The sequence below is a fragment of the Acomys minous genome (assembly GCF_964271855.1).
Source record: "Acomys minous genome assembly, chromosome: 3".
NCBI lineage: Eukaryota > Metazoa > Chordata > Mammalia > Rodentia > Muridae > Acomys > Acomys minous.
In genome coordinates this window covers 31,473,878-31,595,773 of record NC_140485.1, presented here as the reverse complement: position 1 = coordinate 31,595,773, position 121,896 = coordinate 31,473,878, and the positions used below count along the sequence as shown (strand labels likewise).

General features: G+C 45.0%; 2 protein-coding genes across 2 annotated transcripts; one reads left to right on the top strand and one right to left on the bottom strand.

Annotated features, from left to right (window-relative positions):
* The first annotated feature begins 20,363 nt into the window (after window positions 1-20,363).
* FAM98B (family with sequence similarity 98 member B) lies at window positions 20,364-39,691 on the top strand. The gene is made up of 8 exons (XM_084774969.1): window positions 20,364-20,504; window positions 24,640-24,785; window positions 25,923-26,057; window positions 27,041-27,219; window positions 29,562-29,642; window positions 30,469-30,585; window positions 35,603-35,770; window positions 38,748-39,691. The coding sequence occupies exons 1-8, from the start codon at window positions 20,434-20,436 to the stop codon at window positions 39,135-39,137; spliced, it is 1,287 nt and encodes a 428-aa protein (XP_084631095.1). The 5' UTR covers window positions 20,364-20,433; the 3' UTR covers window positions 39,138-39,691.
* A 6,444-nt stretch (window positions 39,692-46,135) lies between these two features.
* RASGRP1 (RAS guanyl releasing protein 1) lies at window positions 46,136-105,983 on the bottom strand. The gene is made up of 17 exons (XM_084774968.1): window positions 105,660-105,983; window positions 101,538-101,722; window positions 73,558-73,663; window positions 70,106-70,168; window positions 67,853-67,984; window positions 65,892-66,045; window positions 62,803-62,976; window positions 61,781-61,897; window positions 59,661-59,936; window positions 58,717-58,797; window positions 58,072-58,176; window positions 56,876-56,985; window positions 56,175-56,319; window positions 55,245-55,281; window positions 54,570-54,722; window positions 50,908-51,287; window positions 46,136-49,006 (listed from the first exon to the last, which is right to left on the bottom strand). Exons 1-17 carry the CDS (start codon window positions 105,692-105,694, stop codon window positions 48,872-48,874), a joined length of 2,388 nt encoding a protein of 795 aa, XP_084631094.1. The 5' UTR covers window positions 105,695-105,983; the 3' UTR covers window positions 46,136-48,871.
* Window positions 105,984-121,896: the final 15,913 nt, after the last annotated feature.

Below are 121,896 nucleotides of genomic sequence, written 5' to 3'. Positions count from 1 at the left end.
CTTAGGAGCCGCACAGCACATCGAATTATACACACCCACGGAGGACTATGCTCTCTTTTGTCTTTGTAGCTTAGGGCTCAGCATAAAGTCTCACCAAAAAGTACATAGTTAACACCCACTAATTGGCAAATTAGTGACTAGGCTCTTGTGACTAGGTGACACATGGAAAACTAGGTTTAACATGGAAAACTTGTTTCCTTGGGCTTAACCTTCCTCTAGCGCTGCTGTGTACTCAGGTAGAGTCCTTAGACATAAAAAACACGCATTTAACAAAATATTACCGTTTTTCACCCTTTCTTGGGGAGGACCAACTGAATTCTTTAGCTAGATCAGACCTGCTTAGAGGACAACAATGGTTTACTTTCTTAAAAAAATGATTTAATGATTTTTACTGTATGTGTATGGGCCTTATGCCTGCATGTATGCATATGCCCATGTGTGTGCCTGGCACCCAGGGAAGCCAGAAGAGGCACGTTAGATTCCTTAGGACTGGAATTACAAACAGCTGTGAGCTGCTGTGTGGGAGCTGGGACTGGAACCAGCAAGTGCTCTTAACTGTTAAACCATCTCTCCAACCCCTATGTTTTAATGTCTGATGGACTCTATGAGCAACAAAACTATGGGATGTTGAGCTCATTCATTCTGGATGTTGCAGAGATGCTAGCACTCTGAGCTGCAGGTGACCCCACTCTGCTGGCCCTGAGGGGGTGGTGTCTAAAGAAAGGCTGTGTGTGCATCCGGCCAACTGCAGTGGCAGAGTCCTAAATAGCCCTGGGGTTCTAGGATATTTAGTTCTTTTGAGCTATTTGCCTTAACATTGCTTACAAAAAGCTACGCAAGTTTAGGAGAAAGGCTATGAACCAGTGCAACTGAGCTGTAGGCTGAGGTTCACTCCCCCCTGAGTAAAATGACTCCTTGCTTGTGCTACAGTTTCCCTTCAATGTTCCTGCGCTTTGGCATCCGCTTCTCATCCACCCTCTCCTCCTCCGTCAGGTCAAATAGATCTCAGGTCAGTGCCGGCCTCTGCTTTTTCTGTAGGAAGTGCACCCTCTGCTCTTCCCAGCAGCCCAGCTCACCCACCATGTCTTGCTCTGACACTGACTCCACTTTAATCTCCACCCTGATTACCGTGGGGCCAGAGATGAGTGAGAAGAGAACGGATGTCTTTCTCTGGCCCTGCCTGATGGCGCATGCCTATTATCCTAGCAACCTGGGAGGCTGAGGCAAGATGGTACCTGCACATCTGAGATCCTACGCCATTGTGGCCCTGCCTTTAAGAAATGAACAGATGAGAGAATAAATGATGCCATTCTAGCACTGGGCCTCAGGAGCTCCCTGCTCCTTCTGATGTCGCTCTCTTCTGCTTCTGGACATTTTGGTTTGCTGCTGTCCCGGAATGCTGGCAAGTGACCTGAACTAGCTAATAAAGTAAAGAGGAGTGTGTGTGTGTGTGTGTGTGTGTGTGTGTGTGTGTGTGTGTGTGTGTGTGTGTTCAACTCCCTCTGCCCCCCCCCCGCGTCTGTCCCCTGCCCCCTGTCCTGTGCATCCTGGATTTCCTAAAAGCTTCTGGGTATCTTTGTATTTTTTCCTACAGGGTGAGTTTCTTTACAGTCTTTACCCTCTTCCCAGAAAGATGCTTGGTGGACGGCCATTGTTTCTTGGTTTCCTGGGATCTAAGCAACAGGGATGCAGGTAAAGTTTGGACATTAGTCCCAACAGAGCCAACTACTACCTTCCCTTTTCTATAGTGTTCATGAAACCCTCCATGTAAACAAAACCCTATTGGACAGGCTCAAAAGTCAGGATATGTCTGTATTTGGAATGAATATGTATGCAGACAGGGCCTGTGGTGCTATGCACGCATCTTTATGTAGGTATATGCGTGATATATTTAGCTGATAAAGATGGCGTGTGCATATGTGGCTGGACTGAGATATGTGTATAAAGTAAAGAAGCTGCAGGTACACTTGCGTCTGTGTCTGTATGTATATGTGCTTATGCACGTGTGCCTGTGTGTGCCTCTGTGTGTATTCATGCATGCGGGTAGTCAGAGTTGGGGTAGGAACTGCAGAAGTGTTGCTTCAAATGGGAAGCACTAGGATTGCCTCTGTACCAGAGAGGCAGGACAGTAGCTGTAGAATGAAGCTAAGCAAACCCCTTCCCCCAACTCCGACAAGCCATGGAATCCACTCAGCCACTCCCTTCATGCTCACAGGGCCATTAGAGGAATTAGCTGTACAATGCATAGCACAGCCTAATGTATCTCCATAGTAAAGTGATGGGCCTATATATGCTTTCAATAACTAACTACAAAACACGGAGCCACTTGAAGTGCATTTGGTTGACATGGTTTAAACCTTGGGAGGTCAAGTGGAGAATAACGTCCAATCAGTGGTTTAGTATACCAGAAATTCCAGGGTTTCAGGAATTAAAAAGTATGAAAAAGCAATCATGTCAAAGTAGACTTTCTTGTTATTTGAGTGGTCTTGACTTGCTATGAAAACCTAAGGTCAAAAAAAGACCTTGCCCTTTTGTGAGGAGGACTAGCTAAAGTCATCTTATTTCTGGATAAACAGAGCAAGGCCCCAGGTAGCGGGAAGGGCTGCCTGACAAAAGAAGGCCAGGGTCTTCGGTATAGCCAGAACCACTACCCGAAGCAGGAAGTGCTGCTAAGGACCACGGAGATGGATTCTGGCTTGCACAAGCATTCATAATAAGACTCAGAAACTCTCCTGCAACCCACAGCATCCCTTTGGTGCTTCCCTGTGCTATTTTCAACCTCAGGTTTGCTGCAAATGACATCAGATGATGTAAAAACTCTAGGTGTCGGTTCCAGCCTCTACCTCAGCATCCCAAGAAGATAGAATCACCAAGTGTTCATCACAAACTGTAGAGCTAGGTTTCCATAGAAGCATCACAATGAGCTGAACGTAGTGGTGCTTGCCTAGAATCTCATCCCTTAGGAGGCAGGCAGGAAGGATGGTGGCTGTGGATTCAAGGCTAGTCTGATCTACAGAGTGAGGGCCAGGACAGTGAGGGCTACGCAGCAAGGCCTTGTCTCAACAAACCAGCCAGCAAACAAAGAAACAAGCCCACAGAACTGCAGCATGCACATGTTTTAGCTGGCTTCAGTTACAGATATTCCCTTTTTGGGGAGATTGCTCTCTTTCTGACAGTGTGAGATCAATTACTTTAGAATGGCACAAAAATTTTCCTGATTTTTAAAAAGAATGGCTTTAAGTGATCATTTGTTTTGGACAAGGAGTAATTTGCTACTATTTCCTTTAATGAAGAAAGAAGTCTATTTTAAAGATACCAGACTCTAGCTACAATCAGATTACTTTTGGAACCTTATTTATAGCTGCCTTTCTTGGCAATCGATAATCATTGGCTTCATCTTGAAACAGATTTAAAATAAACTATAGAACAAAAGTGAGAGGAAGTGGAACGTCTTGCCATGCCAGGCTAATAGTGATAGGGTTGGTGAGATGGGACTGGAAGTGAGTCTCACGGTCTTTGGGTCTCGTAGGACTTGGACTTCGGTTTGATGCAGATACAGGATGCAGCCTAGTGAGTCTTGCCGATGTTCTTTCTTAAAAAATCTAACTCAGCGCTTCTCAACCTTCCCAAGCCTAAAAGTATTTCCTTGTTTGTCCAGTCCAGCAGGGCCAGTAATTACGGGGTCGCGAGGGGAGCCATACCTGAAAAGATGGGCGGAGAAAGAGAGAGCTGAGACCAAGTAGCGCTCCTATCAAGGTCTTTTTAGTGAATCAAAAGCAAAAGCTTATATGGGGTGGAGGCAGGGGCTAAGGGCGGGTGGGGGGGGGGGCGAGAATGCCTCCAGATGATGCCATCAGGGGAACATCCTGTGGTTTATCTCGGAACACTATCTCTCAGAAAGTCCGGAGCTATCCTGCTGAACAACATCTGCAGGGGGTGAAAGGAGGAGGTTATGCAGAGGCTAAAAGGAGGAAGTTATGCAGAGGCTGAAAGGAGGAAGTTAGCTTTGGAATGGGCCATCAGTATTTTTCCATAGCCAGTAGATTCTTTTAGCCTTGAGTGACCTTGGGTTGGCTCCAGACATCTGCCCCTTCCTTATTAGGTAGAAGCAGAGAGAGAGAGGGCGAAGGAGTAGAAGCCTGACCCCCCTCGAGATGGGCGTCGCATTAAGAGGTCAATGCGTGGCCATTTTTTCAGGTCACACATGTCCCCAACCTCCCAGACGCGTTTGCGGAGGACAGGGAAAGGATAGTAACATCCTTTATGTGTGTCAACCTGTATGCAGTCAGGCGTGCTCCTCAGGAACCTACTGAGGTGTCTGACATGGTTCCCTGCAGTGCTTAGCCTTGCACCCTCTCAAGTGAACAATCGACTCAAGCCTTTAGGTCTCAGCTTGGTGAAGTCAAGGCCACTTTTAGCCGCATTCTCAGGGACGGCACAGTCTTCTGCCTCAGGGTCGAGTCGTTCGAGCCTGTGGTAATGAACTTCCACATGGGTGGGTCCCTGTATGGCAGAGTCTATCTGGCATTTGACAAAGTCAGTAATCTTTCTGAAAGCCCACGGTCCAAAAGATATTAGTAATAAGAACCCTATAAGCGGTCCCAGCAGCGAAGGGAGAAGGGTAGTCAGAAGAAGGGAAGCAGAAAACCAATTTTTATACCAGGATTCAGCTCTATCTCACTCCCGCTTGCGATTTTCTAGACTTTCTCTGACCTTCCTCATGCTATCTTCTACGATCCCGGTTTTATTGGTATAGAAACGGCATTCTTCTTTGATTGCTGTACACAATCCCCCTTGTTGTAAAAACAGCAAATCTAGCCCTCTCCTATTTTGCAGTACCACTTCTGCAAGGGAGGAAAGTGAATCTTTTAAAGCTGCCATAGCAACCTGTATTTCAGCAATATCCTTATCTATGGCTGCACTAAGCTGGTGATAGTTTTGATTGGAGATCACTAAAGAGGAAATGCCTGTCCTGGCTCCGACAGCCCCGAGTCCCCACAATAAAGCACAACAGGTGTCTAACTGCTGACCTACGACAAGGTCAGCTAGTTTCTGGTGAATGGCAGACTTCTGGAGAAGTAGGAACCTAGGTTCTGACAAGATGGCTGAACATTGGCCATGTAGCCCGTCCCCAACACTTGTTACTTCACAACTGTAATTTTGCTACTGTGATAAATCATAATGTAAGTATCTGAAATGCAGCATGTCTGATATGAGACCCCCAAAGAGATTGTGACTCACAGGTTAAGAACCGCTGACCTAAGTGGTTTACTGTCAATCATGCTCCTACACGGAATGTAGTGTAAACTTGGCTTTTCTTCATGTTTCTTGAACCTTGTCTTTGTTTGGGTAGTTATAAGCAGCAGAACTAACTCGACTTAAAAATGAATTATTATAAAACTAAGATGTAGGCCGGGCGTGGTGGTGCACGCCTTTAATCCTAGCACTTGGGAGGCAGAGGCAGGCAAGTCCAGGACAGCCAAGATAACATAGAGAAACCCTGTCTCAGAAACCAAAACAAAAACAAGAAATCAGAATATCAGAAAATAATTTCTGTTACTGTGAAATTGTGTTCTGGACCTTGAGGTGTGTTTGTTTAGCCCTCAGACACCAAAGACCACATTGCACTGAAGTGGGTGTGAGGAATGACTCAGGGGATGCATAGGATTAGATGGGATAGGATAGGATAGGGTGGGGTGGGATGGGATAGAAGACGGTAGGATAGGATAAGTAGTATAGGTAGCATATGATAGGATAAGATAGGGGGTGGGGTGGGATGGGATGGGATGGAGTGGGATGGGATGTGGGATGGGATGGCATGGGGTGGAATAGGGTGGGATGGAATAGGGTGGGATGGGATGGGATGTGGGATGGGATGGCATGGGGTGGGATGGGATGTGGGATGGGATGGCATGGGGTGGGATGGGATGGAATAGGCAGGATAGGATAGGATAAGTTAGGTAGGATGGGATGGGATGTGGGATGGGATGTGGGATGGGATGGGATGTGGGATGGGATGGGATGGGGTGGGATGGGATGGGATGGGATGTGGGATGGGGTGGGATGGGATGGCATGGGGTGGGATGGGATGTGGGATGGGATGGGATGTGGGATGGGATGGGATGTGGGATGGGATGGGATGGGATGGCATGGCATGGGGTAGGATGGGATGGGATGGGATGGGATGGGATGGAATAGGGTGGGATGGGATGGGATGTGGGATGGGATGGGATGGGATGGGATGGCATGGGGTGGGATGGGATGCGGGATGGGATGGGATGGGGTGGGATGGGATGGAATAGGCAGGATAGGATAGGATAAGTTAGGTAGGATGGGATGGGATGTGGGATGGGATGTGGGATGGGATGGGATGTGGGATGGGATGGGATGGGGTGGGATGGGATGGGATGGGATATGGGATGGGGTGGGATGGGATGGGATGGGATGTGGGATGGGGTGGGATGGGATGGCATGGGGTGGGATGGGATGCGGGATGGGATGGGATGGGGTGGGATGGGATGGAATAGGCAGGATAGGATAGGATAAGTTAGGTAGGATGGGATGGGATGTGGGATGGGATGTGGGATGGGATGGGATGTGGGATGGGATGGGATGGGGTGGGATGGGATGGGATGGGATGTGGGATGGGGTGGGATGGGATGGGATGGGATGTGGGATGGGGTGGGATGGGATGGCATGGGGTGGGATGGGATGTGGGATGGGATGGGATGTGGGATGGGATGGGATGGGATGGCATGGCATGGGGTAGGATGGGATGGGATGGGATGGGATGGAATAGGGTGGGATGGGATGGGATGGGATGGGATGGGATGGGATGGAATAGGGTGGGATGGGATGGGATGGGATGGGATGGGATGGGGTGGGATGGGATGGGGTGGGATGGAATAGGGTGGGATGGGATGGGGTGGGATGGGATGGGGTGGGATGGGATGTGGGATGGGATGGGATGGGATGGGGTGGGGTGGGATGGGGTGGGATGGGATGTGGGATGGGATGGGATGGGATGGGGTGGGATGGGATGGGGTGGGATGGGATGGGATGGGATGTGGGATGGGGTGGGATGGGATGGCATGGGGTGGGATGGGATGTGGGATGGGATGGGATGGGATGGGGTGGGGTGGGATGGGGTGGGATGGGATGTGGGATGGGATGGGATGGGATGGGGTGGGATGGGATGGGGTGGGATGAGATGGGATGGGATGGGATGTGGGATGGGATGGGATGGGATGGGGTGGGATGGGATGGGGTGGGATGGGATGGGATGGGATGTGGGATGGGGTGGGATGGGATGGCATGGGGTGGGATGGGATGTGGGATGGGATGGGATGGGATGGGGTGGGGTGGGATGGGGTGGGATGGGATGTGGGATGGGATGGGATGGGATGGGGTGGGATGGGATGGGGTGGGATGAGATGGGATGGGATGGGATGTGGGATGGGATGGGATGGGATGGGGTGGGGTGGGATGGGGTGGGATGGGATGGGATGGGATGGAATAGGCAGGATAGGATAGGATTTTCAGCACTGGGAACTGGACACATTTGAGCTCTTTCGTGTAAAACCAGAAGGAACACTTATGACATAGAAGATTTGGTTATCAACTCTGGCTCTCTTTGAATGACTCAACCTTAGCACACCTTATTGTTTTGGAGGAGGGGGAGCTAATAGCTGTCTGTGCCACACCTTCCACACAGTACACCTGTCCAAGTTGTACGTTCCAGTGTTACCAAACACAGTGTAATCAGCTGTAGAGTACATTCAACTCCTACTGAAGAAGCCCTCGTGCGTCTGTCCTGACTTCCCCATAGCCCACAGCCCCATTTTCTAGCAACCGCTAATCCGCTTTCTGTTTGTATTGAGCGTAGTGGTTTGAATGAGAACGTCCCCCATAGTCTTGGATGTTGGAACAGTTGATCCCCAGTTGTTGGCGTTGTTTCGGGGGGAGGATTTAGGAAGTGGGGCTTTGCTGGAGGAATTATGCCACACTGGCGGGTGGGCTTTGAGGGTACATAGTCCTTGCTCCTCTTCTAGTTTTCTCTCTCTGCTTCCTGCTCTTGTTAAGATGTGAGCTCTCAGCTTCCTGCTCCTGCTCCTGTGGCCGCCGCTGCCATGCCTCCTCACCGCGACGGACTCTTATTCTGCTGGAACCAAAGTCCAAATAAACTTCCTTCTGAGATGAAATACCTTGGTCAGAGAACTTTATCACAACACATCTTTTTGTTGTCATGATAAAACTAACATAAACAATATATTGGTTTACCTGTTTGGGACACTCTACACATGTGAAACTTGGTAAAGTGACTCTTGTGATGGTTCTTTCCCTTAGAGTAACGTTTCAGGCTTTTGTACAGTGTGGCATGTGTGTACCTTCCAGATGCTGAAAGAGAAGTATTTTAGATATGTTAAACCTCCAAGAACACTGACTCTTTTCCAACCAGAAGTTTTAATTTTCTTTTTAAAAATTCTTTTTTTCTGAAAGATGTTCTCAGAAGTTCCTGTTAGCTATGCAGAATTTAAGTCACTATGGGGCAGCATTTATTTTTATTTATTTATTTATTTTTAGACAGGATTTCTCTGTGTAGCCTTGGCTGTCCTGGACTTGCACTATAGGCTGGGCTGGCTTTGAACTCACAGGGATCCACCTGCCTCTGTTTCCTGAGTGCTGGGATTAAAGGCGTGCGCCACTACCGCCCGGCTGCATATATTTGCTATGTCTTTTTTTTTCACTTTACATCTTGATTATAGGCCCCTCCTTCCTCTCCCTCTCCTCCCCATCCCTCCCTCCCTCTTCCCCTTCTTCCCCTCCCCTACTCCTCAGAAAAGGGGAGCACCCACCACCACCAACCCGGCCCAGCAAATCAAGCCACATCAGGACTTAGCGTCATCTTCTTCCCCTGTGGCCTGGCAAGGCAGCCCCACCAGGGAGAAGTGATCAAAAAGCAGGCAACAAAGTCCATGTCAGAGACATCTCACACTCTCCTTACTAGGGAATCCACATGAAGACCAGGCTGCCCATCAGCTACATCTGTGTAGCTAGAGGACCTAGGTTCAGGTCCACCCATGGTCCTTGGTTGATGCTTTAGTCTCTGCAAGCCCCTCTGGGCCCAGGTTAGTTGGCTCTGTTGGTCTTCTTGTGGAGCTCCTGTCCCCTCTGGGTCCTTCTGTTGTTCCCTCAACTCTTTCACAAGACTCCCTGAGCTCCACCCAATGTTTGGCTGTGAGTCTCAGCATCTGTTTCCATCCGCTGCTGGGTGGAGCCTCTCAGAGGACAGCTATCCTAGACTCCTGTCTGTAAGCATAGCAGAGTATCCTTAATAGTATCAAGGGTTGACTCTCTCCCCTGGGGTGGGTCTTAGGTTGGGCCAGGCATTGGTTGCACAGTCCCTCAATCTCTGCTCTATTTTTATCCTTGCACATCTTGTAGACAGAGTAAATTTTGGGTCAAAGCTTTTGTGGATGTTGGTGTTGGTGTTCCCCTCCCTCCTCTAGGAGTCCTATCTAGAGGGTGGCCTCTTCAGTATCTATGACCCCAGCTACTAGGAGTCTCGGCTGGAGTCACCCCCATATCCTGCCAGGAGCTGACCTTGTCCTGTGTCTCCAGCTTGTCACAGAGATGCCCCTGCCCAAGATTTCTCTTCTCTCTGCAAGCCCCTCCCCTCCCGCCCCTGCTCTCCCCCAGTCCGGTCTCCACCCTCATTTATTTGTTATGTCTTAAAGTAGTATTTTGAACTAAAAAACTGCAACATTTATAGAATTTTAATTTACAAACCCAATCATATCAGGACTAACTAGTGAAACTGAAAGTATTTTAATCAATTAGAGCTGAATACATATTATTCCAAAGTTGGCGTAGGAAACTTCATAACTCAAACGCTTCCTTTAATCTACCATATTATACTGGATTTATGTATGATGAAGTAGGTTTAAGTGATGTAGTTATTTTGGGTGTAGATATTTTCTAGATCTAATGGTATCTTTGTGGGAGAACATGTTTTCTCTTGTGCCACTCACATTTTGCTTGGTTGGTGAATTGGTTAATTTTCTACTGCTGTGGTAAAATACCACAACCAAAGCAACTTATAGAAGACAGGGTTTGTTTGGGTTCACAGTTCTAGAGGGTTAGGTCCATGATGGTGAGGTGAAGACATGGTGGCCAGAGTACAACGATAAGGGTGGCCTTGAGTCCCAAGCATGAGAGAGAGAGGGGGGGGGGAGGGAGGGATGGAGGGAGGGAGGGAGGGAGAGAGAGAGAGAGAGAGAGAGAGAGAGAGAGAGAGAGAGAGAGAGAGAGAGAGCAAACTGGAAATGGCAGGAGACTTTGAACTCTCAAAGCCTGCCTCTAGTGATATACTTGCTCCAACAAGGCTCATCTCCTTATCCTGCCGAGCTGTGATATTAATTGGGGACCAAGTGTTGAAATTTCTTAGGCTATGGAGGACATCTTATCTGAGCCACCACAATTGGTTAGTTTCAAAATCTTCCAGAGATAGCAGGAGGTATAATTCCTCACAAGCGCAGGTTAGGCCCAGAGAGATGGCTCAGCAGCTAAGTGCCCTTGTTCTTGCAGAGGATCTGGGTTTGGTCCCTAGCATTTACATCATTGGTCACAGCCACCTAATTCCAGTTTGGGGATCCAATGCCCTCTTCTGGCCTCTGTGGACACTGCACACACATGATGCACATACATAAGTTCAACCAAAACACCAACACACATAAAATAAAAATAAGTAAATCTCTTTATAAAAAGGAAGTCAGGTTGAATTACTTCTCCTTAAGGGACAAGATACTATTCAGTAGTAGGCTGCTATGGGGAGCTCCAAGTGGCACATCCCAGACCAGGCAGGTCTTTTGGGGTTCAGCTGAGAGCATTAAGAACCTCTGGAATTGCCAACAGGCTTGTGCAGTCAGAAGTAGCTTAGACAAAGCCACTTAGATGAAAAGAAAGAGGAGGAGGAGGAAGAGGAGGAGGAAAAGGAGAAGGAGAAGAAGGAGGAAGAGGAGGAAGAGGAGGAGGAGGAGGAGGAGGAGGAGGAGGAGGAGGAGGAGGAATGCATTAGTCCCTGTGGTAGGAAACCTGAAGGCCGCAGTTCACCTAAAAGAGCTAGGTAGAAAGTGTTCAGGGTTCCTAGCTGGGGTTTGCCTCTCTCTCATCTTCACATGATCATTTCAGCCCTAGCCCTTCCAGTGGTGGCCTGGGCCTGCCTTGCCATCCTGTTCCATGACTCATGGCAGGGCTCACTTAATTCCCACGGTTCCTATCTCACCCCACAGGGATGGGATTCCATTCTTCTTTCTGCGGCTCGTCTGCATTAGACCGTTTTGCCTTGAGAAGAGAATTCTTATACCAGTAACCTTAGGTGATTTGTGCTACTTCCCATACCAGCTCTGCCTGGCTTCACCTGTGCTGAGGCCTTCTGTCTCTCTCTCTCTCTCTCTCTCTCTCTCTCTCTCTCTCTCTCTCTCTTTTTCTAAAGATTTTTATTTTATTATTTATACATTGCTCTGCTGAATGTGTGCCTGCATGTACACCTGCAGGCCAGAAGAGGTCACCAGATCACATTATAGATGGTTGTGAGCCACCATGTGGTTGCTGGGAATTGAACTCAGGACCTCTGGAAGAGCAGTCAGTGCTCTTAACCTCTGAGCCATCTCTCCAGCCCGAGGCCTTTTCTCTTAAAGACAAGTTCAGCTCATATCTCCTTTAACTGGGGATTGAAAAGTAGAAAGGGGTGCCCTAGAGAGGGGGTCACAGCAGCTCATGACGTGAGCTTCTACAATGCAAAGGGATGTCCGTGGGAAGATCTACTTTTATTTCAAAGAACATCGTACTGGTCTTCATGCAAAATATTTGAAAGCAGATGAGGCGTTTGAATTGTAAGCATACTGCCCAGCATGTAAGTTTGGTAGAAGGGGAAAAAAAATGACAGACTTTTTTTTTTTTTTTACAAAGGTAGCCAGATCACTTCCTTCTGGGAACAGAGACTCAGTCTCTTCTCTGTGGTCTGAGCTTGTTGTCCTTTTTGGTTGCTTGTTCTGTTCCTCACAAGTTAGATACCACAATTCACCAAGTCTAGTTGATTTTAGTCATACCTCATTATCTTTGAGGATCTTCTGTAGTTGAATGAGTCCTGGGGAGAGCACAGTACAGTTGGTGTCCAGGAGGGTGGAAAGTTAACCACCAATTCACTGGTTTACAACCATGGTCATGCTCTTCTTCATTATAAATGCTTGAAACTAAGCAACTAGGATGTCAATCATCCTGTGTTAGGTAGTTTATATTCTGTGGCTGTGCATCATCATTCATTCCACTTAAAGTAAATCTGAGGGCTGGCGACTTGGCTCAGTTAGGAAAACACTGGCTTTGACAGCATAAGGACCTGAGTTCGGATCCCCAGCACCCACATGGTAGGCCAGGAGGATGGAAGTATGTTCCTGTAATCCTAGCAGTGGGGAGGCAGAGCCAGGCAGCTCCCTGGGGCTTGCTGGCCAGCCAGTCAACCAATAAGAGACCAGGTCTCAAAAAACAAGGTGAAGAGTCACTGAAGAAGATAAATGACATCACATGACATCACCCTCAGATCTTCACATGTATATATAATGCATACCCACCCACAGGCCTTCCACATGTACAAGTACACATACATGTACACACACACACACATGCCACACACATACATGCATGCATGCACACATTGAATAAAATAAGTCTGAAGTACTCATTTTGAATCTGGATAAAAGTTTGTTGTTTTTTTTTAAGATACTGAACTGAATAATTGTACATTGAATCCAACAGCAGTTGTCAACTTAAATTCACTGAAATAAAGCAGAATTTCCTCCTAACTTTATGCTGTAGTTTTTTAATATCTCAAAGAAATACAAGACAATTAGCAGTTATTTACTTGTGTAATGGTCACCTTCTGTGTATGAATCTACACATGTCTATTCTGTACTTGCACTAAAGTTTAATGGTGAGCAGTAAATACAACACTGTTTGGTTTGATCTTTAGCTTGGGTTGCCCAGCATCTACCCTCCCCCTTCCCAGCTGCTGCTGGTACCTCTTTCTATTCCATGTACTCAGGGGATGCTCACTTTGCTTTCAGAGACAAGGCCTAATAGATTTACACCAGCTAGCATCTTATTAGTACAAGAATGGACACAGCATCCTTTAGACACATACAAAGGAAAGGGGATGTCTGTGATTCCTTTCCAGCCACTTCCCTTCTCTTCCAAGTGTCATCAGAATAAATCCTCTTTTGTGGAGTAGGCAGTCATTGGAAAAAGTCTTTGTCAAGGAGGGGAGAGCTGAGAGGATTCTGGGAAGGAGAACCAGGGCCTTGATGCCATTGTGGAAGGTCTGGGGACAAAAGCCTTCCTCAGAGCAGGCGTATTTTTGGACTGTGAATTGGCTCGAACAAACATATTCCCACCTCAGGGTCAGTCTTTTCAGAACGAGCCTTTTGCTGCTTGTAGCCCAAAGACCCCAATGTATGCTACAAGCATAGAAAAGGAACCAGCTTAAAACAAACACACAGAAGTCCAACCTAGGCTTGGCAAAGGCAAGTAAAGGTATAGAGAGCTTCCAGAGGCTGGCGAGATGGCTCAGCAGGTAAGAGCACATACTGCTCTTTCTTCAAGAATTTGCTTCCAGCCAGGTGTAGTGGCGCACGCCTTTAATCCCAGCAATTGGGAGGCAGAGGCAGGCAGATCGCTGTGAGTTCGAGGCCAACCTGGTCTACAAAGTGAGTCCAGGACATCCAAGGCTAATACAGAGAAACCCTGTCTCGAAAAACCAAAACAAGAGTTGGCTTCCTAGCACTTACACAGGGACTGCTCCTAACCTCTTCTAACTCCATCCCCAAGGGACCCATTGTCTCTCATCTCTGTGCCTCTGTATGTGCACATGTGCATCCTCCCCCCACATGATTTAAAGCAATACAAACAAATCTTAAGAAGGGCATAGCGTCTAGGCCTTTTGGCTAAGACCAAATGCAGAGGGCACTCAGCTGTTACTATGAAAGCCTGTTGGTGCCCAAGGTACTTAGTAATGGTTGCCATGCTATACCTGGCCTACCCACATTTCTCTTTCATTGTTATTAACTCTTAAAGTTATCATGCAAAGGAGTGGCTTCACTAGTGCACTTTCAGGACTATGTGCCTTTATGCTGTGTTCTCATTTGTGCCCCACCTCCATTCTTCTCCATTGCTGCCTTGGTCCTTTGGCTGGTCCTTCTTCCCCCCTTTCCCCTCCAAATAGTCCCTCTTCTGATCACATGTCACACGTATTCCATCACCCTCTCTCCCCTCACCTTAAGATGTCTTCCTTTCCTTTCATGATCACCTCTCTAGTTTCATCTTCTTGTTCCCTCCCCATATATATATACTGATTTTAAAATTAATTTTAAAACATTTATTCACTTTACATCCTGATAGTAGGCCCCTTCTTCATCTCCTCCCTGTCCCATTCTTCCCCTCTATACGCCTCCCCTAGTCCTCAGAAAGGAGGAGCCCTCCTCCCCTACCAACTGACCCCAGGCTATCAAGTCTCATCAGGACTGCCTACATCCTCTTCCTCTGCGCCCTGCCAAGGGTAAGTGATGGAAGAGCAGGCAATAGAGTGTGTGGCCAAGACAACCCTGGCTCCCCTTATTAGGAGACCCACATGGAGACTGAGCTGCCTTTCAGCTACATCTGCCAACATCTGCATATGGGAAAAAAATATACCCTGTTTGCATTTCTATATCTGGCTTACTTCACTTAGTGTAATGATTTCCAATTCCATTCACTTCCTCCCAGCCTAATCCTAAGAGAGCCCAAAGGCCTTAGCTGAGAGCCCAGAGACCACGCAGACATCTCTGAGGAGCCTCCCATGTTGCCTCTTCCTGTAGTCTTGTCTATGGCACTCTATGGACAGAGGCAGCTGCTTCTGTGTGTTGCTGGGGTGTATCCCTCCACCAAATGCGAACCTTGACAAAGCAGCTTGAGATACTGTCAGAAAAGCAGTTGGCTTGGGGTTGGGGAAGCTGGATGTATAAGGTCACGCAGTGGTATGAAATTATCCACCTCTGGTTCATTTAAAACAAATGCTGTTATGGTTCTTGGGACACTGGAGATGAATTATAAATGGAGGGAACAGAATTGCAGTTTTATGATTCTGTTTGCAAAGATTTGAAAGACCAGGTTTGCAAAGATTTGAAAATGTGATCTGACCCTTCATTCAAAGCAAGCAGGCATGAAAAGTGCTGAAATCAAGTCCCAGTAAGAGGAGAGGATGTAGACATCGGCTTGCTGACAATGCATAGCTCCAATGACTGGTTTTGAAGGCTGGCTTGCTGGATACCACACGATCTGTGACAACGACAGCTCAAAGTTGACAAGGAATGCCTTTGCAGTGTGCTACAGGGCTGGGTACTTGCAGTTGTACCCTAATGTCACAATGAGACATTATTCTGGAGGATCAGTTGATGAGAAATCATGTGGAGATCTTGGCACTTCATTGATCCTTGTGTGGAAATCCATTAGGCACTCTTTTTGGCATCCCAGCTAAGTACCATTTGGATCCCACTGCTCTGCCTTCACCAAGAAGGCCATATTCAGACTCTGAGGCCTCTTGCAAGGCTTACAGTACTCTGCCACATTGGAGGAGGGTCAGTGCTAGACGTCATTAGGCTGGGCTGGCCTGGGATTGGAGGGGTAATCTGGCTGAAGGACTTCTGGGAATACAGTGTAAGTCTTAGCCTTAACGTATTCCCACATGACCAGCACCCGCCTCTCCACCAAGGAGGCATTATAATTATTTGGACAGTCGCTGGTTAATTCACTGGCCTTCTAGTTGCTAATGCTGTAGGCAACTACACACTGGTTAAATGTATTATTGACTGTTAAATATGCTACCCAGCAATGAAAGAGACCTTTGTACAAATTGCAATTGTGTCCTTTCTTGGTTTTATTTTTTTTTCCATTAGTACTGATGATTTCTGTTGAATGAGATGGATCAGTGGTTGTTTTTAGGATGAGTTTAAAGACTTTTGTTATAGGTAACCATCAATAGAGTTCCTTTCATAATCCCCAAACACTGCAAATTATGAATAAAAAATTATACATTAAGAAACAAAATTGCAGCCGGGTGCAGTGGCACATGCCTGTAATCTCAGCACTCAGGGAGACAAAGGCAGAGGCAGAGGCAGGTTGTTCTCTGTGAGTTCAGTTCAGAGGCCAGCCTGGTCTACAAAGGGAGTCCAGGACATCCAGGGCCACACAAAGAAACCTTCTCTCTTTCTCTCTCTCTCCCTCTCTCTCTCTCTCTCTCTCTCCCACACACACACAAAAGAAAGAAAAGAAAGAAAGAAAGAAAAAAGAAAAACTAAATTCCTTTCAAAACTGTTTTTACTGAACTACACTGACACACAATAAATGAAACACACCTCAAACATGTAACTTCCTACATGTTGACACAGTTACACATGATTTTCAAATACCAATCATCTTCAAATGCTTCTTCCGAAGCTCTGCTGTCCTCATTTCACCTGACAGCCCTCATTCTCACGGTCTCCAGGCAACCGCTGGTCCCTTTCTGTCACTAGGAGTTACTGGGTATTCCTTCAAACTCTATGTAAATGAATATTCATGATTCACCCTTTTGAAAGCCAACTTCTTTCGCTTCTGATTAGTTTGGAGTGCATCCATATTAATTTGGGTATCTGTTTATTTCTTTAATTGGTAAGTCATATTTTACTACCATTTGTTCGTGCGTTCCATTTACATATCAATGGACATTATTGTTATGAAGTCATGTCCAGTTTGGAGCGATCGTAACTAGTGCTATGAACATCATGCGCACGTCTTTGGACATAGGCTGGCCTGTCCTCTGCGTGGATGTGTAGCTATAGATTAGAGGCTCTTACGGCAGATGCTTTTCGGCATTGCAGGAAGCCGTGAGTTATCTTCTGAATGGTTCATACTCACCAGCGTGCATTTCTCCTGGATATATGCCACTGCATACTGGTTTAAATTTCATATGGCCAATCTTTTTTTTTTTTAAATCTTAGCAATTCTAAAGGTACACAATGGTCTTTCATAATTTTAATTTGCATCTGTGAAAACTTATTGGATATAGTTTTGTGTGATCTGTTGTCTGTGTATATTCTTCAGTAAGATGTATTTACTCAAATCTTTTGCTGTTTTGGAGACTGTGTTCTTTTAAAAAAAATCTTTGCGATTTAATATTTCTTTATATATTCTGGATACAGGTCTTTTTTTTCATCAGATATGAGTTGCAAATATTTTCCCAAAGTCTATGGTTTGCTTTTAATTTTCTTAAAATTTTTAAAGATAAAAAGTAATTATGATAAAGCACAATGCATCCACGTTTGCTTTCCTGAGTTGTGACTTTAGTCACATGTCTCTGAAGTCTGTGCCTAATTTAAGATCTCTAATGCTCTCCTCTACATTTTCTCTTACAAGGTTGTGGCTTTGGGTTATTATTTAGGTCTCTGAGTCATTTTAACTTTAGATGTGATATATCATCGAACTGTAGACATAGCTTTACTAGAGAGATAAACTTTAAGAAAATATAGTGACAGAGAAAGTTCAGTGTTGTCCCTAGTTACTTATTATTCTTCCTAAGCACACGGGAAGAGGCGTTTCCCAGTTTCCTTACTCTGCTGGTTAGTCTTGTGTCAACTTGACACACAAAACTGAGTTATCTGAAGGAAGGCAGCCTCAATAGAGATTCAGCTGTAAGGCATGGTCTTAATTAGTGATTGATCGGGGAGGCCCTAGTCTGTTGTGGGTGGCTCTATTCCTGGACTGGTGATCCTGGCTTCTATAAGAAAGCAGGTTGTGCGTGCTCATAATTGCAGCACTCAAGGAGGCAGAGCAGGTGGATTGCTGTGAGTTTGAGGCCAGCCTGGTCTACAAGGCAAGTCCAGGGTAGCCAAGGCTACAGAGAAAAACCTTGTCTTGAAAAAGAAAGAAAGAAAGAAAGAAAGAAAGAAAGAAAGAAAGAAAGAAAGAAAGCAGGTTGAACAAGCCATGGGAATCAAGCCAATAAGCCGCACCTCTCAAGGTCTCTGCATCAGTTCCTGCCTCCTGGTTCCTGCCCTGTTTGAGTTCCTGTCCTGGCTTCCTTTAATGATGAACAACAATATGGAAATGTAAGCCACATAAATCCTTTCCTTAAAGTGTTTCATTATCTCTTTGATGATGAGTTGACGGGCTCGGTTGATTGTTCTTGCTTGAGGCTTTGCAAATTATTGGCCTCGCCCCGCCCCCCTCGCCCCCAGGACTATAGTTGGTTATCTGATGGCTCAGCTTGAAATGACCAAAATGATGGCTATGTCCTGTGATCTTATCTAAGTTCACCAAATAGTTTGTTTACACTTGGTCTCTACATGTGTGTCTGTGTATGGATATATATATATATATACATTATATATACATATATATACAAATGTGCAGCTATGCATCATCATACACACTCATGCATAACCATGCACATTTATATATGACCAACTAACGACTATACCTGATTGGTTCAACATCATTTCTACTGGATTCTGTTGATTAAAGTGATTATTGGGCCTGGATTGAGGAGAAAAATAAATGTAGCTCTTGATGGGACAGTGGCTAAATCACATTGCTGTATAGCATGCGTCATAAACCTCTTCAGAGATACAGTTTTTCAAGTCTTCTCATCAAAATGCTCCCTTGAGTTATATCTGTACTGTGGATTTAAAAAACACATTCTGATATCAAGTGTAAAGCAAACATTTATGATTGTTTCAGGTTTCTATTCCCTTCACTTAAAAAGTAATAATGTAATCTTCCTCCTTATCTTTCTACACAATACTTAATTGCTTAACACATTTTTTTCTGGCATTAATGTTACTCCAGCTATCTTACATCACAGCTTAACATTTCGTTTTTCATTTTGCCTTCTCTTTAATAGATATTTTGCATTGTCTCCCCCTTTTTTTAGTAGTTTGTTATGCTTGATTATTTGTTTACTGAATCCGTTAATGATGATGGTGTGTGATCTTGATATGCTACCATACATTATTTATTTTATCACATATTGGAAATTGTGAATCCTTATTCATTAACTCTATTTGCTAACCCTTCTCCCCAACACTCTACATTTCAAATTTCACACGCCATTACTATTGCTGTTTTGAACAGCCAATGTTTATCTCATTTTGTTCTTTCTAGGAGTACTTTTCATCACTTTTACAGTCTTGTGTTTTCATCTGTCATTATTTTCTTCTCACTCAAACAACCCTGAGGTTTCTTTTGACATGAATCTGCTGGAAATAATTTATCCTAACTTTTGCTTATCAGAAGATATCTTTATCCCCTTCTCCCTCCCTCCCTCTCTCTCTCCCTCCCTCCCTCCCTCCTTCTCCCTCCCCCCTCTCTCTGTCTCTATGTCTCTCTCTTTCTGTTTTGTGAGACCATGTCTCACTTTGTAGCTCTGGCTGGCCTGGAGCACACTATGTAAACCAGCCTGGCCTTGAAGTCCTGAAGATACACCTACCTCAGCCCCACAGATTCAGGGAGTAAGGCATAGGGGCCTTGCTTTTATTTCTGGAGGATGTTCTTACTGAATCTGGATTTGTAGCTACTATTGGGATTTTGTTGCTTATACATTCATATATGATCAGCAGTGCAACACAAAATCTATGTATGTATTTGAGGTGATTCTACAGATCGATGGATGTGAAGGACAGACCACCTATTTGAGTCTACATTCACAAAGAAATAATACTCTTGATCTCTTCTTATTAAAGCTGGAACACTGCTGCATATATTGGCTCAATGGACTTATTTATATGCGCATGCTGTTACTTTCTAGCTAGAGATAATTACAGTTTCCTTTCAGAATTTTTGTTATAAAAGGCGAGACCTACGTGTGTGGGTGACAGGAGAGTTGCCTTATTGGTTAAGAATGGTGGCTGCTTTTCCAGAGGACCTGATCTGGCGCCCTCTGCCGGCCTCCTCCTCCAGGGCACCGGCACACACATGGTACATACAAGGCACAAGCACGCGCGCGCGTTCACACACACACACACACACACACACACACACACACACACACACACACACACACACACACATTAAAAATATAATGTGGAGGAGGGTTCAACACCTAGAATAGAATCATGATATTAAAAAAGATTGACTTCAACACAAAGATGCCATTTTATTATGAACACATGGCTTATGTTTCATTATTTTAAAAAAATGTCTATTGTTGCAAACCCGGTTTTAGATTGCACCAAGCGTGGATTATTTCCAGGCCTGGGTCCCGAGTGCTATTCCACCGTCGCCATGGCTACCCGCCCCGGAACCTCGGCGCGATGACGCTGGTTTCCGGCGGGAGTTTTAGAGTGACGAACAGCTTTGGGCCGAGCGACCATGAGAGGGCCAGAGCTCGGGCCCGAAACTAGCATGGAGGGGGACGTACTGGACACCCTGGAGGCCCTGGGGTGAGTGCTCTCGTGGACCGCCGCCTAGGGATGCGTACGCCGGCGCAGCGCGTGGCCACTGCGGCTCGGGCGCGCGCGTCTCCCCGGCCTGGCGGTGTGCGAGCAAGTGCGCAGGCCTGTGCGCTCCTGCTAGCCCGGACCCAGCGAGCCGGCGGGAAAGCGCGGCTGCGGCCAGGCTGCGCGGGCCTCGGTCCCTCTGTCCTGCCCATCACGTTCAGCCCGCAGCCGGGTCTTCCCGAGCCTCGGGGGCCTTTTGTGTGGACCTCGACCCCGCGCCCGCCGCACCGCAGTCGCCTCTGGACCGTTGTGTCCCACGCTATTCAATCGGTGGCTTACTCAGGGCTACGAAGGACTCACTCCCGCTAGACAGGAGACTCTCTTAGTTGAGTGTGAGCCCCGACTTTTAACCGTCTCCGTTCCTTGATGCATGTTTGTGTGATAGGCAGGGAGAAAGGACAGTTTTCAGACAGATATTGGAAGTTTATAATCCAGGGCGCTGGGTGTTATGAGGACCTCAGGGTTGATGGTAATGAGGCAATCTGGACGCGCATTATTACTTGCGCTTTTCCATGTTTGTCTCGTGAACTTAACCCAGCTTTGTCAGCTTTCTTCACTGCTCGATCCCAGGCAGAGTGGGGTCTGTCCCAGTGCCTGATTAGGTATATGAGTGAAGAAAAAGTTCAAAGGAGTGTGCATACTTGTAATCAAAGGGTCAAACTGTTGAGGGTTATTAAACAAATCTCTTACTTAATGTTGGTGCCATCTGCACAGTCGTTTCTTTTTAGGATAACTGTTCCCAAAGAAGCTTGAAATTATTATGCCCTGCCCCCTTACTGTTGTTCCCTCAAACTTCATCATACCTCTAGCAACGGTTGATAATGCATACTGTGCTGTTATCCAGCGTAACAGAACCTTGCATTTACTGGGTCTTGAATAAAATGTTTGTTAAATGAAAGAACAGAACTAGCGATTATTTTTGGGCCATTTGTGCCTCTGTGAAATTCTCTTTAACTAATAATATGAAAGTAAAGTATCTTGAAGTGTTTGGGCTCCAGCTTGGATTCCAAGTCAGACACGTAAAATTTTGGGGCTCTTGCAAGTCCGTCATTTATGGCATGGGAAGAAAATGGTTTTATTCTCCTTTGATTCCTTAAACTTATTCTTCCTACCATAGCGTGCAAGAAAGTGAAATTTGTGTGATTTTGACATTTACTGAGAAACACTTCTTTTGTATTCAGTATGGAGAAGTAAAACAGTTGCCCACTCTAGAACTGGTATTTCCTGGTATGGCCAAGGACAAGATTTTGAAGTTTTAAAAATCCCCTCTAAAGCCGGGCGTGGTGATGCACACCTTTAATCCCAGCACTCGGGAGGCAGAGGCGGGTGGATCTCTGTGAGTCCGAGGCCAGCCTGGATTACAAACTGAGTCCAGGATAGCCAAGGCTACACAGAGAAACCCTGTCTCGAAAAACCAAAAAATAAAAAATAAAAATAAAAATCCCCTCTATGATAATGAAATGTGGAAAAGAGTAGTGATAGTTTATGTTGTAATTGGTCACTGTCTTTTCAGATCTCCATGTAGATTGTGAATAATGTATTTTCTATTGTGATTAAGCCATTCAGTTTATCCGTGACACTGCTTTATGTTGTCATGTAAAAAGTAAATTAATGGGATGACTTAAAAAGGAAAACTGTGAAAGACCAATGCAGAGACGTAGTATGTTACAAAAGAGAACCGGTTAGGAATCAGTTTGCTCTTCCATGAAATATGAGCATCCTTAAGCAGACGCTCTCATGCCTCGTTACTTAGATTGCTCTGTGATTCTGGGAACAGACCGTGGCAGCTAGTTGGTCTGGTTGTGCCTTGTAACCATGCACATAGCTGATGAAAAGATTCTGGTCTGGTATATACCACCGACTCACTGACTCATAATCTTCAGAGGTATATTATGGTCTTGCAGAGGTTATGAAGCCTCACAGCCTAGGTTGAGAAGGACTGTTTATTTCAAGAAGTTATGAGGCATGGGTGTGTCTTGGACACTGTTCTGAGGAGTCAGGTGGCGAGCAAAGCAGACTCGGTTCCTGGTTTCATGGAGCTCACAGTAAAAACAGATGTTGCTGCCTAGTTACACGCTGATCTAAGAGCTTCAGGAGAAAGAGCGGGATGACAGAACAGGAGGCTTACGGGTTAGTGATAGATTCCTGGAGAAGTGGGAGTTGAGTTGAGGTAGAAAGGACGAGTAGGAATTAACTAAGAGAGATGAGATGGCGTTAGAAGGAAGATGGTGTGTTCTGAGTGTTGGCAGATATGCAGACCTTGAACCCTTCAGGAGAGTGCTGTGTTAGAACAAGAGGAATTACACTAATCCTGACTTGAACGCATTGCTACAGAGATGAAATGATTTATAAACACGCATTTCTAGCCCTGTGTCCAACTTACAATTTAAATCTCATTAAGGAGGCCGGAGGTATGCTGCCTGCCTCTGACTCCTGGGTGCTGCCATTAAAGACAAATACCACCGCCAACTGCATTGCTTTTCTTTTTTCTTTTTGGTTTCTCTGTGTAGACCTGGCTGTCCTGGAACTCACTCTGTAGATCACGCTGGCCTTGAATTCACAGAGATCCACCTGCCTCTGCCTCCTGGAGCACTGGGATTAAAGGTGTGCACCACCATGCCCGGCACGCCTTAATTTCTTTTCTTTATTTGCAAAATGTAGATATGAAAATATTCAAAACTCACAGGCCTCTAATCCCCACCACTCAAGGCAGGGGCAGTCAGATCTCTGAGTTTGAGGCCACCCTGGTCTACAGAGTGAGTTCTAGAAAATATTCTTCATGAAATACAGCTCCTTTTCGATTCAGTACATAGTAAACACACAAAAGTGACAACTGTGGTAAGAGGTGGGGATGGGTCCCATTGACGACTGAGTGGTAAAACTATAGTAGAGAAAGTGTATGATAATTTATTATCAGTCAATGTTGGATTTGATATCTGCTTTACATAGCTACATACTCAAGGATGCATAGCAAGTGCTCTGGAGGAGAAGGTCACAGGTAGGAAAAGCCTAAGAAGCTGTGCTCTGACTTCTGCAGCTCTGCCTGCAATAAGCTGTATGTGTTTAAGCAAGGTACCAAACAGCATGTAGCAGCTACCTGACCTCAAAGGGAAAAGGCAATGTTTATATTTATGTTAAAGATAGTTGCAGATGCACAGCCCCAAGTTAAATATGGTTCCCTATGGGGTAAGAGTCTGTGCGGGGGAGATAAGATTTAGATGGCAAACTAGGGGTGTGGTAACACACACCTGTGATTCCAGCACTACAGGCAGAAGCAGGAAGATTATAAAGCCATCAGCCTGGACTCTGTAGTGGGTTCAAGACCACTGAGGCCCTGCTTAAAAACAGACAAAAACATGGGAAGCGAGATTTGCTGTAGAGCGAAGCTTCGTGCATGTATCTGTGGGAATGAGGGTAAACTTTAGACTGTAGTTAAGGAATTAAAGTGATGCAGATTCTCCTCAAAGACTGTGACCTGACAAGCCCCAGCTGGCTAGGTTTTGAGTACCAGGTATGATTTCCTTCCTATTGAGCGGGCCTTAAGTTGACTTAGACAGCTGTTGGTTACCACACACATGAGTTTGTACCTTATGGATATCTTCCCATGCTGGTCAGTATTGTGGTTCATAGGTGTTGCAGCAAGGTAGGGCTGTTGATTGCTTCCCTCTCTTGGCAGTGTGTGTAGAACTTTCTGGTACTATGGAAGCTAGACTGCAGGAAGGAGGCTTCAGGTTAGATTTGGCTCAAATAATCTGAGTCCTATGTCCTTTGTGTCCTCAGCAGTGGAGGCTGACCATCAACCTCTGAGAGGGCTCCGAGGGCAAGGGCAACAGCTGTGGTGTGTGGGGAGTCATGGAAACTCCTGGGACTATGAATCTGAACAAAGAGTTCTCAACAGAAGAAATTCAAGTGGGAAGGACATACCCCCCAAAATGTTCATGATCCTTAGCAGTGAGGGCAATGCAAATTAAAACAACTTTGAGATTTCACCTTACTATCCTTGGAATGGCTAATATCAAAACAAGTTTTGTTTTTGTTTTTTTTTGTCATTTTTAAACCATTGTTTCTTCCTTTCTAGGTATAAGGGTCCATTGTTAGAGGAACAGGCACTCTCCAAGGCAGCAGAGGAGGGGCTGTCTTCACCCGAGTTTTCGGAGCTCTGCATTTGGTTAGGCTCCCAAATAAAGTCCTTATGCAACCTGGAAGAAAGCATCACTTCAGCTGGTATGCCCTGCTCTGTCACCCTTCCACTTAGTAAAAGCGAATTGACTGCGCAGGATTTGTAGTTTTATCAAAAGTACGACTGCTGTATAAGGGAAAGTCATAATTATGAAGACCCTCCGTGCTGAGAATTAAAGAGTCTTTGAATTAAGTTTTACAGTAATCCAAAATTGATTCTTAAATTCACTACAAAACAATGGGCTGGGGCTGGAGACATGGCTCAGCGGATAAGAGCGCTGTCTGCTCTTCCAGAGGTCCTGAGTTCAATTCCCAGCAACCACATGGTGGCTCACAACCATCTGTACTGGAGTCTGATTCCCTCATCTGGCCTGCAGGTGTGCATACAGATAGAGCACTCATACATAAATAAATAAAATCTTAAAAAGAAGAACAAAATAAAAAAATTCGGAGCCATCAATTTCAATGTTATTCTCTTTATCTCAGGACAAGAATTCACATGGAAATTCTGTGATTAAAATCTCTTAGTACTTTATACAGCTCTGTCTTTTAACTCGTGTCATCTTGTAACTGGGGTCTTCCTGGTCTTTTGTAGAATCAGACAGGCTGATAGGAAGAAAACTGAGTAATTATTTGCCGAGGAACCAAGTAGCATGCTTTTCTAAAGCTGACTTTTAAATTATCTTTTTCTTTGTCATACATGACAGAATTCATTTGAAGCAAAATGAGACATCTTCATTTAAAGCATGACTCAGGGCCCTATAATTATATTAAAGAGATCAGTGAAGCTAAAGTCCCATGATCATATTCATTATCTGAATATGGAGAAGCAGTAGAATTGGACAGTTGCCATGGAGCCAGTTTTTTGGTTGCTAATACTCCAAATGTGCAGCTTGCCTGATTTCATGGACACTCCAGTGGGAGAATCTTACAGAGACTTCAAGCAAATTAGACATGTTTCCAATCCTGTGCCATGTCCTCATCTTTACCTTAAATGCCGCTTTGTGTGTGTGGGCATTGTGGGCTTGCTCTTGTCTAAACCTTGCAGTATCTGTCTAAAGACTGAGTCGAAAGTGAAAATCTGGAGCCAAATGTAAACTGGGCACCAGCCTGTGATAAATGTTATCGCGGTGGGTTATGTGGTGAGCACTCAGTGAATCCGTATGGCTTCTTCTCTTAAAGGGAGAGACGACCTAGAGAGCTTCCAGCTTGAGATCAGTGGTTTCTTAAAAGAGATGGCCTGTCCATACTCCGTGCTCATATCGGGAGAAATTAAAGATCGCCTCACGAAGAAGGATGACTGCTTGAAACTTCTGTGTAAGTTCTCTTCCCTTGGGCTGTTAAATGATGTCTTCAACATAGTTTTGTTATTTTCACATCAGAATTTACACACGTTGATTATCGAGACATTAGATCCCTTACATGCTGGGAAGGCTTTTGTGTTTGGCTAAGTGTTGCAGTGTCTTAGACGTTCTTACATAAACAGCGTAAACTGCAGTAGCACACAGTAGCACTCACAGTATAGTCAGTAAATCCCCGTGATTGTGCTGTTTGCAGTAACTTAGCAAGTTTTCCTTTGCCTGATTCACACTTGACCATTTATGATGAAATGGCTAACTGTCATCTCTGAAGTCTCACTTAATTTTTTTAATTCTTTGGGAAATTAGGCTATTGTGCAGGTTACTTTATCTTCTTTGTGGTGTTGGACATTGATAAACTGTTTAGAAACATTTATTTAATACCTACTCTTATACCAGGAACTGCCCTAGGCACTAGGAATACATCACAGAAAATAAGATAAAATACAGTTTGTGTCTTCTTTGCGATTCTTAATGAGGCTTGTTTTTTATCATGGGAGGGTTGGAGTGTATATCAGTTTGTATTCCTACAGCTGCTCACAGGAAGGACTCCCTAAAGCATGTGTTTTGTTGAACTTTGCTATCTTTAGAATTCATGGACAGTGGCTATTTGTCACTCAAGTCTCAGGCCGGGTGTGGTGGTACACGCCTTTAATCCCAGCACTCAAGAGGCAGAGGCAGGGGGATTGCTATGAGTTCAAGGCCAGCGTGGTCTAAAAAAGAAACCCTGTCTCAAAAAAACCAGAAAAACAAAACAAAACAAAAAACAAATAAATAGAAAGGCTCTGGTATTCTATAGCTACTGTTCTCTTTGGTTCTTGGTAAATTAGTCTTGATTTTGCTATTGTTAATACTTGCTTTAAGTAAATTATAGTTCAGCAAAATTTTTCAAGAAAATTTCACGCATGTATTAATGTTATTTTCTGATTCTTTTTGCTACAGTGTTTTTAAGTACAGAACTTCAAGCTTTACAGATACTACAGAAGAAGAATCATAAAAATTCTCAGTTAGATAAAAACAGTGAAATTTGCCAGGAAGTTCAAGCTGTGTGTGATGCCCTCGGGGTCCCCAAGTCAAACACTTCTGACATTCCACACCTGTTGAGCCAAGTGGAATCAAAGGTACTATACATACGTGTGTGTGTGTTTATTTATTTATTTATATATACATATATATATATACTTAATTTTATCAAAACTTCAACTAAGTGCTAACATGTCAATTTTGTGTACAAATAAAGATTTTCCTTTTAATTGTGATTGATATATGTAAATATATATGTGTATATTACATACACATACGCATAGTCTATCAATTTTAAGAGAAACTTAAAAAATTGTGTTACTAGAAGTTGGTACTGGTTGTGGAGCCCTTGCCTACCATATGGAAGGTCCTGGGTACCTCCCCGGCACCAAACAGAAACACTCCCCCAAAGCTTTCTATGCAAACTAAGTTTTGGATGTATATTTAATACATATAATTTAATTGTAGTTAATATCTAGGAACTATATCTTAATGAGTGAGTCCTAAGGCTTTGCCAGAATTTTCCATGATAAAAATTACTTTGCGAAGTCAAGGATTGCTTCCTACCTAGCGTTGTAATATAATATAATGAAAGAAGTAGGATTTTGCAAGGTGAAAAACACTTGGCTCCCCCACCCACCATGGGATAGTCACATTGTGCTTTCTTTGGCAGTGAGCAAGCATACTTTCTTGATTGCTTAGCAAGTATATATTGTGTAACAACTGAATAAATAAGTGTTCTGATGGGAAGTTAACAGCTATCACCTTGTGCCTCCTGCATTTTACCTTATCATGTCACCTGGGCTGTTCACCTAAAACAACTTCCTGTGCCATTCATTTCCTGTCAGAAGTAACAGTTTCTATATTTTATTTTTTCTATATATGATGTTTCTAGAAGGCACTTTGTTAAGATTGAGAAAGATAGGTATTACTTTCTAACTTAAGCTGTTCAGTAATGTTCTGAATATTTGCATGTTGTGATAATAGGTGTTTCTATTGCTTGCAGCCTCCACAGGAGGAGACTGAGGCTTTGTTCCACACTGTGGTAGCCCTGATGTTGGATGTAGAGGCACTCAGCCCCAGGGCTGCTCGTAGCTCACTCCATAACAAGTTTACTAGGTTTCACTGCAGTTAGTGTCCACCTGAGTAACCCCTAGTTAATAAGAGATGTAAAGTAAAGTAACCCTGCAAGTAGTTTTGATGTTTGGGGAATTACAGAGACAGTATGTTTTAAGAAAATAAATGAATTTAGAAATGGTGCAGCATCCTGTACGATACTGTGTGGTCCTATAGAGGCAGATGGTTCTCAGGATTAGAGGGTTTATAATTTGGGGCAGCGCTGGACGTGCTTGTTCTAAGCTAATGTTTAAATATAACTCAGAATACAACTTGCATGTCAAAATTCACTCATATTAAATGTATAAAGCAGTGAATTTTAGTCTGTTTTCTATGCTGAATAGCCATTATTACTAATTATTGACTAATTTTAGAACATTCTTAACACTCAGGAAAAAAACCTTGGTCCTGTTTACAGTCATTTCTTATTATCATCCCAGTTTTCAAGGTGATTTTTAATTGTTTTGAATATGTTTTGTTCATTTATTTTGTTTTCCCTGCATGCATGTATGTGCACCAAGTACATGCCTGTTGGATCCTGTGGAATTGGGGTTACAGATGATTGTGAGCCAACATATGCTTGCTGGAAATTGAGCCCAGGACCTCTGAGAGAGCAATGAGTCTTCTTAATCGTTGAGCGATCTCTTCAGCCTGACTTTGAATTCTTAAACATTACTGCTTCTGATTGTTTGCTCTGGTTACTGTTTAATAAGACAGTGAACAACTCCCCAGAGCCCAACTTAGAATTTTATTCCACAGTCAAGTACTTCAGGATAAATTACTATTATTGAAATGATCTATGATGTTACTAAAGCAAAAGTAATTGTCTAATATCCTATTTTCAAAATAAAAATGACATCCCAAATCAGTGGCTCTACAAAAGCAATAAAGATGTTTGTGTCAGGATTAGAGCTTGTCTCCTGCTGTCTTGTGGAGCGAAAACAGAATCAGTACATATTACAGTATTTATTTGAGAAAATTGTGTGCTTTTTACAATATCTTAGTTTTTCTCTTGAGAATTTACCAGAAAGTAAAGACTGCCATCTTGAGAGGGAATTCCATTTGGACTGAGATTTTCTGCTCTGGCCAGAATGCTCTGTGGTTTGGATTAATGTAACTGGCACTTCTTGTGTACTGGGGACTTGCCACTGCTGTGACCCTGTCTCCTGCTGGGTGAAGGTGCACTTTAGTTGGTTCACTAACACGGTTATTACTTGGTGTTCAGAACAGCACATCAAATATTAAGATGGTTTAAATTATATATATATGCATATATATAATTATATATATAATATATATATTAATCTTTTATATTTACTTTTAGGTGAAGGATATTCTCTCTAAAGTCCAGAAAAATCACGTGGGGAAACCTCTGCTAAAGGTTGATTTAAGCTCAGAACAGGCAGTAAGTGCTCCTTTTACTAGTTTTATAACTAAGTTAGGGTGTAACTGTATTAGCTCATTTTAAACCTTCTTGTTACTGTAAAGAAATACTTGAGGCAGGCTATCATTGTAAAGAGACTTAGCTCTGAAGATTGAAAGTCTAAATTGCATAGTGCTAGCTCTGGAAGGGGCCGTTTTTTGTCTCTGTCACTTCCTGATGGATGGCAAGGCTGGTTTGTGTACTTGAAGAAGATACCAGAAAAACAGTCATGAGGTTGACATCCCAGAGTGCTTTCCAGGGCCACACCTGTAGTTGACCTCAGACTCCCCTGGGCCCCTTCATACAGGCTCTCTCTGTATGCTTTCCTCCTGCACCTGACACCATGAGGGGACAAGCAACATCCTGTCCACTGCACTGACTCCCTTTGTAAATGGACATTTAGTGTTTTGGAGAATTAGAATTGATATTCTAGAGTAATCTTTCATAACACTTTAATCAAGTTATTAATTTAAGATATCTACCTAGCCAAGAATATTTATAGTGGCCAATATATTAGCAGAGTTGTGACTTGAAAGGGTAGTTTGTGAAGCCAGCAGGATGGGCAGTTACTGCATATTCTTATTAATGTGAATTGATTAGCAAATTGATGTTTTACTTAAATAAATATATTTAATGAGGATATGATAAGCATTTTAATAGCTTCTGAACACTATAAATGTTTTATCATTAAATATTATTTAAATATCTTCTCATAGTCTCATTATTTAAAGTATAGTGATTTTCAGGCTTCCTCTCTGAGCAGAATCCAAGAGTCTAATCTTTGTGGTTTCATCCCCAAATTCTTTAGGAAAAACTGGAAAGAATTAATGATGCTCTTTCCTGTGAATATGAATGCCGCCGCCGGATGTTAATGAAAAGATTGGATGTGACAGTGCAGTCATTTGGATGGTCTGATAGAGCAAAGGTGAGGTTCCACTGGTATCCTGTAGGTGGCAGTGTGGGACAGTTCCTATGGCAACATCTCTGCTGTTAGTATCTAGGCCACATTCACACTTTAATTCAATTTTGAGACACATGTTCAGTTAACCAGTGCTTTTATATACAGTGATGTTAGTCTACAGGTTCATGTTTTCTGATGGCGTATCCTCTCTTTCACCTTTGTTTTTAATTTGCATGGTTTATTTATGCCAGCACACAAAGGAGTATTTCTGAGAGCGGTTTGAGGTGAGTAACTTATGAAGAAAACAGCACAGGAACAGGTTGTGGTGGTATTGATGTAGGAACAGGTTGCGGTGGTACTGATGTAGAAACAGGTTGTGGTGGTACTGATGTAGGAACAGGTTGTGGTACTGATGTAGGAACAGGTTGAGGTGGTACTGATGTAGGAACAGGCTAAGGTGGTACTGATGTAGGAACAGGTTGCGGTGGTACTGATGTAGGAACAGGTTGCGGTGGTACTGATGTAGGAACAGGTTGCGGTGGTACTGATGTAGGAACAGGTTGAGGTGGTACTGATGTAGAAACAGGTTGTGGTAGTACTGATGTAGGAACAGGTTGTGGTAGTACTGATGTAGGAACAGGCTAAGGTGGTACTGATGTAGGAACAGGTTGAGGTAGTACTGATGTAGGAACAGGTTGAGGTGGTACTGATGTAGGAACAGGTTGAGGTAGTACTGATGTAGGAACAGGTTGAGGTGGTACTGATGTAGGAACAGGCTTTTTGAGTTTCTTAGGCCATGAGACTGTGGTGAGTCCTCTCATTTAAGAGAGCTGAGGGATGGAGCCATTCCCAATGAGAAGCTTTTCAGATAGTTTGCTGTCTTTAATCTTTACCTAGTGTTAGTGTGGAGTTCTCCTCATATAGTATGATGACCCCCTCATCATACTGTAAGAATTTTCCAAGCAGGAAGTAGGGGCAATCATAGGACTTTCCCTGTCTCAAGGACTACTGTTCTGTGCTCTGTGATGTCCAATATATGGCAGTCATTGATTCATCTAACAGATCTTAGTCAATAACCTTCAGAGGGTGAGTCTGGTGCCTGGTATTGTTACTCAACTTTGACTAGAAGTGAGGTTCTGATTTCACATCCTTGTTATTGTTTGGCTGTTCTTCCTGTGTTATATCACCTGGTGTCACTTACACCACTATGGTTTGATGTCCTTAGACATCCGCTAGAATGTTGGTCCCCACCATGGTGGGGTCTAGCGAAATACAGGCTCTCTGCCTTCATAAATGGTCTAATTGTGGTCTTGAGGTTTGGTGTTACAGGAATGAACTAGTTCTCGTGAAAGTGGGCTGTTTAAAATGAAGCTGTCATAACTTGGCCCCTCTGCAACATCGTCTTTTTTCTTTCCACATCTTTTCCATATTGGGATGTAGCTAGGGAGGCCTTGCCACCATGCCATTTGGACTTGCAGTCACTAGAATCACAAGCCAAATAAACCTGTAAATTATCCAGCCTTAGGAATTTTGTTAAAGCAACACAAAGCAATATATGAGCTTTATTCAGCTAGTGTTAGGCTGGGCTAGACAGTCTAAGACGTGGGTCCACGTGTCTGTGCTCTTAGGATCAACTCGTGCTGTGCTACTTGTATTCTCTTCTTGGTCCTGTCTCTGTGTATGAAGGATTGTATAGTAAACCAGTCCTGTTTGCAGTAACAACAGAAACACCAAGGCAGCTGGCTATTAACAAGAAGATGAATTTCTAGACACTTAATTTTGGGGGGTATTAATCTGAATGGAATGTTTTCCTTTTTTTTTTTTTTTTTTTTTTGCTAAGAGTACACTGTTGATACATATGACAGCTATTTAATACTGATTTTCGTATCCAGTAATTTAACTGTGTGTTTATTAGGTCTAAGAGTTTCTAGTAGTCATAGCATGTTTTTTAAAAGAATCATGTTATTTGCAAATAACGCTAGCTTAACTTTTCCTTTCACATTTTTTTATCCTTGTATGTCTTTGATGTGTCTAACTGCTGTAGATAAGACTTGAAGCACTATGTCAAAGAAGAGGGGACAGTGGGCACTCCTGTCTTTATCCTGCTTTTAGAAGAAAAGCTTGCAGTTTGCCTTCCTTTACTATATTGTTGGCTGGAGTTCTGCTAAACTGTAGCCTTTTATATTGTCTGTTACGGCATGGGCTGGTGCTTTGATGAATTGCTTCCCCCTGAGATTCTTACTGTTCCATGAGCAAACTCTCACATGTTTTTCCTGTGTGTTGGAGGTTATTTCTCTACATTGTATTTGACATATGACTATGACGTGTGGATTTCATCTCTGGTCATATCTGGAGTTCTGTATGCCTCTTGTGTTTAAATACTATTTTTTTCTCTAAGTTTGGGAAATTTTCTGCTATATCTTCAATAAATGGCCTCATTTTAGCTCTGAACTTTCTTTTACACCAGACTTCTTAGAAATTTCATTCATGCTCCTTAATATTTTCCTCCTTACTTGTCAGCTTGTGTTTTTCTCTCAGCTTTGCCCTCTAACCCTGAAGCATGTTCTGCTATGTGGTCATGTCTATTAATGATGCTTTCAGATTTGATTAACCATCTCTAAGTATTTGTCTATTTCTTTTTCAGTGTTTCAATCCCCCCTTGATGAGTTTTTCCTTCATAATCTGGTCATCTGCTTCTAATTTACTGACTGACATTCACTTTAGAGAATGTCTTGTAGAGGTCTTAGATAGATTTCCTTAAGTTGTGCATATGGTTTTTTTTTTGCCTTTCTATGGTCATTAATTTTTTTGAATTATTTCTCAGACACTTAGATGTTTTATCTCAATAGTTTCGGATTATGGTGTTGGTCAGTTGGAGATGGGTCATGGATGGTAGCTGTGTTGCTTTATGTTTCTGTGTTGTGTTTTCTCCATCTGTCCCTAAGTTTTGACTTAGTCCATAGACTTGACATAGTCAGTCCATATGAATGTGATTCTTATATTCTTTGATTCTTCTAGAGCAGTGTTTCTTAACCTTTCTGATGCTGTGACTTTTTAACAGTTACTCCTGATGTGATGACCCCATCCATAAAATTATATTTGTTGCTACTTCATAGCTATAACTTTGCTACTGCTGCACATCATAATGTAAATATCTGATATGCAGGATATCTGATATGCAACCCCTGTGAAAGGATTGTTTGACAGACACAAAGGTCATGCCCCACAGGTTGAGAACTGCTGTCCTGGAGGGATATCTTTGTGAGTTATGATTTTAGCTATAGAGACTGGTGAAACTTGGTGTTGATTGTCAAACGGACTCTCTGACATGACTAAGGATGGGGCTGCATGCTAAGCCTGGAGACAACCATATGGAGTCAAAACTTTGGTCTGTCCTTGGAGTGAGTCCATGAGCCCACTAGGGGCAGGATAGCAAACACAGATTCACTGAAGTCTGTGTATTGTCTGGGGACTATGGTTAGAGTACAGGACTGAAGTAAGCTTTGGGACACAGAAGCTTACTTCTGTGAGCACTGCACAAGTTAAAACATCACAACTGCAGTGGCCTTAGAGGCCACTGGAGCCAAAGCTCAGGCCCTGCTTGGGTCTCTGAGGCTAATATGGCTGGAAGCTTGGTCATATGGTATTTCCAGATCCCCTGGAGCATATTTCCCAGCTGCTCTCTGGACCCACTGGAGAAGAAGGCTTACATGCACAGTGCTCTCTGGATCCTCAGGAGCTGGAGGGCTGGATGCCAGATGTTTTCTCTCTTTCTGTGTCTTTTTGCAGATTATGTTTACCATATGATCCTATGGTTTGCTTAACTCTAATTTTATACCTTTCCCTATATTATTATTATTTTTCATTTCGTTTTGTTTCTGTTTTTTTCAAGGCAGGGTTTCTCTATGTAGCCTTGGCTGTCCTGAACTCTGTAGACTCAGAGATCCACCTGCCTCGGCCTCCCGAGTGCTGGGGTTACAGGTATGCATCACAATGCCTGGCTCTCTTATATTATTTAACATCAGCAATTTTCTATATTTAAATTTTATAACTTTAATAGTTTCCTGTAAATTTTAATGTAGATTATGACAGATTCTTAAAAGGATTTTTTGCTATGTGAAAGGTTATTAGTTTTAATACTTGAAGCTCCTATATACAAGTAAATACTTTTCTCTCACTTTCTCCTAGTTCTGAAGGCATCACTAACTTTCTTGTTAACTTGATAGATAAGAAGATTGACGTATCAGGAAAATTGAACTTGTTCCATGAGTCTATTCGTCATTTGAATTTCCTGTTTTCTGTTTCTGCCTTGATGTTGTTTCCTGTGTCTTCCTGATTTCCTTTTGATGGCACTTTTTTGTTGTTAAGAAAGTTGATGCATCACTTTAAGAGTATTTCCTCAATTTTCTGATGATTCTATTTTAAATCCTTTAATCTTTACAGTGTGGTATGTTTTTAAATTTAAGATAAAACTTAAATACTGACACACTTAATAAGTGTAAATGTTAGCTTTAAAGTGGTATTTTTATTCATATTTATATTACATATTAGTATATGGTAGGACTCTAGGAATCCTTTAAAGCATTAAGTTCTTACATATTTAGTTTCTGGATTACCCTTAGCTTTTTATTTATTTATTCTTTAAGGAAGAATGTTTCTGTTTTAAATTCTTTTATTTATTTGTCGTCTTCCTTAAAACCATTCCCAACAGGGCTCTGTCACTCTAAATGTGTATGCTAACCTGGGTAAACTGACAATAGCTAGCACCTCCATCCAGACTCCTGTAGTCCGCACCATTTCTTCTAGTTTGGATGTTATTTCTGCAATATTAATTTATTGTGTTAACATGAGCAGAAGTATTTTGTTCTATTGTATTATTTCTATGTATTTGACTATATACATTGCATTGGATATTGGGACACTTTCTTTTTCTGTTTCCTTGCTTGTACAATATGAATTTTCTTCTTTTTAAAGATTATGATCGTTACTGCTTTTCATTCAGATTTACTTCTGTCAATTTTCCTCCCTCACCCTCATTTAGGCAAAAACAGATAACATAGCAAGAATTTACCAGCCCAAGCGTTATGCTTTGTCTCCCAAGACAACAGTCACATTGGCACATTTGCTTGCTGCCCGTGAAGATCTGTCCAAGATCATTAGGACAAGCAGTGGCATCAGTCGGGAGAAGACAGCGTGCGCCATTAATAAGGTTGGTTTTTCTTTCAGGTTGCTGGAAAATGAATTTACTGCTTTCTGGTTTGTTATTTTTAGATATTTTGCCTACTTTTTCATGTCTTGATGGATGAGAAAAGAATGGCAGTGGGACTTACATCTGTTTGTACTTTATAGTTAATTTCACAGTGTGAACCTTTCAGTTTTTGTAGTCATAAAGTAAACAAAGCTCTCTCTGCATTAGAAGGTTGAGAAGTGCTTTTCCTAGTAGCTTTATCATGTTTGCTGTATCCATTTGGTTAGTAAGAATCTTCAGGACTTGTTGCCGCCACTTACTTGATTTGCTGCTAAAATCTCTTTGAGCATTGACTTCCTGGTACGGGGTGTGGATCCACTCTTAGGACGGTGGTCTTCATGACGGTTAAGATGCCTGTGATTTGGGCTGTGTAATGCAGCAGCACCACAAGTGATCCCAGAGTGTCGCCATCAGCTTCAGCAGAAAGTTTTCTTTATCTAGTTGAACATCCACAGGCAATTTTATGACTAAAGAACAAAAAATCAAAAGCAAGGTTGCAAGTACTTGATGAGGATTTCTTCGAACTTTGCTCTGAAATAGGATTTCTTGCCAGGGGCATTTGCTTTCCCTACTTCTCTGCCCTCCCTTCCCCTCCCTTCCCCTCCCTTCCCCTCCCCTCCCTTCCCCTCCCTTCCCCTCCCCTCCCCTCCTTTCCCCTCCCCTCCCCTCCCCTCCTGCATGCTAGGTCATTGCTATTATACTAAATCCACATTGCTGTCCCTTAGGATGGTTGTTTAATGTTAGTCTTTTCTGAGTTTTTAACTTCATAGTTTATTTCAGGAAGAGCTTGTGAGCTGGTTTTAGACAGCATCTCTGTGTGTTTGGTAGAAGTCATATGAGAATAATAGCTAAGAAAGGTTGGTGAGATATATATGATTTGGTAATTAGGGCATTATTGTTGGGAATTAAAGATTCTTAGATGTGGAAGTTTGTTGCATAGTGAGATTGTATTGGTATTAGTGTGTATCTCTAGCTAGCCTTGAACTCTAAGAGATAAAAAGCATAGGCCACGATGCTTGGCACAATGCAGTATTTGTGAAATAACTTCTTCTATGCACTTAAAAATACTTTCAAAATTTATAATATAATTATATCAACCCCTATACCTTTCTTCAGTCCCTCTCATGCAACTCCCCCGCCTCAAACACTTGAACCCTTGCTCTCTCTAATTCATAGCCTCTTTTTTAAAGCAGATTTGACTAGAGGTGACATTGCAGGCTAGTTGATTTCTGGCTGCTTTGGTTGAGGGGTGAATATTTTGCCTCGCCTTCTGCATAGCAGGAGCAAGAAGCTGTTGGATTCCCTTTGGCTGTGCCAGAGCAGGGGCAGGGGTTGACACCCCCGAGAGTTCCCAATGGTCTTTTACTTTGTCATGAGCATGGAACATAGGTGATGCCTGCAGAAGGATGGGAACCTCAACTCCTCCCTAGTTTATCCTCCTGAGTGTTGTTAAAAGCACAGCTAAGGGACTGGATGTTTGTGTGCATGCTCCCTGTCAGGCAGTTTTAGTATCCCTCATTCAGAATGCGTCTGTTTTAAATTCTATTAATAAGGGTTGACATTATAATTTAAAAAAAAAGATATAGTGAACTTAGGATGAGACCAGTGTTAAAACAGAATTACTTTTGCATATACCTTATACAGAACGTTTGTGGGTAATTTTCTGCCGTATCCTTTAGTGTGCCTGTGCTTCTACTGTGCAAACCATGATATCATTTGTAGAACTTTTCACTGCAGCATCATGTGGGTGCTCAAAATGTTTTGAATTGTGAAGCATTTTACATTTTGGATTTAGAGGTAGGATGTCTGGGCCGTAACATTATAGTAAGTGCATCGCTTAAGGTTTCCCCAGAGAAAAGAGTGGTTGAGGAGGCTCTTCTCTGTCACTTGTTACATGAAAGACTGTCTGGCGAGACTCACCCCCAGATTCAGAGCCTAAACAGATCAAAGTACGGATACCACCAAAGTCCAACTTGATGAGCCAATGAGTTTTATTGGAGTTACTTACAGGAGCAAAAATGCCTCATAGACAGCTGCATTTCCAAAGCCCACCCCAGCATGGGTGACAGCCACGAAAACTGGGAACCGGAACAAGGTGCACAGCACGCAGGCAGCTCAACAGGCTGGAGACTGTCCTTTCCAGCTGGCTCAGTTGATTTGAGCCACCTCCTGGCAGCTAGGCTGGTCTTCCTTTCTTCTTCCAGGGAGCAGGACTCGTCTCCCAGTGGTCTTTGCAGCTGGCTTGTCTGATTTTGCTCAGCACTGGCTTCTGTTTACATATTCTCTAGGAAGGAGGGCCTAATGAGTCTGGAAGTTTCAGGGACTTCTTGAAGCTGTTGTGAGTTGTTTACTTCCTGGGATAATGAGGTTCTGTTGGATGGAATGTTCCCCCGAGAGGAAACTGCTACAAAACATACTTGGGACTAGTGTTGCATTCACCTCTCCATCGGATTTACCCCTTGTACACTGATGAGCTACAATGTGCCTGAGGAGTGCAGTCTTACTGGATAACCCGTTGCCAGATCAACACTTGTGTCAAGTTCACAGTTGTTCATGTACAAATAAATGAAGTTGAAGTTGAGTAATGTAGGTTATATAGTTTGTGTCTTTAAAAGCATTTTGCTAAAACGGTTGTTAATGTGACAGGTACTGTGTTTGTCATAAATTTTGCTAAGCAAATTTTAATGAGAGAGAATTACAAGACTTGCTTTTAGGAATACTGTTATAGTTTGTTTAAAAATAATATTGTATTCTGAAGAATTTGTCAAACATCATACTTATTTTCAGTATTAGTTCATACCATGTTCAACCCTTTCTGTTATTAAAAAGATTTGGCTTCTTTATTTAGAAATAACAACTTTAATATCATTTGAAACCTTTGCAAATTTTAACTTTGAAAAACAGACACTTAAAGAAAACTCTTTTTTCCCCCCCGCAGGTCCTTATGGGAAGGGTGCCTGACAGGGGAGGACGGCCGAATGAAATTGAGCCACCACCCCCTGAAATGCCCCCTTGGCAGAAGAGACAAGATGGCGGAGGGAGGGGTGGCTGGGGTGGTGGAGGTGGGGGTAGAGGAGGTGGTGGGGGTGGAAGAGGTGGATGGGGAGGAGGTGGAGGAGGAGGAGGATGGGGAGGTGGGGGAGGAGGGGGAGGAGGATGGGGAGGAAGTGGTGGGGGTGGTAGAGGAGGTTTCCAAGGCAGGGGAGACTATGGTGGGAGGGGAGATTATGGTGGGAGAGGGGGCCATGGTGGGAGAGGGGGCTATGGTGGGAGAGGTTATGGCGACCCATATGGAGGAGGAGGAGGTGGTGGGTATAGAAGATATTAAACATTGCAGATGTTAGAAAGCACTGCTTCTCACTAGATACAGTAGATGTAGTGTACTGAGGAGCATACTTGAACGTCACCCTGAGGTAGATCATGTCAGTGTCTCTGTGGAAGGCATTCTTGAATACAGAAGGCTGCTTATATTACTGGGTGATCCTGCAACATAATTTTTTTCCATATTCTGTGTATGAAAGCATGCTGTGTCTTTTTTTAAAAAAAGCAAAAAAAACCCACCTATTTTTAAAAATGTAAATATTTATTACCAGCAACTTGGAAATGGAATGTATTTTATTGTCATGATTGATTTTAGACTGTAAACTGGTGTTTTGTTCAGGATTGAAACACATAAATGACCCCCACCTGTAACAGAAAGGAATCTAGACTCTTGTCTTGTTTGTATTCCTGTGGATCTGTCCTGTTAATTCTGTTTTATAGGAAAAGTGTCTAATATTTGTGCTTAGTAGGCAGTTGCCATTTTTTTTTTGTTTTTTTTTTAAATAAGGTTGAAGTTCCTTTGGTCAGGTTCTTATTAAATTTCTGTTGACTAAAGTCAAAGTCGTCTTTATCTCACTGTGTATGTGGCTTGTTTGGATTTGAACCTGTGTGACTGATGGAATAGCTGAGTTAAAGACTGTAAGAACTAGAGGCGGTGTTTTCTGGACACAGCGGAGCACGTACACATGTGGCTTCATAGCAGATGTGACAGCACGCACAAGTTTTAACTACTGCCGAACCAAGCCAGACAAAATTTCAGCATGGAGTTGGGAGGTGTTGTTGAGGGCTGTTCTAGACCAGGCTAGCGACACCCCCCAAATCAAGATGGAGACCTAACAATTTATTTAAATGGCATTAGCACAATAACTGGGAAGGTACAGTTTAAACTGAATTTCTAAGCTAGTCTGGTTACTCCCTAGGTAATCCCCAAATTGCTTGCTAATAAGTCATCCTCTCTGTGCTGGATCTGCTCCATCAGGCCATGTCCACTTTCTCATTCTTCCTTCTCCTGGCCTTGTGGTCCTTACCTGAGAACCCCAGCCCAGGAACGGAAGCTCAGCCTACCTCTCTCCTGCCCTGCCACAGGCTGCAGCCTTCCTTTATTAGCCAATCAGTGATAATAAGGGAGTACAGTTTTACACATCATTCGCTGTACAGGAGACTCGCTGTATGTGCTGGATAGCAACCAGATCTTGGAGGCTAGTAGTTAGCATTTAAATACGCAGCAGCACCAGACTGCCCCCAAAGGGAGGTCTTCATGACCTCCTGGTCATCAAGTCCCGCCCCCTAGCTGAGGAGCTATTGGCAATTGATTGCTGTTGGGGGAGGGCGAGCCACTTCTCTTCAGGTATGTGAGGCATCTAGTCGATGTTCTAAATCCTTGCACAGGGAGGCAGCTCTAAGTGGACTCAGTTTAAAAGCAAGCAAACAAAACCAGAAGTATACGAAGTTGAGAAGGAAAAGGTGTGTGTGTGTGTGTGTGTGTGTGTGTGTGTGTGTGTGTGTGTGTGTGTGTGTAGGGGAGGAGAGTAGAATTAATCAAGTCACACTATATTCATGAGTGAAATTCTCAAAACAGTGAAAGAGGTGGAAATGAGATCAGGATTACTTGAAAGGAACAAAGGTACATACTGACGTCACATGATGCTGTGAGAAACAACCTGTTCCTACAGAATACCCTCACTTTAGATACCAGGTCCTAAAAGGCAGGCTGCATTGCAGGACTGAGGCCATCATCTCTAGTGTCAGTGTGTCAGCGTATCGGTAAGGCATCCTTGGAAAATGCCAACCCAGACATGCGATAGGGTCATTGGAGCAGTCAAAGGCTTGGCGATCAGGAGTTGTGAATTCAGATTCTGGTACTAGGCCATGAGTACTTTGAGTGGAAATGACTTTAGCTCTCAAAGATTTGTTTGCCTTCAGATGAGAAATAAGAAAGGAGACACCCTGGTGACGTCGTTCATTCATAAAGACACAAGAACAAGCACTACTTCTTGAACACTGAATTTAGACTGTAAACTGGTATTTTGTTCAGGATTAAAACACATAAACTATAACAGAAAGAAATAGATTTGTTTCCTTTATATTCTTGTGGATCTGCCCTAATTTGTTAATTCTATTTTACAAAATAGAAGAAGTGTCTAGTATTTATGCTATTGTGAGTGGTTTGTATTTTCCTCTTAGTGTCAAGAGGAAAAGAAATAGAGCTGATGTCTTAGTTAGGGTTACTATGGCTGTGATGACGTTCATGACCAAAAGCAGTTTGGGAAGAGAAGGGTTTGCTTGGCTTACATATCCTGAGTCACAGTTCATTGAGGGAAGCCAAGGCAGGAACTCAAACTAGGTGGGAACCTGGTGGCAGGATGGATGCAGGGGCTGTGGACGGGTGCTGCTTACTGAATTGTTCATTCTATTTTCTTGTATAACCCAGGACCACCAGTCCAGGGGTGGCACTACCCACAATAGGCTTGACCCTCTCCCATCCATCACTAATTAAGAGAATGCTCTACAGATTTGCCAGCCTGCAGCCTGGTCTTATGGAGGAACTATTGCAAATAAGGTTGGATGCCTATAGCTTGTGTCAAGTTGATATAAAACTAGCCAGCACAATTAACCCCTTTTCAACTGGGCACACAAAGAGATCACTTTTAAGTCACAACCTTTCCTTTCTTGTTCATCCCCAAGATCACACATTAATAAAGACAATATAAAATGTTGTCAAACTTTAAAAAGTCTCATAATGTTACAGACACTTTAAAATTCAGTCTCTTTAAAAATAAAATAAAGAACCAAAAGTTTCTTTTAAAATCCTAAGTGGCTGTAATACTCCAAAATCTCTCATCTGTGGGCTCGTATGAAATCAAAATAAGTTAAGTACTTTAGTATTGCAGGAAGGGAGAACTAGGGCACAGTCACAAAGAAACCAAAAAGCAAAACCAAACTCCAATAATATAAATAACTCAGTGTTCAAAGTCTAGGATTCACTCCAGACCATCTCTGAGGGCCTGGGCCACTCCTCGGACGTGGCCCTCTTCAGCACCCACAGCTTGTCTTCTAGGCTGAGGCTGGCTCAGTCCATGGCTTCTGCTGCTGTTGTTGGCAGTCGCCCCATGGTACTGGCATCTCCAGATTGCTGGAGTCTTACTGCAGTTGGGCTTCGCATTCACCGATAGTCTCTCCTGGCCTCTCTTCAGAGGCTGCAGTCCCATCACACAGTACCAAGCCTCAGCTGCTCTCCATGGCCCCTCATGCCTTCAAAGCCAGTAGTACCACCTGGGAGACTTCCCCATGACCAAGTTCAGCTGCGAGCATGAGTTACAACCTTGGCCACCTCAGGAACACAGCTTCTGTGTATTCAGCTGAGGAAACACTTCCCAGAAGACTTCACCTCAGTGATGCTGGTCTCTGCTTACCACCAATTTCTTATCTTCAGCTACCCAACATGAATTGCCCCAGTAAAGCAAAGGTTTTATTTACTTCAGTGGTGCCCCGGTCACTTGTTAATCACAGCTGATTTTTCAGTCCAGCTGACCAAAACCACAGATCCTTAGTTAAAGAAAACATAAAATGGCCCCAAGTAGATTCTTTGCTTCCCTCTGAAACTTCACAAGCTAGCTCTCCATCATCTTCATAACTCTCAGCATCATCCTTTAATCTCCCAAGTTCTCACAGCATCTCACCAAGCTTTGACCACTCAGTGGCTTTTCTAGTCCAAAGTTCCACGTCCTCCCACAATTCTCCCCAAGACTAACATGGCCATGGCTCACTGCAAACCAAAAACCAAACAACCCAAAAGCCAAACCAAACACACGCGCACACGCACAAAACAAAAACAAAAAACAACAAAACAAAACAAAATCAAACAGACAAACAAACAAAAACCCCATGATTCCCACTCATGTGTTACTCAGGATTCTCTAGAGAAACAACTGGGAAAAAAAAGTATAAATATTTGAATGCTTGGAGTGGGACTGTTTGAAAGGATTGGAAATGAGGAGGTGTGGCTTTGTTGAAGGGAATTGTGTCACTGGGAGTGGACCTTGAGGTTTCAAAAGCCCAAGCCAGGCCCAGCATGTAAAGCTCTCAGCTACTTCTCCAGAACCTTGCCTGCCTGCTCGCCACCATGCTCCACACCATGAAGAGCAATGCACTAAATTTCTGCAATGAAGCAAGCCTCCAATTAAATACTTTCTTTTCTAAGAGTTGCCATCATCATGGTGTCTCTGCAGCAACCGAACGGTGACTCAGACGCAGTATTGGTCTGACTGTTCCAACAACAGCTGTCTCCCAACGGAAGTGCAAGGATCCATGAGGCTGGGTCTCAGCCAGTCTTCAGTATTACGCTGAAATCTCAGAGATGTAGGCTGTAATACCAGTGAAGGAATGGACTTGCCCGAGAGTGTGAGGGCAGGAAGGCAAAGAACGAGAGCTTCCTTCTTCAGGGCCTTTATATAGGCTGCAGCGAGGCATTGTGGCTGAGATTTTGGGGGTCTTCTCACCTTAAAAGATCTGGATTTAGGGTGCTCTTCCCACATCAAATGATCCTATCAGGAAAAATCCCTCACAGGCGTGCCCATCAGCTTGGGTGTTAGTTGATTTCAGATGTCGACAGCCAAGAATAGGCACTACCCTGGCATGTTGGTTATTTTATTTATTTATTTATTTATTTATTTATTTATTTATTTATTGCTGTGATTACCTGGCAAGAAGCAACTGTGAGGAGTCACCAGACTCATGGTTCAGGTTTGCTGTGTCGCGGCAGGAGACATGGTGGGTCATACTGAGTCTGTGGGCAGGAAGCAGAGGCATGCTAGCTCTGTGGACTTTTTCCTCCCTCCCCTTCCGTTGGGTTTGGGTTCCCAGCTCAGAGGATGGCGCCATCCACTTTTAAGGCAGGGTTTTCTCTCTTAAGTTAAACTCCATTGGAAACACTGTTACAGGCACGCCCAGAGGGGTGCCTTCAAGGAGGTCTAAATCCAATGTGGTGGACTCTGGAGACTTCCACCACAGCGGCTCACTCTGTAAAATGTCTTAGTGAGGGCTTCAGGTCAGTATTTGTGTACAGCAACCAACTTATCATCTGTGGACAACTGGGTTTTGATAATTGATAGGTGTGTACTGTTTTTTATCACATAGGAAACTCTGTGGTAAAATTTAAAATAATCGTAAAATTGTGAAAGTAAGTACCGTGTGTGCCACAGTCACTGACATGTTCTTCAAGTCAACACTTTGAACAGTGTGTGATAGAAAATCTTTACGTTGTTCTCCCTTGTAAACTTAGAATTTTGGTGTCTAAATCTTTCTTTCTTTTTTTAATTTGTGGTAATTGAAACAGCTTTCTGTAATTAAGAAAACATGTTTACCAGTAGCTATGTATTCTGAAAAGTAAAATGTTTATAAAATATACTTATACATGAGTAAAATATTGTAGGATAGGCAAAAGCGAGTTGGTTGAACTTCTGAATCTCTGTTTCATGAGCATACGTTGTTGACAGGGACAATTTATAGCTACTTTCCATCTTCCTTTGAGACAGGCTCTTGCTGTGCAGCCTAGGCTGTTCTTCAGCTTGACTGTCAAACTTGGAATCCCCCTGCCTCAGACTCCTGAGTGCGGGGATTACAGTGCGGTATCACCTGTATTTTCTGCTCTTTCCTTAAAACTTTTTAGCCCTAGAGATGTGTGTGAACATGGCAGAGATATTAGTTTACTTCTGGGGAGTTGCTTGCTTGTCTGTTTGTCCCTTTTATGAGTGCTGTTGAGGTTGTCTCCTGCAAGCACTGGCAGGCTTTCCTCAGTCAGGCACTTGTGCAGTCACAGTGGGGTGGAGCTGGTTCTGTGAGCCCAGCCTGTGAGCGTCACTGCAAGGAGAAGCTCTGTACCCTAATGGCATAGGTGAAATTCTTATGATAAGTCTTTACTCAAGACTTGGTTGCAGACTATTTGCTATTTGATGCCTGGACTGGCAACAGGGTGACTTAGTTAGGGCTTTTCTGGTGGAAGGTCGTCACTTGAGAATGCTATAAATGGATTGAGTAGGATGCATGGGGACTGGTGATGAGTGGCATTTCACTGCCCCTTCAAAACGATTACCTTTTTGGATACTTTCTCTTTGTTGCTTGGTTTTTAAATTTCATGTTTTTTTTTTCTCTTTCTATTTTTACACTTTCTGTTCCCCTCCCTCCCTTTGCATGTCTTTGTCCAGCCTACGGCACCTAGGAGCAGCTTGTGGACATGATCTTACTAGAAATTTCCAAATTAAAGTAGTGACTGACCTTCCTGTAGGCTGAGGTCAGTGCTGCCTGACCACAGGAGCTGGTGTCGAGGGAAGCAGGCATTTATCTGTTTCTTTGTACACTGGCGATTTAGAAAAGCTTATCTCATTGAAAATACAGAGCATTAAATTCAGAAACATTTCCCAGTACTTGTGGCAAAGGGCGAACAAAATGTCAAAAGAATTTATAGCCAGAAAAATCTCCTCAGAGATACTTGGTTTATTTACCTTGTAAGGAAGTCGGGGTTTGCGGTGAGATGTGTGGATTGGGAACGGGAGTGGATAAGAAGCACTGTCACCTTTCCTTCAGGGTCAGCTTGTCAGAGTGACTTCATTATTTCACAGGAAATACCAAGAACTGTGGAAATAAAACAGACACCCCCATTCAAAGGTTCCACAACATGGAACTCCTGAGTGGCTGCCATTCCTCCTCTGCAATGGTCCCATCAATAAAAACATTTGATTGGGGAGAAAAAAAACATCACGGTGCCTCTTAGCAGTCCAAATAATGACCAGAGATGAATTTCTGTGAGTGGGACTGGACACGGGCCTGAGCCATCTTTTACCAACTTTATCTTCTTCCCTTAATACCTGTGGGATTAAGATTTTTTAAAAAGCCACAGGAGGTGACAGCTTTGGGCCCTTTAATTAATGTTAAATATTTTACAGACTTCATGTTTGTAGAGGTCATTGTAAGATGGGGCGTGCTGCATTGTTACTTCCTCGTTCTGTAAAAAGGGCAGAACATTTTAAGCCAAATAATCTAGGGTTCCTCTCCCACAGGGAAAACTTGTTAATAGAATGGAGGAGTAGTTTTGGTTTGAATTACAGTAAAAATTCAAATGAAATGCCTGCATAGCCATGGGATTAAGGAACACGAGACCTTGAAGTTACAGGGATCCAAACGTCTTTTATCATATAAATATTAGACACAGAAAACTTACAATAGGTATCAAAAAATTTTACAGTCTGTACATGTTTCCTTGCAGCTTTTACATTATACACCTTTAGACAGAATGTCACGAGTGGTCAGCGAAGGGGTGGGTGAGTCAGTCAACAGAGAAGATGCGAAATGACACTAGTGGTGCTCATTGACAGGATTGGTCTTTGGCTTGGCAGACACCCATCTGCCCAAGCATTTCAAGTCAGTACGATAAACCAAACTTGGTGTGATAAGCCAAACTTTGTTCCGGATGGTATCAGTAGCTGCCACGGGCTCCTGCAGCTCTGCACGGACTCAGGACTCAGGACTAACTCCGACTCCAAATGCCCTTCGTCCTTGCAGAACTGTACTACGCAGCTGTGATGAAACTATGGCCTCCTGCTGTCTCTCCTGTCCCTTTTGCCAGCGGTCTGTAATGTCATCTCACTGTGACAAATGACTGACGCCCTCTGAATTCCTATGTTACAGATTATTTACATAAAAGCTCACTGGGAGATCTATATTGGGGATGAGCAATAAGGAAAAGACAGTGTTTTTTTTTTTTTTTTAAATTGAGCTATACACTTGTACTGGTGCACAGCAGAGAAAAATATCCATAGTGAAAAATAGAAATGTTGAGGTCTGTCATTAGTCATATGATGCTATGTAATTATTTCATATTATATATACACCTACCAGAGGTGTATGAACCAGGTGGTAGGTATGCTTTGATAATTTCTGAGTTTGGATGTAGAATAAGGATACATTTTTGTGTAAAGGAGTTAGTTCATTAAAGCTTAGTGAGACATTCACCACAAGCCAGTTCTTTGTCACTAAAACTCTACAAAGAGGTATGCAAATGTGCAATGGTCTTTCATCAAAGAAAGCTCATGGTCTGAGTACTTTAGGGGGCAGCACTGTATAAAATTCACATCCCTCTGCAGACTTGGTGCTGTTGGCTGTAGGTTTGGAGCTTAGTCTGTGTAGCCCTTGCTGTCCTGGACTCACTCTGTAGACCAGGCTGGCCTCGAACTCACAGAGATCCACCTGTCTCTGCCTCCCACATGCTGGGATTACAGGCATCCGCCATGACAACACAGCAAGGTTTGGAACTTATTTTGTTAGATGATAGTCTTGGAAGTTGCTTTCCCTGTATATAAATTACAGGTTAGTGTGGTGCCAGGCTTTCCAAGCACAGAAGCAAAGTCTCCCAAAAAGGACACAATCACATGAAATGGTTTTGAAAGCTAAAAGGAAGCTGACAAGAGAGTTTGTGAGTTGCTTCCTAGGCAACAGGACAAAGCCACTGTTTTTTAACCTTCATGATAAACTGTTCAGAGACTGTTACTCATGATTTTGCAAAACAGTATAATTTACGTTGTTAGCTGTTTGTCTTATAATGAACAGAACTCTATATTTGTGAATTTGTCTAAGTGACTAAAAGGTGTTTGGTTCACATTTGCATTTTTAAAGGAGAAAGTCCAAGCTCCATGCATGCCTGATACTATATATACATATTCTACACATATGTACACGCTGCCAGCTGTGAAAGCCATCATACCCATTAGCTTATTTCTAGATCGTAAAAGTAACGACAGTTGAAGCACTCATTCAGTTCAAAGAAGAACCTTAAGATAGTTAAAAAAAAAAAAAGACGACAGATAAACTAGAGCATGAAGAATTAAACACTGTCCACAGACTGTTTCTTTTAAAAAGCCACAGGTCCTTAATTCTATCCACTATAGAAAGACTATCTGGACAAACGTGTTTATGTTGTTTGTCTTAGCTAATTAGCTGGGAATTGCTGTTTCTGGGTACCCGAGTCTCATTTTGTATTTCCTGATGACTAAGACCTAGAGCTATGAGTTGACCTGCAATTGGATGTCAAATCCGATTAAAAAGCTCTGGATGTAAAGCCAGGCTGCATCTCTGGGAGCTCAATTCTAGGTAGATATGCTGATGTGTCTAGAAGCAAAGAAGGAAGGAGGGGAACAAGTGAAGGACACGGGTGGGGGTGGGAGAGAGAGGCTCTTGATCAGATCTGAGGTAGTGAAGTAGGGATCATTTTCACAAACAATGCAGGCATGTTCAAGTCACCACTTTTAGGGTATTGTTTCCATCATGAGCAGGCTTTGGGTAGAACAAAGGAAATCTCTCAGTTTGCAGAAACTGAGCAACAGATATATTCTCCAGGGACTATTTATCTGAGTATGAATCAGTAAAGCAGGCTGCCCGAGACACTATCAGGAAACTGTAGTCTTATTTTAGCACATGTTTGGTATTGGTTCCAGTAAAGAAAGAAAACCGTTTGAATATGAATGCTCGAGGCTTCGTGTGCTTGAGTTTTTCTTCCCTTTGAGTCAGCTGACTGAAAACCAATGACTCACATGAAAAATATTTTAGGTAAAAAAAAAAAAAAAATGACGCCGACGACAGTGGCTGGCTTTCCCCTTTCAAAGACAGTTAGTCTAAAGTTGCCTGAACCTCTGCCGTCAGTTTCAAAGTGAGATCTCAGAATCTGCAGAATCTGTCCCTTGAATTTGTGGATTACGAGCAAGCGCCGCGGTCCATCTGTGCTAAGCCGTGATTGCTTTTCTCAAGCTGAAGGAATTCTAGTTCCCTCTGCGCAAACTTCAGTTGGGTCCTCAGGGCATCGTTATCTGCTTTCAGGGTATTTATCTCCTAATGGGAAATGAGAATCAGGCATGTTAAACAGAGCAGCCGTGAACAGCAAATCAGTTACAGTATCAAGAGCATTGTACTTGATTGGCGCCTCCTATTCACTGTGGTTAAGAATTATAAGCTATTTTCAAAGTAGTTATGTAGCTGCGAGTATAAAATAACACATTAATTACTGTAGGCATCTGCAAATAGCAATTATTCTTTGTTATCAGATCACAGACTCGAGTGACTAGCAGACAGAACGACCCAGTCCTGGGAATTTGGTGGAAGAAGACACAGCCTTTGCATAGTGTGTAGCAGCCATCACAGACTTGGCAGAAAGTGCTCTGTGTTTCGGTCTGCTCTGAACTATGAAATCAGAGCTTCAGAGCTCTGTGAAATAGATATTATAGTCAATTTAACCTTCGTGGACACAGGCACACAGACACAGACACACACATAGATACACACACACACACACACACACACACACACACACACACACTGTTACTTGTAACTAATATGCCTTTTTGATGGAAGAATTTTGTCTCACTCCCAAACCAGGAGTCAGTGTTTTATTGCCAGTAGTCTAACTATGTGGCCGTTGGTTATTTTCCAGGCTTCTGGTCTTGAGGAAAGTGTCCTTGTGTCAGACTGATTTATACGGTCACACACAGTATTAGAGCCCAGGCATATCTGACCCTAAAGGTTTAGTTTCTCTGTTTTAATTTGGTCTCATGCTGACTCAGAGTTACTACATCAACTATAATAATGTGTAATTGGCTGTCCTTATCGCAGGCTTTTTTGAAATACTGTTCTAGTTGTATTTGTTCCATGTGGCTAGAACTGTTGGACTACAGATCCAGGACCTTAATGGAAAAAACGCAGGGCACATGATTGTTCCTGTAAAACGCTCCTAGGGAATTCTGGTTCTCGGGTTTCTGTGATGTAGGTGAAAGAAGAGAGAAAAGAGAAGCACCTATTTCTCACATCGTTTTCCACAAGCACATTGCCCCCTTTAATAGGCGTGTACGATTTGACGCCTCCCCACGGACTCCTCATTGTACAGAGGACCAACCAGGTTGCAGTGGTTAACAAATGGCATGAGATCCCAGCACTTGGGAGACAGAAGCAGGTGGAGCTCTCTGAGTTCGAGGTCAACCTGGTCTACAGAGTGATTTCCAGGACAGCCAGGGTGACACAGAGAATCCATGTTTCAAAAAACCAAACCAACCAACCAACAAAACAAACAAACAAAACAAAACAAAACAAAAAACAAAAAGCCCAAAGCATGTGTCTCAGAGCAAAGCCTTCTACGTGGGTCATGTTTGCTTTTTAAGATTTCTTTTATTGTTCTTAAAGGTAAGGCGTGGCAGTGTCTACTCCTGAGGTAACCCAAGCGTGGCTAAAGACATCTTTTCTTCTAGAAAAGCTGTTGCTTTTTCTGTCTGGTGTCCTGATACCATGTTCTCCCTTCCAGCCACCAATCAAGTCACAGCCACCCTCTAGCACACTGCTCTCCCCCTCTCCTGAGGGCCTGGCAGGGAGCGAACCTTGCCAGTAACTGTGATGCGCGTCCTGAGCCTTGTGGTGGCTCCACCATATAGTGTGCAGATATGCACATTAAGCTAGGTGGGTGGTGGGCTATGTACCGACAGGCCTACAAACAGGAAACACACCTAGATGTCTGAGGGGAAAGGGCAGGAAAACGTTCTTTAGTAAAATTAAACATTTAAAGCCAGTGTCTTCCTTGACACGAAAATGGCTTCGATTATCTATGTTTGGCAACTTCCTTCCTTTTTCTTGTCTGCTGACTGAACCTGCTAGAAACCAACTTGCCTTGACTCTTCACTCCTATGTTTTTCCTATTGGATTTTACTTCCATGGGAGAGCTAAGAGAAAGGCAGGTGAGAGGGAGGTACCTGTTCCAGTTCTTGGTAGGTCCGCAGCCTGAGATGAAGCTCCTGTTTTGGTTTTATCAGGGATTCTTTGTTCTCCCACTTGACGAAGGCCCGCTTTCGGACCAGCACTGGGCTGGGGCACGGAGACGCCGGACTGTGCGCACAGAGAGTACCCTGCGCTGACTTCCTTGGGGAAGACAGCACAAAGTGACCAGGGGGCATCTCGCCGCCAAGCCAAGGGAACGCTTCTGTCTGGGTGGTCTTGTGGGCGACAGTCCTCTTCAGCCGAACTGAAATCTTCTGCGAGGACACTCCGAGGAGCATGATGGTCCGGTCCTTGCTCTCCTCACTGTGCTCCACAGCCTCCCCGTTTTGGAATATGAAAGATCCTTCCTCAGGTGCTGTGGAGAGAGGCATTTGTTAGTGCCCTCAGACAAAGATGAGCTCAAGAGTCTCAGCGGTTGTTTTAATGAGACCTTTATCTCAGGAGGTCCGCACTCCAAGTAGCTGCTGTTTTCGGACCGGAGGGTCAGGCATGAGTAGACGCAGAAACTAGGGAGTTTGCATCAGGATTCATCCACACCAAGGAAAGGTCATCTTTTCTTTTTCACCTTTTTAAAAAAGATTTTTTAAAAAAATGTGTATGTGTTTTGCCTGTATTGTGTATGTATGTCCACTACATGCAGGCAGTGCCTTTGGAGGGCAGAAGAGGGTTTCGGATCCCTTGGTTGTGAGCCACTGTGTGGGTGCTGGGAACCGAACCCAGGCCCTCTACAAGAGCAACACACATGCTCTTAACCTCTGTGCTATCCCGCCCTACGCCCTAAAAGTTTCCTGTTTGCACAAAAGTTGCCTAGGCTGTTATTGTCCCTGTAAATAAGTTAGAACCCCTGTCTCGCTGTAGCAAGGTTTTCAAAGCACTTGTAAAGAAGGCAGGATAAACATACAGATAGATGGAATGTTTGGAATGTCCCACGGATGCTTTCTGTGGGCTCAGGGGCACTTACTAGGAAGCTTGATCCAGGCAGGTATGCGGAGTGCCACTCTCACAGATAGGTGGCAGAGTTCTCTGTGGGACTCCCTTGTGTGACTGGTACAGACTAAAGGTGAGATGCCTGTTGAGACTAGTTTTGTGGAAGTGTATTCTAAAATGCATCCCCTTAGCTGCTACTGCAGGGGTAAAGACGGAATAGCCATTTGGTCTTCTTTTAGCCAATATCTGTAAGACACAGCCTGGAAATGTTAACTAGAAGGAGTCATTTCCTGAAAAAGTAGAGGAGTGGTGATGCATTTGAGGTGGGCAGGAAGATAAACTGGAGGGCATCCCAGTCTGTATTGTGCAGAGACTCGGCGCTGATTCCGAGCTCTATGCAAAGTCATTAGGTTTATACATCACTCTTGAATAAACAATTTTCGATTCTGTTTATTTCATTAAATGGAGACAAAATTATCCTACTTTCCAGAGCTTGGGGCAGTGGTTCTCAACCTTCCTAATGCTGTGACCTTTTAATACAGCTGCTCATGTCATGGAGACCCCTAGCCATAAAATTATTTTCATTGCTACTTCATGACTATAATTTTGCTACTGCTGTGCATCATAACGTAAATATCTGATATGTGATCCTTGTGAAAGGGTCATTCAGCCCCTGAAGGAGCCATAGCCCACACTTTGAGAAATGCTGGCTTAGGGAATAAAGTGATTTTATGTAAGGAACATTTTTGTATTGGGCTTTTTGTTCTGTTTTGAGCATACTTTTACATTTTTAAATTATTTTATCATGCTACCTCTTGTATTTTTTTCTTATTGTGGAACTTAACAAGGGATTCTTTTCTGTGTGTGTGTGCGGGGTGCAGAGGCATGCACCTGTGCCTGTGTGCATGCCTAGAGGCTAGAGAAAGGCCCTGGGTGTCTTCATAACTCTTTACCTTTTCCCTTTCATGTGACAGCATGCATCCTGTACAATGCAGGACCTTCAGCAAATCTGACTGAAAGCTGCTGAGTCACACTCCACAGAACCATGGTTGGTTGACAGGTCCATTTCCTGCTGACCAGTCCAGTGGAATACCTTTAGAATCCCAGAGAGGGGAAGAAGCAGGGGTTCTAACCTGTGAAGCTGACCAAAGTCAGACAACAGGTCCTGTGTCCAGACTGCCTCTGCGTAGGGCACGTTCTTAAGACATCACAAACTCTTTTCCAAAGATGGCTACTGGGCAGATCTCAAGTTAGTAACCTAGTTATGTAAAAGCCTATGAGGGTTGTGTGATTCCCCACTAGCTAGCTTTCTAAGCATCCCACTGACAAGTTTGCCAGGACACTCTCGGTTCCATGCTGCAAAGAGGAAACTGTTTCCCAGGGCTGTGGAGCTGGGCCATCTTGTGTCAAGGTGCTTCTTTCTCACACAACTCTGGGTTTCTAAGTCTTACACTTTCCCTAGTCTGCTGTTCTCCTGTTCAGTCTAAAAATGTGCTTATATATCTGTTGCTTTGGTTCTTTTTTTAAAACAAGTTGTAAATGTTAGGTGTGTGTGTGTGTGTGTGTGTGTGTGTGTGTGTGTGTGTAGGTAGGTAGGTAGGTCAGAGGACAACTCTGGATTGAGTTCTCTCCTTCCATCTTTATGTGGGTTCCAAGGAGTTAATTCAGGTGACCAGGTTTGCACAGCAAGCTCCTTAACCTCCTGAGCCATCCACCCACTGAGAAGCAGAGGCGTGTCAGGCACTTATCTTCAGCCATCTTGAAATCCCCTCTCTCCCATTTTCCTGCCCTTAACACAGTCACACTTTAATCAAAGGTCCCAAGTTATGTCCCCTCTATTGTTGATATGGAATCCCAGACATACAGAAATCCATAGAGCAAATCTTGAGGCTTCTATTTTGGTCTGTTTGTTTGTTTTTGTTTGTTTGGTTGGTTTTTTTGAGACAGAATTTCTCTTTATGTAGCCCTGGCTGTCCTGGAACTTACTCTGTAGACCAGGCTGGTCTCTACTTCAGAGATCTGCCTGCTTCTGCTTCCCAAGTGCTGGGATTAAATGCATCTCCCCACCCCCTCGCCCCCACACCTATTTTCTGCTGCCAGCCCTAAGTGCCAGTCAGGTTATTTTTTAAGTCTCCTTCCTCGGTTGTTAGCACTGAGTCTGTTCTGGGCACTTGTCATGCATAGTGGTCTCTGGTACACGGTAGAAATTAAATCTGTGTCTGCCTTCTGGGGACAGAGTCAAGAAGTCCTATGGTTGCAAGTTCTACTAATATTGTTTCTAAAGTGGTTTCAGCTTCTACCAACATTATGTTCTTGGGACATTTCTGAGCTATGGAGATGCTAGTCTTTGCTGCTGAACACAGCTATCCCTTTTTAATAATATGTTACTTTCATACTTCATGTTATGTGTGTTATATGTTCATTCATTTTATCCCCCGTCCTCATCCTTGGCTTGAATCATATATAGTCAACATGAGATGCTCTCATGGTAAGAAGTCAGTATCTACACTTGGTGCAGGTGCCCAGTAGCACTTGGTGACTTTCATGTCCGTCTTCTGCTCTGTTACCACACTCAGAGAATTAGAATCCATGACAAGTCAGCCATGGCATAGCAATTGAGGCCAAGGTTAACTGGAAATAGAAATCATGAAGTGATCTTTCTTACCCCTCAAACTTGTCCAGCATCCAAACATCCCCAGTGCCTACTTACCATGGAGCAGATCTTTGGTTCCCAGGGGGCAAAGGTTGGACATTGGCACCACAGAGCTGATGTTCTCTGTGGATCCTACTGGGCTCTTCGTCCGCCTCTTGCACTCAAACACTACCAGGTCTTTGCACTGTTTGTGGCAGTTCATCCCACAGTCTGCAGACAACATACCATGCTCAGAAGTCTTTCACTTCTCTAGCATCTCTCTCATAAACAAATTTATGAAGTGCTTTCTTGTCAGACCCGGCTGGTCTAGCCTCTGGAACTAGGATGCCTGACATTCCTAATGGATCTAGGCAATGCCAGCTCTTGCTTCTTAATCCCCTTGGGAAGCCCTAGAGCTTGTCGTCACTGGATCAGTGAGTCCTAGAATCAAGCAGCATCCCTCATCTTGGAAAGAAGAGTTGCTGACTTGACACATTTGGTCCTGAGCTATCTGCTGATAAAAGGAAAAACTGACCTGGGCCTTTAGTAAGCTTACCCAGAAGTGATTCCCTTTCCTTGAGGACCTGTCCTTCCATGCCTCTACATGGTGCATAGCCATCTGTATTTCCACAGCAACCAAAGCAAAGAGAGGGTCTTGTAGAGGGAAAGAAACGGCCTGACTGTTCTTACAGACATCCCTCTCCCAGCTGGCAACACTCCCTCTTAAGGTACTCATCTTAAGACGAGACTCACCTTTACAGCGATATCCTTGCTTGATCACTCCCCAGAGCTACAAGGCAAAGCAGACAATGCGCCACGTGTCATTCATCGGTCTGGTGTGAGACCGCACCTTAGCATTCACTCCTACCAAGTGGGTAGACCTCGGTGGCTCTCTCCTGGCCTAGCCCTCTGACAGAAAGCTGCTGCTCAAGGACACCTGATGTGTCAAGTCGGCAAGAGCTCTGTACGACCCAGCACTGTGCAGACCCGATGTGGACGAACCGAGACCAACAGGCTCGTTAGGACTGAGTGTGCAGTCGTAGGTTAGAAACCTGGGCTTGGAGGAAACTATGAGTTGGGTTTGGACGGAGGATTAAAAAGTACTCAGTACAATTAAAAAATCGTTCTTTGGATGATTTCTCTCATGTATATGATACGTTCTGGTCACACCTGCCCTTCCATCCCATCATCTTTTATCCTTCTCCCGTTCCTACCAACCCCAGCTCCTTCACTAAGTCCCCCTCCCCACGTCATGTCTTTTTAGTTTTTGATCTGTGACGTCAGCTGGGATGCCTTGAGGGCATGGGTGTGGAGAGAGCCGTTGGAATAGGGGTAACAACAATTTCTTTCGAAAGGGGAAAGAAAACCATCTCCTCTTTCTTATTTGCTAATATTTGAGAGAGCGTGTAATACTTTTAACAGGTATATCCAAATCCCACATTTCTGTACCATTTATTCCCAGGATTTTAATGCACTAGGGAAGAAAAAGCAGAAAGATATTAGATACAGGCAACCTCATACAATAGAGGATTCTGTTTTCTGGGTGTCCCCGTGGGCTCTGAGCTGGGGTGAGTGGGTAGAGGAGGGATTGGAGGCCATGTCTGTCTTCCTCATTTACGCTGTCCCCTACGCACAACCCACAACCCACACGCACACCAACGACACACTCTTAGAGCGACTTACAAAGCCAGCACAGTTGTCACAGAAAGTGGGCTTCAGGTAGGTGGTCTCTTGAAAGTTGTGCGGAAAGCCCAGGCCCAGCTTGGAGTAGATGGAGCTGGCCCTCATGAAGTAGGCTGTGATCTCGTCCCTGCTGATGAGGCCTTCCCTGCAGCATGGACAGGCAAGGGGGTGAGTACGGCGAGGGTGGCTGCTGGCCTTCGAAACTACCCGTTCCTTCTGTCCTCCCCATGGCTGCTTCCTTGAGTTCTCCTCACAGTCAAGGCACAGGGGTAGCATGGTGTGAAACGTGTACAGGGAAGCAGAGGCCTGTGCTGCCACGTCCAGCTTGAGATGGGGAGGACAGGGGTAGAACCCACTGGCCGTGAGTGTGGTTTTCCACAGAGGACTACGGTCAAGCTTTTAGAGCCATGAGAGAAAAATGCAGAAAACGTTGATGGCTATGAGTTGTTCTCATGGTCTGTAAGACCGAGGCAGGGAAAGAAGGCTAAATGTTTCCCACTAAGCTGGTGGCACGGAGTCTTCGAGTGTGAACTATTCACAAACCACACGGATTCCACCGTCCTGCTGCAGTCCAGAGCAAAGCCGCGAGGCCTTCACTTGATGGTGGCTCTTCCTTCCCAGCATGCATCATGTAAGCACAGCGGCATGCATGTCTGAGTTCTTTAGCGCCTGCTTGGATGATCTCCCACACCACTCCTTACCTGTCTTTGTCCATCACGCAGAAGGAGAAGGGGAAGCTCGCAGCGATCTTTTCGAACTCCTCCTGGGAGATGTAGCCGTCCTGGTCGAGATCATAGTTCTTGAAGACAGACTGGAAAAAAAGAAAAAAAAAAAGAGTTTCTTCGTTTACTGAGAGAGAAAACATGATATATCTCCCGTCATATCTTCCTTTAGCCAAATGACAAGGGGACAGATACACAAAAACTTGACAACAGCCTAAGTAAGAGCAACACTGAGACACACTCCCCAAGCTGTGGCACTGGCCCACCAGGGTACCATCCCAGGCCTCTGCTGTCCCAGCCACTACAGGGTGCCTAGGTGCTCGCCACCCACTGGCTGTTCCACACAGCTCGTGGACGGTGGGTGGGTGAGTCCCGCCTCTTCTCTGCCTTCCCTGCAGGGCTCCTTTCCCTTCTCTGGGAAGCTCAGAACTTAACCCAATGGGAAGCGCACTCTTCCTTGAGTCCTGGGCTCCTTATTCTTCTGCTTGTGTGACTCAAGCATAAAGATCACATGCAAACACACCCCTCCCCCGCCTCAGGAGCTAGCAGAACCAAGCAGGGCCAAGTTCTCCATCCTCCTCTTAGCATTAGTATATGCTGACATTTGCCCTGTCTCAACCAGTAACTTTTAACCATACACACCCCTGCAAGGGCCTTTAAGCAAGGCAAACCCACCCTACTGGAAACCGGTGTTTTGACATTATTTCCTCTGAAACATTTTATAGCCACAATGTGTGGAGCGAAGCAGCTCCGTGTTCCCAGGGGAACAAATCCCAGCATCCTCACCTTTGTGTCTCTGTCACTGTTAGCATACTGCCCACAGTCTGCCTAGCAACCTATGACATCATTACCTGCCTGCCACTAGGTGTGCCCCAGCCCAGGATTATAAAAAGGGCAAACCCACCTGGTCTATCTCTCTCTCACGCTCCACTTCCACTCTCTTCTTCCTGTCTGTGTTGTTTCTCTCTTCCTTTCTGGCTCTCCTCTTTCTCTCTTTTCCTTGCACCCCTCTTTTTCTCTTTCCTTCTTCCCCCATGCTTCTACAATAAATCTTATACCACGTATGTTGTGTGCCACATATTTCACATTTAACAATTACTTTGGCCCCTTCTCCCCACCCCACTAAAACGGAAGCAGTCCATACCATAATGGTGCCTCCTGAAACAGGTACTTACATCCACCATCCTCTGGACGTGCTTGCTGATGGTCTTTGGGTCAGGTTTGGGAGACACTCCAGAGGCCCAGTCCACTACAACTGGTGGCTTCGATGGGGTTAGTGGCTAAAATGGAATAGAGAAACCCTCGTGACTAATACAGAGCAGCGGAGCTCCTTCCTTTCCTGATACCTTACTGTGTGCTGTGGCAGTGAGAGAAAGCTCACATAGTCAAAATCTGTATGAACTGGCTTGCCTAACACAGGTTCCTAAAGTTCTCCTACCCGACCCCCAGCTATAGTTGTCACCACCCAGTCTTAGGAAAGAGATGTGGGGACACTTTACTGGGAGGCAGAAAAGCACTGTGCCTCATATTACCGCCTCCTCTCATTTGTAAGTCGCTGGAAGATTCTACTACTCAGCCTCTCTTTCAGCATTCAGTCATTTGCTGTTCACACAGCAATCCCTTTCTCCAAACTACAAGCTATTTATGGATAAAAGTTACATATCACACATGTTAGGAAGCTTCCTCTGTGTTTTGCACAAAGTGGAGCACATGGAAGAAGCAATATACTTAGTAAGCAGCTGAAGCCCAGCTGAGGAGAAGGAACTTGATGAGCTTTTAAAGCCCTGCCACACCTGAGAGTCTTAGGATGGGAAACTCACCGGCGCTCTGTGGTTCCTTGGTTCTCGGGCATAGGAAAGCTCGTAGATTTCATCTTCTGTGTAGTATAGATCCAAGGATAGCTGTAGGTTGAAGCAGAACACAGTTAAATGCTGGGATATTCTGTCTTTCCCAAAACTGAGGTGGTTTTTTTTTGTTTGTTTGTTTGTTTGTTTGTTTTGGTTCAATTTTTCCAGTGGTTCATCTTCTTAATGCTTAGGAGAGTTTTCATTTGTTTGTTTTTAGGTTTGTCCATTTTATTTTATGTATGAGTGTTCTGTCTGCATGTGTGTATGTGTACCATATATGTGCTTTGTGCCTCCATAGGTCAGAAGAGAGCATTAGATTCCCTTGGATTTGGAATCACTGATGTTTGTAAATCATTGTGTGGATGCAGGGAATTGAACCCTGGGCCTCTGTAAGAGCAACAAGTGTTCTCAGGCACCAAGCCATCTCTCCAGATCCAGCAGTTTGTTTCTGAGACCCATCGAGGGGGGAGGAGGTAACATCACTTCATGTGGGAGCCTGGAGACGTGAGCTCAATTTCTAGAACCCACATAAAGCTGGAAGAAGAGAAATGACTCCATAATGTAATCTTACAACATCCATACCTGTGCCATGGTGTACACACACACACACACACACACACACACACACACACACACAAATAATAATAATAATAATAATAATAATAATAATAATAATAATAATAATAATAATAATAATAAGCCTCCTAGGTCCCATCCCCAACCAGAGTCTAAGTTGAGGCGCTGTTACTTAATAATGTCAGCTCCTCTGGAAATTGATCTTCCCGCCTCTGCATCCCATCCATAAAGAGGAGGTGGCAGTTCTGCTCTGTAGCTAGGATGTGGGAAGAGAAGTAGAATCCCTCCCACCCCTAGTTTATAGCTAGTACCTAGCACTTATTCTCTCATGGGAATCTCACCGTCAGCAGGTGCACCAAGTCCTTGTTGGCATCCAGTGGTGGGGCCACCTCCTGAAGCTGGACCAACTCATTGATGTGATTGTAAAGGGCCAGGAGCTTTTGCACGTTCACTTTCCCATCCTCCAGATAGTCGGGCATGGCTTCATACAGGGAAATGAGGTCCTTGAGGTGCACTCCAAGGATGGGAATTTTGAAGTGGGTGCACTCCCCGTAGGCTCGCCTGTAGTTGTCATAGTTTCTGCAGGAGGACAGTAGTTCAGTCATCTCCCCCAGAACCTACAAAGCAGAACAGACCGGTCACAGGTACAGACAGGGCCTAGTAGACTACCTACTCATGGCACCCACCTTGCTTACTCTCATGCCTGTCATGATTTTACCCCATCCCTAATTTGTTGGACAGCCACATCTAATTTGTAGCTACTATAACTCCCAAATTAAAATGCCAGCTACATCCAATGTCAGAGTACAGTCATGAACAAAGTATATGTTCCTCGATATCACTACATAGTTTAATTTAAAATAGGGTTTTATTATTTTATATTAAACTGATTTATTTTTAGAAGTAACATAAGCACTTGACACAACAATTAAAGGCGAAGACATATACAGCAAACACTAAGTGTCTTCCTAACCCCCAAACCATGAGTTGCTTTCCCTGGTGTCCTTAAAAGCTCCCAGAAGCACTCCATTGAATAATGCCTGGCACATGAGGTCAGCAGGCACTACCTTTGCTGCTGGCCTGGCAAAGGATGTGTTTTATTTGGGGAGCTACAGCAGTGTGGTACAGGTTACTATTCTGTTCTCAAAACAGACCTATGTCTAAAGGGAGCAGCCAGATACATTCTTTTCAAACACACCAGGCTCATGTCAGTTACAGAACCCCATTCCCCAAGTGTGCTAATGCCCAGCTTTTCATAAGTGAGGATGTGGGAGAGACCTTGCCAATCATGTTTTCACATGAAATAACCATATATTAGACACTATGCCAAATTCTTTTAATAAAATTGCATCTAACAAGAACCACCTATACACAATGAGTGAGGAGACTTACACTCTGAGATAGCAAGAGTCCCTCCTCACCCTTTTGCCAAATACTACTGGCAAGTGTGAGCTATGTGAACGCCTCACAGGGTGAGATGAATGGCAAAATGTTGGGCATATTAATTTTTGTTACTGTTTCTGTGCTTCTGATCCATAAGTGATCTTTTCAGTGTGGTCTCAGCAGAACTGTTAGGGAATGAAAAGGTGATTAAAGATGACCCTGTTTACCCAGCCATAGGGCAGGGGCTTCTCAGAGGTTCAACATGGTGATGGAAGGGATAACTAAAAGAGACTCCTTAAAAGGATGGATACATGGCATAAATGGACAGGGACAACGAGACCCAGGAATCTTTTCCTTAAAAAGAGGCTCTCTTCCAGTTTAGGATGTTCATGCTTTATAGATAGTAACGTCCTCTGACATGAGATGACAATGCTCAGACAGTCATCACTAGCTAGCTCATGCCGTACATGGCTCACTTCCTCACAGTAGGTGGTCCTTACACTGACTGCCCTCTACCATAAGAGGTAAACGCATATTCTGTGACGTGTGACTATTAATGTAGGACAGTTCATGAGACACTGTCATCATCCAGAGTAAAATGTGTTATAAAACTGCAGCAAATGGCTAGGGATATAGCTCAGCAATGAGGCTCATCCCAACAATATCATGCCTAAAGAGTGCCCCTCTGTCTCTGAAATGCGAATGTCCAGAAAGTCTGCGAGTGTTCTTGTAAGCCAGTGTTCCAGGCTGTCCCTGTGTAAATGCACTCAGCACACACTATGAGCCATGGAACTTCTATTTGTTTTAGGGAAACATCCTAGAGTGTGGAGAGCTGGGCAAGAGAGCCAATGACAAGGTTGGTAACGGACACCTTGGAGACAGAAGGAAGAAGCACACGATTATTTCCAATAGCCTGTTAGGGAGGGCCAGTCACAGAGGCCAGGTGGAATCTCACACACACACTCTCAGGCCTGTGACTCACCCATCCTGATTTCCCCTGGGTTTGCTTTCCTAGCCTTTAGCCTGGTTGACATGGGGTGTGTAGTCCTAGAGGCCCCAGGAAAGAAAGCTCACTGACCTTATTGATCTCATGTGGGACATGTGAACTTGTCTCTTTGAGCCTGGAGATGGAGCTGTGACACAGGCCCCCAATCACGGCCATCAGCGTGTTGAAGTTCTGTAGCTGGTGGAGCTTCTGTGACATAGAGGAGGGGTGACAGCAGAATCACTGTACATGTCATTGCATGGCGGTGTTTAAAGCTGACATCTCTGTGCTGCAGACTAACAGCCAGGGCCTGCAGTTCTCTCCTTTTTTATTGACCTCCAGACCAGATCCCAGATCAGCAGGGAGGTCACATGCTTCCTCTTTGTTATGTCTGATTGGTGGACCACCTACCATCTAAATTGTAGGCTTCCAAGAGTGTTGAATACTTGCTTAACAAAGACTTCTGGACTCAACTCTGTAAGTTCCAGTTCCCTAGACTAAGGGTAGTCTTAAGAGAGTACGTCTGATCTGTCTTTAATGAATATCAGAGCAGGTGGACCATTTATGCAGAGCAGGTGGACCATCTATGCTCTTAGGGAAACACTGGTGTAGGCCACCTAGAGTTGGAAACTATAGTAAGTGCAATCTTCTTGCCTTTATACCATTGCCAGGCTTATTGTCAAGGTAAAGATGTTATTCCCCTGTGTGATGCTTGTGCCAGTAAAGGATAACAAGTGGGGAAGAGAAGTTCAAATCTCTGTCCCTCAAACATTGACTATGCCATCCAGCAGAGCCTCAATCCAAGGACCTAAGACAACTCAGGCTGGTCTGGCTCCAGTGAAATTGAGAACTGATCATCTGTTTGCCATGCGGCTAGTTCTAAGAAAATGGTGTCTCCTGACAAACACTAGGGAGCTGAGTCCTGACCATGAGATGGCCCATGTGGCCTTCCACATCACTCTTGGGTTGGGGAGCGGAAGAGCTGCACATCTAGACCAGGAGACAACAGAAGGTGCACAGAGCCCACTGCAGGTCAGAAGGGACAGAACTCAGGGAGAAAGGGATAACTCATATGCCTCATGGACTACGATAAAGGTCTCAATCCAGCCACTCACCTGAGCCACATGGATGAACTTGATGAAGACCTCTGCCCGCAGCTGCGGGGTGGGACGGCTGAGAACCATCAGTTGGACCCACTGGGAGATGCCGTTGCACAGGGCAATGGACCGCTCCATGGTGGGGTTCTCCTTCACGCAGCTATTTACGAGGTAATTTTGATAATCAGAGAACTGGAGGGGGGAAAAACGACAACCATCGGAATGGAGTTCCAGCATTCTTGGAGTTCTGAGGGCACATCAGCTATGCCCAGTGGCGGCTGGGAACTGGTATGGGCAAACATGTCTGTGGCTGCCTCCCTGCTATCTTTGCTACCTGGCCAAAAGGAATGTTGGGAGGGAAATCACATTGGGTCTCTCTACATTTGGTCCATTAGGCCTACAAGGATGAGTACACATCAATGAACCCAAAACAGCACACTTGAGTTGATAGTGTTCTTTCTCTTCTGAATAGAGCACACCATAGTGGGAAAAATGTTTATCAGTTCTAGCTCTGAGTCTTCAGCTCAAGGACATGGTTCTTCTAGAACCCTTCTCGCTCTACCTGTGATCTAAAAAATCCGTGATCATGACGCCTCCCACTTAGGACATGAACATTAAAATAACACGTGGCATGGAAGTGTTTCCAATCTTCACGGTGCTACACAAATGTGAGGTAGCACTAACAGGATAATTGCCATGCTAACACTGTCCTGTCTGAACTCCCTAGTACTCATAACCTTGAGTGGAAGCCAAGCGAGAAGGGTGTTGAACGCGGCTGACTAAGCACACGGTGGCCAAGTTTTCCTAACTATGGATAAATAGCGCCACTGCATGTGTGAAGCTGAAATACTCTGGACGGGCTGGGCTAAGTGATGATTTGAGCTGCCACGCCCCTGCCACAAGAATCTCTCAGCTCCAACAGTAATGAAGGACCTCCTCTCCAGGGATACTCCTGTGGGAGGCTTTGCTGCGGTGTAGACTCTGCACTTTGACAGTCAGAGCAGGTAGGTGAAATGGCTCGGAGGGTGTGAGCATCAAGCCTGATCTAAACGCCAGTGTGTGCCCGTCACTCTACCTTTCTACTACTCGAGAGATGGTGGGAATTCCCAACCAGGCGAGACTGGCCAGATACCTTCTAGACTTGAATTGTGGTGGAAAGTACACACACACACACACACACACACACACACACACACACACACACACACACGCAGTGGGCGGGGGAAGAGGGAGAAAGCACATGTCTATCTCCCCTAAATACATGCCTGGCCTTGCCTAAATAAAACATATACCCATTAGCCAATCTCCGCTCATGATGCTGTGCCTGCTGGTGGGCGGATACATCTGAGTGGCACAAAAGCATTCTCAGAAGAGCTGTGAGACTGCCACAGAAAGCAGAATTTCCTTGTTCTAAGAGGAAGCTGTCACTCTCATTCCAATAAATACATACATTATATTCCTTCTCATTAGAAATATGTTCAATCTATCTGTCTTGCTTTTCCTTTTAAAGGGAGAATGAGCCCCATGTAAGATAATTCTCTCATGAAGAGTTAAACAAAGAAACACAGCAGAGATACATTCCCCGACATCTTCCCGTTGGAGGGAAAACTATTATTTGAGAAAACTAAAATAGCCTTCTACAGAGGGGCCATGTCACTCAAGACATAGAAGGTTGGAGCTTTTACTTGTAAACAGAACACTGTTCCACCCAGAGGTTCTGGGTCCGATTCATTCTCCTGCACTGATGGTCACTTCTGCCTCCCCACAGCCAAGCACTGTCATCAAGCAGCCATCACATGGCCTGGGACTGCTCTGCCAGCTTCTCCAGCACAGCTCTGATTTCCAGTGGGATAATAGCCTCTTTTCAGACGCTTTCATCTCTGTCTAGCCTTGGGACAGGGGACGTGGGTTAAGTGGAAAATCCCCAGCTGGCGCCTCACAATAGGGGCCCAGCACTCTGTCCGAGGGGTTGCCCAGGAGGAAACTGGGGAGTTAGCACAAGGCAGTGTTTGGAGTCAGCTCCAAGTGGAAGCTCCTAGGCTCCTGGTTGGGTGATGACAGGGTATCAGTGTTAAGGGAGACGGTATGACATTGTCACTGTACTCTGGTCTGCTCTTCTCCATCCACACGGAGCTAGGCTCAATAAGTTGGTGGCGAGTGCTTGGGGCACATGAGCTCCAACTCTATTAAGCTGTGCAGACCTTGCTAGTCAGCCCTCCAGCCCTCCAGCCTACACCAGGGGAGTGCAGGCCATTCTCAGGCAGGCAGCACAGTACCGTCTGGTGTCAGAGCAAAACTGAAGATGGTTCCTGTGTGTGGGAAAGCAGCCTGAGTGGAATAAGTGTGTCGTGTTTCAGGAAAGCACACGGGCCGATCAATGGCAGCGTGCTGCATCTAACACGGCGGCAAGTTCTCTTGGGTGGGTGACAAGTGCTTTTGTGTGGACTAGTGTTCTCGGGTGTCCTGTAGAGTGAGTCGTGAGGACTATAGCGAGGCCAGGATGCCCTGTCATCTCTCCCTGTTGCTGATGGTTAAGTTGAATCCTTCTCTCTCTTTATCTTTGCTCTGCTTGGCTATACCAACTGCGTTGAATTAGCACAGCGTGACAAAAGTATAAGTAATGTTGGCCTCATTGACACCATCTCAGGGATTTAGGTATGCTTCGGAGTAAATAGGTCACATTCATTTTAGTTTTAGGAACTCCCAAAGCCATTCAAGACCTACCGTAAGATTCCAACTGTTAGGGAACCGATGCCCCTCCCCCCTTTTTTTGAAAAGATTATAAAACAAGTTTCTAAATGTCAGTGATTATTGGGGTGAATGAAGGGTATGTGTGCCCTCATATAAGTATGCATGAAGGCTATCATGTGTCATAGCATTATAGGCTGAGTGAATGCTGGAATGCGTAGGTGGGCACAGAGGGTGTGGCATGGAAAGCAGAGCGCGGGCAGCCACAGGAACACTGATGACGCCTGCTAAGGACGTCTCCCAGCACTCTGGCAGGGAGAGAGCCATGCTGGATCAGGACGGACACTGGCCGCTTAATTCCTCTGCTCATGTTCCCAAGTCTCCCAGGGTAGGTTTCCCCGTGTCCCTTGGCTACGTACAGATATCCTTCGGAAGGACTTGAACTCCAGGTAGGTGAGGTGCTCGGACAGTTCCTCAGGCTCCAGATGGTCAAACAGCAGGGAGACTTTCCGCTTCTTGCTGGTGTTTGATTTTATCCTTTGAGTCAGTTTCCTGGACCAGTCTCGAGAATTACTTTTGGGGGGAAAAGGAGAAAGGGAGGTGATGAGAAGAATAAATCACAGCTGCTTTTCTTGAGTACGCACGCTAGTGTTCCCCCACAGGACTCCCAGAGCTAGCTTCACTTGGCCAGAAGGGTGCACTAAGTGAGTTTCCCCAAGTCAGTTTTCTTATATGATAACAACTCAAAGAAATGAACCTTCTGGATGCAGTGAGAGGGACAGGAGGGAAGTGGGAAAGGGGGCACTTTTAGCCAATGGTCCTGGCTCTTCCTCTGGCCTTAATATGTCCACTCTTTCAAAGCTTCTGTATGCTCCTTTGTTCCTGTGAGGGTTATGGGACTGCTGGTAAGAATCATAAGAGGGGCTAATTTTCACGCCAGAAGAGCTCACAGAAAAAACAGAAGACACCATGCCCAAAGGAGTCACTGACAGGAACACTGGTCACAATAGGCAAAACAAGTCACCTTCCTCCAGTGTCCCCAGCTACAAAATGACCCTGGAATGACCCAGGTGTTCCTCGGTGTCCTCACGGCCAACCCCAGATCACCTTAGCTTCAGTTTCACACTAAGCAGAGGGAAGCAGCCAGTGTTGAAGGGCAACGGGGTGTGGGCTTGGGTTTCTAAACCTGCCATTTCTGAGAGCCTTGACTCTCGACCCAAGGATTCCCTGGTTTTATCGAGTCAGAAGACATCTGCAATGAACAATTCATAAGGATGCGCAGTGAAGAATACTGCATGAGGAAATGCAGCTAGAAAATACTAGGACAGAAGACTAATGTTTTCAAGTGGCCCTGGGCTCTAGGGTTTTCACCAAAAGGTTATTAATTTGGGAAAAATGACCTCTTTTAATCTACAAGTTGTATAACTCTAAACAGAGAAGTCCAGAGGACCGAACAGATGAACAGATTGATTTGGGATTGTGAGATGTGACTTTGAAGTCATTTTTGTGTATGGGTATTACAAGAGAACTTGGAGCCCAGCTACAGCTCTGCCGCTGGCTCTCACCTGAGCTGTGTCAGAGCAGATGGCCATGATGACAAACTGAGGGATAGAGGCCAGTACAGACCCCAGGCCAGTCACAGACCCCAGGCCAGTCACAATCCCCAGGCCTGTCACAGACCCCAGGTCAGTCAATTATAGACCTCAGGCAAAACCAGGATTTTGGGTGAATTGATCTCTCCAATATTTTGCAGTTCTAGAACTCTGTATTTGGGGAATTTGTATTATTGCAAAACAATTAACCACACATAAATCCCCCTGCATGTAATATGTGTGCCCTCCTTCCCCAAATTAAGAAGGGCTCATTTCCAGAGTGAGCCAACTGTGTGTGTCTGTGTGTGTGTGTGTGTGTGTGTGTGTGTGTGTGTGTGTATAAGGAACTCAAAGAATGATGTGAAATACCCAAGTTTCCTCTCAGCTCTGGGAGCCTAACTGCCCATCACAGGTATCTACACATGTTCTAAATCTCTGCTTGGGACATTTTGCAATATATCCTGGCTCATGTAAGCTCAGGGGTGCCTGTTGCACTGACTGCTAAAGAGGCCTTGGTTCAGACTCTGGGCTTTTGGCTTCTTATGGGTTGGATACCTTCTAGTAAGATCTGGCTACCCTCTGCTTTTTGTTCTTGGCCCCCTACAGCTTCCTCCCTTGGGAGACCTCTACCCTTTTCTGGTAAATGTCAAGTTATCTTTTTGGTGGGCCTCTCAGAACCTGCCTGTCTGAGCTTCCTGGAGGTGGAGGGAGTGGGAGGCCTAGCATCCCGGCTCGGGTTACTAGAGGGAAGGCGGTTTCGAAGGACCCACCAGAACCGTGACACTCACATTTGTGTTGTGTCGATGAGGCCGCAGTGTGACTCGTCACCATTGGCTTTCACCAGGTCCTGAAATTCTTCCATGGTGCTGGTCAAGCTAGCGTCCATTTTGAACATGATCCAGAATTCTGTTATCCAATACCTACAAGGAGGCGGTTAGGAAGAACACTGAGCCCCAGGCCTCGCGGTTAGGCAGATTCCCAAAGGAATGTGAAGCTACAGAACACACTCAGAAGACAGAGGGAAATCTATCCTGCAGTAAACGAGCCGGCAGGTGAGGGTTCCAGGAAGGGATGAAAACCGTTTAGCAGGTTTCAGGGTCTCCATACACAAAGTGCTTTGATAGGACAAGGTGTATCATATCAAAGAACCCAGACAGGACCTAGACCAGGCCATGTAGGCAAGCAAATATCCAAAAAATGGGGTACATATCTATAAAGCACATTTTTATTATGTGTTAATATAACTACACACACACACACACACACACACACACACACACCTTTTATTGTTTGAGACAAGGTTTCTCTATATAGCTCCTGGCATTTGTTCTATAGACCAAGCTGGCCTCAAACTCAGAAATCTGCCTGTCTTTGCTGGGCTTAAAGGCATGTAAAAGCAGAGGGATGGAGGGATAGGATTGTAAACAGAAAGGAAAAAGAACAAAGTATGTGGGGCTGGGGAGTGGGGAGACGGGGGAGCCAGCCTGGTGCAAGCGTGGGGTTGAGGCATGGTCCAAATTCTGAAAATCTCATTGTGAGGCAGACAGGAGGAGTAGGAACCACCCTCTTTGTTCTGGGCCTGCATGTCTGGGCCTGGCCTTATACGTCTCCACCTCTTCCACCCTTGAGATGGTCAGTAGCCTGGTGGCCAGGTTACAGGTTAGACTTCCTCTTTCCTTCCTCTTTCTCTCTTTCTCTCGTCATGCATTCTCAGTGCCCTAGCCCCGGGTCAATGATGTACACTTACCCCCAAAGCCTGAAATCACTCCCCAAAGGTTTAAATAGCCTTGGTTTTGCCCTCCCCCCCCCACTTAGATGAGCTGTCTCACTGAAGGATTCTCCTGCTAGTCTGTTTCTTGTGTGCTCACCACTGTCTGGGGTCTTCATTCCCTGGCTGTTCTTGCCTTGCTGCCACTCCCAGGGTCCACCAGATGTGACCAAGGATGGTCACATTGTTACAGGTGGGAAAGTAGAACCAAAAATAGCAAAAGTATACTGACATTTATGTTTAAAAATGCCATAATGAAAACCATCAACTGTATGTTACCTTAAAAAATTAGTTAAAAAAAATAAAAAACAAAACAGGAAAAAAAAGCTTCATGAAGAATATGTACAAAATGGTAGTTAGTTATGAGTGTTTATTATATTATCTTCAGAATGTTTAATAAGCTATATTACCACAATAATTAGGTATAAAAATAAAGAAGAAAACAAAGGCCCTTGATTGTCTTTGTATCCTTCTCTTATGCCATTTGATACAAACTCTTATAAAACTAAAAAGAAAAAGAATGAAAAATTTAAGCAGGCACACCAGAGTGAATCCACTGTGTTTGTTTGAGTTTCCAATATTAAGATCTTTGCCCCTTTGGTCTGTCCAGAGGCAGCCTACAGTGTGAGAGGAGGCAGCCTACAATGTCAGAGGAGAAAGCCAACCATGTCAGAGGCAGCCTGCAGTGTCAGAGGAGACCCTACAGTATCAGAGCAGACAGTCAACAGTGCTGGAGGCTGCCAACAGTGTCAGAGGCTGCCAACAGTGTCAGAAGAGGCAGCCTACAGTGCCAGGGACAGCTGACAGTGTCAGAGGCAGCCTACAGTGTCAGATGAGGCAGCCTACAGTGTGAGAGGCAGCTTACAGTGTCAGAGGAGGCAGTCTACAGTGTGACAGGCAGCTTACAGTGCCAGAGACAGCCTACAGTGTGAGAGGTAGCCTACAGTGTGAGAGGCAGCCTACAGTGTGAGAGGCAGCCTACAGTGTGAGAGGCAGCCTACAGTGTGAGAGGCAGCCTACAGTGTGAGAGGCAGCCTACAGTGTGGAGGCAGCCTACAGTGTGAGAGGCAGCCTACAGTGTGAGAGGCAGCCTACAGTGTGAGAGGCAGCCTACAGTGTGAGAGGCAGCCTACAGTGTGAGAGGCAGCCTACAGTGTGAGAGGCTGCCAACACAAGGAGGGAGAGGTAGGGAGAACTATAACAAGAGAAAGTCCAGACAATAGCTTTTCATTGCACTCCACTCCACACGGTCTCCAAATCCCAGAGAAATTACCTGACAAAATAGCAGATCTTCAGACAGATTCCTGGAGAATTCTTTTCCAAGGCATCCTTATACGTAGGGTATCAGTTAAGGGAAATAGAAGCTGTATTACAGAAACACCAAACTTCCAACCTTGGGAGCATTCATCAAATCAACCCCTGAAATATGGGCAATTACCTCTTGACTGTGCCCAAGTGACTAGGAGTCCAGCTGAACAAATATGCTAGAAAAAGATCTCTTTCATCTTTTTGTTTTTGTTGTTTTGTTTTGTTTTGTTTGAGACAAGGATTCTCTGTGTAGCTCTGGCTGTCCTTGACTTACTTTATAGACCAAGCAGGCCTCGAACTCACAGAGATCCATCTGCCTCTCGCTCCCAGGTGCTGGGATTACAGGTGTGCCACTATGCCTGTCTTATCCCCTTTATCTTTTAAATTTGTTTCCAGTAACGGATATATGCAGTAACTATTTGGGCAGTGATTTAGGTAAATATATATTCAAATGCATTGATAATTTTAAAGCAATAGTGTCAACATTACATATACACACATACAGACACATACATATATAGGCAATAGTTGACCAATGTGTGTATTGCCGTCGCAAGACATACAAAGCCATGAAATAATAAAAAATACAACCAAAGAACATTTCATCAGTCTTTATAATGCTGAATATTTTGAAAGAACAAAAGAACATCCCTGTGTTTACATGTCTTTTGAGATATAAGGAAAGGGCATTTGTTTATTTAAGAATCAGATGAGAACTCTAGTCCATCTTTCTTCTGTTGACAGACTGTGAAGAGCAAGAGCAAGCTACCTGGCCATCTGCCCCACAACACCATGGCCTCTTTTTCTTTTAACAACTGGGACATGATAACTGCAACACAGGAGTCAGTGAATTACAGCTGGGCTGGTGAGAGGGGTCCAGCAACAACCTGCCAAGCTTACATAACTGCAGTGGAATCTGTCTTCTCTCAGTGGGTCTGAATACACTCACCTTTGGAAAACTTTGAGTTAGATACAGAAAGGCAGAACTCACCAGAGCCTCAGTGTTTGGGCTTACAAGGAAGGCCTGTGTGGCTCTTGAAACTGGGTACACCTCAGTGACACTGAGCCTCTTGGACCTACAGGTTTGAAACTCCAGTGTGAAATATTTGATTAAGTGCAGTATATGTGTAGTTTAAGTTTAAAACTTACTGATTGTATGTTCAGCTTTAGAATACTTATAAGAATGTTAGCCCATTAAGAGTGATAAACTATAGCTCATTAAAAACAAAACAAAACAAAAGAAACCCTAAAATATTAATCTTAAAGATGAGCAAACTAAACTTGAAAACACAAAGACTTATGGTACAATTTTGTACTTTTAATAAACATAGGACTAATTTGAAAAATTTATGTGAACATATTAATTTCTTCTTAAATCTATTCTTGAAATTAGAGCTCAAATATGCATGCACACAAACATAAATACAGATCACAACAAATCCACACAAAACTTCACACATCAACAGTATACTCAAAATCAAAGCACGTCTAGGCTACCGGTGGCAAATGGATGAAGTGAAAAGTTCAGAAGCCAGGAACATAGACTGGCCCCACGTTTCTTTGTCAGAATAAGAAAACGTGTAAGATGGACATAAAGAGCACAAGGCACATGCTTCAAAAATACTTCTGAAGGGCCATTTTTAAATCAATTTTTTCAACTTGTCGAAATGTTTATTCTACCTTAGTAAAAGGGAAGGACACATACACGCACTGCACTCACACACACACACACACACACACACACACACACACACAAACACAGACACACACCCCTCTTTAAATCAAGGGAGCTGGTTTTCTTTGCAGTGCGCCCTCCTCCCTACCCGCCCATGCTCTGCGCACAGGAGCTGTGCTCTGTGCAGCCCTCAGCAGCCCTTCGGAAGGAGGAAGTCTCCCAGCCGCCAAATGAGAAGACAGAAGATGGACCCTGTGTCAACGTGTGCTCGGGGGGAGAGGTCACATGAGGACCTGGGAAGGACATGGGAGGGTACAATCCAGAAGTCCTGGGGGAAAGGCCTCAAAGGCATGGGCCGTCGTGATGCTCATTGCTTCGGGAAGGCAAGAGGAAAGAAAGAAGCAAAGCCCCCTGTGCCTGGCAGCTGGGAGGCCGCAGCAAGAGCAGAGGAAAGTCTGAGTACGTGGGTGGGAACCGCAGTTGTGCTTAGGAGCGAGTGGGAGTATGGGTTGGAGAATTGTGAAGGCAGCCTATTTAAGACGGTTTCACATCAGATTTCTAATCCTAACAGTTGAATAAAGGGGAAACAGGGTTAGGAGTTTATTTTTAGACGAGGGACATTTGAATGTGTCATGGCTGGGGAGCAGGTGCCACTGCAAGGCTGTGTGAGAGGGAGCTCTGGGGAGCGGGGGGTTGGAGCATGTGGGATGTCACAGGGCAGCAGTGTAGGGGCTGCTGCAGGAATTAGCACCCAGTGGTGCCCCAAAGGAGGCCGCTCAAGTACATCTAGTCCTGAGGCCAGTGCATTTTGAGGAAGGAGTGCTTCATTGCTGGCACTGTTCACGGTTGCTGGTGCGTGGAGTCACACAAAGCAGACTGAATTGGTTTGGAATTCTCTGCAGAGGAGGCACCCACTCATTACGGGCACCTCTCATCCGGTGGACCAATCCCAGTGTTCTACCCTGGGAAACAGCTCTCAGAGATGGAAGATACAGTTTCATGGTGGTTTAGAGAAGGGAGTCTGGTTGTTGTGTTTCCTTTTTCTTTCCCAGGTTGTAGTGTTGCTTTTGTTTTCTTTCTTTTTCTGGAAAAGGATTTGCACAGTCACAAGTCCTGACTCAACCCCCGAGACCTGGGCCTCAGGTGCTAACTTGTGTCATGTCCCTAACAGCAGGACTTTTCTCCTGGGGACCACAGAAGGAGAGAGCTGACAACTCGTACACATCCAGTAAGGTCTAACTGGCCCACAGGCAGTGCCACAGCCTGGAGCAGGAAGACTGCGCAGATTAGGTGGCTAAACCTTTCTTCAGAACCCCGAGGGCTAAAGAACTCACGTGAAGTCCATCAAGAAATTCATCACTCAAGACTCACAACCGCCCTGGTCAGTCTGCGTAGGACGACTACATCTGTGATTGATGTATAAGAAAATATTCCTTTTTTTTTTTTTTACTCACAAAAGATATTAATGTTGCCTGCCTTTGTGTGTGAGAAATCTGCATAAATAATATTGTCCCACCCCAAAGAAGCCACACACACAGATGCACACATAGGTGCATACACTACACTACACTACACACACACACACACATACACACACACACACGTGCACATATGCAGCGGTGTGAGCACAGCCGTACCCTTAAAAGGACAGGTGAGGCCATTTACTGCTCACTTTTATTCCAAACTACCTCAAACAAAGGCACACTTGAAGCGGAGGCACACTTTCTGAGGCCCAAGGATATAGATTCATGAGTCTTTGCAGCAGCTCAGCCGAGGAGATAATGATGCGATGCATGGTCAACACAACTTGTAACAGCTGGTTACTTCGACACAGGTTCCCATCCGCATCTGGAAATGCAAAGGTCAGCATGTGAGTCCCTCACAGAGAACCGCTGGGAACCCCGAGCCTCCTTCGAAACTCCAGGGGACAGCCGAGGGCTGTTCAAACACTGCTCTCTCTCAGAGGCTGCACGCCCGTCCTCCTGGGTTTTGCTACCTTCCTGTACCCCTCTCCTATCCCCAAGAGTCCATTAATCAAGCTGCCTCAGAGGTGACAGAGTCGTATCAAAGGGATAAAGTCTACATCTAGGTTGAAAGCAAAGGCAGCTAGCTGTAGGGTTTGTGTAACAATTGGGGGTTGGGAGTGACGTCTCTAGGGTCGGAGTGGGAATTCACAGGGTTAATAGACAGTTAAAATAATTGTCTTCCAAACGTTTTACAATGGCACATGGATAGCTGGATGCATTTCTAGGGCTGTCTTCTGGCCTTGGAAAGAGCTCATGTAAGTGAGGGCCCTGAACTTATGAGCTGTTCAAACCCTTAGGGCTCTGTGGTGAAATAAAAATAAACATTCCATGTGAAGAGTGGCAGTCATTGTGAGGGTCTATGATGCTTTGGAAAAGACACCATTAGCTGCATATTTCAGATCTCAGTGGGTAGCAAGCTGTGCTCTGTACAGTAGCATTGGGTGTAAAGACGCCCCTCAGACTGTTTTCCAGCACTGTTTTGGTCTATAGAGTATGAAAAGTCAGGGGCTGTGCTACTTGTCCTTACCATGTTTACTCACTGACCTTCACCATGAATAACCTTATCAGGACCACAGGACCACTTGCCAGCTGGAATCCAGCTGGGCTTAGTCTTTTGAAACAATCATTGAGAGACGAGAGGAGAAAGAAGTCGGATTGTTTCTTTCTCACCCCTCTCTGCTTTGACCCATTTCCTACTCCCTGGATGAGCTGTCACAATGTTTGGGTCTTCCCTCGTGGCTATGGTGCTCACACTACCATCTCAGGCTTGTCTCCTGACTTACTGGACCTAAGGATGGGAATGACTTCTGGTGGCTCATCTCTCCATTTCACTCTCATCTCCATAAGGAGTCCTGTCTGTCTGTCTGTCTGTCCGTCTGTCTGTCTGTCTGTCCATCTGTCTGTCTGTCTGTCTGTCTGTCTGTCTCTCTCCTATCTATCTGATCTGTTTGTCTTCTATCTATCTATCTATCTATCTATCTATCTATCTATCTATCTATCATCTATCTATCATCTATAATACCTCCTAAAATGCACTGTAAAAGGGGTGGTCATTTTAATTCTGTTTCAAGTTTAGTGAGATGTAAATGAAGGACATAATCTCAAGAGTCCTGAACCAAATATGTCATTGAGAAAACTCGAGTGTTTACTGGCTCTCTACAGCCCTCACTGCCTGCCCGCCTCCACCACGGGAGGTCTCGTGGCAGCTCACATCTCTCCGTTCCCATCTCCTCTTTTTAAGAGCTGCTAAAGCTATTTGCCCTGGTGAGGCAGTGGCCTCACTTTCTCTGTTGGTTTATGCTCACGGACATTTAATTGTGCTTCCATATCTCCTACTTAAACCAAAAGTAAATCAATCCTGGTTCTCTGTATATCTGTTTCCCTCTTCCTCAAGATTCAGGGCGATCCCTTTCTGTTTGTTGAATTTACAACAGGATCTGTGTACTTAGCCTAGGTTGGTCGTGAACTGGAGACTCACTTGCCTCGGCCTCCCAACTGCTGGGATGCTAAGCAGGAGCCACCATGATTGGCCTGAACATTTTCTTTTCAAGGCTGCTGATCAGCTCCACGCTTCCAATAACTTCCCTGTTCTCACCTTACTTTATGATTCAGTTAATCTTTGGGCCAACCAAAGCCAAGAGCTGACGAGGCTCTTCCTGGAAGGCTTTCTCTTCTTGGCTCCATCACTGTACACTCTGTCACGTCTCTCTCGGGTCCTCTTCTGTCTCCTCTCCCTCTGCTAAGCTCTTAAATGTCAGCTTGTGCTACAGTTTAGTCCTCCCACTTCTTTCTGCTAACATTTTTTTAATTTAAAACTTCTTAAATTTTAAATTAAAAAGTGAACTCTTTGCCTAGATGAATTAATCTAGGCTCTGACTAAAACACCTTCTCTATGCTGACAGAGAGGCCCATAGCTTTGACTATGTGCTGGCAGATACCAATGCCTTTGCTGGGGGGCCCAGGTTCTACAAGTCTCCCACCTTCCTTGGACCAGTGAGCTAGTGTGAGTAGCTTCTACTCACAATGACAGGACACATGGAAAATGGAAATATCCAAAGCCTCTTAAACCTATGCTTAGAAGCAGCCTGCTGTCACCTGTGCCTTGTTCTGTTGGTTAAAGCAGGTCATGCTTTTGAGCCTTGAGTTGAAGGGCAGGAAGTTCAAGTCATGTAAGATGCATTAAACAAACAGAAGGAAAAAATGAGGACAACAATGCAACAAAACCAACGAGTGCTACAGGGAGTAACCTTTCAATGCCACGCTTGACAGTATGATTTTACAACATGCTTTCCTTCGTAGAAGTAGTAGTGTTCGTATCCCTCAACACAGTGGCAAAAGGCAGGAGAAATTATGAACTATACTTGTGAGGTGCACACATTTGCATGTTCACACAAACTTATTCAGAGTGGACTGCCCCTGTGACTTGCTATCCCCACATCTCCTTATGGTTGGCCAATGCCTTCCCACAGATGCTCACAAAGGAAGGAAAGAGTCCCTCAAGTATCCTCAATGAGATCAAACAAGGTCTTTGGAAGGATTAACAGATCTAAAACAGTTCACCATGGAGTAAACTAGGGAGACATGGAAAGTGTCTTCAAATATTTTATAATCACTTGGTGGGACAGATTTAAATTTGTTCTGTAAGATCACAAAAGGCAGCACCTGAGTTGATGGACAGACATTGTAGGAAATAGAATTTGGCACCCCTAATGCTCAAAGCATTCCCATCACAGAGGACTTACAGTCTGGAGCCGATACCAAATGAGCAGGCTGGCACTGTGATGCCCGTTTACTAAAGCCCTCTGCAGCCCGAGGCTGTGCTAAGCATGGAACTGTGATTTCTAATTCTGGGAACAACCTAACAACGTTCTCATAGTTAACAGTTTGCAGGGGAGGCAATTCAAGGGTAGAAAGGTTGCATAATATGTTCTAGGTCCAAGAGACGGTGGGGCATAGAGGCAGTAGACCTGGCCCAGTCTGCTTGATTCCAGCACCCTTGCGTTTTCCCACACACCTGGCTGTGTGCTGTGTGGCCATCTGTCAGGCCAAGGGACTCATGTATTAAATGGGAGGCTGACTCAAGTGAGCTTTAAGAACAACGTGTCCACCCCTTCTGGCTCTAGGGTCTAGAAATGCTGCGAGAAAGCCTGCTTGGAGCCAACGCACATATGGAAGAATGGTCTTTGTAGTCTGATGATTTCTAGAAGTCTCTTCCATGTTACGGTTGCTCCATCCTGATCTTGAATGTTGTCTCTAAGATGCCAGGGAGTCCTGCCCAAGACTCACAAGCATCTGCACACTCCACTCTACCCCCATACCTCTTCTACAGTCTCGGTGACACGCCCCCACGAAGGCTTGTGAATCCCACATGCTTTCTGCGGGGGTGAGTGCTGGCAAATGTAAGTCCAGGAGGGGATGACTCACTCAGAAAAGGAAGGCAGAGACGAAGCGAGGGAAAGAGCAGAGAGAAACACTTTATCTCTCCACCTACCTGGGGCTTCTCCTTTCCTGGTTCTCCTTTTGCAAAGAGATTGACTTAGTAAAGTCTCCCACCATCACTTCCCTGCATGACCTTTGATGACTAGATGATGTCAGCAAGAGGGCGTTTCCTTTCTGCCCTCATCCCACAGACCAAGCACACCTCTTCAAGATGCTGGTCAAGGGGGCGGGGAGGGGGGGAGGGGGGAGGGAATCTATCCACCGTTCAGGGTGCTGGCTTTTATTTTGATATTTTGTTATAATTGCTATAAGGTGATTTAAATATTTCAGTGAATAATTCTATTTTGCTTTCATCTTTAGGCTATTAAAAAATGCAGGGTGTCATATGAAAAGTTCTAATAAGCGAAATGTGCAATGCATAATAAAATGTGCATAATTTTTCGGAACCATCTGCTGCTGCTTATTCTTAAAAGGGCTGAAACTTCAGTGGAGTGCAAGATGTCACGCTTACTTTCTCTGTCAGTGGAGTGCAAGATGTCACTCTTATTTTCTCTGCAACTTGACCCGAGTAATGATGGACATATACATCTTGGGAAATACCCTAATGAAACACATCTAATCTGTGCACCATTTGCTTGATAGAATGAACAAAAAGCTATGTGAGTTCTGAAGTCATCTATATGAGCAGACAATCCACTTTCCACCATCAGTCCCAGCACAGCCAAGAGCTTTACTTTACAGCATCACACATTCTCAATGGTTTACTGTCTCCATCTCTACCTAATGCCCCCTTTCCTTCTAAAAGCCCTGCAGGTCAATGTATGGGCATCAAGCCTCTACTTGTACCAGTAAAGACATGGGACTCCCAACCTGTTCTAGGCATCAACTTTTCATTCTGTTTCAGTTTTAAAGAGTTGATGGGCTGCGCAGAGGTGCTGCTTGTTGAGAGGGCACCTGTTTAACATGTACAAGGCTCTGGACTCAAGCCGAGCACTGCGAACCATGCTTTTCCATTGCTAACCGTTGCTGATCGTGAAACTGTTCTGTGAGAAGCAATGTCCTAGGTATGGGAAGATGGATGGAGAGCAGAGGAAATGCTACCATTGAAGAGCCCTGGATCCAGCTGAGGAGTGAGCCTCAGCCAGCAGACCTAGTAGTTTTAGGTACCAAATGTTAGGAAGAGAAATCACAGGGACCATGCAGAACGGCCAAAAGCTTAGGAGAAGGGAGAGGCCTCACAGGAAGGGTTGGGGGAAGGGAGAGACACCTCTGAGAGAAGACCTTATGAGGTCTCTGGCAAGATGAGTTGGAACATCAAGGCCCAGCTGTGTCTAAGTCATCTCAGACACTCTTGCTTTTTTAGTTTTGCCTTAGATTTAAGTACACTACTAGCTTTTTCAGACAGATGAACTGTTTCCTTGGGGTCCGAATCCTGCAAGAAAAAAACCAGCAAAAGCTGTGCTCCACATTTCCCACCTTGCTGACCAGGGGAAAGGGTTGCTCTCCATTGAGACCTGGCTGAGGAATAGCATTAGACATGCCACCCTTGCAAAGCTGACACGAGGCACAAAGGCGCATAACCGACACCGGAGAGAAACTATAACACGCAGCCCTTTTGTCCCCTTTGTTTTGGTTTCCATGGAAATATCGTGACGTGTGAAATAGTCTGAGGGTACCATAGGCAGAATGTCAGAAATCGGTGTGTCGAGAATGAAGAAACATGGAAGGGGGGGGGCGGCTTGCAGTAACATGTGTGCTCTATCCAGGGATCTGAGAAGCTCGGATCAGAAACCCATGGGCAAGGCTGAGCCTGTCAGAGAGATCAGTATCCCAGAAATGAAGGCAGAACCCAACAGGCGCTGTCAGAAGTCTGGACACACCACAACGGGGCAAACGCTTCAGAGAAGTAACACCTACTTGACGGCAGGACGATAAGATTCCCCAAACCCTGGAAAATACACCGAAACTCCCTGCGTTTTGTGTCGGGTTCAGTGGTTTTTAATGCTGACAGCCACAAGTGAGACAGCAAGCGTGTGTGAAAAAGGAATGTGGTTACTTACATACACTTCCAACTTTCATAGCTTTTACTGCCTTAACAGCTTAAAACATACAATCCATATGTCAGCCCTGCAAGACCTGAGAGGGAGAGAACAGTGTGTGGAGAAACCAAGTGATATGCCAGGTGTTGGGGACCTGAAACAACCTCGCCAGTCAGTACGGCTGCTCTCAACAGTGCTGGTGGGGGCGAGGGCGTTCCTGGTCTGTAGCATTTGTGTACTGCTATGGTGGAACTATTCGCACTATTGTCTATCTCAGGGAAACAACAGAAAGCCACTGCTGGGGAGTGGAGCTTGGGAGAGGTGCTGACAGATCCAAGGATAGGCAACCCATGCAGATCTTAGCAGGCCTGAGAGGTTAAAGGTCTCATGCTTACCAGGGTCCTCTGCTAGGCTTCCTGTCTTGATTGACTCTGGGTCCTAGGATGTCCATGAACTTGGTATTAAAGTAAGAAATGGAGGCAACATGCCTTGGCTGTGGTCAGGGGGCTGGCGAATTGAATACCTAGCAGGAAGGGTCTTTGGTCCCCAGCATTGGCTCTGTCCTGGGCATTTCTCCTTGAGGCAGTAAAGTCTTAGGGAAAAGACTAACCATTTAGCCACCTATGCTACAAGGCTATTCCCACTAGTGCCTCCCTCCTCTCCCCACTAGCTCTGTTAAGAACTGCTGCACCCACACTGACTCACCCCTCCTTCTAGAACTATAGGGCATGCTCTAAAAATGTCCCCAGCAATCCTAACCTTAATCTACCCACTATTATTTATGACCACAGGAGGTAGATGTTAGTGGTACCATTTGCCTGGGTCATCTACAATGCTGACGGCCTAGGAGCCAAATGGTCCTTCCCTAAGCTGTCAGTACCCTGCATAGCCAGGAGAACTTTCTGTATTTCTACAGCAAACCAGGCACCAACAGACACATCTCTCCCTAGCATGCTTTGCTTCTGAGGCATGAAGCTGGGCATAAAGAATGACCTAGATTTTTTAGATGAGCGATTGCGAGCTATAAATGTCTAACCAAGTGCATGAATTGCCTAAAGTGAGAAAGGGTTTTTTAGCTGGATTGCCTCTGCCGAACAAAACAGCTGGTTTCCCCCCCGGGGCGATGTTTGCCTGAATCTGGACCTGCCACATCTGTTGAACCAGGGGCCCAAGAAGTCAGGAGGGGAGCTGTCCCTAGCAATTCTGCAAATTGGACATAGTTCTGAGAGTGAGTGGGTGGAGTTCTGAGAGTGGGTGGGTGGAGTTTTGAGAGTGAGTGGGTGGAGTTCTGAGAGTGAGTGGGTGGAGTTTTGAGAGAGTGGGTGGAGTTCTGAGAGTGAGTGGGTGGAGTTCTGAGAGTGAGTGGGTGGAGTTTTGAGAGAGTGGGTGGAGTGCAAGGAACTAAAGACTGGGCCAGGGTGGAAGTGGGACAGGAGGGAAGACCCAGTGTGCAGGACTCTAGTTCAACGCTGTGACTTCAGACTCTAAAGGGTACTGTTGGAAGACCGCACCCCCTTCTACTCCCAGCACCCATCAAACAGTAGAATCGCCTGACTGGTTAGGATGCTGCAGTTTGATTTGATTTAAAAGAAAGCTGCCTTTGACACAGCCTCATTGGCAGGCAGGCTGTGATCTGACCCGCTGTAGTCCTAGGAATGCACTTAGGCATGAAGCAATAGGCCAGGCCCCAACTTTCCAGAGGGAACTCAGCGAACTGCCAGAAAGTGGCAGGTGGGGAGCTGGGCAAAAACCACGGGACTTGAAGGACACAGAGCTACAAACAAATTAGGTGGGAAACGTGGGTCAGTACTCTTTCTCACCTTGCTTGTTGATATTTATCCCTCTCTCTTCTTTCTTGTGTACTGAACTCTAGGTGTTGCCAACACAAAACAGTATATATATATTTGTGTGTGTGTTTATATTCTTTGTCTACTTGGGTGTTTTGTTTGTTTTGATTTTTTTTTTGGATATGTAGAAAAAGCATGAAGTTTGGGAGAGTAAGTAGGGAGATGGGGAAGGTCTGGGAGGAGTTGAGGGAAGAGAAATAATATGATCAAAGTATATGAAAGAAAAAAGAAAGTTGTAAAAAATTGTGTAATAGTAGCTTTTCCTAAATAAAATAAAACTCTAGGCCTTGGGGAGGGAACAACAGGCCAAGCAGGTACTAAACGGGGGCAGTGGGGGGGGGGGGAGAACTTCCCACACGCAGTGAAATAATGGAAGACCCATCTGTAAAGTACTCGCTTGCCATGACCTCAGCCTTCTTCGGAAATTTTTTTTGCATGTGTAACTCGAACCTCTCAGATCGACAAGCCTAGATGATAGATAACGCAGTGTAGTGCCGGGCAGCCTAACAACAACCAGGTGTGCTGATTTAAACCAGCGAAGTACCAAATGCTGCCTTTCCACCTCGAACAGTTCTGTAAAAAAACCCATCCCCGCACCATGTAAGGTGATGACTCTGAAAGTCCGTCTTCCTTCTTTGACAACCACTGGGATTCGGTTACATTTCAACCGACTGACTACAGTTGCCTTGCAAACGGTAAAGCACTCTGACAAATGGTGGGTGGTCCCTACTTCTCTGGTGAGATCCACAACATTATTTTGTCTTCTCCACACACTTTTATTACTCCTTGATTATTCTGGGCCAGGACTGTGATCTTCAGGGAATAGGTAACAATCTCAAGAGTGACTGTCCACTGTGATCCAACACACCGTCTGGGCCACTGAGACTGTACTTGGCCCTCCGACATGGTTGCTGTAGCTCCTCCCAGAAGTCTTCCTAGTGCTGGGTTTTACCTGCACCTTCCCCTGAGCCCCTCAGAACTTAAGAGGTGTTGAGATGAAGGCTGCATGAAGAGGTGGGGAGCTGATCTGAACCCATCGAGGTTGTGATTCACGAACGTTCTGAGTAATGAACCGACGTCACGTGACCGCGTTACGGAAACTGCCAACGTTCGAAACTGAGCAACTCAAAGCACTCCCCAGCCGCACAGGTAGAGACCAGGAGAAGCACTGGGCATTGCTGGAAGATACTCAGCTCTAGCCTTTCTCTTTTGCTTTCTGTGCTTTGCTGTCATTGACATTCCTGGAGTTTCTTCCTGTGTTCCCTGTGCTGTGCCAACACAGGCTTTTCGTATTAGCCCTACAGAGTATCAATAGATGACGTCAGTGGCATCTGACAAAGGGACTGAAATTTGGGGGGCCGGGTCACCTGCTCAGATTTATATGGTTGTGAGGAGGAGTAGACACAGGATTCTATCTCTGGCTATCGAGGGGGGGTGTGCTGACCATTTCGGAGGCCCAGTTTGCTCATTTTCACAGCTGGACAGTGCCCACCCTATTCTTCTTGGCAGAGATGTAGCTAGGAGAGAAGGCAGGCATTTTGGGGATGGGGGCGGGGACACTCAAGGTCCTGGACAGAGTTTACGCTGTATGATGTCTTTGTGACCTGTGGGTCTCAAGCATATAAGTGGCCTGACAGCTGTCACATGAGCACACGAAACTCTCCCTGAGCTGTCGAAGCATGATCAGCCTGCCCCGGCTATGGCACATAGCCATCTTCTCCTTTTGTGCTGTCCCCTCCAGGTCTCACAAAGACCCTGGGTGGTTAGCATTAGGGTCACTATTTATATGTGAGGAATGTAGGCGATGAAATGTGACCCGCCGGAAATGAGACAACTAGTGCACGACAGCTGTGGATTTGAATTCATGGTGAGGGTTGTGGGACAAAAGAGCATCCTTTGGCTGAGCACTTGAGGGTTTCTGAAGTTGGCTCATAAAGGAGCATATAACACGGTAGATGACGGCTAATGTGGCTATATGTGGGCTTGTGCACATCCCAGAGGTTCTCAGATGACTGCACACTCACTGCACATTTCCCTGAAGGAACACCCTCAAGTGTGGTACATATAATGTGTCAATGGTCCCACAGCCACAAGGTGGCTGCACAATACTGTCCTAAATAATAATTGTCATTAAATTCTTAAGATTTTTAGCTTATTCATCGTTATTATAATTCTGCATTGCCTTTTAGATGAGACTTGCTCAAGAGTAAGGAAAGGGTCATGTCTCCTCTGCTGTCAATTCCCAAGGATATCTAGGACCCTGCTGTATATACAACACTGAAACCATTTCTTTCACTGAAACACAAAAGCGCAAGAAGAGACTTTGACTGGAAATGACCAATAAACACCAAGAAAGCAATCAATGCTTGGTGGGAAAGAGTTAATGCTTTCAGGAGAAGGAAGTAGCTAATGATTTGTATTAGCATGATTTAGAGACGGGAGGGCATACAGGGAGGAAATGAGATCGTGAGGGCTCAAACACAATTCTTAAGGAAGAACACACCAGAAAAGGAGACAGGAAACTGAGGACAAAGGGACTAAGATGAAACCTTAGTTTCTGTCAATTGAGATCAGTCCACTCACCAATCTAGGCAGAGCAGCCTATGTCACACAGAGGAGAGTCAGAACAGCCAAGATGCTCAGAAAACATTAAAGAATCTGGATTGTAAGGTCCATATGCAATAACAAATGGAATCCTTAAGTGAGTCAATTTACAGTAATGCTCAAAAGTCTTCCTAGGTTTTAAATTTTTGATGGGATTTCTCAAAAGTCTGAAAATATTGACATTTTAACCTAAAGCCAGCAAGAGGTCTGGCTTGAAGAAGATAATACCAAGAGATACGGGAGACCTAATCGGTTGATTCCAAGATTTCTCAAGCTTGTGGCATCCTGATCAGTTGCTCAAAAGCTCTTTGCTTTGCTATTGGGATGTGACTTGAAGGGAAATGGAGCAGGAGTCAGGGTGTTGCTGAGGGTCACTGAAGGTCCAGGAGACAGCCCCGCACTGGGTGCTGGAGGACCACCTGCAGCCCTGACATCTGCAAACCCCGTCTTGTTCCACATGAACTTTCACATGCATTACTTCATTTGATCAGCACAGCCTTGTGAGGTGGACAAGAACCATTTTCATCTAGAAGAAGCACAGAATCAGGATTGACACTCACGATGCTCCAAAAGGCATTTGTTCGGCTTGATAAAGACCTGGGTTGTCCCAGTTACTATGTGTTTTGAGTATCACCCCTGGTTTAAATAGCAGCCCTCGAGTAGTAATAGGCCACTGCTGAGTAACAGAGATGGTGTTCCATGCTTGGAACTAGTCAAAAGCTCTTTGTTGAAACAGGGCTGTGATAGGTGGCCGTGGGGCTGCGGGTAAAATAAAGATCCTGCTGTCCGTGAAAGCTGAGCATCAGGAGCTACCAACAATGATACTGTGCAGGAGACGCTGAAGGCCTGCAGAGAAGGACAAAGAAAATGCTACGGCAGCTCAGTGGAAGGGAACGCCAGAATTGACCTTCAGAAGGAGGGTGACACTGGAGCTTGGCCTTGAAGGAGGGGGACAGATTTTAACAGAGTAAAATGGAAGTAAATGTGTTGGGGGGAATAAATGATTTCTTTTTGGAGTTGACAGAGATAAAAGTATGTTTGGGAGAAGAAGCCCAAGCTGGTGGGATTAGGAAGTTTTGATATGAAGGGAGTAATGGAGGGGAAGGAAGACCAGGGTCATGGTGTCAGGACCTCACATACTAGACTGAGAAGCGGCCCTCATTCTGATCATTTTCCTGAAAGCTAAAATATCAGATAGATGGTCCCCCAGTGAAGCAAGCAGCAACTTCTGACCTAGTATTCTGTAAAAACAGACAGTTTGAGGTGGTAGCTGAATGGTGCCAAGTATGGGGCAGGCCTTGGGTTGGATCCTCAGTACTGTAAAACAAAATAAAACAAACAAACAAAAAAACCCTGACAATCTGTGTGTTTTACAGGCTGAGCCCTAGGTATCCTAGCAAGGTATCTGTTTGTTTGTTGGTTGGTGTGAGTGTGGTATATGCGTGTGTTGATGCTGGGGCATAAGCTCGGGCATCTGGAGGCCAGAGACTGACATCAGGAGCACTCAGTCACTCTCCTCCTTGTTTTCCTGAGACAAGCTCTCTCGCTGACCGTGGAACTTAGTGATTAATTCCACCAGGTTAGCTGGGCAGTGACCCCAGGGACCCTCCCATTTCCACCTCCTGGTTACTGAGACCACAGGCCTCCGTTGCTGCAGCTGCCTTTTTAAACTCAGGTCCTCATGCTTGCATTGTCGGCCCTTCACCAACGGAAACACTTCTCTAGCCTAAGATAAGTCATTTATAAAGAATCCAGACATCAATTTAGTTTCTGTATGTGACCCTTTCCTGGACTGCATATCACACCCCCCAGAAGACAGCCACCATGGAAGGAGACTGGAGAGCATGCCCTCCCCAAAGACAGCTACCATGGGAGGAGGCCAAAGAGAATGCCCCTCCAAGACAGCCACCACGAGAGGAGGGCAGAGAGCATGCCCCCCAAGACAGTTACCATGGGAGAAGGCTGCAGAGCATGCCCCCCAAAGACAGCTACCATGGAAGGAGGCTGGAGAGCATGCCCCCAAAAGACAGCCACCATGGGAGGAGGGCAGAGAGCATGCCCCCCCAGACAGTTACCATGGGAGAAGGCTGCAGAGCATGCCCCCCAAGACAGCCACCACGGGAGGAGGCTGGAAAACACTCAAGCATCACTGTGCGCATGCACCACCATAAGTAGGAAAACCTGGGGCTCCCACATCCACCCGCAGGAGCTGGATCACTTATTTGCTAGTGGGGAAAAAAATCCATACCCACAAAGGTGTAAGAGGGCAGCAAGGGTGGAGCTTAAAGTTGGCAAAGCCTTGGCTTCACCTGCCTGGCACAGTGGCAAAATTGTTGTTATTTCACTTTCACTTGTTTGGTAAGCACCACCCAACACCTCTACACCGAATTTACACAAAATGACATAAGTAGCATCACAAGTTCCCAACTTGATAAAAAAATTTCCCCTTCTTCCACCTTCTAGCACTAAAATACGTGCTCACCTGTGCAAAGGGAAGGAAAGGCATGCCCATGATAAGGTATTAGAGACTTAATGCTTCAGAAAAGCATACATAGTGAATGGAAACAGGTTAAAGCTATAAAGAAGACATTCATAATAGGTAGCAATTGGGACTTTGGTGGGTGAACTTACTTGTCTAGTGACAAAGTAATGATGATATTCTGTGGGCTACTCCTCAACCACCATGTCAAGCTACTCCTTGTGATGGCTAGTTTTATGTCAGCTTGGCATAAGCCTAGAGTCATCAGAGAGGAGGGAGTTTCACTTGAGATGGTACTTCTATAAGATCAGGCTGTAGGCATTATGGGTGGTGCCAGCCCCAGGCTGGTGGTCTTGGCTGGTGGTCTAAGCAAGTCATGAGGAGCAAGCCAGCAAGCAGCATCCCTCCATGGCCTCTGCATCAACTCCTGCCTCCAGGTTCCTGCCCTTGTTGATTTTGATGATAAACGACTGTGAGTGAAATAAACCCTTCCCTCCCCAAGTTGCTTTTGGTCGTGGTATCTCATCACAGCCATAGTAACCCTGACTAAGAAAGATATCCAGGGACAAATCATAGATTTTATAATTCTGAAAGTCCTGCAGCAGGGATGTGAAGGTCAAGTTTGGTCAGGCCAGTCTGGTCTATTCAGCTCATGCCTTACCTTTGGGTGGGCCTACACACTACTAAAAGGCCCACGAAGATCCTCACAGCTTCAGAAATCAGTGGAATAGAGAGGAGACAAGTGCTTAAGTGGGTGATTTTTGAGCAGTGTTAGAGACAGCGGGCCCAGGCTAGGGTCCAGGCAGTTCTAATTGGAAAAACATAATAGGAAAAGCATCAGCAATCAATTTGGTGTGCATCAGAGAGCCATGGTAGAAAGTAACTCACCTGTCTGGGGCAGGGGTGGGGTGAGTGACGTGTGAGTCAGTGGTGATACATACACTTGCCTAGCATGCAGGTACAAGGTCCTGGGTTCGATCCCCAGTACCACGACCCAACCCCAAAGGTAATTAAGCTGGGCCACAGGGCGAGTGCTATTGTATGCTAACACAATCAAATGTTCTTGTCACAGGCGTTTATTACCAGAAGCCTTCTTCCGTTGCGTGCGTAGCTTGTGTATTCATTTCTTCAACAATGCCTATTGAGTAGAACTTTTTGATTTCTATGACGTCCAATTTGTTACATATATTATTTATGGTTGCTTCATGTCCTGTCTTAAGACCTCCTTAAATCGTGTGTGAATACGCACCTCTACTCCCTCCTAGGAGCCTTACTGTAATCAAATACGTTGAATCACCTCATTATTTTTCACATCTGGCTTAATTTACATACATACGAATGGAGAGAGAGAGTGTGTGTGTGTGTCTGTCTGTCTGTCTGTCTCTCTCTCTCTCTCTCTCTCTCTCTCTCTCTCTCTCTCTCTCTCTCTTTCTGTGTGTGTGTGTGTGTGTGTGTGTGTGTGTGATTTGCAGCATTTGTGAGAAGGATGCCCATTCTCACTGACTTGCTTTGGTGTTTTTGTGGAAAAGCAATTGACTGCGTGTGCATTCATCCTGAAACCTGTTATTCCGACCCTCTGATCTATTTCTTTTTTTCTTGTGCCTGTTCATCTTAATTAAACCGCAGCCTCACAGTAAGTCCTGAGAGCAGGCAGTACAGCGTTTCTCAACTTTATCCCCAGCTATCTTGCATCCATTCGTGTCCCTGTCAGCCCTGGTTACATCACCTGAAATTTGAGTTGACTTTCGCCCAGGCTTTTCCCTTTGAAATCACGGCCTGCCTTTGCCTTAACTGATGTTTCCTTTCTCAGCATTCAGTGTAGAATTCAACCCATCTAGTGATACTTTTTGTTTTTCAGTTCAGGACTTCTCCTTTGGCTCCTTTCCCCCCCCCCACCCCCCATCTCTGTTGAAGCTCCTCACCTGTCCATCTTTGAATTCTCCAACATATTCTTCAGAGCGGTTTAAAATTCTCTGCCTGCTAATTCCAGCACCGTGCCGTCTCTGAGTTCACCTTTATTGACCCTTCACTCTTATGGCTACCAGTCACATTTTCCTGCTTTATTTATTTATTTTAATTAAAAAATAAAACAGGCTCCTTCTCTCTCCCTCCCTTGCCCCACACTCCTCCCCTCTTTGTATCTGTCTGTCTGTTTTTCTGCCTTAAACTTATGGCAATCCTTCTGTCTTAGCCTTTGCAGTTCTGGGACTATAATCATGAGCCACCACATCTGGCTCTATGCTATATATTATGTCTTATAATTTCTTATTGCATGCCTACCAGTGTGGTCCCACAGACTTATGCTCCTTTATAGTGGCATTCAATCTATTGGAGCCCAGGGCTGATCTTGTCAAGGCTCGGGCTTAGGTTTTGTGAGAGTGAGTGAAGAATAGCCTGATTCAACTCTCCAGGGCCCCAATTGTGTGCCCAAAGTGCCACCTCTCCCCTCTCAGGCCAGTATTCTTTGATAAGCCATCAGGCCTCCTTGACTCACACAGCTGCTGTATTGACTTTCAAGTCGATAGAGAGTCTCAGAAACTTACTGAGGGGAGAAACTGGAGCAACATCTCAGCGGTTAAGAGCACTGGCTGCTCTTGTGGAGGACCTGAGTTCAATGCCCAGCATCCACATGGCAGCTCACAAACACCTGTGATTCCATTTCTAAGACATGGACACCGTCTTCTAGCTTCTGCAGGCAGGCAGACACACAGGCACACATACACATACAGAGCAGACATACAGACAAATAAAAAAACCTTTAACAAGTGTTTTTATAAAAAGAGGTGAAAGACACAAACTCTCTATAGCTCAACACTGGCACTGGACCTCAGGGTCCTTTGTCTCAGACAACTGGGACAAACACTCCCTTAACACGAGAAGTTTTCTACCGATGAACATTTAGGGTCTTTTTAAAAACTTTCTTAGAAGAAGCTTACTAACCCACTGTGTTTTTAGCATGGGCTGTGAAAGTCTTATGGCAATACCCAGAGCAACATCTGTCCACATCATGACTATATTACATGCATTATGCACTACTAGGCACCAACTCCGACCCATCTGGTTGTTATACAGCCCGAATCTACCCACTAACCCTCACTGGGCATCAACCTTTTGAGTTTGTAACAGAGTCTGCAACTGTGTACCTGCCTACCCTCGGGCTGCACAGTACTGTGATCTACATATCCGGCTTCGACTTGACAGTTTCCTCTGGCTCTTTCCCTGTGTGCAAGACTGGATGGGTGTGCTGGGAATTTAACATGTAACGTTAATAGAAGCAGCCCATAAGCACTGACCGGGAAGCATGGTTCACCGTATGCTTCTCTTGGATGCAATGCTCTGAAGGCGTCTTCTGCCTTGGCTTCCTGAATGCGGTGTGATGAGCTGCCCTCCCTGCCCATGCCAGCTTTTCCAAGGCCTACCTTCTAAAGCACACACTACTTTTGTTCAAATCCTTGTCCCAGGAGCTGCTTCTGGGACAGCTCAAAGCAAGGCAAACTTACTCACATCTAACCTAAACCAACCTTTAAAACTTCTTTTCCCTCTTAACCATTTTGCAGAGAAGAACAAGTACAGTAAAACAGTTGGTCAAGGGCAATGTTTGGTAAATAGCAGAGTCAGGATTAGTGTCCCGAACCCACAGAGCCATGTGGCCCCCCCATGGCCTCCTTCTGCGCTCTGTTCTCTGCCTTGCTGGGAGCGCGCGCTCTGTGCCAGGGACGTGGCACTGCCATCACCCAGACTGAGAGTGTGTGGGAGGGAAGAACTGCATCCTCCCACTTCCTTAAAAAACAAAACTGGAAAACAGGGCCTCTAGTGGGACAACTAAATATTAAAGTTAACAGTTTCTCTCTCTCTCTCTCTCTCTCTCTCTCTCTCTCTCTCTCTCTCTCTCTCTCTCTCTTTGAATATCCAGGACCTCATCCTCTGAGTGTGGACAGGAAAAGAGGCAGATGTGACATGTGATGTCCAGGACCAGGACACAGATCAATTATTTTCATGCTGTGCATGTAACTGACATATCTCCCTGTCAGCTTTTCTTCTCTTTCTCCCCTCTTATGCTAAGAATCATTAATGCTCACTAACTTTATGATATAATAGGCTTCCTTTTGGAATTTTTGTGCCATAAAACATGCATATAACATACTATGGTTATATTCATCCTTAGATTTCCTTTTCTTGTCCCCATCCTTCATCTTTTGAACTACTGTCCCCCACCTCTCTCTCTCCCTCCCTCCCTCCTTACTTCTCCTTTTTTTTTTTTTTTGACAGAACTTCACTAGCCCTGCCTGGCCTGGAACTCAGTGATATTGACCTTCCTCTGCTTCCCAAGTACTGAAATTAAAGGTGAACACCACTCCACGACACCCCCTTTTTCTTTTAATGTTGAATTCAGAATAATGATACATAGAGATTATAAAGGGTGGGTGTGAAGGTAGATAAAAGGGGGATTGATTTGGACAGTGTCTAGTGTATGTATTTATGGAAATATAACACTAATGCATAATAATGATGTTAGTAAAAATTAAGAACAAAAGGTTAAAAATACATGAACAATTGTGATTTCTTAATATCAAACTAAATATCCAAATTTCAATATATGTAACTATAAAATTTATATAATTATACAACATAAGCCTATCTGTATATATATAAACACACATATATAAACATATATATACATACATACATACATACATACATACATACATCAGGATTGATCTCTTTTAATCTAGAGTTTCTTTCTCTATGTTTTCCCCTGTGACACTATGAAGGCACACTTTCTCAGTTAGCTGGATCTACCTCTGTCTCAGGTTGATGCCTGTGGTTGATAACAAGGTACTAGGACTCTAAGCTACTGGGCACAGAGACGGTGTGGGAGCCTACAGGAGAATAAGCAAGGGAATGCATTTGTAGAGCAGGGTCACATCACAAGTTACACAGAGACTGAACTGTAGAGGAATTTTAATTCAGATCATGGCTGCTCTGGCAAGCGATCACATCCAAATATCTTCTAAGTTTGTGTGATCAGACTGGTATACAAATACGGCTTTAATCCAGGAGACAGAGGCAAACAGATTTCAGTTCAAGACCAGCCTGGTATAGAACAAGTTTCCAAAAGAAAAGCTTAGGTCCAGGCATGGTGGAACATGCCTTTAATCCCAAACAATGAAGGTAAAGATAGTTTGTAGAAGGAAGCACCAATGTTTGAAAGTGATGCTTAGTTGAGTGGCAGAAAATGTGAGGACTCAAAGAAAGATTTGACAGACTAGGATACACCCAACTCTCAGGAGAAGAGAGAGGAAAGGGAAGGTACTTAAGGGGCAACGGGGAGAGAGAGAGAGAGAGAGAGAGAGAGAGAGAGAGAGAGAGAGAGAGAGAGAGAGAGAAAACTCAGGTGAAGACCGAATGAGCCAGAGAATGAGAAGGATCCAGGAGATTAGAGCAGATTGTTGGAGTTAGTTTGAGGCCAACAGAGCAATTCAGAGGCTGAGAGAAAGGACAGATTGAGTAAGTCAGCTGGGAGAGGGGTTTGAGCCAGAACAGCTGAGTTGAACCAGCCAATCCAGAGCTCAGTAAGAACAAGAAAGGGTGAGTTTATTAAGCAGTAAGTCTCAGAGGCAGAAAACATTCTAGACCTAGGTTAGATTGTACGGAGGTTAGAAGCTTCCAGAACCAGGCCTAGGTTAGCAGACAGAGGCAGTAATCCTCTGAGACAACAACTGAAGCAGGCAAATAAAGTTCCTTTTACACTGAGCACTCATCCTTAGCAGGAACAGCTGGGGACAGCTGGGTAGCCAGGCATGTGACTCTTGTGGCTGGCCTCTGGGAAGACTTGTAGGAGATGCTGAATGTGTTACTGTGTAGCTTAAGTTGCCCAGGACTGGGGGTAAATGAGGAGGCAAGCTTGAATGAAGTCAAGTTGGATTCCAAGGTGAGAAAGAAGAGAAGGAAGTTTGGAAGAGCCCCTGTGCTCATGCATGAAGCAAGTGAACGCGGAATTAGCCAGCTGCTGGGCAGCTTTAAGGGTTCGACTCCACGCTAACAAGTTACAGTCATAGATGCTAATTAGGGTGACACTGTTTCCTGGGTGCTTCAGTTCCTCTTTAAAACGGGGCTGTTGAAAAGGTTATACGAACAAGCCCTAGACCGCAGTGAGGCAGACCACAGGGAGGAGACAAGAACTCTTGGCTCCTCCACTTGGGAGCTCTCACTTTCTGCTTTTACGGCTATCCCGTTCCTGGATCTTCAGATGACTTCATCCTCAACGGCCATCTTGCTCCCTTGATTCCACGTTCTCCTTCAGCATAAAACTAGAAGTCTCTGCCCCATCTTCCTCCTGCCGTCCCTATATCCTTCTGTCCATTTCAGTCAACCACTGGTGTGCCCCCCAGTTCAGGCTGTTTCTGCCAAACGATAAAACCCTGTAGCAAAATCCTCAGCAATCATGCCAGGGCCCTTGGCCCGCTCTGGAATAAAACCAAGGTATAGAACAGCCTTCTTGGCCATGGTCCACCACCTTGCCCTCACTGCAGAAGATGGACCAAGGGGACTTCTGCTTCTTCTAGGCTGCAAATCCCACCCCGCTGCTCCTAAAGACTCCTGTAGGAAGTTATAACGAAAGCAGGAGATTTTATTCTTTGCTTCTAACAGCAAACCTTCAACTCACTTTCACCACACATAACAAAAGAGAAGGCTCCCATCTTGCATTTTCAGGAGTAGAAGTATTTTTCCCCCTTCATTTATTTCATCTATAATCAGCCCTGGACGATCGTAATTAGCTTTTAGCACTGGAAAACTAAGTACTCTTCTTTTCGGGAAACACCTTTAATCTTCATCAGCATCATTATAGTTGCCAAGCAACCCTCAACCTTATGTCCCATATTTAATGGAATTATGCCAGAATTATTTTTTAAATATCAATTTGAGGATAGAATAGAAACTTTGTGTGCTAGTATGCCTCTTCATAAATACTAATGTTGATCACAGGATCATAGTTGCTTAAAATGTGAACGTTGAACACACAGAGGTGTGGAGAATCTATCTTTAAGCATGCAATAGGCTCACTGGCTCTGTGAATATCCATAGGAGAAGGCACACCTGAGAATGTTCATAAGTTAATATTGTTTGTGAGGGTAGGATACACTTTTTTCCTTTTTTTAATTCTATATTTCTGAAGTTTCCCAGAGTAAAGCAAATGGTTATCTAAAGTTGTTTTAAAAAATTAAAACTACAAATTCTAAGTTTTAGTTAAATATTGTAGGTATAAGAACATAAGAAAGCCAAATAAATAAATAAATAAATAAATACATAAAATATTAACATAAGCATTGTACTGTTCACAATAATTATTCAAAATCTGGTTATTAGTGAAATAGTAATTTGATTAGTTCAAAAGAGTAGATAATTAGTGTTAATGTTTTGTATATCTGATCACAAAAAGGCCTACTTAAGAACAACATAGTCTTAGTCTATAGTAATAATTTAGAAAAATGGGATTTTAAATATGGTTGAGTTTTTGAGTGTTCTAAGGCTATTGGTTCTGTAAACAGTTAAAATCACTTTATATACAAAAGCACTTTATATATCAATTCTGAGGGGTTCCTGTCAAGTTTGCATTAAGCATTACACTGAGACCACATTATTTATTCTTCTAGACACTGTTTGGTTCCAGAACTGATTTTAATAATCTTTGACACTATCAGGGAAACCAGGGCACTGAGTGACAATATGACCCGTGCACAGTATTTTGGTTTACATCCAAAACCAGGCTGGCCTTAAGCTAATCCCAGAAATAAAGCCAAAGGCTTTCTCCCTTCGAGCAAACAACCCTGCAAACTTTGTTGATCAGTCCCAAGAGTGTACGATACATACTATATACTGAATATATTAACATGATTTTGATTTCTATTAAAATAACAAGAAGAGATTCCCCACATGGTTGCAATATAGATTTTAAGCTTAGAATTAATAAACGATTAAAAAGCTAAGACAAATGTAGCTACATAAAAACACAAATTTTCTACATGTTGTAATAGTAAAATTGACAAAGGGTTGAATGTGAGATGCGGGAAAGACCACCAGCAAATGCTGTCCATGAAGTCAACAGGTCCAAACCCCAGCAATAGAGAGCCTTAAATAGCAGGACTGAAAAGGCAACGGGCATGAACGGACCACTCATGATCAAGCACACAACTTCACACAAACTCATTAAAAAAAAAGCTGGCTCAGCCAAGACCTGTGTACCCCCAGCAACACTGTCAGCATGCAGTGGGAATAAAGGTGAACGAACAACTAAGGTGGAACAGAGATGGCACACAGCATGGGAAGGTCTGAGGTACACGAAATTGAGAAAAGAAAAAAAGGTTTAATCCTAGAGGTGAATTTAGAGGTTTGTTAAGGAACACACACACACACACACACACACACACACACACACACACACATACACACACTGTGTATCTGTTGGGTTCTCCATGAATATCTCTTGGATTTAGTCTTTGTTTCATAATAATTTCTTTAAGAAAATCCCAGTTTTGCTGATGTTTGATTTCTTCATCTTTTTTATTTTATTTATTTATTTATTTATTTATTTATTTATTTATTTTTTAGTGTATCTTATCTTAAGCACATAGAGAATTAGTCTTAAGGTATGAAAGAACTGAAAACCACTTCAGCCATATTCATAGGTTTGAGGGGGATGGGGTGGCAGTAGTGTTGCTCCTTCCTAAGGTGTGAATACACCAGCAAACCTAAGCTCCCAACACTGCCTCACTGCCTCATTCCCGAGGTGTGAATACACCAGCAAACCTAGGCTCCCAACACTGCCTCACTGCCTCATTCCCGAGGTGTGAATACACCAGCAAACCTAGGCTCCCAGGCCTGCCTCACTACCTCATTCCCAAGGCGTAAATACCCCAGAAAGCCAAGCTCCCACATCACACACATGCATAAGCTACTCTTTAATGGTGGCTATGTCTTGCTCAATTAAAGAAAATAGAACAGCTTTGATCTTGTGGGCTGGGCAATCTTCTAGTATAGATTACCACTACACTATACACTGCTAGCAGATAAGGCTACTACCTCCTTCTGCCCTCACACTTCCATATCCATAAGGTGGGAAACATTATAGGCTCATCCCACCCTCTATGTTGTCATCACTCGGCAATACACCCATCTCCACCCATTCTTCTGATTCTCACGCTCATGACTGGCTGTGTGAGTTTTAAGATCATAGGCATGACAAGGTGTCCCTCTTCCACCGATTATTAAGGATTTCAAGACTGGGGTGGCATGGAAGACAGATCAACGAAGTTGGCCTTGCCTACACAGTTTTACTATTTCTTCGATTTTTTTCCTCTGTGTTCCCTGCAGGCAGGGAAACCTGGCTTTGTTGTAGCCCAAACTCCCGTATCAGGCCTCCACAAATGTACCAGGCATGAGGCAGCAACTGGAAGGCCGGGAGGTAAGTTTGCCCGTGAGATGCCTTTCTTCAAGGCTCTCAGAGGTCCAGTCACTGTTCTGTCAACAGAGCAGACTGATTTTGGATTCATATTATTTCCCCATGAAAGCCTTAAGAAAACCCTATTACCAACCGGGTTCATTCGGTTGGTTGTCCAGGACAAAGAAGTTCTCCAGTTCGTCCCAGCTCAGCTACTTTTTGAAGCCACCTCCCCCGCCGCTACCCATCCCCCCAACCCGAGACCTGCAGGCTGAATGGAGCTGAGAATGGAAACCTTACGGATTGGATATCACAAACGCTGCAAAATGACGCCTGGAAAAAAAATGTCTCTGAGAGCAAGGAACAAAGCTGTGGGCACCACATCTACTTTGTCGACTTCCCTGAGTGTAAGACTGACAGGTTGCAAAGTTTTGCGGGTAGCTTGCAGCAGTGAAGAAGAGAGGGAGAAGAGTGCAGCAGTGGTGCTGGGATCTGCAACGCGCTCCCAGGCAGAGCGCGTCTCTAATGAAACCCGGCTGAGTTGCTCTCGCGCTCCCAGGAGGAGGCTGGCTACCCTGAGAGCTTTCCCAGCTTGTAAATTGAAAAACCTCTCGTTCCGTTGCTTCTCAGAGGTGTTTGTTGCTCATCTTTTCCTAGAAAGCCTGAGAACAGGTCTGTCCTGGGGTCTCCAAGGAGCAAGTGGGCTATGGGGCCACCGGTGCTCAGTATCAGTTCATGAGGACCTTTCCTCAATAAGGAGAGCAAATACTGGCTGGAGAAACCCCTCGGGGCTTGCCGGTCAGGAACCTGAGCGTCTGACATCCTCCCCTCATGATGAGACTCTGTTGCAGCCCAGAGAACACGAGCCTCAGAGACCAGACCCGAGCTTTGGTCTCAGCAGCTGGCCCAGTAATGAGCAGGACCTCATTCCACACGTCCTTTCCATCTTCTGAACTCCAGTTCCCTGGCAGCCAAGGGAGCAAACTAATACCCCACAGTGAGCACTGTGGGGGAAGGAAGCCCAGGAGGGTCAGTTCAGGTAAAGCTCGTTCTCCACTGAGCCCATGATCCACAAGTACTGAGCTACTAGGCACCCATGAATCAGCAGTACGATTCATTTCTCTGGGTCTTGTGGATCTTACACATCATCGGTTTAAAGACTGATTTTGTCCCGGCACACAGGGAGGCTCCTTAGGGATAATGCCACAGAGGACCTCAGGGTGAAGAGGGTTTAGCCATCTTCTTCTTCAGCTCTAGAATCACCAGGAATCACACTCACAAGAGGGCAGATAGCCCAGGGGCACAGGTTGACACCAGCCCAGCAGAGGCACAGTAAAAGGGCTTTTTAGCATAAGTGGCACACTGATCAAAGAATTGCCAGTTCTCTCCAGAGGGCTGGGAACAGCCTCGCTGGGCACCCCTGGCACCCTCCGGCGTTTAGGGTAAGGTGCTCCAGCGTGATTGTCTTTTTGGTTTTTCTCCTATGAGAAACTTTGCAGGTCTCAGCAGTTCTATTGGGAGGCTTCAGGAACAGCTGCAGCCTTCACGTGGGGCCTGTTATCAACTGTAGGTAAGGCTTGATATATGTAACTTTATATACATGGCTATTGAACTAGCCCATAGTACAGACGAAACACTAGTGCAATGCACACACATGGTAGTTTATGAATACAAGTTGGACTCAAGAGTTAATTTCAGCCAGACATCTGATGGTATACTGGTGCTGGCTGTGACTATTTCTTGCACTGAATGAACTGTGGTTTATATCATTGGGGGCAACCAGGCCCGCAGATTGGCCTACGCTGTGCAGCATGAAGTCTCTTCTGGGAATGTGAGGCCTATCTTGGGGAGAGAGCCACAGTTGTCCCAGCTAGAGTACAAATGGCGGCTGGGGGCAGAGGCAGAAGGAAAAGGCAGCATGTTTTCTATTTAGATTGTGGGTACAAGGTGTGTTGTTTCAGATCTCAGATGCCCCACTTTTTTTTTCTTGTTAGTCCCATGGAGATAATAATACCTGACCTACTTCGGGGTTGTTTTGAATAGAGAAGGAAAACCAAACTAATGGAACACTAAGAAAAAAAAAAAATAACACCCTATATAACACAAGCCACTCAGATGTAGTGATGTCATTGGCCCTGAATGCCTGATCTGGACATGGGGAGCTGCTAGACAGGGGGTTCTTTCTGGGGTAGGTGTGCAACTGTTCCCTGATGCTATCAAAAGCTGTCTTGCAGCACGGAAAGGAGACATGAAAGGACTTTGCAAATTGGGGTGTTTGATTTTTTTTTCCCACTTGGCTCCAATGCTGGTAGCCCTCTTGCAAAGTAAAAGAAAAAAAAAAAAAAAAAAAAAAAAAAAAAAAGAAAGAAAAAGAAAAGCTTAAGTGATCTCACAGGCCTTTAACCTCTATAAGAGATGGTGTGAGTCACACACATCGGACATAAACATCCCTGGCTGTGATGATCCACCTCATGATCCTCAACAATGGAACGGGTTAACTAGAGGTCCCACATGATCGAAACAGGAGGTGGGAGTGGGCTGCTGGAGGGTACAAGCAAAGTAACCGGCTGGAGGGTGGGTGTTTCTAATCACAGATCTGTAACCTTCGGACACTGGGAGGGTTGCAGCGGGCCTCCCTCCCACAGTGCCTTCATCCTTGAAAGCTTTGTAATCCAGCCTTCCTCTGAGAACAGTTGCAGGGTGGGGTAGGCAACTGATGCTTCCTAACGCTCAAGAGACAGATTTCAGTATACACGTCTCAGTCCCCAGTCACTTTCCCTTAGTGTTTACATTATCCCTTAGGCGCACCTGAGACGTGAATGCAACCCCAGTTTCTAGAAAAATCTAGCCGTTGCTTCTCCTTTCAAGTCAGCCATCTTCCCTCTCCAACACCATCAGTCAGACTCTCTGTCACTATGGACATTATTTGTTTACTCTGTCCAGTAGGAGTCACCACCTGAGGCCATCAGTTGTTTGATGGCTGGCTGTTGAGGCAGCAGAACTAAACTTTACACTTGATTTCATTTTAACTAATTAAAATGTATATGACAATATCCCCATGTATTTAGGGGCTGCTGACCTGGATGGCCATATGTAGCCTGGGAAAACCACATCCTAGGCATCAGCATAAAGGTGAGGCGAGAAGGTAAGAGAAAGTAAAGAAAGGAATGAGTAGTTGTCTTCATCTTCAAACCAGCTTTTCATAGGCCAGTGGCAAGCCCCTCCCACAACAGATAGCCAATGAGTAACTAGTTGTCTTCATCTTCAAACCAGCTTTTCATAGGCCAGTGTCAAGCCCCTCCCACAACAGATAGCCAATGAGTAGTTGTCTTCATCTTCAAACCAGCTTTTCATAGGCCAGTGGCAAGCCCCTTCCACAACAGATAGCCAAGAGAAGGCAGACACACAAAGGCATGCCCTCTAATTCTCTCCTATATACAAGAGCTTTTGGAGCTTTTGCTATTTTGCGTCTTTTATGTAAACTCTCTGATGGGAAATTCTGTAACAGATGAGACAGCCAGCCTGGGATTTCATCCACAGCATGCTTATGTCCTAGGGAATGTGAGGTGATGGCTGGTCCTTATCAGTATGAGCCCTGTTCAAACACTATGCAGTGTATGTAGTACAAGGAACTTGTTTTTGAACACCTTCATTTATTAGCACACGTGTGTGTGTGTGTGTGTGTGTGTGTGTGTGTGTGTGTGTTCTTTAACAGGGTATTTCACAGGTGCCATAAGTACTAATGAAACAGGTGCTTGGTCACTGTCATTTTTCTTGGGTGCCGCCCCATGCTGGGTCAGGTATAATTAGGGACTTAATAAATCCTTCTTGGTAATAGCCCAAGGGATTTTAGCCTCCGTGAGACTTACCCAGCCACTGCATTTTAAACTACCAACTCTTTGCCTTACCATATTGCAGAAAACAATGTACCATTGTCTTTGTAGGACTGGTTGGAGGGGTGGGTTATAACTGGTTATTTTTGGAAAGGACTCCAGAGCCGGCCATGTTATTTTGAGGTTGAAGCCACAAGTATTTAAAGGCTGAGAGAACAGTCTTGAGCTCATCAGGTAGCTGGATGATTGGTAGAAAAAGAAGAAAAATCTCGTGATAGATTTATGGCCCCAGTGCCCTCAGCTGTGAAACAGAGAATAAAGCTCCTTGTTCATGTATTAGTTAGACTGTGTGCTCTGAAGGTCTAGAAAGTGCAACTAGCAGGCAAGGAGAGAGACATTTGTAGCTTATCTATTAACACTAACCTGCACCCCAGTTCCACTGATCCCTACCAGCTCCTAGCACTAACCTGCACCCCAATTCCACTGATCCCCACCAGCTCCCAGCACTAACCTGCACCCCATTGCTACTGATCCCCATCAGCTCCTAGCTGTCTCCTTGAATGTGTAAATTGTCTATGATGATTTTGAAACACAAAGTTATTCAATCTGCGGTTGAAGATGGAGTTTAGCAAGAGAATACTTGTCTCAAATCAATCTTTCAGGTGGGGAAAAGAATGAATAGCCTTTCATTTTTCAGGGATGGCGATTGCACTCAAGCCTTTATGTGTTAGGTAAACGCTCTAGCACCAAGTCAGACACCCAAACCTCTCCTTTTAAAAGTCAAGACACATACAGTACTTTAAAGTAGTGATTCTCAAAGTGGAGGTTCTGAGAGCAGCTGGCTCAGCCTCACCTGGGACCTTGTTAGAAATGCAAATTATTGGACCCCACCCTGGCCGGACCTACTCAAGCAGAAACTAGGGGTGGGAACCAGCCATCTGCAATACTGAAAAAAAAAAAAATCTCCACAAGACTGAGTGTGGAAGGATGTTTAAGAAGCACTGTTTTAAACCAAAACTGAGGCAGTCGCAAGGGATGTATCTCCCCAAAGTGTCGTGTCTTTCCCAAGTCTACAAATAAGGTCCAAACAAACAAGCCCTAAACACCGAGTCCCCACTTCTGAGAGCTGAGCACACCTCCCCTCTGCTCTCCAGGAGGCCCAGGCTGGGCTGGGTTGGGTTGGCTCTTCAGAGCTGCCCCCACAGACTCATCTCCTTCCCAGAGGGAGATACAGGAACATGGAAAGGGGGACATGGGAGAAAGGGGTTCTGGAAAATCTTTGAACTAATAGAGTTCTCTGGACTCCATCAGTTTCAATTCTGCTCCCCTCCTTTTTTTTTTTTTTTTTGAAGCAAACCCAGTATTTAGTTCTTTCAAATCACCGTTTCACAAGCAATCATCAAAATAAAATGCTTAGTTAAAATGAAACCTTTTCAGGACATTCCTTGTTGGCAGCACAACTCTGCATGCACAGGGGCAGAAGGCAACACATGTACCATGCACGGCCGGCCTATGTGCCCACATGCTCAGTTCCAGCTCGACCTGCACCCCTTGACCTCCTATCTTCTGGTCGTAAACACAAGCGCACCACCAGACTGTAAGGGGGAATTATGGAGACCTTATTTCCTCAAATGACCTACATGTTCTCAAATTCTATTTGGCGGTGTGAGACAGACTTATTTTTTCTACCCCAAGGACTAAAGGACAGAAAACGATCACAGCCCAATACCATTTTATGATATCTCCCACCACGAGACGAACCTCCATGCAAAGAAAGTGCCAACTTCGCTCAGTAACTTTTCTCACTTCAGATTGCACCTCTCTCTCATCACGACCTATTCCACCCACATAGGCATGTGCCATAAGTGCTGCAGACTGTCTCCAACATTTCAAAGGCTTAACAGCTATTTTTAAAGCCAAAATACAATCTAGGTTGCTCTTGTATAAGACACTTTTTAAGGCAAAGAACAAAATAACACAGCAATCTCTATGTATGTGGGCAGCTACCCAACTCACCAAAAGACTGGATGCAGCTGTCAATAAGATCATCCAGGCTGGCTCCTTTGGCCAAATGTCCCAGGGACACCATCATTCGGAACTGGGTAATCTGGGCCAAGCTGGGCTGGGCAGGGAGAGGGCTGTTGGTTGATTTGGCCTCTAGTCTTGCTTTGGGGCCAGCTCTGGAGCCATGGCAAGGTTTCCTGTCGGGGGGGGAGAGAAAGAGACTCAAGTGAGGATAGGCAGGGCAACTGGGGGTCTCGCTGGCAGCTCCAGGTTCCGAAGACAGAGGGAAGAGGAGCTAGGACAGTGAGTCCCTGAAGCTGGGCTGGGAGCAGGCATACCCCTCCCACTTGGCAAGAGCACTGAACGGACTGGTTGGCTGTTAAAGAGACATCTCCTCAGCAAATGACAAGGTGAGATTCCAGGGCAGCAGTAGCGCTCTCCCCAGTGGTGTAAAGACTGCTCTGTGCTGCTGTCTTCTCTTCCAGCAGCAGAGAGGCAGAGGGAAGACTGGACTTTGATGGCCCTTAGCTTCTAGCTGACTTGGGGACTGAAGGACTGGTTCCGCTGGTCTCATTTTCAGCTAGTTTCATTCACTGAAGCAATGCCTGAGGTACTGGGGGGGGGGGTTGGGGGGGGCAGGGGGTGGGGTGGGGGGGCAGGGGCAGGGGGCCGCTGGAACAGCTTTAAGAACCTTGCAGAACTCAGAGACTAGAGGGTGGGGGGGGTGGCATTTAGATCTTTCGGCCATCTCTGCCTTTCTTACAAATCTTGGTTTTAATAAATAGTTTCATTTTTGATAACACCAGTAACCACTATGAATCATTTAGACCAGTAAACATTATTCCATCAAGCCTTTACCACATGGATCCTTAATGAAGAGAAAATGGGGGACGGGTTGACCCTGAGTGGAGCTGCCTGCTCTAGAGCTGAATGTAAAATAATTATTTGGATGTGGAAAGGCTTAGGAGTCTGGTGGACCCTCATCTCCTCATCTTTAGCGTTATTGGGCATGACCTCGTTGATACAAGTCACCCTGCAAAGTATTGTATGCAGTGTATCTTATTTTTCTCTTTACTAAAAAAGAGACCCACACCTATAATCTTTGAAAATTCAATGATGTTAGGTGTTTTTGCCGATAACTTTTTTTTTTTTGGCATGATCTTTGTTCTCCTCTTCCTGTTGCACCTTTGGCTAATTTATAGTTTATTGTCAAAGAAGACAAGTGAACATTGTAACACATATTATAAGCATAAACCAGCATCAATTAACCTCGTGTTTATTCCATGAGTAAGTCATTGCAGTAGGCCAGGGAAGACCATGTGAGAGAGCCTTTGTAACATGCTCTGTAAACTATACAACACGCACATGGCACATTAGTTATTCCTGCACAGAGGCATCTGGGAAGTTTCTTAATACAAACAGCTTTAGTGGGAGACCCTGACAAGAACATTGAGTATAGAAACTTAACTCTAGGCGACTGTCCCAAGAGTGTGGAGGGCAAGAGGCGTGCTGTTCTCAGCGGAAGTAAAAGCAGTTTCCAGGAACTGTGTGGAAGGGCTTTCTTGACAAGGTTAAAAACCTCACTCAGAAGGGGCCATCCATATCTTTAGTTAAACAAACAACCACCCCGGGGACATTTGGGTTTAGAGAGATCAGCCTACATAAAGACAGTACTCTGACCAGGGGCCATACAGCACAGCCAGACTCCAGGGGACACCCTGGCCCTTCCAGCTCTGTTCCAACTTCAGAGCATCAGTCTATGGTGTACATGGGGTTCTGTTTCAAACTGAGGTGGGACCAAGGAAGCTCTGTTACCCTGGTAACTGGGAACCTGCTAACCCACGCCACTGGCTCCTACTCCCGAAGGATCAGGTTGGTGCTACCGAACTCCATCCAACTCTCGGCCATCACTGATTTTAAACCAGGCCCCCAAAGGGATCAGTGTCTGAGAATCAAATGATAATTTGAAAACAGCCCTCACGGGGTGAGTTTCCATGCTCCAAAGACACAGTGATGGGATCTGCATTGTGTCTAAGCTACTTACTGTCCATCCAGAAAGATGCTACTGTGTCCTAAAACGTGCTGATGCTGTTCATGTGGGCTATCACAGGGACTAGTACCTGGGGCCTTTCTGGTTCTATTTATCTAATAGTTTTTCCTCCTTAAGAAGGTTTATCACCACACTGAATTTGGTGAATAGATTGTCAGGAGGCCAAAAGGGTTTATTCAGTGTACAACAAAAGTCAGGTGCTTCCGACAGACAGACGGTTACTAACATAGATGTGGCACCTCAGCTCTTACTCACTCAGCAGGTCCTGGAATGGTCCTCAGGACCCAAGAGCTGCCCAGTGTCTCCACAGTCTTTTTTCAAACATTTACAGATGTGCAACAGAGGTATGTCTGGCCACAAGAACAGAAGTGTGTTTTTTGTTTTGTTTTGTTTTTTGAGATAGGGTCTTACTATGCCCCAAACTCTCCACCAGTTTCCTGGGTGCTAGGATTGCAAGTATACTCCATCACACCTGCCTAAAAGGAACATTCCTAACACCCCATCAGGGTGCATCTAAAGGAAATAAGAGAAATACCTTAATACTTTTCTTTCACGTTGCTAGGTACCAAATCCAGGGTTGTCACATGCCAGGCCAGCACTCTTCACTGAGCTACAGTCCTAGATCCTGCCCCTCCCCAAACTTCCCCCCCCCCACACCTCCCTTGCCTCACCCTGTCCCCCTCCCCCCACCTTCTGGTGGGATGGTTGTAAATAAGAATTTATACACTGCTTAACTATAGGAAGTTTTCAGAGCGCTCTAACTATGCAAAGAGTGAACAGCCACTAAGCATACAAAGTCATATGTTAAAGGGCCTCACGTTTCCAGTTTAACTTGTGAATTAAATAAAACAAAACAACAAAAGCTTGAAAGAACCACATTGACTTCAAGATGTTTTCTCAGCCCTACAGTGGTTAGCTTTGCGTTCCCCCCCTCCCCCACAGCCTCCAGTGTGAAGTTTTAAAAAGTCTGAACTGGTTTTGGGGGACTTAGTCTCCAGGCACAGGTATCCTCAGGGCCAAGGAGGAAGGAGAGAGGGGACAGTCTGCTTAGAGGGAAAGGCAGCTTGCGCTGGGCCACTTCTGCTGAGTGCACGTCCCAGATCCTGCCCCACTCCGTCCACAACACAGAGTTAACTCAATGGACAGATCCACTGCAGTGTAGCACAGAAGGTGGAAGACACGCCAGGGATGGCACGGCCTGGCAGAGGACTAGAATGGGCATGGTGCGGTTATATCTGACTGACTCCCCATGAATGGTGTTGTGAAGGGCACAACCGGCTGGGCCCTAACGAAGGGGAAGCGGTGTCCCGGCAGTTGCCAGGTTCTTGTGTTTTGAGGACAAACGCTACATGTCTTGACTCCCGCCCCTCCCCCTCCGCCCTTGTCTCCCCCAGGCCCCTTATTGCCGCCAAGGGCCAGACTGTTCATAGCCACTCTTCCACTCTTCCTTCACCTTCCGTCATCCAAGGTTTACCCAAACATCTCTCTAGAATATGCGGGGAGGAATGCAGCCTCGCAGACCACCGATCTTAAAACTTTTTTTATCCCCTCAAAGGGCAGGCAAGTACTGCCGCCTCTGCTTGCAGCCATTGCGGTGCTTGAAGGCTTGGAGAGACCGCCAGGTGGCGCTACCCGCGCCCCGCGCCCCGCGCCAGCAGCAGGTGCCAAGGGTGCGGAAAGTATTCGAGTGGGAGTTCCTGGGGGTGCCCTGACGAAGAGCATCCAGGGAGGTCGACTGTTGTGGAGCGCTGGTTAGGTGAAAGGCATGGGCCCAGACTACCCCAGACCTGGCGCGGCTACCTATGACCTCGCCACCCTAGCAGCTATGACTCTGTCCTCCTTCCTCGCTCAATGTGCCGGATTCCGGGGGTGTCTGCTTCATGCCCATTCTCCTCCGACGTCAATCTTAACCCAGCTCCTGGGTCCCCGGTCATGGTCCACCCCGGAAAGCAATTCTTCTCAGAGGGAGGCTCCCTGGTCTTCCTATCCCCGTCTTACCTCCAGGGAGAGGACCACAGGGGACACCGCTCAGCTCTCCCCGCCTAGTAAAGTGCACGGCTCCCCCGGGAGCCACAGTTACTCACCGCGGAGCTTCTCTCGCCTTGCCCAGGGTGCCCATGGCCGCGGCACGGGGCGCTCTTGGAGCCGTCTCACCTGGAGCGGCGGGACCGGCTCGGCGGGGCTCGGCGCATCCCTCGGCCGCCGCCGGCCCTCGCAGCCCTGAGCCAGCCTCTCTCGGAGCCCTGCGAGCCGACCCAAGCGCACCCGCAGGCACAAAGTTTGTGCGAGCGCGCTCCCGGCGCTCGCTCCCACGCGCGCGCACACTCTCTCGCAACAACCACCTGACAGGCTCTGATGTTATCGTCAGGCTGGAGGAAATGCTGGGTGCCTTCAGCTCTTCTTCGAATCTTGGCCCCATTACTCGGCAGCGCCTCAAAGGCCTGTGCCGCCCTCGCTTCTCCCTCCACCCCCGCCTGCCATTCACCTCTCCCAGCCCAAGGGTTAAGGTCCGAGGGGTGCAACGTGGACTGTCCTAAAATTGACCCAGCTAGAGCCTTGCGGATGAGTTGCCTCCACTCAAGGCCACGTGTCCCCTGGGGACTCTGCTGAGATCCCTTCCTGGATCACAGGACTGTCTTGTATCCATCGGTGGGGGTGAACAGGCGAGTCTGGGCAAGGAAGGCAGAAACCTCCTTAAACTACTGCACACTTGGTTCTCTTTGGCACATTTTACGAGAGAGGATCTGGATGTGTGTGCACTGCACCCCGCGGAGGAGGTGGGTGCGGAGGTGAGCTCCGGAGGTGTGATCCACGTCCAGCAAGAGACAGCTGCTTGGAGTGTGTGGGTGTGGGAGACCAGGGGAGCGTACCTAGAGTGGAAGGCTGGGGGAGGGGGCTTTCTCACAAAGCCAGCATGCCAGCTGACCTGGCCAAGAGGGAGACTTACCTGCTACTTGTCTGGGGGGACCTGACAATGACAATAACAGCAGCTAATGCTGATCCAGTGCTGATCTCCTCGTTCCCCACACACTGCCTCATTAAGCCACCCTCCAGATGCAAAAAGGTCACTGCTTAAGATTGCTGGAACACTGGGTCTTGCAGCCAGTAAACAGAAAAGAGAGGTGGCTCAGGCTGAGGTCTGCCTGGCGCCTCTAAGTCCCTGATGGACTGGCCTAATAACATACCCGTCATCCCTGTCACATCCCATGATCTTCTCAGCCACAGCCTTCTGCTGTATCTCATGCGTTTCCTCACGTTGATGTGCCATGTTCTCGAAAAGAATTCAGGACCACTTGCAAGAATACATAACCTAGTATGCGTGGTGGTGTGCAACTTTAGTCCGAGCACTCAGGGAGACAGAGGCAGGCAGATGGCTGTGAACTCAAGGCCAAACTGGTCTACAAAGGGAGTCCAGGACAGTCAAGAAAAACAAAACAAAACAAAGAAACAAACAACAGAAAACCCAACAACAGCAAAATAAGTGTGAGAAACAACAACAGCAAAAATAAGGCTGATAAAATGGGGCCAGAAGTTAACACTATTCTAAAATTACACCTACACAATGCACATTTACACATTTGGAAAACAGAATCTGATATACACACTTGCTTCAAGCAGATCAGTCAAGCAGTTCAAGTCAGAGAAGGAGACCTGCTCTAAAATTCATTTTCTCATATATAAAAGACAAATAAATAAATAAATAATAAAAGAAAGGAAGAAAACAAGGAAAAGAAAATGTTTAAAAGATCTGCAATTCTTGTCTCAGAATCTGGGGAGATGTTTCTCCTGAGGCTGCTTTTGAGCATTAGGTGATGGCTGCCTCAGGTCATGATACAGGCAGACCTGGAGATGAGAGCAGTGTGCAGTCTGGGGCCACTGAGCAGTCCTGGGTGAAGTGAAGCCTCACCTTACTTTTCTAAGATGGAACACCTGTAACAGCTCAGGAACGCATTTTCCCAGGACCTCCCATGAGTATCTATCTACTCCTCCCTGAGGCGTCTGCCTTCCCTGAACTCCTAAAAACCGCGCCAGCTCCATTTCCCTCTTGCACAGTCTCCTGGGCACATGGAGCACCTCCAACTGGAGACCGTGGTTTCTTTTTTCATACCCTCATCTTGCCCTCTTTTTCTGCTGCTCCTGCCTCTCTGATCCAGAACAGACAGTGCCTCTGCGGCAGCCGGGATCCATTTAGTCTTTCCTCCTCTTCTCAATCATGGCCCCTTTGCTCAGACGACTCCTTTGAGTGTGTGACTCCTTTGCAATCACAGCCACGTTTTTTGGTATATGTTTTCCCTGTGGGAAATGGTTTTGCCTCCGTTGTTTTTTTCTATATGATCCACACTTAAGTGAGGTGTTTTTATTTTTTTCTTCCGTGGCTTTGGCAAGACCCACAGGATTCTGTTGAGTTTCTACACTTGGCATCTAATAGAGTCACTTTTCCCTCCATTACTCCCTTTTATTGTCACTTCCTCTCTGTCTCCAAAAGCCACAAACTGCGCGTTCCCGTCATCCTTTACCTGAGCACACGCGATAGACTTGCAACGCCCTTCCTAATTTTGAGATCTCCTTTCTCTGATTTTTTTTTTTTCATGTCCTTCTCCTGGTAATGTTACCGTGTTATTTCTCTACTTCCAAACTTTAGGGATTCCCCATTACCTAGAAAATAAGATTTGCTCATCATAACCTTATATGCTGTCATGGCTTGGACCCTCATGTCAAGCTGCCCTCCAGCCACAGCCTGCCAGGTAGGTACCTGACTGCTTTGGTTGTACTCTCATCACCCCTGATAATTGTTCTTTGCTGTGCCCTTGGAAGCAGAGCATTTGCTTGTGTGCTTGCTTCCGCCTCCCATCTCTCCTTGCTTGGCAAACACACAAAGGCGGAGTTACAACCAGCCTATCTAGAATACCAGGTCACCGTAGAGGGCAGACATGGGTATAGGGTACACACACCTCCCTTCAGACCTGGCCTGATGACTGGCCATCCTTGGGGAATCTATATGGTATTGCCTAAGACTTAATCACCCTGTTAAGATGTAATTACAAGATGCCTCGCTAGTGTCATATGCTGTTCTCCCCACTGAGAGTCTGGGAGAGAACAAGACAGGCAAGGTCCTTGCGTTCATGAGCCCACATGTCTAGCACACGGGCAGTCACCTAGTCAGCAAATAAATGAATATATAAGTGTGCGGTGACTTTAACCCTCTCCTGTCCAGGGATTGCCACTTCAGTGTTAGGGCACTTCTGTCTTCATGGAGACACACTCAAGTATCCCAGACGAGGCTCCCACTGGTCCTATGTCCTGTAGGACACAGGAGTCAAGAGCACCTCGGCCAGTAAGACAAAGCCAGAGAACATGGGGCTCTTAGCTCCAGAGGGGCATGGAGAGACAGATGGAGAGTGGACTGGGGGCATGGTTGCTGGCCACGGCTTTGCTCTGGAGGCAGGGACACTGGCCTCATTATCTGTGCGACAGTGTTTGGTTGTTGCCCAGTTTGTTCATTTGTTTGTTTTCTTGTATGTGTTTATGCATCATGTGAATGCCTGGTGCCCTCGGAGTTCAGAAGAAAGTGCTGGACTTATAAGTAGTTGTGAGCCACTGTGTGTAGCTGGGAACCAAACTCGGGTCCTCCGAAAGGGTAGTAAGGGCTCTTAACCACTGCACCATTGCTCCAGCCCCTCACCCATGAGGTTTTTAAAAAATTTATTTATTGGCTTCTTAAATATATTTTGATCATGTTCTTTCCAACCCCCGCAACTCATCCTAGATTCTACCACACCCTACCTACCTCCCAATTAAAAAAAGAAAACAAGCCAAAGAGACAAAAACAAACAAACAAAAGCCCACAAAAAAATGAAATCAAAGAAGGACACAAAAAAATCATGGAGTCTATGTTGGTCATCTCCTTCTGAGCATGGCACCCACCCTGGAGTGTGGTTGAGACACCTTCAGAGTGCTGGCACTGCAGGCACCCTCAGATACACTTGTTAAAAACTGACTTCCTCTCTCCGAAGAGGTATCAATTGCAAATAGCTTCTGGGCTAGGGGTGGGTCTTTGTATCCACTTTCCCTTCTCTGTCCTGGGATTTTGTCTAGCTTGAACTTGTGAGGTCGTGTGTGTGTGTGTGTGTGTGTGTGTGTGTGTGTGTGTGTGTGTGTGTGTGTCTTGAAGACACTGTGTCTTCGGAGCCATCAGTACCTACCTCTGGTTCCTACAATCTTTCCACCTCTTTTTTCACATAGATTCCTGAGTCTTGAAAGGAGGACTTTTATTTTAAAACAAAACAAAACAAAACAAAACAAAACAAATTTACAGCTGAATACTCCAAAGTATCTCACTCTACACACTGTCATTTGCAGCTGCATAGGTTTATAAGTAAGGCACCTAGGACTAAGGTTAGGACGGCACGTCTACGAGAGGTGCCCCTTTAAATCCTGGCATTAGAGTTGGATTCTGTCCTTGTGCTCATAGGAGGCCTCTCCAGGAGTCTCTCTCTGGAGGAGGGTTCTGAGTGTTCCATGTTCTCAGATGTTTTCTCCACGAAGTGGTTTTATTTGTATTTAAGTAGATCTCATGTAGCTAGGGATGGCCTTGAACTTTGAACTTCTGATCCTCCTGTCTCCACCCCCAGAGTGCTGCCATTTCAGGAGCCGATGGATACACCTGGCTTTTGCAGTGCTGGTTTACCCAGGGCTCATGCAAGCTAGACAGGCATTCTACCAACTGCTCTATCCCCAAGTCTTCAAAGGGGATTTTGTGAAAGTCATTGCACTGTGCTATGTGAGATCACTCCAGGTGCAGATCCTAACTGTGGGAACCCATTCTTGTTTTTAGCTGCTTTGCAATTTGCTTTCCATTTCTATGAATTTCTTTCTTTTTTTTTTTTTTAATTTGTTATTATGTATACAGTGCTCTGTATGCACATAAACCTACAGGCCAGAAGATCACATTACAGATGGTTGTAAGCCACCATGTGGTTTCTGGGAATTGAACTCAAGACCTCTGGAAGAGCAGACAGTGCTCTTAACCTCTGAGCCATCTCTCCAGTCCCTTCTGTGAATTTCTTTACCAGATCCTGGTAGAACTGTTTTTATTTACCCCAGAGAACTCATAGGCAGAAGCAATTTCCTGTAGGCTAACTTTTCCTAACCAATATATTTTATTACAACTTATTAACCGAGCATAGGTCACTTATAACCTGACTAACCAAAACAGTTGGAAAAGAGAATTAAAGAACACAATAACAAAATCGTAAGTATATCAGTTCTGAGGAATGATTCTCCTGGTATAAACAGCCGGAACCTCAGCAGGAGCCAGAGCCCCGAAGCCTTCCCTTGAGCAGTTCTCTCTAAAAGCGTCTCGAAGTGAAGCGATGAACAGCCGAAACTATCCCAAGTCTCCAAAAAAGCATCGCCTCCAGTTCTGGGCTCATTTATATATCTCCTCCCAGAGCCTGTTCACGGAATCTTTCAGCTGTCAATAATCAAGCTCCCACATGAGGTGGTTGGTCTTCTAGTGGATTAACCTCACTTGTTCTCTCACAAGACCGTTTACCATCTGACACTTGGGAAACAGGTTTATCTCTCCTTCAGTTTACCTAAATAGTATCAATTTGATTTCTGTATCTTTTAGGATGCTAACAGGCTAAACAAATAGTAACAATACAATAAGCTATATTACAATACAAAGATTAGAATACTATATACGATGTGATACTTACGACACGACAGGACACCATACCATACTATACTATACCATGCCCTACCTTACTATACCATACCTAGTGGTCTTTATTTCCTGGAGATTATTTCATGATCTTTATTCCTGGAGAAAGAGAACTTCCTGGAGTAAAAGAACAGAGGAAGGCTGGGACCTGACTTTTGTTTTAGCAGGCACATGTACAGGTATAGGTGAGAGGATCTGGGAGAAGGACGCCTCATGATATTAACCCAGTAATTCCACTTTGTCCAAGTTCAAGTGTAGCAAACAGTATCACTTTTTTTTTATAAAGCCAATGTTTGGATGACAGAATGAGCTCAGTAGTTAAAAGTTTGAGTTTGAAGTTAGACTAACTTTGACTCTCAGCTCTAGCACTTAAATGTGGGCTCAATGCTTATTTCAAAAGAGTTTTCAAAGAATCAGAGCCCGAAGCATGAACTTTGCCCCAGATGCATGTTTTGCTCCAGTTAATGCTTTGACTGCCTCCTTTATGCCAAGGGTGGGTGCTGTTAAGGTGGATGTCCTGTGCTCACACCCATGGAGCTGTGCTCACACCCATGGAGCTGTGCTCACACCCATGGAGCTGTGCTCATATCCATTGAGCTGTGCTTACACCCATGGAGCTGTGCTCACCCCCATGGTGCTGTGCTCATACCCATGGGGTTGCACTCACACCCATGGGGCTGTGCTCATATCCATTGAGCTGTGCTCACACCCATGGAGCTGTGCTCACCCCTATGGAGCTGTGCTCATACCCATGGGGCTATACTCACACCTGTGGAGCTGTGCTCATACCCATGGAGCTGTGCTCACCCCCATGGTGCTGTGCTCATACCCATGGGGCTGCACTCACACCCATGGGGCTGTGCTCACACCCATGGAGCTGTGTTCACCCCCATGGAGCTGTGTTCATACCCATGGACCACCTACTCCACTTGTTGGCTGAGAAGGGCCCGTTTCTCAGAGGAAGGTCCAGGCCAGTGATACGGAGGATCAGAAGAACAGTATACTGAACTAGCAGGGAGAGGAAAACAAAGAGGGCATACTAAAGACCAGGAGCATGCAGTGGTTAGGGAGAGCCAGTGGGGAATCAGGATGCTGGGAACACGCCCTCTCCTCCCCCACTGTGTATCAGTCTGTTTCTCACTGCCTTGGCAGAGGCTGAGAGGAGGTTCTGATCCTCAAGAGTCTCCTCCAGTTCTGTCCACCCTCTCTCCCCTTTGAGTGTGATTCAATTAGCACACACCCTCAGGTTTGCCACTGGGTGCCTCAGACAAGTGGGACTGAAAAGAGGGCTGAAGTGATTAAAATTCAACACCAGGCCTCTTCCCAGAGGCTGAGAGAACAATCTAGCAGCAATGATTTTAAAGGTAAAACCAGTTTGGTCACACAGACATGATTTTTAAGGCTCCTATTGTTTACCTCGCTGAACTCACTCTGCTTACCCGCTTAATACCTGCAAAGGACCATGGGCAAGATCTGCAAAAGAGTATTTTACAGAAAGAGTCAAATGGCCAGGACCAGCCAAAGGGTGTGGGCTTCTGGGTAAAAGCAAAGCAAAGTCAAACAAACAAACAAAAACCCCAAACCCCAAGCCAGTCAATTCAATATATATTCAAACAAGTACTGTGATAAACACAGTCTTGAAACAAGAACTCCTGAAAATTTGCAGATCAACTTCAGTGTGAGCATCAGAGAAAATCATAGCAAATTAATGTGGGGTTCATGTGTAAATGCACCCTTAACCACTGTAAGGAAATGTTTCATTTTAAAGGGAAGCCTCTCTCTGCCTCTGCCTCTGCCTCTGCCTCTGCCTCTGCCTCTGTCTCTGTCTGTCTCTGTCTCTGTCTCTGTCTCTGTCTCTGCCTCTGCCTCTGCCTCTGCCTCTGCCTCTGCCTCTGCCTCTGTCTCTGTCTCTCTGTCTCTCTCTGTCTCTCTCTGTCTCTCTCTCTCTCTCTCTCTCTCTCTGTGTGTGTGTGTGTGTGTGTGTGTGTGGTGTCCATGTGGTCAGAAGAGGATGTCAGGTGTTTGTTGTATCACTCTCTACCTTATTCCCTCAAGCCAGACTGACTGGCTAGAGAGTTCCTAGACCCCTCCCCCCAGTGTCCCCCTAAAGCACCGGGGATACAGGCACATGTGTGCCTATGCCCAGGTTTCAAAACTCAGGTTGCAATGCTTGGGTAGTAACCCTCTTACTCTCAGAGCCGCTTTCCCACACCTCTCCTTCTTTCTCTCATTTAATGAAACCTATAAGAATCCATTTCACACACAAACACAAATGATTTTGCTACTTGGTTTTGACCTTGGCACTCTAATAGACAATTCCATTGTTTTCTACATCTGCTTCTTTTGTGCCCTCTGGCTTTAGAAGTAGAGAGCGAACTCTACAGGAGACTAGGGAGGGTGGTTATCACGAGGCCACGTAACTGCCTTCTTCACGCACAGTGAATGCTTTACAAATAATAGAACCAGTACAAGCTGGATTGTGCAAATCAGAGCTGCCTTGTTCAGATGGACAGTTTGGTGCAAGGATGAATCAAGAGTAGTTTCCATGACTGACTAGTTTGCAATTGGCTCAAGCATCTGGGTGGAGAAAACTTCTCAGTATCAATCCTCACACAAAGTCATTGTCATAGGAAAACTGTTGTGTTTTTTTTGTTTGTTTGTTTATTTTGCCTCTTTAAATTTTTCCCCATCCATATTGTATTAGATAAAAAATGCTAGAGAAGTCTTCATGACAGCCTCCCAGTGCGGATGGAGATTAGCACTGGACCAGGTGTCAACTAAGTGTTCAGTCGTTGATCCTGCTTGTTAATTGGTGACAACCGTGGCCATCTGCCGCATGAGGTGTGATCCGTGCTGCCATGTGTGATTCACAGGCGCCTCTCAAGTCAGATCTGCTCCCAGGGGAGAGTTACCCCACGGCAGGTCTTAATTTGGTCCATGCAGGTGTGACCCCACTGTGCTGTTAGTTGCTGTGACATTGTTAGTTTGTATCTGGTAGAGGGGTGTGAAAAATCTGGAAGAGGCTTATGATAGGTGCATGGAATAAACAAGTTCTGTATAATCAATGCTGGTGGTGGTTTAAAAAAAAATCCTTTTAAATCTCAGTGTTGCTGTGGTTTTTGCCTGGTAATGGCAAGAGGAAGAAAACGGAAGAGTAGAGGCAAGCAGAGGACAGCATCACCAATTTGTGTATCTTAAGACCGCCCCCCGCCCCCCCACTGAAGTCTTTCTAAGTTCAGCATTCTTGGGTTTTTTTTCCCCATCAAAATTCAAAAACATTACTTTGGCGTAAAGGTGAATATAATCCAGATTGTATTCACTATCATTTATTTAGTATCGAATATGCCTATGTGTCTGTGGGTGTGCATGTGTGTGTGATGTGTGATGTGTGTGCTCGTGTGTGAGCGCACAGGAGTCCTGTATGAGTGTGAGGCCAGAGGGCAACCTTGGCTGTTCCTCCTTCCTTTCCACCTTATTTGAAACAGGGCCTCTTTGTTGCTCACTGCTGTGTAAACGGAGCCAGATGCCTGCCGATCACCCAGGGATTCACCCGTCTCTAGCTCTCATCTTGTCAGCGAGGGGGCTGGGACGGATGACAAATGCTACCATCTTCCTAAGGGGTCTGGGAATTTGAACTCAGGTCCTCATGTTTGGGAAACAAATGGTTTACTCGACAAGTCATCTATTCAACCCTAAGCATGCATCTTGTCTGATTATAAAAGTAGTAAAATTGAAAAATTTTTTGTGGAGTCTGTGATTGCTTTGGGTCCTGAGCCCCGGCCCTGCCTGGCAAGTGCACCTGGCAGTTAGCCGTGATCCTTCATGGGAGGGTAAGTGCGCTCACTGGCCTCAGAAGAGTTGCTATAAGTAAATTTAGAGAGGAGCCACTTTCCTGTTCCTTTGGACTCACAGAAGGGAGAAATCAGTGGGTTTGGGGGTAGGAGGGAGGCTTAAACACACACTTTTTTTTGTATGCTTTTATTTTCTTGAGATGTGTTCTACTGAGCCAAGGCTGGCCTTGATTCAATAGCAACCTTAAACTCATGGTTTTGCTGCTATCACCTCTCAAATGACAGGATGACAGGCCTGTACCCACTAACTTGCCTTGTATTTTCTTTAGACAGTGGGGCTGTATAATAGACTTTTTAGGCCACCGATTCTATTTTGTAATACTGTGCTGTATGTGTGCCCCCTAGACATCAAATAGCCATTCAGACTTACAGAATTATGAGGCTGACTGCGCCTAGTTAGCACAGATCTGGTGCTGTGATGGATGGAATATTTTAAAATAAGTATTTGCTTATTTGTTTAGAATATTAGTTTTGTATCTCCTTGTTTTTTGTTTCTCTAGCTCCCTCATGAGGGAGTGACTCCTGCGTGTCTGTCAGACGCTGTTCTAAGGAAGGCGTGTCAATGACCTCACTCATTCTCATAAAATAGTGTTGGTTTCCAGTTGTCATGGTCCCTTGCCTTGTCCATGAGGAACTGAGGACTTACAGGGGTCAAGTCGCTCATGTGAGCACAGCTTGTGAGAAGGAAATCCAGGACACAAGCTAACTACCCCTTTGCTATGGCACCCACTCATGACAGCTTAGATTCTGTATCCAAAACATTTGAGCCTGTCAGTCATTAGTCATTAAAAATTACGTGTGAGAAAAAAAAACCGGTCAAATAACCAGGTCTAAATAGGTGGTTGACGTTTCTAGCAAACTGCCGACCTCTTACCTGGCTTATAAACTGGAATATTCTTCCCTGAGCACCATGGGGGTCGGAATCTTGGTTCACTTACACGTGGTCTTTTGCTCTGTCTCAAGCTCCAAGCACCTCTGAAAATGGCTATTAAAAAGATAACGATTCCTTTTGGCCTTGACACTAGGTTTTTCACTTTCAGGTTATTTGAAAAGTGAAAGTAGGAGTGTTCTTGGTGTGCTGTTGATGTGCTGGTTGGCTCAAGCTAGTTGAATAGCTCAGTTTTCACAGGACAGGTGCTGTGTGCACTCTGCCTTTGTCTCTGTCTGTCTCTGTGTCTTTCTCCATTTTAAAAAATCAATTGGGCCAGACCCATGGTTTTGTTACCATCTCTTCCCCACGGTTCTTTTCCTGAAGGCTTTAATCTAGTCCAATAGGAAAAGGGAACTTAGATGAATTGACTTGAGTGTTAGTCCTTGCATATTGGATCTCTTTAACAACAACCCAAGAAGTTTAACTTTTTAAGCTGTTTCTATAACAGGATTTTAGCACTTGAGTTTGCATGTGAACACACCTATGCCCTGCCCCCCTCCCCACACACATGGGAGAGAGAGAGGAGCATATGTATGTACATAATTTATTCTTATGATCAAGCTGTCACTAAAATTGTGGTCTGGGTCTCAAAATCTACTTTAAACAGGTATGAATATTTTTCTGAGGTGCTGACATAATTTCAGATACTTGGCCTGACCCAGATCCAATTAAAAGTTAATATTCACTTAGAACTTGCTTTTCTTTGGTTCTTTGTGTCTCTAGCATCCTTTCCCATGTGGCTGAAACTTAGCAAGCTCAGTATCTCTCCCCTCCTCCCCCGGGGTACCTCTGCACATGCTGCTTGCAGCTTCTGACTCAGAGCTGACACTCAGGAGAGGGGAGGCCTGCAGCCACTGCTGAGGGGCCTCCACACGACTCAACTGTCATAGAATCTTCCTTGCTGTGCCTTGATGCTCGCTTACCCTTTCCAGACATTTGTGTCTCACTTTTCACTTTTATTTTCTATCTAGCATGGATACCTGGTGCCTCAGCCAGCTATGCCAACACACACCAATTTTTTTTCTTTGAACAAGTGCAACCACGTGGACAAGCATCCTGGGGTGATTGTAAGCTGAGTGGACAGTCCAGAGGAGACTGTGCAGGCAGCAGGAGATGCACCTGTTTTCTAGCTTTGCTATAAAGGTCCCAGGAAATGACTCAACCGTACCTCAGGTTACTTCTTCCTCTGGCGAAAAGTGGTGTCTTTAGCTAAGACTTGTCTTTGCGCCGCGGTGTCTTGGAGGCAGGGGTAGTTTGAGTCGCCTAAAGTGAATAGCCGCCTCGGTGTTTCGAATGCTGTTGGCTTTAGTAAGAGGGTGACTGTCTCCGACCTGGGACAGGTTTTTTTCTGAGAGTCAGGAGTGACTGAAAAAAAATCACATTTGCAGGTCCTAATGTCTCTGGCACAGAGAGCGCACTCAGAGCAGGAGGTGATTGCTGGGTAAAGTGAGCAGGAGGGGTGTTGGGGGAAAAAAAACATCAAAGGAGTATCAGAAGCAAGAGCCTTTTCAATTCCTGGGATTCAGAGGTTCACTCTGCACTAAAGCAAAGTGGCTCATTTGCAGAGGGAGGGAAAGCACAGACAGCTGACATCTGGAATCCAGGAAGAATTACATTTTGATTGGCAGGTCACCAACCATTTAAAGACGGTCAGCACACTTGCTGTTGAGCATATATATAGCCCGCCTGGAAAGGGAGGAGGCGACTCTGCTCTGGCTCTCTGCCGTTATTCTGGTCTTGGACTGCATGGGAGTCATGGCTGTGGTTGTAGGAGCATAGTGAACGAAGGAAAGAAATTTTCTACGAAGGAACTGCACGGGGGAAAGAGGACCAACAGGAGGCTCCCCTCCCCCCACCCCACCCACCAGTTCTTTAGGTATAACCCAGAGCTCAGTCAGTGTGGATGCGAAGAACACAGGGCAGTCGTATTTATTAATTCTCACGTTGAGTGTAACAGGAGCATTGCTAGCATCCTGAGGGGGTCTGCACCCCATGAACCAAAAACTGGTTTTCTGGAGAGCAGGGGTTTGTGGTCATGAGTACTCTCTGAAAACAACTGGAGACTGACTGACCTTAGCAGGGCAGTTCCAGGCTTCCATGTCTGAGGATGGGAAAATTCCTCATCTTCCCTAAGGTTTGTGTACGCTGTGGGGCAGTTCCTCTTCACGGAAGACTTTTCATCCCTGTTCACCATGCACGAGGATCCTTCCGCAGGCTCAGAGAGAAGTGCCCTATAGCGTGACTCAGTGACAGGTTCTGCCTTGCATCATTTATCAAAATCCAGGCTGACCTCCTGACCAAGACTGTGCCTCATTTTACCTGGAGAGATTACGTCAGGGATGAGAGAGGAGCCGCCTTGCTTCACCCCCTTTGTTTCCTGGTTTCTAGCAGGGATCTGAGGAGTCTGAGTAATATTCATTATTGGTCTGATCGACGGTCCACGGCTGGATTTTCACATGCTGCCTGTGTGTTCAGGGTTTTTTTTTTTTTGTCCCATTTTTTTAAAAAAGGCAGGAAGTCAGATTAATTTTTAAAATTTGACTCGTGGGAATTTCCCACATCTTACACATAATTTTCACCGATGCTTCTTGTTTAGTTTTCTGTCTGGCCTTCTAGATAGGGAAGAAAGTCCTCGGCTGGACCCAGAAGAGAAGTTTTAATATATTGACCTTAAATATGTTATTTTTAATCCACGGGTTGAAAAAACCATACTGAAAATACCCATTAAAAACCCCTTGAATATAGATGCGAGAAATCTTCTGAATCTTGTTATCTTGTTTGGCTGAGAACGTAACATGTAGGAACAGTGGACAAGACCATGGTAAGTTTCTGGAGTGGGTAGCTAGTCCTAGGATAAGGTTTTTCCCCCTCCATTCTCGGGTGATGCTCAAACCAGCACCACCCCACACCAGTTACAAAAGAACCAGGATCTACCTAGGCAGGGGTCAGGGGCCACCAGACTTGAGTTCTATAGTTTATTCAGCTTTTTTATCTATAAAATGTTTATTTTATATTCTGGTTTTGGCTCAGTATTTCTTCTTATTTTTCCCTTCCTCTTCTTCCTCCTCCTCCTTTTTCCCCTCTTCTGCCTTTTCATCCCCCCCTCCCTTCTCTTATTCTTCCTTAGCACACTGGGTAAGTCCCTCACGTCTGACACGCTAGGCTTCTTAGCTAGGCTTGGTCAATATTATTACTCATCATTGTCATCTAGCTAAATTTTCACTGTGCTCCCCTCTCTTACGCTAGACCGGTGATGTTCATCCACATTCAACATTTGGGAGACTAAGTCTTTAGGGAGAAGCTTACTATACACACATTTTTGGAACAAGGGTTTATTAAGCCCCAAGCACATGATTTCTGGAGCAAACAGTGGCCTGCTAAGAAGAAAACCACCTTGAAGGATTCATTTAAAAAGACTGCCCAATACAGGTAAGTTTAGCAAAGTGGACCAAGTAGCACGCTGAAAGAATATTCAACTAGTGCACATCCTAGGAAGCTACAACAATATCACAAAGCTCCACATCCTTGAAGATGTGCTGTTGACTTTTAAAAATACAACATCATCTCTCTTTTCACCAAGAAATTTAACCATTTAGATACAACGTTCCTACATGTTCTCCTCTCTCTCTATCCACTCCCCTCTGTGTATACTCATATACTTATATGTGTTAGTGAGTGTGAACACATATAAATTTGCATGCTCTGATAAATTTTTAGTATCAAAGGATCTTAAGGACATAAGCAAGGTCCATAGACGTAACAAGGATGAAGAACCTTGGGGCAAAGAGGCTTCATAGTATGTAGAAAACAGAAAGAAAAATAGGAGGCCATCACAAATAGGTCATTTAATAAAATGAGCACAGCGTTTCAGAGACAACAGGTTATTTCTTCATTTACATAGCATTTTTCAGGTTTTGTTAGTGGGTAGAAAAATATCTTGAGATTTGTGTCTTAGAACAAAAAAAATCTGTATTTTCTTCTTGACTTCTCTAATGACACTAAACAGCAGCAAAACCAGCCAGAATAAATTCAATACAGTTCAACCAGTGTTCAGAGTGTCACTGTGATCTAGATTTCTTGGGTGTTGGCTAATAGAGCCTTTCAACATACACAACGTGTTTCTTCTTTGTCTTCATTTTAATCCTTAGTGCTCTGAGCTTACGAGGATAATATCCTTAAAATTTTTCTATAGTGATTGGTATTTAATACTTTTACAGTTATTTTTAGGTGTTAGTAGCTGATTTCCCTAATTATATTTTCTCTGTGATTCTGCTAAGGGATCCAAAGTGGGCCATGTTTACAGCTACATGGAGCACAGGTGGCCCACTGGGGCTGAGGAGCTATGGAGCCAGGGACACAGATTTAAGAGCAATGTGGTCATGGACACATAAACTCTTTTCTTTACAGAGTAGCAGGGTTCAGGTATTTTGTTATAGTAATAGATAACAAACTAATTCTGTCTTTTATTTTAGTTAAACTGTAGTCTAGTTTAGCTGTTATAAACTACACGAGGATGTAAAAAACTTAAAATATGGCTAGTATAGTAGATACATATATAAAATATAAAAGTAAATACAATACGTACATCCAATCCTAAAGATTTAGCATGAAATAATAATCTCAATATATTTTAAACATTGACTACATGTTGAAATAGTTTGAGTATAATTTAATAGTTGACCTTAAGGCATGGGCTGTTGGTGTTCTGTTCAGGAAGTTGTCTCCTGTGCCAATGTGTTCCAGGATCTTCCCCACTTTTTCCTCTAACCAATTTAATCTCTCTGGTTTTATGTTGAGGTCTTTAATCCACTTGAGTTTTGTACATGGTGACAAATATGGGTCTAATTGCATTTTTCTACATGTAGACATCCAGTTAGACCAGCACCATTTGTTGAAGATGCTATCATTTTTCCATTGAATAGATTTGCCTTCTTTGTCAAAAATCAAGTGACCATATGTGTGAGGATTCATTTTTGGGTCTTCGATTCAATTCCATTGATCAACCAGCCTATTGCCAGTACCATGCTGTTTTAATTAATTTAATAAAATATACTGTTGAAATTCATCTCACTTTACTTATTTTTAATAGAAGCACCTGAAGACCAAGAATTAAAAATGTATCTATTTTGAGTATGGCTATTTCTAGAATGCTCCTCCCCCTTCCCCTCCATGACCATGAGACAATGAAGTGTTTATGACAGTTGTCTTTATTGGATAAAAAAGGGTGGAAAAAAAAAGTCCCAAGAAAGGGTTATTTCCAGGAAGGAACTGGGTGGAATGCCCTGGTAGGTAACTCTGCACTGCCTTTGCAGCTGAGACTGTAAAATCCTCTGCATTGTGGTTTCCTCAGGGTAAGCTAGGCCACTGACCTTGACTTTGTTGAGACTTCCTTCCTACCTATCTGAAAGGAAGAACTGCTCTTTGCCACAGTAGTGACGGAAACTTACTTTCACTCTCATGCACTAGCATGAGTTTTCTTCTTTGCCCTAAAACATTACCCCTTTATTCTCTCTCTCTCTCTCTCTCTCTCTCTCTCTCTCTCTCTCTCTCTCTCTCTCTCTCTCTCTCTCTCGTCTGTGTTAGTCTCATGTAGTCCAGGATGACCTTGAACTTGCTATGAAGTTGAGGATGACCTTGATCCTTTTACCTTTCTGCCTTTCCCTTCCAAATGTTGGCTTTAAAGGCACTAATCTTGGCTACTTTTCAATTTTAAAAAAATCTTTCTGTGCTTTCTTACTTCTAGATTCCTTCTTTGTTTTTTGTTTTTGTTTGTTTTTAGGAATGTTGATTTTCCTGAGTGCTGTTCCAACCAT

Excerpts from the sequence above, each read along its gene's own strand:
- FAM98B (XM_084774969.1), top strand. The coding sequence starts at position 20,434 with ATGAGAGGGCCAGAGCTCGGGCCCGAAACTAGCATGGAGGGGGACGTA. Across the intron at positions 24,786-25,922 it reads AGAAAGCATCACTTCAGCTG|GGAGAGACGACCTAGAGAGC; the intron begins GTATGCCCTGCT and ends CTTCTCTTAAAG. Across the intron at positions 29,643-30,468 it reads ATTTAAGCTCAGAACAGGCA|GAAAAACTGGAAAGAATTAA; the intron begins GTAAGTGCTCCT and ends CAAATTCTTTAG.
- RASGRP1 (XM_084774968.1), bottom strand. The coding sequence starts at position 105,694 with ATGGGCACCCTGGGCAAGGCGAGAGAAGCTCCGCG. Across the intron at positions 66,046-67,852 it reads CTCATCGACACAACACAAAT|TAATTCTCGAGACTGGTCCA; the intron begins GTGAGTGTCACG and ends TCCCCCCAAAAG. Across the intron at positions 49,007-50,907 it reads CCTACCAAGAACTGGAACAG|GAGATAAATACCCTGAAAGC; the intron begins GTACCTCCCTCT and ends ATTTCCCATTAG.